At 50.3% G+C, this 131,331-nt stretch overlaps 3 protein-coding genes across 15 annotated transcripts; 1 reads left to right on the forward strand and 2 right to left on the reverse strand.

Annotated features, from left to right (window-relative positions):
• The first annotated feature begins 15,255 nt into the window (after window positions 1–15,255).
• On the forward strand, window positions 15,256–25,831 carry LOC113886838 (protein CXorf40A-like). 3 transcript variants are annotated; one of them, XM_027533374.1, is made up of 3 exons: window positions 15,281–15,936; window positions 19,416–19,696; window positions 20,396–25,831. In XM_027533374.1, the coding sequence occupies exons 2-3, from the start codon at window positions 19,444–19,446 to the stop codon at window positions 20,641–20,643; spliced, it is 501 nt and encodes a 166-aa protein (XP_027389175.1). In that variant the 5' UTR covers window positions 15,281–15,936; window positions 19,416–19,443; the 3' UTR covers window positions 20,644–25,831. The 3 variants fall into 3 exon arrangements, with proteins under 3 accessions (XP_027389177.1, XP_027389175.1, XP_027389176.1); XM_027533375.1 differs by lacking the exon at window positions 15,281–15,936 and adding an exon at window positions 15,946–16,254; XM_027533376.1 differs by lacking the exons at window positions 19,416–19,696; window positions 20,396–25,831 and adding an exon at window positions 16,828–18,301 and having other exon boundaries at window positions 15,256–15,936.
• A 6,255-nt stretch (window positions 25,832–32,086) lies between these two features.
• On the reverse strand, window positions 32,087–36,675 carry PNMA5 (PNMA family member 5; the record flags this gene model as incomplete). Its single annotated transcript, XM_027535452.1, is given in 2 exon segments — window positions 32,087–32,394; window positions 35,328–36,675. Coding segments are annotated over 2 exon segments (1,656 nt in total), but the record flags the coding sequence as incomplete, so codon positions are not given.
• Window positions 36,676–45,725: 9,050 nt separating this feature from the next.
• ZNF185 (zinc finger protein 185 with LIM domain) lies at window positions 45,726–104,665 on the reverse strand. Of its 11 annotated transcripts, none has more exons than XM_027534187.1 (25): window positions 104,449–104,663; window positions 98,684–98,841; window positions 92,468–92,546; window positions 92,203–92,326; window positions 91,923–91,988; window positions 90,143–90,181; window positions 89,963–90,040; window positions 89,364–89,453; window positions 88,444–88,530; window positions 87,665–87,748; window positions 87,384–87,422; window positions 86,060–86,134; window positions 80,816–80,902; window positions 77,566–77,670; window positions 75,771–75,869; window positions 73,310–73,405; window positions 72,432–72,521; window positions 66,059–66,253; window positions 60,783–60,977; window positions 58,279–58,389; window positions 57,186–57,266; window positions 55,109–55,180; window positions 53,987–54,089; window positions 49,196–49,294; window positions 45,726–48,268 (listed from the first exon to the last, which is right to left on the reverse strand). In XM_027534187.1, exons 3-24 carry the CDS (start codon window positions 92,508–92,510, stop codon window positions 49,196–49,198), a joined length of 2,058 nt encoding a protein of 685 aa, XP_027389988.1. In that variant the 5' UTR covers window positions 92,511–92,546; window positions 98,684–98,841; window positions 104,449–104,663; the 3' UTR covers window positions 45,726–48,268. The 11 variants fall into 11 exon arrangements, with proteins under 11 accessions (XP_027389988.1, XP_027389985.1, XP_027389984.1 ...); XM_027534184.1 differs by having other exon boundaries at window positions 87,384–87,425; XM_027534183.1 differs by having other exon boundaries at window positions 90,143–90,184.
• Window positions 104,666–131,331: the final 26,666 nt, after the last annotated feature.

The raw sequence follows: 131,331 nt of genomic DNA on the forward strand, positions 1-131,331 counted from the left end.
CGGCCCTGCCAGGTGTCTTCTCCACGCCGTTGGGAGCCCCCTTCCTCCCAGCCCTTCCCACACCATGGCCTCCACTGTCAGCAGATGCCCCGCCTCTGCCCAGAGCCTAGAGAAAGAACAAAGGAGAGCAGGAAACTCTAGGATGGGCATGCTCCTGTCTTCACCAGGGTCTGGGACAGCACCATGCCGGGATCCCAGAATTCAAACCTCAAATAACCCGCTAAGTTATTGTCACCTCGTTCAATTGCCAAGGAGGCGCCGAGGCATAGAGAGATAGCCCATGACTGCAGGGAACCTGACCACAACCACCCCATCCTCACTTCTTTCCTTGTACCTAGAGGGGGGTCCCTGTTCACTGGAGGGGGTTGGAGGTGGAGGAGCAGAACCACGGGCCTGAACCTCAGCAGGGTCTCAGCACCTCGCAGGGAGCCTCCGTTTCCACATGGCTGTGAGGACAGGGACACGGTCCCAGAGGTGCCCAGCACAGAGCTTCTCGGGCCTTCCCTTCCCCGAGCACAGTAAAGCCATGGTTCTCACAGGCGCACAAGGCTCCATGTTATCTCACTCCTACCCTGGAGGCCTGCTCTCCTTGCCCGTGGATTCACCTCCAGTAGCCATGACGGCCATCCTTCCATCCTTGGAACATTCCAGTCTGTTCCTACCTCAGAGCCTTTGTAGGGTGTGAGGAGGCACATCACATCCCCTCGGATTCAGGTGCTGGAGACTCAATCCTAAGTAACCTTACAGTCAATGGAAGGGTCTTCACAGAGCTGATGGAGGTCAAGTGAGCTCATTAGGATGGACCCTCCTCTAACAGGATGGCTGTCCCCATACAAAGGACACAGTTAGAGACAGACAGGGACATAGGAGAACTCAGGTGAAGAGGAAGACAGAGCTCTCTCCAAGCCCAGGCATGCCCACCATGGCCAGCAACACCCTGAAAGTGAGGGGGAAGAGATGGGACAGACTCTCCCCACAGCCCTCACGAGAGGCAACGTCAGCTGACACCTTGACCTCAGCTACCGGGCTCCTGAACCAACACGGTTCATAGGTTGAGTCACCCAGCCTGTGGGGCCCTGACATGACTGCTGGAAAATGAAGACAGAGGGTCAGCCCTGTCTGGACATCTCTCCGCAGGGGCAAGGGGGTGTGGGGGGATGACTTCTCCATTCCCAGCACCTGGGCACTCTCCTCCACGTCTTCACATCTTCATGCGTCTGTTTATACCCTTATATGGTGTCTGTTTACACCTCCCAGTGTCGGGGGTCCCACAAGTTACTGAGGCTTCACTCCTGATGGAAAGGAAAGGAAAGGAAAACTCATTCTGCCAATACAGCCACTCAACGTGACCAGAACTCACTGACTGAAGAACCATGCAGGAGGAGGCCTGGGGCACAGGGCACACACTCGAAGTGCTGACACACACCAGCAAACAGCATTCTGCAAAGGCTCCCCTGTGTCCACTCCCCCAACCACAGGCAAGGGCGCCATTTTCACACACACTGGCTGCCCCCAAACACCATCATCCGACTGAACTTCTGTTCACCTGCTGGGTGACAAAGGGTCACCCTCTTCACTGGGTGAACACAGCACTATGTTCACTTCAGCCTCTCACCTCTTGTCTTCATACCGCGCAGAGGCATGGTAAATTTGAGTATTCCTGGAAGCTATTACAATACAGGATGGCTAGGAATAACTTGAATGTATATAGAATTGGTTGGGAGCCCCTAAAATATGTTTCCCCAAATCCAAACTACCTTATCCTGATTTAATCTCCCCTTAGCCAGATTCCCAATATGCCCATGGTCACTGTATAGCCACCCAATACAAGAGCAAGAGGGATGGAGGCACCAGAATGGACACAGAGATGCCCTGAGCCAACTGTGGCTAAACCACCTTTCGATGATTTTACAAACCAGACGACTGGCATATACCATAATGCTAGGGCCGCTTCCAGACCTGGGAATGCCAATGACTCTGAAGCTTAAACTTAAACTTCATTAGCTTTGCTGTTCATCTCTGTCTTATCCAGAGACTTGCAGAAGGGAAACAAAACACTGAGAAAACCCTTGGGACTCAGATAACAAGGCAGAAGGCAGGAAGGTACCTAACCAGAAGAAAGGATAAGGCAATCAGGACAAATTCCAGATAACCAGAATGCAAAAGTAAGTGGGAGTGTGGGTCTTCTCTGGTGGTCTAGTGGTTAAGACTCCTCGCTTCCACTGCAGTGGACATGGGCTGAATTTCTGGCCAGGGAACTAAGTTTCCACATGTCTCACAGAAGGGCCAAAAGAAATAAGTAAAAATTGAAAAGACATCTACATTTACTGAGGGCTCAAAAAATAAAAAAATAAAAAGTACCTGGGAGTGAGTGACTAGCATGTGACCTAAGGAATGGAAAGACAGCCTGAGCTGGGACAACACACAAGGACCCAATGTATGGAGCTGTTTTTCTTCCATGGCTGAGGTGAGAAACCTGGCATGACGTTGGATCAACACTGAGTGGTAGGAAGAGGAAGCAGTTCAGGGGAGGCGGGTTTTTTGAACCAGCATCAGAGAAGAACCATGCCAGGCCAGCACAGCATCGAGTCAAGTAAGGCAGAAACCAAAGACAACCCTCTGAGTCTGTCAACACTGAATTCCTGGGTGGTACAGTCATAGAAACTAATGTGTGCTGAGCTTGAAAGGACCTCCTATGTCCCATGTTCCAGGCCCCACCATCTATGGGGACAGGGAGCAGGTCACAAGTGCTAGAGTCAGGACTGGTCCCTTGGGGGTGGACTCCTATCTCGCTACCATCCACACCCCACCCACTCTGCAGTGTGCCACTCAGAGCCCGCCTCCCTCTTCTCACAGGGAGAGGCATCCTAGAACTTCAGATGTTTCTACAGAGAGTGGTCCTGCATCCAATGAGATTACTGACATACTTGCCTTGCTTACCTGCCTCACACGCACTGATGCCTGGGCAGGGCCCATCTCATCACCTGCCGAATCCACAGTGGTACAGCAGAGTTGATGAGTGTTAAGTGACTCGAAGCCAACAGCCAGCACCTAGTAAGTGCCTGCTCTGCAGAGGCAGCTCTGGAGAAAGTACCAAGGTAAACTGAATGGGGTCTTTATCCTCAGAGGGTTTGTGGTGTAGCTGGGGTAAAAGTTCATGGACACACGTGCGTGCATGCACACACACACACACACACAGAAACCACCCAAGGTAAACTTTCACAAAAAGAATACTGTAGAGAGGGTTCTGGAAGGTTGTGGGGAGGAAGGAATGGTCCTGAAGTCAGCCTCGGAGGCTTCAGGAAGACACAGGAAGTGAGCAGGGAGGGATCTTCTGTGAGCAGCAGTGTGGAGTGCTGGGTACCTGGAGAGTCAGGCTGTGGGAGTGGAGGCACAGCCATGACCATTGAGGAGGCAGGGGGAAGTGCTGCTGCAAGAAAGGGAGGAAGGCCTGCAGTGGGGGTCAGAGCCCCAAGAAGCATGGAGGGCAAAGGCTGATCCTGGGCCCAGAACTGTTTTCATTGACCTCATTTGACAGACAGGCAAGATGATGCCAGAGAGTTACAGGCACTCAAACACGAAGTTGTGGGAGTCAGGGGTCGGTTCCGGGAAACCTGTGTTTTAGGATTTATGGTTATGCTACTAGGGTGGCCTGGGTGGCAGGGGCTTGAGAGGGATTAGAAATCTGCCTGTGTCATGCCACCAAGGGCTCTGGGTTTAAGAGAGCTCAAGAAGCACTGGGCAAGCAGGATATTCTTCCAGAAACTTCTTAAGGATTCTATCTGAGACTCCTCTACTCCTAACTGAAGATTTTAAGCCAGGGGGAACTAAGTGGGAGAGGGGTGGCTGGGAAAAGAGACTCTCATGCTTCATTGAAGGCGTACAAGGAAGGTTCAGGCACAGGCCCTCCACATGTACCTGAGGTGACCCAAACGCTCTGGGGATGTCATTGGAAGGCAAAGCACTCTAGATTGGTACCATAGACACACACTGAGCTCCATGGCCCCCACGCCACCATCCCTGGCATCCCTCCTCAGAGATTCCAGATTCTAGGAGTTGAGCCTTTCTTAAGGCCCCTTTTGTGGTCTGCCTGTCTGGGGCTTGTCAAAAAGTTCCCCATATTCTCCACCCTTGTAGACCCAATGCCAGGCACCAAGGAGGTGCTCACACACCAGACAATGAGGGGATTAATGAAGGAAAGAAGGTGACCGGTGGCCACTGACAGAGCTATTGATGGACCAGTCACCATACTGTCAGCGTCTGGAGGAGGGGGTGGTTGGGCACACTCCGTCTGGGCTTCCCAGGTGCCTGATGCTAAAGAAGCCCATTGACAAGTCCTGGGAACACACATCCCCTAGACTGTTCTCTTCACTGACTGACCACCAAAAGAACACCTCTGTGTTTAGATCCAGCCTCCCTGGTGTTCAGTCTCACCTTGCTTCCTCAGATGGTGCACATGCCACCTCCACCCTCATGGGAAAGTGGTCATCCTTCTTAATCAAGGGCTCAGGCAAAGCCACTGAGCACACACTGTTCTCCTGCCATATTCCACAAAGGATACCTGACATTTCAACACACTGGCTACTCTAGCAACTGGGCTTTTGTCTCCTTGCTAAAGTGAGTTCTCCACCTTAGCCATGAAGTTACTGAATTGAAACAAAGATTGACAAGCTAAGCGTGATGGTCTGTCAAAGCAGCCGGTCTTCTGGATACACACCAGAGGAGTCCCAACAGAGTGCAGAAGACAGAACACTCTACCAACTCTGAACCTGGAGCACTCAACTAAGCAATGGACAGAAAGAATGAAGGCCACTTACATGAAGGTATCTTTCTAGATGCCACATCATTAAGATTATCAAGAAAGCAGATGCCAGACACACCAACAGCTATCCACAATTCTGAACCTTCACTTAGACATACAGTGTGGAGACAGGCCTCAGCCAGAGTCTGAAAGCAAGTCACTTGTTTCTGTCAGAAATTCCCTTAGAAGTGTCCATTAGCTTACCTTGTGGCTCAGATGGTAAAGAATCTGCCTGCAATGCAGAAGACCCAGGTTCTGTCCCTGGGTCAGGAAGATCCCCTGGAGAAAGGAATGGCTACCCACTCCAGTATTCTTGCCTGGGAAATTCCATGGACAGAGAAGCCTGGCAGATTGCACTCCATGGGGTTGCAGAGAGTGGACACGACTCATCAACTAACACTTTTGCTATGATCCAGACTACAACCAAACCAAAGTGCAACTCTTCTTAACAAAGTGCAACAGCTTCTTAACCCAAACTGTGTTCTTCAGAAAATATTTTACAGATATTTCAGACACTCACAGATCAGATCAGATCAGATAAGTCACTCAGTCGTGTCCGACTCTTTGCGACCCCATGAATCGCAGCACGTCAGGCCTCCCTGTCCATCACCAACTCCCGGAGTTCACTCAGACTCATGTCCATCGAGTCAGAGATGCCATCCAGCCATCTCATCCTCTGTCGTCCCCTTCTCCTCCTGCCCTCAATCCCTCCCAGCATCAGAGTCTTTTCCAATGAGTCAACTCTTCGCATGAGCTGGCCAAAGTATTGGAGTTTCAGCTTTAGCATCATTCCTTCCAAAGAAATCCCAGGGCTGATCTCCTTTGGAATGGACTGGCTGGACCTCCTTGCAGTCCAAGGGGCTCTCAAGAGTCTTCTCCAACACCACAGTTCAAAAGCATCAATTCTTCAGCGCTCAGCCTTCTTCACAGTCCAACTCTCACATCCATACATGACCACTGGAAAAACCATAGCCTTGACTAGATGAACTTTTGTTGGCAAAGTAATGGCTCTGTTTTTGAATATGCTGTCTAGGTTGGTCATAACTTTCCTTCCAAGGAGTAAGCATCTTTTAATTTCATGACTGCAGTCACCATCTGCAGTGATTTTGGAGCCCAGAAAAATAAAGTCTGACACTGTTTCCACTGTTTCCCCATCTATTTCCCATGAAGTGGTGGGACCAGATGCCATGATCTTCGTTTTCTGAATGTTGAGCTTTAAGCCAACTTTTTCACTCTCCTCTTTCACTTTCATCAAGAGGCTTTTGAGTTCCTCTTCACTTTCTGCCATAAGGGTGGTGTCATCTGCATATCTGAGGTTATTGATATTTCTCCCAGCAATCTTGATTCCAGCTTGTGTTTCTTCCAGTCCAGCGTTTCTCATGATGTACTCTGCATATAAGTTAAATAAACAGGGTGACAATATACAGACACTCACAGTTGAGAAACAAATACTTTCTGTCTCTTTCCTATCCCAGGTCAATTTTCACATCTGTATAGTTGAGGATCTTGCCCTTAATAGAAACATTCCTGCAACAGATTTTTTTTTTTAAGACACAATCAGAATAACAGTAAGAACTCCAAATCAAAGGATGTGAAAGGTCAAAGGCAGTCTGTGATCAGACCCTTGCTTTTCAAAATGCTATCCCTGGACCAGACACTTAGGCATCAATTGGGATCTGATCAGAAGCACAGAATCTCAGGTCCACCTCAGAACATGTGAATCATAAGCCACATTTGACAAGATCACTGAGGGATCTGAATGCACACTGAAATCTGAGATCTAGGTCACTGGTTTTCAAACTGTGTTCTGTGGAACACTTTGGGGGGCCTCTATGAGGAGTGGGCCAGGAAGAGATTAGGAAGAAGGGGGACAGACCCTGAGCCCCAGTGGTAGACATCATGATGTCCAAGGTTGTGCCCTGGAAAAGCCCTGTGACATGAGTGGCATTTTGTGCTACCTGGTTTTCAACAGAGGAGAGACACACCCAGAGATAGCAAGTGCCAAGGCTATGCAATAAAAGAAGAACTGACATCCAAACCCAGGTCCCTGGATCCCAAAGCCCAGGCTCTGGATCATGTCATTCGCATCATGAGCACAAACAGGCAGCCCCTCTGTGTGCCCTATGCACTGGCCCAGCCTATGAGCTACATGGACACACATCCACTCACAAAAGGAGCAATCCACCCTCACAGACCTGTGAGATACAAATAATTGGCTTCTGTGCCAATGCCTGAGCTCGTCCTATAAGCTCAAGGCATGGAACTTGCAAATTCGGTTGCTATATCTTTATGGTAATGACACTTAAGAATTCATTTTAATATCCATTGTAATGTATCTGACATCTCCATGCCTTGGGAAAGTTAGAAAGATTAAGAAGGCAGAAATGGTCAGAGGAGGAACAGGAAAAGATACACTTTATAATATATTGACACATTAGGTTTGGCACCTCATATTTATATTCATACCCTCCAAGCACTGCCTGGAGCTTTCTGCCATGGAAACTCTTATTACTAACGACCTTTAATTAAAACTGGAGCTTAAAAAAAAAAAAAGAAAGAAAAGACAATCCAATCAAAAAATGGTCAGAACACCTGAATAGACATTTCTTCAAAGAAGACACAGATGGCCAAAAGGTACATGAAAGATGCTCAACATTCTTAATTATTAGACAAATACAAATCAAAACTCCAATGAAGTATCACCTTACACTGGAAAGAATGGCCACCATCACAAAATCTATGAAGAATAAATTCTGGAGATGATGCAGAGAAAAGGGAACCCTTGTACACTGTTGATGGAAAAGTAAATTGGTACACTCAATATGAAGAACAGTATGGAGGGTCCTAAAACAACTACAAACAACTACCATATCACCCAGCAATCCCACTCCTGAATATATACCTGGAAAAGACAAAAACTCTAGTTTGAAAAGATACATGCATCCCAGTGTTCATTGCAGCACTATTTACAATAGCCAATATATGGAAGCAATGTAAATGTCCCTCAACAGATAAATGGATAAAGAAGATGTGGTATACACACACACACAAGAATACTACTCAGCTACGAAATATAATGAAGTAATACCATTTGTGGAACATGGGTGGACCGAGAGATTATCATACTAAATGGAGTATGTCAGAAAGAGAAAGACAGATATTCTATGACATCACTTATCGATGGAATCTAAAAAGATGATACAAATGAAATTAGTTGCAAGGCAGTAACAGACTCTTTGGAGAAGGCAATGGCACCCCACTCTAGTACTCTCGCCTGGAAAATACCATGGGTGGAGGAGCCTGGTAGGCTGCAGTCCATGTGGTCGCTAAGAGTCGGACATGACTGAGCGACTTCACTTTCACTTTTCACTTTCATGCATTGGAGAAGGAAATGGCAACCCACTCCAGTGCTCTTGCTTGGAGAATCTCAGGGATGGGGGAGCCTTGTGGGCTGCCATCTATGGGGTTGCACAGAGTCGGACACGACTGAAGCGATTTAGCAGTAGCAGCAGCAGCAGCAACAGACTCATAAAATAAACTTTTGGTTACCAGAGGGAAAAAGAAGGGGAAGGGATAAATTAGGAGTTTGCAATTAATAGATACACACTACTGTGTATAAAATAGTACTACTGTCATGCTGGAGAAGACTCTTGAGAGTCCCGTGGACAGCAAGGAGACCAAGCCAGTCAATTCTACAGAAATCAAGCCTGAATATTCATTGGAAGGACTGATGCTAAAGCTGAAGCTCCAATATTTTGACCACCTGATGTGAAGAGGCAACTTACTGGAAAAGACCCTGATGCTGGGAAAGACTGAAGACAGAAGAGGGTGCTAGAGAATGAGAGGATTGGATGGCATCACCAACACAATGGACGTGAGTTTGAGCAAACTCTGGGGGAGAGTGAAAGACAGGGAAACCTGGTGTGCTGCAGTCCATGGGGTCACAAAGTTGGACACGACTGAGCAACTGAACAACAATGTATAAAATGCATAAATAAGGTCCTACTGTATAGAACAGGGAACTATACTCAATATCTGCAATAATCTATAATGGAAAAGAACCCAGAAGTGTTATGTATATCAGAAACAGACACTACATTGTTAATCAGAAACAGACACTACATTGTTAATCCACTATGTGAAAGTGAAGTCACTCAGTCGTGTCCAATTCTTTGTGACCCCATGAACTATGCAGTATACAGTTCATGGAATTCTCCAGGCCAGAATACTGGAGTGGGTAGCCCTTCCCTTCTCCAGGGGAAGATCTCCAGGGGATCTTCCCCACCAAGGAAGTGAACTTGGGTCTCCTGCATTGCAGGCAGATTCTTAACTGAGCTATGACGAAAGCCCTAACTATACATCAATTAAAAACAAAAAAAAAGTAAAGTTGGAAAGTGGGCCAGCAGATAGCACAACGAGCAAGCAGCACATTACTGTCAAGCCCTATTGTCATTTCAGACACAAAGCTGGCCCCTTTCCTAAAGCCTCCTCCAAGTGCCATTTGGGAACACTAGTTGGGTAATACAACAAACCAAGGTCAGCTTCCCATCTCATCTTGTCTTCACTGCCTGCACTACTTCTTCAAAGGCAGTAAGCGAGGGGCCCACATGGCTAAACTCCCCCCACCCCCGGTGGTTGAAGCTGCCACAGCTCAGGACATTAGGGAGTTGGTCTGGGCAAACCTGCACCACGTCTTCCTTCTCTGAACAATGCATCAGCAGCAGCCACTCTGCTCAGCCTGGGGGACACTAGGTGCCACAGGGGGTAAATCAACCTTCTGCTGGGGGCCAGGAATATCTGGGCCCAACACCTTCACCTCTGTGTGTGTTCATTTGCTAAGTCGTGTCCGACTCTGTGTCCCCATGGACCGCAGCATGCTAGGCTTCCCTGTCCTTCACCATCTCCCAGAGTTTGCTCAAATTCACATTCATTGAGTTGGTGATGATATCTAACCATCTCATCCTGTATTTGAGCAATAACTCTCAGAACATAAAGACCTAATGTCATCTCTCTCAATCTCTTTCTGGAGTCAAGAACAAGATTTGGAAACCTCCACACAAGCCAGGAGGTCAGCCTGCAGAAGACGGTGCCTGTGTCCAGTTCAGAGAGGACAGGTAGCAGCTGCCAGAGCCACTCATCCTGGAAAGAGCCATGCTGGTCATTGCCTGACTCACCTGTATGTCCCTCTTGTCTACCTGCTGCCTGACCCTGTCTGTGGGAGGCACACAAAGTTTTGTCCAATCACTGACTAACCAAATGACTGAATCAATGGATTCTTCTCAGGGAGAGAAGCGATGGCTTGCCTTTTAAACTACAAGTGAGAGCACTGATTAACTGTACGCAGGGTACAGGCCAGATGCCTTAGAGTTGCCTCTGAGTTGGACCCAGTCCAGCATCCCAGCCCCTTTCCCATGACCTTGATCCAGCTACAGACCTGAGCTCAGTTCCCTCCATGGGTCTGACCCTTCTGGGGGCCCTTCCACCATTTCCCAGCCAAGGAGACCCTCTTCATTACAAGACCCAGTCCAGATGGCCCTCCCAACTAAAAAGCCCTCCCTGGTCCCTTGCTGTGAGTCAGTGGTTGCTTGGGAACACTTCACGCTCCCCAATCTCTGCCTCATTGCAGGTTCTGTTCTTTACAGGTCTGTCTAGAAGATGCACTCTAGCCTCCCCACCCCCAGCCCTGAGTGATGCAGGGGTGAGTGGACACCTGATTTCCTGCACGGTGGAGGAGTTTCTTGAAGAATGGGTATCCTTGGATTTGAATGCACTTTGCCTTGTGAGGTCAGGCACCCAGACCTGCCCTCTCCCATCAGGCTGTGCTAGCAGATGTCCGGGTGGCCAGCGCACTGGAAGCAGTTCTCCTCTCCAACCCAGCAGCTGTCTGATGCAAAAGACACCAAGAGCCCCTCCCACCAAGCTGTGTGCAGGGCAGAGTATGCTGCCACCCAAGCAGAGTCACTTGGCGTCCTGTGTGTACACACAGCCACCACTCAGGCACCAATTCCTGGTGTCAATTCTCCCATTTTGTCAACAGCAATCATGAGGCCTCAGGCACTGTGAGGGCCTGACAACTGGGGCCCACTGTGGACACCTCCAATGCCTGTCTGTGCTCTGCACCTCCCAACGGGCTGGCAGGAACTGTCAGATCAGCATCACATGTGAAGGGATGCCCTGCCCGACCCTGCCTGCCCCGTCCCCCTGGTGGCCCTGGAGATGTCTGAGGAGAGGTGGCGACATGGGGCCTTGGTACAGGGTTCACATCCCCTGCCCCACTGGTTATGAGGACCCATCCTAGGGGTAGTCTGTGCGCACTCAGCCCTGAGCTCAAGGCCACAGCTCAGCTCCTAGAACTTTTGCTGGGCTGGCAGGGGGAGCGGAATTCCCTGGCAAGTGAGAAGATCCAGGCGTGTGGAACGTGGGAGGAATAGAGTGAAGTAACTTCTTTGCTTTGCTCTCTACAGGCAGATGACCAGCTCAGGGTGAAGAACAGTGAGAGCCAAGGGGGGTGGCAGGGTCTCCCCAGTAGCTGACAAAGCTTTAGGCAGTGGACAAACATCAGCCCAGGATTCGACAGGAGTGGCTGAACCTCAAAGAGACTGAATGTTCCGCCAAGGCAGGCCTGAACCGCTGGCATTGGAGGTCCTCTTGGGAAAACCTGCATCCCTGACACGAGGGCCAGGGAGACCAGGAGGCAGGGTGCAGAAGACTGGGACATCCCAGATTTCTGAACTTCTGAGGCTGCAGCAGCAGCCCACCTCCTACACTCCATTAAGAGCTGGTGGCCCCCCCGCCACCCCCAAGGGAACAAACAGGACCAGAGTCCTCCCCCACATGTGCCCTCCGTCCCAGGAAGCACAGGAGCTGGCCACTCCAATCTGCGGCAGGACCCAGAGCACTACCAGCATGAGAACCAAGGAACCATGGGAATAGCTAGTCACCTACTGCCTGGCCACCAAGCAGAGCGAAGTCACTGTGCAACACAGGCCAGGCTCAACGGGCCTCGTGGTGGAGGAGACGGACGACACCCTCCACCCCCCCGTCACCACTACCCAGGGGCTGCAGCAGAGGTCACGCAGTCACTCTGAGCAGCCAGGACCCAGGGACCATGACAAGGTCTGCCACCACCCAGGAGGCCGGACCCACAGAGCAGGGCAGGTGGTTAGTAAAATATGGCCTCCCGGAGGTTCAAGAGGTGGGCAACTGACCAAGGTACAGTCCAAAACTACACTGAGGCCAAGGGCAGCTGCCCCAGTAAACAGGTCAAGATCCCTCGTCCAGGTTCAGGCCCTGAGCCAGTTCTCAGGTCGCACTGAGGAACAGGGACAGGGTAGGCCCCTGGTGTATGGATGCTGCTGCACCACAGCAAACAGACACAGGGATGACCCCAGCCCCTTCCAAAGGGACGTCGGGCTCTGTGTCGGTGACCCCACGTGGGGTGGTGGAACCACCAGAGGGGTGGAGGTTGCTAGACAGGGTCAACTTGACACTGACGTGACAGACACGGTTAACTCTGACTCTGCGACCACTTTGGAAGGACCCATTGTGCTGGGGTTTCTGGGCACAGGGGCTCAAGCGGTAAGGGACACAGGGCCAGTCCCAAGGATTTGTCAGTCAGTCTTGAGCTGGGAGAGCCTGGAATGCAGTATCCCCAGAGCCAGGTGCAGGGCTTAGTGAGACGTCTGTCGAGCACTCCTTCAGAACCTGGGGGAACATGTGATGTGAGGAAAAGATGGTAAGGCTGAACAGAACTCCATTGACTGAACTCCATTAAGTAAAATAGAAACGCACAGAAAATGGGCAGGGGGGTGGGGTGGGTGGGATACATGCCCCACTCATGAACTGGAAAACCTTCTCACTTCTGGTGGCACCTCACGGGTGTTCTCTGCTCCTAACTCCTCACACCCTCTCTGTGCTTGGCCAAGTTGCCACGGTGGGCACATAAGTACTCAAAGGGTAGCTAGACGGGGCTCCCACCCAGAGCTCAAGAGTCCACTCATGGAAGTCCTCTCACCATGGGTATGGGATGGCAATGCACACTCCAGTCTTACCTTCCTACTCCTTGATCTCACAAACTAAACAGGTGGATCCATTCAGTGCGCTGCAGCCTGCTGTCTGGAAGCCTCTTCCAGTGCTGGGCAGTCCAGCATTTGGGTTGTGGCCAACCTGCCCAGACAGAGGACAGTGAAGAGCACATAGACCCCAGAACTCAGGAATGATGGACACGCATAAACCAGCATCTCCCACCCGTGTGTCAAACGTGATATAAAGGCCTGTGATGTGAATGTGAGTGGGGCAGTGCCAGAGGCTCACAGAAGGTCCCCCTGGGCAGTGCCCCAGCCCTTTGGCATACAGCACCCTGAGTACCGGCAGCAGAGTGGCCACCCGTGTCCACAGGTCCCATGTGTGCCGTGTCCTCTCAAAGAACTGCAGCAGAACTGAGATGAAATCAGAAACACATCCAGTTCTCAGGCTGGCCCCTCCATTTGGGTGGTATAGAGAGGGGTGCGGACAACAGGACCTGCCCTGGGAACAGAGAGGAAATAGGTCTGGCTGACCTCCCAGAGCTACATGGCTGCCCCTGGGCTTGTCCCACGTGCAGGAGTCCAAGGCCCAGGACTAAAGCCAGGCAGGGACCAAGGGACTGACACGAATGTGAAGGAGCCCTCTCTCACGGGCAGAGTGCTGATGCCAGGGCAGCATCACCTTGGGGACTGCTCGGCCCAGGTATGAGGGGGTGGATGGTGGCCCCCAGCAGGAGGGCCTGACAGACAAGCACTGACCTGTGGGGCACTTACGGCTCCAAGAGACCAGGTGAATACTGAGTTCATTGCTAGCCTGAAAACAGAAGCGAACGAATCTACAATACAAACACCAGGGCGGGATGAGTGCCCAGACCCCGAAAAAAGTGCCCACAACCTGGCACAGAAAGGACACATGGCTCAGCAGAGAGATGAGCAACATGCATTTCAGAGAAGAAAACACATCGGCCAAGGAGGACATGAGGAAAACCGAGAATCTAGGTCGAGCCTGTCCCAGGTCAGGGTCAGTGTTGCCTGTAAACGCACAGCAGGAGGAAAGTGGAACCCTCACCAAGCCTCAGAGACCCAGGTGGGGTGGGAGGCAGCACTCCCCGTGGCTCAGTCCTCACATGTGGGCATGTGAGGAGAGCTGGGGCCAGCAGCAGGGAAGGGACAGGTGTGGAGAAACGCCACGGAGCAGGGCCTCACAGCTGCCCCCATCAGCAGCCACACTTCATAGGTGTCCAGTTCACTGGGCAAGGTCTAGTTCAAAACCAGGATTCGGGAGGATCAGCAGGATCCCACCCACCATTCACAGGACCCTCCCTAACAATCTGAAACCACTACCAGGAGGTTCTGGGGTTTCTGGAGGCAGCTGGTAACCACTTTCAGGGCGAGGAGCAGGGCACCAGCATGAGGGAGGTGGATGTGGTGATCACTCAGGTACCTGCAGTGCTGAGGCCTCAAATCCAGGAGGCAGCCTCTGCCCCTCAACTCGTGGCTGGCAGGCTTCTGTGAGGAGAGAGCAGGCTGCACACTGGAAGAGAAAGCACTGCTCCAACTCAACATTCCCATGGCAGCAGTTGTGTGGGTGCCCGGCTAATGGGAACCAGGTAGACACCAACCATACCTTCCTGGGACTTGGCGACGCTCAGGGGTCCAGACTCGTGCCCAGCAGCCACAGCCTGGGAAGAAGAAGGGGGCAAAGGTGGGCAGCAGGAAGATGTAGGGCGCCCAAAAACTCCCAGATGAGAGCGGCTGACACTCGGGCAGACAGAGAAAGGAATGTTACAGTCATGCCTGGAAGGAGGACAATTGGTTGTCAGGACAAGAGGAGCCAGTAGTCAGTCAAGGGGCAGAACTGCATGAGAAAGTGTGGGGTCCCGGATGAGCTCTGCACAGAGTGTAGGACCAGCACAGCCACCCAGAGTGCTGGGTGAGGAGGAAGGAGACCTCAGATCACCGGAAGTCCCCCAGGGCACCATGGACGGGTTGAAGCTTAAACAGGAGAGGGCTCAGCTGCACTTTCAACCCGGGACTGACAAGGATAGATGTGTGTGCTCTGTGACACAGAACCGATAGTGTGTGCAACTCCAGCTGGAGGAGGAGAGACAGCAGGGGTCCAGGAGAGTGCGGGGGCGGGGGTGAGGGGTGGGGGTTAGGCTGACAGAACTGGCCCCAGGCCGTGAAGCCTGAACTCAGCTAGTAGCAGTGGGGACAGGAAGAGGATCCTTTACTCTGATCAGGCACCTGGGAGGCTGGGGCACAGCAGGGAGAGCGGCGGTCAGGAGCAGAGTCAGGGGGCTGCCCTGGGTGGGCTGAGCCCTCAGACAAGAGGAAGAGGACAGGAAACTGTTTTGAAAGCGAAGCTTCTTTTCTATGGGACATCTCAGGTCCCAGGGGCAGCAGGAAACTGAGGATTTTCCTTCGCATCTGCAAAAAGACAGACTGTTGCTCAGCACTGGGCCAGCAGCCCCAGGGTCACTTGGAGGGGAGCCAGCCTGGGCTTTCAACCCAGAGTTGGGGAATTCCGCCCATAGGCTGCGCCTCTTCCCGCTTCCCTGGCCCCTGGGGTCCACCCTGAAGCTCGGATGCAGTCGCTGAGGACACTGGGTCGCGGTCACTTTGACTCTCGCCGAATCTCGCGGACTGGACGCTTATGGTACGGACTCAAAAGGGCACAGTCTGGGCTCCGCCATGGAGCTGGACAAGCCCAACCTCCGTGGGCTCCCCAGGCCCACAGCTCCATTACTGTACGCCCTGCTCCGCTCTCCCGGTGGCTCCACCCCGCTCCGCTCCGCCTCGCCCCGCCCCGCCTTGTTCTCCAGAAGCGCCTCCTTCTCCAGAAGCGCCTCCTCACCCAGGTGAGGAGGAGCTTCAGCCCCAGACTCCTCTCCCTGCTCCTCCCATCTCCCCTCCTCTTTTCCGCCCGACCGCTCACTTCCTGGTCCTCCCTCGGGTCCCGCTCCAGGCCGCAAGTCTCGAGGCTCCTCTCGGCCTGACCTTCCAGGCACCTCAGAGCGTGGCGGCTCCTATTCCGTCTCCTAGCAGACAAGGCCAGCGAGGGAAAGCGCCTTTGTTCGTACGTGCGTGTCTACGTAACTGCGTGCTTACGTGAGTACGGAAGCCATACACACCGGAAATCAGGGGCTTCAGTGTTTGTTGGCGCGACGGGACTAAGGCCAACTGGCGCCGTCCCCTGACAGCGGTCCTGGTGGCGGACTACTGTCCTGCCTGGTGGCCGCTGCCCGGCCATCCCAAAAAAGCGCCCGCGACTCGCTCTACTTGCAGGAAGGTGGGACCTGCCTCGTGTGCAGACGGTACCTCCGGGCGGGGGTTTCCAGACTCTGGGACCAGGAGCCCCTGCCAGGGGGCCGAACCAGACCTTCCGGTCCCCTCCACGGCCACAGTCCCCGCCTGCTTTCCTTCCACGTACGTGTCCTGGCGATGCCCCGGGACTCATGCGAAGATGCCAGCAGACCTGCCCTCCAGCCTCCTGCTCCTCCCCCCGGACTGTGACCTCACACGAGCCCCCCCACCCCGCCCCCTGTGAGCTCCCCACACCGGGCCCTGACCTGAATAGCTCAGCTGCTTGTACGCGTTCCCCTCCTGGTGGGGCCCAACCAGGAGTCCATGTAGGGCGGCCGACTGACTGTGCCGGCCTCCGGATCCTTCCAGAGTGGCAGTGTTAGGGGAGGAATCATTTTCTCTTCGTAGTTGCCCCAGTCTCCTGAGCTGTAAATCACCGTCACTGCTGGGGGATGGATTTCTGTGCTGACCCTTGAGGCACTGTGGGGTCCCTGTCCCAGTCACATGACAGGCCAGCTGCTGTGATGAGCAGAACGTACCCTGAGGGAACCTGCATGTGTGTTTCTCATCAGTTGGGCCTTCCTGGATCCCTGTGGTCTGAGGCCCCTGCCAAGGAGAAGAACATAGTGGCTTGTTGTCCAACATTGCTGTCTTCTCACTGGTGATTTTTTCCCTGTTCCTCTGGTCCTTGCGCAGGTGAAGACACACAGACAAGCAGGCGGAAGAGTGTTTTCACCTCTGGCCACCAAGCGGGCACCCTTTGCGTCGAGTGGTGGGAAAGCTTGAGCCCCTTCTTGCTCAGGGATTCCACCCACACAGATGAGATTCAGAGGTGCCCAGGAGGAAGGGGGTGGGTTGGCTGAGACACTGAGTGGCGGAAACTGGGCAAGCCTGGGATCCAATCACATACCCCAGTACAAGACATAGCAATGGCCATGCCCCAGGGGCCAGCCAGGCTCCCTGGTAACCAAGCCAGACCCAGTGAAGAGGGTGACCCTCTGTCACCCAGCACGTCAACAGAAGTTCAGCGGGATGATGATGCTCAGCGCTAGCCAATGGGTGAGGACATGGCACCCTTGCCTGTGGTTGGTGAAGTGGACACAGGGGAGCCTTTGTGAAAGACCATTTGCTAGTGTGTGTCAGCACTTCAGGTGTGTGCCCTGTTCCCTGGGCCACCTCCTGCATGACTCTTCAGTCAGTGTGTGGTCATGTTGAGTGGCTGTATTGGCAGAATGAGTTTTCCCTACCCTTCCGTCAGGAGGGAAGCATCAGTAACTTGTGGGACCCCCAACACTGGGAGGTGTAAACAGACACCATATAAGGGTGAAAACAAACGCATGAAAATAGATGTGCAGACGTGGAGGAGTGTGCCCAAGGTGCTGGGAGTGGAGAAGCCATCCCCCTTGCCTCTGCGGAGAGATTCCAGACAACTGACCCTCTGGCTTAATTTGCTGGCAGTTATGTTAGGGTCACACAGGCCGGCTGGCTCAAATACGAACCGTGTTGGTTCAGGAGGCCAGCAGCCGAGGTCGAGGTGTCAGCGGAGGTTGGCTCTTGTGAGGGCTGTAGAGAGAGTCTGTCCCATCCACCCCCTCACTTCTGGGCATTGCTGGCCATGGTGGGTGTGTCTGGCCTTGAAGATCTCCGCCTTCCTCTTCACCCCAGTTCTCCTGTGTGCCTGTCTGCCTCTAAATGTGCCCTTTGTATGGGGACAGCCATCCTGTTAGAGGAGGGTCCATCCTAATGAGCTCACTTGACCTCCATCAGCTCTGTGAAGACCTTTCCTTTGTCTGTAAGGTCCTGCCAAGGTACTTGGGATTGGGACTCCAGCACCTGAATTTGAGGGGACACAATGTGACACCTCACACCCTACAAAGTCTCTGAGGTAGGAACTGACTGGAGTGTTCCAAGGATGGAAGGATGGCCTTCATGGCTACCGGGGGTGAATCCAGGGGCAAGGAGAGCAGGCCATCAGGCTACGAACCAGATCACATGGTTCCTCATGGGCCTGGGAGAACTGTGGCTCTCCTATGCTAGGGGAAGGAAAGGCCCAGAATGCCCTGGGCTGGGTGCCTCTAGGACCTTGTCCCCATCCTCATACTACTACTACTACCACTACTACTAAGTCGCTTCAGTCGTGTCCGACTCTGTGCGACCCCACAGATGGCAGCCCACCAGGCTCCACCGTCCCTGGAATTCTCCAGGCAAGAACACTGGAGTGGGTTGCCATTGCCTTCTCCAATGCATGAAAGTGAAAAGTGAAAGGGAAGTTGCTCATAGCCATGTGGAAACGGAAGCTCCCTCGGAGGTGCTGAGACTACTGAGGTTCAGGCCCATGGCTCTGATCCTCCACCTCCACTCCCCTACAGTGAACAGGGACCCCCCCGCCAGGTACAAGGAAAGAAGTGAGGTTGGAGGTACGTGTAGTCAGGTCCCCTGCAGTCATGGGCTGTGACTCTGTGCCTCGGCTCCTCCTCAGGTGTCGAACAAGGTGACAGTAACATAGCAGGTAATTTGGGGTTTGAATTCTGTGATCCCTGCATGATGCCATCCCAGGCCCTGGCAAGGACAGGAAGCATGCCATTCCCAGTAGTTTCTGCTCTCCGTTCTTTCTCTAGGCTCTGGGCAAGGGCTCGGGCATCTGATGACAGTGGAGGCAGTGATGTGGGAAGGACTGGGAGGAATGTGGCTGCCAAAGGTGTGGGGAAGATACCTGGCAGGGCTGTCTGAGCTCCAGGGCACCCTAGGGCCGAGGCCAGATTGGCTAGCATGGATCTGCCCTCAGCAGCCCTGGGCTAAGATGGAGATCTCCAGAGCATGGGCAGGGATGGGGCCGGGAGCTAAGGGGTGGGGTGGTGGCTGGGGGTAGGGGAAGCTAAGCCCAAGACAGTGCCTGTCTGTGCTTTGAGAAGATTAGAGCCCAGCCACTGGGCTGTGAAACCAGGGGGCTTGCCCTCCCTCCTCGGTGCTCCCAGGGTTTCCAGTCCCTCTGTCTTGGAACTTACCACGTGCCTTTCACCATGTACCTCTCTTCCACTGCCCTGCCCTCCTTCCTGACCGCCCCACAAACTCCATGTGATAGACGGGTCCTCTGGGTCACCACCCCCCTATCTGTGGACCATGTGGAGATGGATGGAAAGAGCCAGCCCTCTCTAACCCCCCAGATTCTGTGTCAGCAGGCTTGGAGGATGCTCGGACACATGGGGCTGAGGTCCAGCCCAGGGCTGTGAGATTGCAGGCCACTGTGTCAGGCTCCTGACCTTGGTGGTTCTGTGTTTCCACAGCCATATGAGGCCCTAGGAGCCCTGGGAGATGAAGTTCGGCTGTCTGTCCTTCAGACAGCCTTATGCAGGTTTCATCTTAAACGGTGTCAAGACCCTGGAGACGCGGTGGCGGCCCGTGCTACGCGGCCACCAGCACTGTACCCTGGCAGTCCACATCGCTCGCCGGGACTGGGAAGATGCAGCTTGGCGGGAGCTGCTGGAGCAGAGGCTGGGAATGAGCCCCGCCCAGATCCAGGCCTTGCTGCGGGATGGGGACAAGTTCGGCCGCGGAGTGATTGCGGGCAAGTGACACCCTGCCCCACGCTGTCTGCATGGCCCCAATGCTGCCCTACATTGTTTTCTGTTGAACCAGCTGGTAAGCGGGGAGGGGGGAGCTGAGGTTTCTTCAGAGGAGCAGCAAGGGTCCCTTGGCTGGGAGACGATGGCCCAAGGTCCCTGACCACCAGTCTGGGCCTCAATGCCCATTTGTGCTCTGAGGCAAAGGCGGGTCCAGGTCTGTGTGTGGCATTTGTCTGTGTGTGTGTGTCCCCACGTGTGTGTCCCCAGCAGAGACCATGAGAGGCAGGAAAGCACCCAGCCTGGGTTCCCCACTGCCACTGCCTGCAGCCAGGCCTGAGCAAGTCCCCTGACTCCCCAGGGGTGAGGCCCCACAGCAATAACTCTGGTGGTGAATCGCTTCGGGACCTGATATCCACAGGTTCCTTGTCAGGGTCCTCCTGCTCTGTCCCTGTGGCCTGCAGTGGGCAGACTGAGAGCTGCCTGTGGCCTGGTGGGTTTGTGGAGCACCAGACCTCTCCCTTTCATTTCGCTCCTTCCCTCGCTTGCCCTTGCCCCAAATTCCCTTTGCCAAGGTGAGCCCATCTGAAATGCTCAGCCAGAGGATTCAGTTCACTGGTTCCTTGCCGTGATACGTTTTAGTCTCTAGCAGGCGAGACTTTGAATGACCTTGTTCTCATTCTGTGTCCTGTCTTTGCACACAGGTCTCGTGGACATTGGGGACACTTTGCTGTGCCCAGAAAACCTAGATCCCGAAGAGGTGGAGGAGCTGGAGAATCAAGCCCTGTTGCCTGACCTGCGACAGAAGTACCTGACTGTGCTCACCAACCCCCGCTGGCTGCTGCAGCCCATCCCTGGAAGAGGTGGGAAGGACATCTTCCTGGTGGACATCCCCCAGCACCTGATCCCCTTTGGGCAGGAAGCCTGTCCAATCTGGGCTTTCAAAAGGTGACCAAGAGACCAGCACATGGTGACACTGTCCCGTCACCATTGCACCCTGGACATGCCTGTCTGGTTCAGTCTGAATTGGCCCCACCCTGGGGTGTTCTGCCAACTTGATGTGGGTCAGGGTGCCAGGACACCCCTCATGCGGTGTTGCTCTGGACTCAGCAAGAGTCTGCAGGAATTTGACCTTTACGATAAGATGGCATTGCCACTCGTTTTGGCCCTGCTGTGTCTGGGTGGTTGAGAGAAACGTGTTGTTGGGAAAATGCTTAGTGTTTTTCCTCTCTGTTCTGGTCCAAACTCCCCGATGTTGGAACAGTGACCAGGGGCTGATGGGGGAAGGCTGGGGACTGGGCTGTGCGTCGGCAGGTAGAGAGGTATCCAGCACGCGGAGAGGCCCACAGGCCCAGAAACAGGCCCCCAGATCGGGAGCTAGAGATGCTCAGCTGCTGATCAGAAACTTGTGGAATCGTTGGGGGACCCTTGAGGAGCCCCTTCTGCTTCAGGGTGCAAGAATCAGGGAAAGTGACACCCCCAAGGTCAGGAGCCCGGCTGGGCCATCTGCTGAGTGGCAGGCAAGGCCAAGGGACCAGCCTGTCCTGAGCTCGGCTTGGGGGTCAGACCCTTGGCCGAGCGTGTGAAATGATGCTGCTTCAGTTGAAAAGGAACCATGGGGACCGGACTGAAGCCTGCCTGGGGTGTGGGCTTCCAACCTCATCTGGCTCACCCTGTGCCATGTGTGAATAGCATGGACAGACAGAAAGAACACAGACTCGAAGTTGTCATTCAATTTTTATTTACTGCCATGGAGTTTTGCTCTACTTTATTACAGCCAGAAATCTATTTGATTACAAGAGAGTACTTTTGAGTGTCCCTAAGAAAGGCAGTGCCCAAGAATGCTCAAAAGTGAAAGTGGTCACTCAGCCGTGTCCGACTCTTTGCGACCCCATGGGCTGTAGCCTACCAGGCTTCTCTGTCCATGGGATTTTCCAGGCAATAGTCCTGGAGTGGATTGCCATTTCCTTCTCCAGGGGATCTTCCCAACCCAGGGATTGAACTCCGGTCTCCCTCGTTGTAGACAGACGCTTTACCATCTGAGCAAACTACTGCACAATTGCACTCATCTCACATGCTAGTAAAGTAATGCTCAAAATTCTCCAAGCCAGGCTTCAGCAATATGTGAACCATGAACTTCCAGATGTTCAAGCTGGTTTTAGAAAAGGCAGAGGAACCAGAGATCAAATTGCCAACATCTGCTGGATCATCGAAAAAGCAAGAGAGCTCCAGAAAAATATCTATTTCTGCTTTATTGACTATGCCAAAGCCTTTGACTGTGTGGATCACAATAAACTGTGGAAAATTCTTCAAGAGATGGGAATACCAGACCACCTGACTGCCTCTTGAGAAATCTATATGCAGGTCAGGAAGCAACAGTTAGAACTGGACATGGAACAACAGACTGGTCCCAAATAGGAAAAGGAGTACATCAAGGCTGTATATTGTCACCCTGCTTATTTAACTTATATGCAGAGCACATCATGAGAAATGCTTGGCTGGAAGAAGCACAAGCTGGAATCAAGATTGCTGGGAGAAATATCAATAACCTCAGATATGCAGATGACACCACCCTTATGGCAGAAAGTGAAGAGGAACTAAAAAGCCTCTTGATGAAAGTGAAAGAGGAGAGTGAAAAAGTTGGCTTAAAGCTCAACATTCAGAAAACTAAGATCATGGCATCTAGTCCCATCACTTCATGGGAAATAGATGGGGAAACAGTGTCAGACTTTATATTTTGGGGCTCCAAAATCACTGCAGATGGTGATTGCAGCCATGAAATTAAAAGACACTTACTGCTTAGAAGGAAAATTATGACCAACCTAGATAGCATATTAAAAAGCAGAGATACTACTTTGCCAACAAAGGTCCGTCTAGTCAAGGCTATGGTTTTTCCAGTGGTCATATATGGATGTGAGAGACTGTAAAGAAAGCTGAGCACCGAAGAATTGATGCTTTTGAACTGTGGTATTGGAGAAGACTCTTGAGAGTCCCTTGGACTGCAAGGAGATCCAACCAGTCCATCCTAAAGGAGACCAGTCCTGGGTGTTCATTGGAAGGACTGATGCTGAGGTTGAAACTCCAATACTTTGGCCACCTCATGTGAAGAGTTGACTCACTGGAAAAGACCCTGATGCTCGGAGGGATTGGGGGCAGGAGGAGAAGGGGATGACAGAAGATGAGATGGCTGGATGGCATCACCGACTCGATGCACATGAGTTTGGGTGAACTCCGGGAGTTGGTGATGGACAGGGAGGCATGACGTGCTGTGACTCATGGCATCACAAAGAGTCGGACACGACTGAGCAACTGAACTGAACTAAGGGACCTAGCAGTTCAGGGATTGGGCTTGTCCTTGAAGTGCACACAGAGGACACACTTGTAATCTGAGGACTCTCCCTGCTCCTCCTCCGCCTCAGGGGCTTCATTTGGGACCATGACTGAAAGGGCCACCATTGGGATGTAGTAGCAGATCTTGTGCAAAGCCATCACCAAATCATAATCTGGGTACTCTGGGGGGCTCTCGGGCAGTTCCCCTGTTCAATCACTTCCAGAAGTAGCTGGGGAAACAGACGTGGCATTGCTGGATGTGCCCTCTCCACTGGGACCACCCTGCTCGCTGTGGAGATGGTTTCTCCCAGCCCACCTGGCTACACTGCCCATAGACCAAAGGCCAGAGAACACAAATGAGCACCAGCTGGGCATTCTGCGAGCAGGTGGCATTCCCTTCTGGACTTTCTTGCCCGCCTCTTGGGTGCACTGGTTGTGGTGGAGTCGAGGAGACTGTCTGGTTGCCACCGCTAGCTTCTTTGTCTTTGTGGTCGCTGTTGCACTGGCAGTAGGCTGAGCAGTTGTTCTGGGGTCACCTTTCCTCCAGATGTTCTGCAGGAGGAGAGGCTTGTCTCTCTGAAAATTGCAGTTGGGATAGATCTGAAAGAAATGAATCACTTTAACCATCAGGTGGGAGAAGAGCCCTTCCTTGCTGCCCTCCTCCCCACCACTATCCCAGCCTTGCCTAACTGTGGAGACGTTTCTTCATTCCTGGCAGGTTGTGAGGCCCTAGCATGTCACTCCCTAGAGCTCCCCCCAGGCCATCTTCACTTGAGGTATTACTGGCCCTCCCTGACATCAAGTGGCCCCTCAAGGTTTGGGATCACCCCTGTCTAAGAGGGGTGGTGGAACACAACACATCCTGCTTTCTCCTCTTTCCTTAACCACCCTCTCACGAGAAAAATTTTTCCTGGAAAATGAAACCCATCCAGCACTCAGCTCGTCTAGCCTAGTCTTCTCGGAAGGGCTCTACGTTACCATCATCATCTTCTTCCCTGCAGAGCAGCCCAAAGGGTGGATTTTCCTGAACTCATACAGGTTCAGTTCACTGATGAAACTCTTGATGCTGTCTGTCTCGAAGATCTGGTCCATGCCTCTGCGCTGGAGGATCTCCATCCGGAAGAGATCTTCTTCGATGACCACCATGTTTTCCTCATCGTTCCAGCACGCAGAAGTGAAGGCCGCATCCTCCACGATCCTCCAGAGCTTCCTGGGAAAGGACAGCCCAAGGATGTCTTCCTCCTTGGCCATTTTTGGGTTCAGGCCCTGTGGGGGCAGATTGTCTTGGAGGCGTCGATCTTGGCTCTCAGGTTGCTCACCCTGCTTCTCCAAAACCTCCCCTCAATCTACGTTTCAATCTGGGGAGGAATCACGGGAGTCCCCTGCTGCAGGTTCCCCATCAGTTGATAGGGCCAGCTGGGCTGCCTGTGCCTCATGGGAACTCTGACTAGCCATGGAGCCAGTCTAGCTCAGGAGGATTCTGTACCCAAGCAGTGAATGCTCAGGGCAGAAGAGCCTCAGACCAGGGTCAGGGTGCCCAATAAATACTGTCTGGAGATTCTAGAATCTGGATTGTGGGACAGGCAGCCAATTAAGGGATCTGCTTCCTTAAACGATAACAGTATTTATTTTTGAGGATGAAAGTGAGGTTCAGGAAGGGGGTCAAATATGGACTTTTGCTTTTTACTCAATTGTATCATTTAATATTATAAATATTAGATAAATGTTTGTCCAAGTAAATAAAAGGATAAATATATGTGACTTACCATTCAAGAGGGCAAACAAGACACAATACCTGTAGAATGATCCTATTTAAATTAACCATATTGTATATGCATATATTTATATGTATGAGTGTTAAAGGAATAGGCAGAGTTCTGAAAGGATGTTCACTGAGAGGTTGAAGTGTTCTTCTTTGTGAAGGGAAGGGGACAGAGGTGAGAGTGTGACACTATTTCTTCTCTATTCTTTCCATTGTTTGAACTGTTGAAAATACAGTTAGGGAGCATGGTAGCTGTTTTTATGTGTCAACTTGGCTAGGCTATACTGCCCAGTTGCTTGGTTAAACATGTCTCTAGATGTTGCTGTGAAGTTATTTTTACATGTGATCAACATTTAAATCAGTGGACTATAAATAGATTATTCTCCATAATCTAAGTTGGCTGCATCCATACAGTTGAAGGCTTTAAGAGAAAAAGACAGGTCCCTCAAAGAGGAAGAAATTCTGTCTCCAAACTGCCTTTGGATTCAAGTTGTAAAACTAACTCTTCCCTGTATCTTCAGCCTACCTGCTTGCACTGAACAATTCAGAGATACAGATATAGATATAGATACAGATACGGATATAGATATGTGTGTCTGTGTGTTTCAAACACATTCATTGGAGCTGAAAAGGCCTGACTGGGAATTCCAGCTTCCTCACTTCTGTGTTCTCAACCAATTAAACTTTATAGATTTCTATTTACTTATTAGTATATACAAGGGAAATAATGGAAATAATTATTTGCATTACTCTGAAAAGTGACATAGTGTTTGCCTGGTTCATTGAGCATTATCACAACTCAGCAAATGCCATTTATTGTGATTAAAAATGTTTCTTCAGTTTTCAGGGTAGTTTTTGGCAGACAAATGCTCCTACAGAGAACAACAGGAAAACCCCATTAAAACATCGTGTATTCCCACCACAAAAAAAAAAAAAAAAAAAAAAAAGATAATTATGTGATGTGACAGATGTGTTAGCTAACCTTAAGGCAGTAACACATTGCAACATATAAATGTGTAAAGTCAATACATTGTATACCTCAAACTTACATGATGTTATATGTCAATTATATCTGAATTTAAAGGAATTTTTAAAAAAGAATAATATAGGATAATGGCATGAAGGGGGACTAGGACTAATTATAAATGAGGAGGGTACCTAAAGCTCATATGCATGGTGGACTTGTTACCAAGTCCAAGCTCATGGGGCTTCAGGTGGTGCTAGTGGAAAAGAACCTGCCTGCCCATGCAGGAGATGTAAGAGACGTGGGTTCAATCACTGCGTCGAGAAGATCCCCTGGAAAAGGGCATGGAAACCCACTCCAGTATTCTTGCCTGGAGAATCCCATGGACAGAGAAGTCTGGCGGGCTACAGGCCATAGCATTGTAAACAGTAGCACGTGACTGAAGCTACTTAGCATGCACACACGCACAACAAGGTCATACTGCTAAGTACATGACAGGCCAAATAAATAGACAAAGTGTTAGAGCAAGGAATAGTGACTTTATTCAGAAAGTCAGCAGATCAAGAAAATGGTTCATTCGTATCCAAAAGAACAATTTTACCCGAGTTAGAATTCAGGCTTCTTTTATAGTAAAAGGGGAGAGTGTGGCTGGTTGTTGCAGACTTCTTGCTGCCAGGAAGACCCTGGAGGAAATGTGATAATCCCTTGTTCTTGCAGGTGTCCAGGTAGGTCAGGTCATGAAATTCCTGTAAACCTTCAATAAGACAAATGCTATTTTCTGTTCTGCAACTTTTTATCTCTGTATGAATGAAAAGTGTTATGGCTTTAAAGGTTAAGCCTGGGAGTCAGAGACTTGAGAAAAAGTCTATTATGTATTTTAGGTGATAGGCAATGTTCTTTTACTGATTGAAGAGATGAAGGTGCAGAGCCAGCATGACTAAGCACAGGCGACAGAGCACAAAGATTAGAGCTAAAGGAACAGATCCAATACGGAATCAGGCTTGTTCTTCTCTGATACAGATTTATGGGATTTTCTACTGTTCCTTGGACTGTTAATGTACATGATACATTTTTTTCCTTTGTATATATGCAATATTTTACAACAATAACATTAATAAATAGCAAACAATTATTTAAAGTATGACAGAAAATAGTTTAAAGCCATTGGAGAACTAATGAAGTGATCAGGACTTAAGGAGCCAACATGCTGGAGAAAGGAGAACCATGGAAAGATAAACTGACATTTTGCAACTTCTTTTCCTCTGGAGACATTTCCCAATTCTAGGGCACAGTGAAGGAGGCTGAGAATCCAGGCTTCATCCAGGTAGATGGCTATATCTGAGGACCAAAAAAAAAAAAACCAGTGTAGCTTTCAGTGGTCTCACAGGCCCAGAGAGACAAAATTAGAGACTTAAGGAGCCAAGGTTGCAATGAGAAAGAAGAGATGGAGGACTGAGTCTGTCACATTGTAGTCAGAAGCTAATGAGCTAAGCAGAAAGCCTTTCTAAGACAGATAATAGTATTTGTTTCATGGTAAGAAAAAGAAATAAAAGGTATTCATTATTAGAAAAGAAGTCAAACTGCTATTACCTGAAGACAACAGTTTCTATATATAAAAATCTCATGAAGTGAAAGTCATACAGTCGTGTACAAATCCCCATGGACTGAGTCCATGGAATTCTCCAGGCCAGAATACTGGAGTGGGTAGCCTTTCCCTTTTCCAGGGGATCTTCCTGACCCAGGAATCAAACCTTGGTCTCCTGCATTGCATGTGGATTCTTTACCAACTGAGCTATCAGGGAAGCCCCCAAATCCCATAGAATCTACCAAGAAAAACCTAGAAGTAATAAATGACTTTAGCAAGGTTGCAGGGTACATGTGTTAGTCGCTTAGTCATGTCCGATGCTGTGACCCCATGGACTGTAGCCTCCCAGGCTCCTCTGTCCATGGGTTTTTCCAGGCAAGAATACTGGAGTGGATTTCCATTTCCTTCTCCAGGAGGTCTTCCTGACCCAGGGATTGAACCCGGGTCTCCTGCATTTCAGGTAGATTCTTTACCATCTGAGCTATAGAGAAGTCCGGGACTTCTAAGGGATATGAGAAAGCTTTGGGAGGATGGAGATATTTATTATATTGATTGTCATGATGGTTACATGGGTGTATACAGATATCAACATTTATCAAACTGTACACTTTAAGAATGTGCATTTCAATTATACCTGAGTAAGTTCTTTTAAATAAAAAGATTAAGTCAAGAAGGAGATGGCTGACAGAGACAGAAAAAATAAATGCCTGAAGGCTCTGAAGAGGTTGGAAAATGACCACAGTGAGGAGTCTGTAATCAGAGAGTGGGACACTTGAATCACTGATGATCGAGGTGGGAGAGGGCAGTTATAGGAGATGACAACGCCTGGGAAGTGACCAGGGGAAGTGGATGACTGAGGTAGAGGTCATTTTTCTGCCTATTGCATACTCTGTTCTTTTTGCCTGAGCACAGCCTCCCTCACTCTTTGCCTGGCCAAGTCCTACTCATCCTTCATGTCTCAGCATTCCTGTCCCTTCACCAACAGCACCTCAACTGGCATTCCTGTCCCCATCTAAGTTACGTTCTTCTCTAATGAAATCTTGTAGTACTTGCTTTTCTTAAGCACTTAGCACAATGGTTACATATGTATTTCTGCAATTCCTTCAGCAGTTCTAAGCTCCACAATGGCAGGCACAATGAGTAGTTTCAATGTCCCTTGTATCTCGAGCATCTGTGGTGATGCATTGCTGTTGTTGTTCAGTCGCTCAGTCGTGTTTGATTCTTTGCGACCCCATGGACTGCAGCATGCCAGGCTTCCCTGTCCTTCACTATCTCTTGGAGTTTGCTCTAACTCATGTCCATTGAGTCCATGATGCTATCCAACCATCTCATCCTCTCTCCCCCTTTTCCTCCTGCCCTCAGTCTCTCCCAGCATCAGGGTCTTTTCTAATGAGTTGGCTCTTCGCATCAGGTGACCAAAGGATTGGCACTTCAGCCTCAGCATCAGCCCTTCCAATGAATATTCAGAGTTGATTTCCTTTAGAATTTAATGGTTGGATCTCCTTGCTCTCCAGGGGACCCTCAAGAGTCTTCTCCAACACCACAGTTCAAAAGCATCAATTCTTTGGTGCTCAGCCTTCTTTATGGTCCAACTCTCACATCCATACATGACTACTGGAAAAACCATAGCTTTGCCTAGCTGACCTTTGTCAGCAAAGTAATGTCTCTGCTTTTTAATAAGCTGCATCTCTGACATTTGGGGCAATGCATGGTGAAACATACATCTTTCACATTTTCCAACTCCAGCTTGACTTCCTGAAGGACCTGAACTGACACATTTCATTTGAGGGTAGAGTGTACCTCTCCTTCTCCTCTTTCATGGCAAACGCAGGAGAAAAGCCAAAACACTTGGTGTCCCATAGTCAAGCATATGTCTCTACCAGGGCCCAGAAGCACACCAGAAGCTATTTCTAGAAAGACATATAATCTCTGATGCTGATGGCATGGCCTTCCTCCAGAACCCCAGGGACGTAGGTGGCAATTCTCTTACAGGGGCTGGCCTTGAACTTGACACTTCATCTCTGCCCATTACTGATACATCTGACACCATGAGGACTGTCATAAAAGATGGTCCACACAACTGCTTCCACTGCAGCCTGGACCTGCTGCAGGTTCCTCTCCTGCACCCCAGCTCTGAGCCTTCTGCATCATCATGTGGACTGTAGCAATAACCCTGCTGTCTTCTTTGTGGTGGAGGATTCAAGATGCAATTATTTGTCTTGCACTTTGGAGGGGACATCCTGGCATGCCTCTGATTCATTTCAGTCGTTCAGTCCTGTCCGACTCTTGGTGACCCATGAATCACAGCACGCCAGGCCTCCCTGTCCATCACCAACTCCCGGAGTTCACTCAGACTCACGTCCATTGAATCAGTGATGCCATCCAGCCATCTCATCCTCTGTCGTCCCCTTCTCCTCCTGCCCCCAATCCCTCCCAGCATCAGAGTCTTTTCCAATGAGTCAACTCTTCGCATGAGGTGGCCAAAGTACTGGAGTTTCAGCTTTAGCATCATTTCTTCCAAAGAAATCCCAGGGCTGATCTCCTTCAGAATGGACTGGTTGGACCTCCTTGCAGTCCAAGGGACTCTCAAGAGTCTTCTCCAACACCACAGTTCAAAAGCATCAATTCTTCGGCACTCAGCCTTCTTCACAGTCCGACTCTCACATCCATACATGACCACAGGAAAAACCATAGCCTTGACTAGACGAACCTTTGTTGGCAAAGTAATGTCTCTGCTTTTGAATATGCTATCTAGGTTGGTCATAACTTTCCTTGCAAGGCCTCTGATTACTGAACTCCTAAAAACTTCACTGAATTGTCAGCTCCCTGGATTTTCATAGGGTTTACTTCCCATGCTCTTGAGCACATGTCTTACAGACCCCTCTTACTCATCTTCTTCAATCGATATTATCATGTCAGTTTAACTGATCTGAGTGATGTTCTATGGGCTGTCTAGGTGATCCACATCTCTTTGTACTATGTTATGAGATTGCATATGATGTAGGGCAGAAGAGTTAACATAGCAGTGGAGTAAACTTTAAATAGAGATGTCTGTCCATATGATTGTGAACTACTTCTCATCCTCTTCCTCTGATTGGTTGGAATAGAAAGGAATGTACTCATCAAATCAATGGCCAAATAACATGGCCCTAAGGGCTTATTAATCTGCTTGAGCAGTTATACCACATCCAGCACACAGCATCCACAACTGGAATTACTACTTGGTGAAGCCTGGCTTATTAATCTGCTTGAGCAATTATACCACATCCAGCACACAGCATCCACAACTGGAATTACTACTTGGTGAAGTCATTTTACAGAATTCATCCAATTTCTGCAGTCAACAGACTAGCAATGCAAATGTAGATATGATGGGGACCACCACCCCTAAATCTTTAAAAGTGGTTCTAATCTCTGTCATGTCTTCAGTGATATTGTTTGTAATTGACTCTCTTGGTTGTGTGTATGTGCTGGGGCCGGGGGGGATGGGGTGTGAGTGGTGTGCAGTTCCATAGACTTGCACATAACTTCCACCAATGTAAAGACAATGAAAGACCACCTAAAATTTGGTTTGGATGTGGAGACCAATGAAACCCTCCCCCCACACACACCCCACCCACATCAAGAAGTGAAGAAATGGTTCATTACTTTCAGAATCAAGGGTTCTGAAGAGAGCAGGACAAGCCTCTCAACCAGTTGTGAACTGACTTTTGAGATCAAGGAACAGAGAGTGGCCTGGGATTTTACCATGGAGGACAGGTGGGGCCAAAGTGAGAGTTCTCACATGTGGTTACCAGCATACATGGTTCTGATCTCCCTGTGGTGCTAAAGGAAGGAGCACCCAGGCTTTCTTCCCAGTTTACCCAGATATCACACATAAGGGGGAGAGGAAGGGCTAGCTGAAAAAGGAAAGGCCAAATTCTACCAATGATAAGGGATGGGAGTGTTACTCTTCCCTGCACTGCTGGGGCTCTGGGAAATGGAGGCCCTTAGGGCTGGAAATATGGAAATATAAACCTCAAAATGGCCTGTGCTGTGCCTGGCCTTAATTCAGGGAGAGCTTTTGCTAGAAGAAATAAAAATCAATAAGGCAGAAAAGCAGAACCTGACTGTAGAAAGGAAGACAACAGGAGGCATAACCATGTTAGATGTCTAAATAGAAGAGGTGGTGCACTTGCATAAGCATCTGGGAGGCAGGAGGTTAGATAACAAATAGGACAGTTGAAAAGGCACCTCTCACTCATGGCTGAACCGACTGCCTGAGCACCATGTCCACCAGGCTCACCAAGGCCTTAGCAGTAGTAACTACCCACAAACTGGAAGCAGTATATATTTTGATGACAGTAACAGAGGTCGCAGACTTAAGCATAGTTCTACAACTCGGTAACCAGGGTAATCCTCTCAGTTCTCTTCTACTCACTTTCTACCACTGAAAAAGGAAAGGCGCCAGCCACTGCTCTGCAGATTGAACCACCCAAACGGTCCATCTCCCTCTTCCACCTCTTGATAACGACGTCCCCTCCCCACGGAGACCCAGCGCCATGAGTTGGCAGGTCCACTCAGGGTCCCTCAGGGTTGAAGGGTCGACTGCCCTCCCCGCGTGTCCATGGGTCCTGGCCGCGGCCAGCTCTGAAGACCAGCGTCTGGCGTCCAGAGACCACCAGGGCAACTCGCCAAACAGCCCCTTTGGATCTTTGCGGGCACCCTTCCTCTCTCCCGCCTCTGCCTGCACTGTGGTGATAGTGCACTCGGGTTCAGAGGGCCTCCGTCAGCTCTAGGCAGGTAGGACCACCCATAGCTTCCAGGCCATCGGGGGATGCGCAGCGAGAGCCCAGGGCGCCGGGATGGCCATCTCCAAGATGGGCGGCCAGGCAGAACTGTGATCCTCGCTCGCCATCTGGCGGCCGTCGTGGGAACCGCCGCCGAGGCTTCTCCGCCCAGGGCAGCCAGCCATTCGAAGCGTGGATGGTCGCATTTCCGGGTAAGCACCGCGACGCAAAGTCGCGGCTGCAGGAAATGGCGGCGCGCGCAGGCGCACAGGCGTCGGACGTAAACGCGCAACCTCACGGGGCACAAACACGCAGGCGCACGCAGGATGGCCTCACGCTCGAGAAAATGTCTCCCGAATCAGTAGTGCCTTCCACCCTGGCGACTGCACTGCTCACCGAGGGCTCTGGGGGAGCCACAGACCCCGAGTCAGCCTCTGGGCAGGAAGGGGCCATCGCTGGGCCCCTGTCTGCAGCCTCCTACTCACAGCCCTGCACCCTGCCTCCTGCCTGCTCCCAAAACACAGGACTAGTGTGGGGGAGTGGAACAGGGAGAGGGGTGCCCATGCCTCTCAGCATGCCACCCTGCCCTGGACTCAAGGTGGAGGACAGCGCTGCCAGCCTTTCCCCGCCTCTGAGGAAAGGGGGCTGTGGAACTCCTGCTGGCCCACCCTCCTTGCCTCGGGCATCACACCACCACTCCCCGACCCCCGTCCCTGGGTGCACAGAGCAGGGCTGGCCGCCATTGGCCAGCAGGAGTAGGCCTATCTCAGGAAGGTGGGCAAACACCCTTGCCCTGGAATCCTGCACCACACTCCTGACAGTGGCCTCTGATCTCACACCAGGACCTTTCTGTGGCTGGCTGGTCCTTGGGATGGCACATGTGACCTCTCTGAACCATCTGGGTGCCTGGAGCCCCCACAGAGCTGCCAGAGATCCTAGAGCCTGGCGTCCTACCTGCTGACCCTGCCCTCCCCCACATCTAACCCACTTATTCCTGGAGGCTCCCGGAGGTTCCTGAGGACTCAACCAGCCACAGTCCCTGCCCACAAATCCCTGTCGCCAAGCTCCGTCCAGCCCAGGGGGCCACACAGACCATCTCGGACCCTGCCGGGACCACACTGCAGTGCTGACTCGGGGTACCAGGCCACTGTACCCCCACCTCAGGCAGCGCCTCCCCTCCACTGTCCAGAGCAGCTGTCAGAGCAGCTGAAACTTTGAGGAAACTTTATTGAAGAGCAGCACTGACTGAAACCATTGAAGACAGGGGATGACAACACAGAGAACTACTAACGGCCACAGATCATGGTCCTGGCCCCTCTTATCCTCCCAGGGTCCCTAACAAGGTGCCTGTACTGCCCCACGCAGCCGTCCTCCCTCCCCCCACACTCTCCCTTCCTGAGGGCCTCACAGGTGGTGTCTTGCCAGGAAGGTGGGCGCTGGCAATGCCCAATCCCCTGAGGGCAGCTCCTCCCACTTGGGCCCACATGCTCTATGGTGGGCACAAGTCAGTCAAATAGCAGGGCATGCTGCACCAAGCCGAGGACACAGAATCCCGAGGAAGCACAGGGTGGCCCAACAGAGCACAGGTCCTGGGGGCCTCCTGAAGCCCCACTGCGGCACCAATGCAGATCTTCCTTCCAGAAGTCCTGGGGTGGACGCTGGCCAAGCCCTCGTCCATCCCCTACTACCCACCAGTTCCTGAGACTGGGCTAGGGTGTCTCTGCACCACAGTTGGGGGAACTGCTCAGAGAAGAACACACGCACATCTCCAGGAGAGCAAGCAAAACTGGGCCTGAATATGCACTGGGAAAGCACACGCTGAGCTGAGGACTCGGGACCACAGCGGGTAGGGCCTTGGCTGGTGCTGAAGCTCAGGGCACGTGGCAGGGCCCAGGGGTGGCTGACTGGGTAGGTGGGGACAACCAGCCCAGGTTCATGGGCACTGCAGGGCTCTGTGGGGGGTGGGAGGGGGAAATGGACGACGGCTTGCGGGTGTGTGTTGTTGGGGAGGGGAGAGGGGACTGGGGCAGGGAGGGGTTCCTTGAGACCTGGGTCACTAGGGGGCCTACAGGGACACATCTGGACTTCCCAGGACAGGGAGCAGCCTGCCCCAGGGGATGCTGAATAGGGGTCCCCTCTGGTGGGGTGGGAGGGAGGCCCAGGCACCATGACATGGCCCTTAACGTCTCTCAGGCCAGTATGGGCAGCAGCTATTTGCAGGCACCCCTCACCTAGGCAGGTACTGCCCACTCAGGGCTGTTCCCAGTTGCAGGCTTTGGGGCTGACCTTGGCATTGGCAGCTGGTGAGTGGTACTTCTCCAGGCCAGTCCCAGGTCTCCAGTGACCAAGCACAAACCTAAGCAGAACAAAAGAACTCTCCCTCCTGCTAATGAATTCTCCTCCTCCTCTTCCTCCATCCCCCTCCTCTTCCTGAACCCCCCTCCTCCTCTTCCTCCTCCTCCCCCTTTTCCTCCTCCTTCTCCTTTTCCTCCTCCTTCTCCTTTTCCTCCTTTAGAACAAAAGTTTACATGCACACTCACTCACACCAAAGCCAGCTGTGGGGTACTGGCCCACCAGGTACCCAGGGCCCTATCATCTCCTCACAGTCTTTACTGTCCTTGTCCCTACAGTCCTTCCAGGCTGCAGGGGCCAGGGTAGGGGAAGACTGCTTGTAGGCTGGTGCTGGGTGCCATGGGCCTCTGGGTCCTCTGCCCTCAATTGTGGAAAGGCTCCAGGGTTCTGCCTTCTGGGGGACACCCTAGGGCAGATGATCCTGAAGACAGGCTGGATCCTGTGATCTCCCCGCCAGAGCATCTCCCGTCTGCCCCACAGCTCTTCCTTGCCAGTGCTGGCACCTTGTGGCAGAGATGGCCTCCAGAGAGGCTCCTCTAGGTCCCACGTGGCCTGGGGGACCATCAGCATCATTAGCTCAGAGCCCACTGGGTGGGCATTTGCAGGTGGCCAAAAGCCAGGGCCAATGCCAGAGACCCTGACTACACCTTCAGCCTCTGCTATGTTGGGGTCTCTGTCTGAGGTGCGGGCACCCCTTTTGCTGCATGTTATGGCCCCATACTTGGACCTCCCACACCTCCCTGAATTGATTTTGGCTTGGTTGGTGGAGCACCTTCTAGCTGGTAGAGGCTGAGGGGGCTGGGCCTGGCTTCCCTGCCCCTCTGCCACATTCAAGGCTCCCACTGTTTGTGTGGACTGCCTCTTCCCCCGTTACACTTTTTCTGTTGCCTGCTAGCAGAGGGTGTGCCTGAATATGTTGAGCCTATGCTTCCTAAGCCTTGGGGTGGTTCAACGGCTCCAGCCCCTCTCTCGTTCCCCGACTCTTCTGCTGCCAGCTGAGGCCTGGGCTTTGCCGGAGGCTGGTTCTCAGCCCTAGGAAATAATGCCTGGCTGTGGCCTTCCTCCCCAGTGTCACAGCTGGAAGACAGCCACCTGCACTTCAGAAATGGGACGATCCTTTCCCGGATGGTCTGAGTGCTGCTCTCAGCAAATGACCCTGCCTGCACCATGACCTGAGGGATCAGGACATTGTCTTCTGATGCCTTTCAGACCCTTTCTGCTTGACTCTGGTTCTCCTCAGTCACTGCCATGGTGGCCTCATACTCCTCTTCATCTCGAATGAGCTTCATTAACTGCAGGAAAGTGGGCACACACTCTCACTGATCCAGTAGCTCTAGCTTGCCCCGGAGGGCAGTGGTCATGGAGGCTCGGGCTAGGATGTGTTTCAGGTGAATCGTGTCTGTGCTTCTCACTGACAGGGGGCTGTGCTGCCCGGCTTTCTGAATCAGGGTCTCTAACCATACCAAAAAAACAGAGATGTTCTCTCTAGACTTCTGGAAGGTCTCAGCTAACTGTGAGGTTCTATGGTCCTGTTTATCCCCAAAGATCTGCTTCAGGGCCTCCAGGCACTCCTCCACTGTCACAGAGTCACTGCTGGCCCTCAGCACCCACATGATGGACTGGGCAGGGCTACATAAGCTCTCCAGCAAACCCTGCCTCTTTATCTCAGACACCTGCCATAGCTGCATCATCTTAGTCACCTGCTCTAGCCAGGTTTCAAAGCTCTCTTCACCTGGGCCTGGGAGAGTGTTTCCTGAAAACATCTTGAGTTTTTGGTACCACAGGCTTTCTTTCAGAAGCTGCAAGACTGGTTGCCTGACTTGAGCGAAGCCCTCCAGCTCTGCACCCTCAGAATGAGTGCTGTACCCCAGGGTTTTGGCCACATCTACCATTCTTCAGCCCTCATCTTTTAGGAAGTACTTCAGTCTGTTGATAAATTCCTCATCTGGGCTATGGGGTTTCACCACTTCCCAGGTACCTCCCTTTCCTAGGATCCAGCTGGGCACTGTAGCATAGTTGATGGTGTCAGTCAATTCAAGGAAAACTGCCTTAGCGTGGTCTTCCCTTCTGAACATTGTGCCCAGCACCCTGTAGGTGCAGAGGGACTCTAAGCCCCTCCTCAGGGTCTCTTTAATTTCTGCCTCACTACACTCCATGGGGATCCCCATGATTAGCAAGTCCTTCCTAGGGTCCAGGTCCATTCCTCTGCACCAATCCTCCAACAGTCACAGCCATTGCTCCCAGTTTCTATGGACTGGTCTAATACTAAGGGCAGTAATCAGCTCACAAAGTGTGACAAGGAGTCAAGAAATTTTGGGTCAATGCCAACTATGAAGGCAGAATCATCTCTGTTTTCCACAGCCTATAAATGCAAATGGAATGAGAACATCATTAATGCCCACCCTCCCAACCCCCACCAAACCCCCTCCACTACCCCCCTCTCTTTTCTGGTCACAGGGATTCAGCCCCTGTTTCCCACGGCTTCCCCAATCATTTGATGGAGGGGTTTCTTTAGGCCCAGCTTCCCCCAGCTCATCCTGTCCCTGCTGACCTCCACTTGCTGTGGGCTCCTCCTCAAAGTCCTAGGACTCTGCTGTGTGTCCTGGAGGTGCCTGTGGTGAAAAGGCCAGAGATAGAGGTAGGAGGCGGGGCCTGACAAAGCCTGTGGGTGTCTGTGTGTGTGTGTGTGTGTGTGTGTGTGTGTGCCCACGCCCATGCCCTGGCTCAGGGCTGTGCAATCCCGGGGCACCTGGTACCCACTTCTCTGGGGCAAAGGTTAGAGGACGAAGAGGTACAGTTCCCTTCTTTCTCAGAAAATGCCTGACAGATGAGAAAGATGACTGGAGCTCTGCACAAGGCAATGAACTGATGGGTGAAGAGATTGTGTGACAAGCTGTCATATTGCCATGGATACTGAGGACAGCATGGGCTGTGGGTTTGCATCACTGAGGGGTGTCATGTGGTAGATAAGGTTAAGGAGCAACAGGTGATGTCATTGGCCTCTAACCAAAGAAGTATCCTTTGTTGTGGGGGAGGGAAGATGGGGGGTGGGCAGCAAGGATCAAGAGCTGAAAACAGGGACCTATGGTTTCTAGATGTTTGGAAGCTAGAATCAGAGGCAGAAAAGGGACCCAAAAAGGGTCTCCAGTGCCACACTGCAGGAACAGACGACTCTGACCCTAGGTGTGACCCTATCCTGCAGACCCTGTAAAACTTGGCAGGCAACCCCACCCCTCCTGCTTTTTGCCAGGGTTACAGAGGCCTCTTCCGCCTCACAGCTGTTCACCACGCTGGTTAGGGATCCAGTGGCAGTGCAGATGCTAGAATTCTACCCATGGGCAGCACCAGACCTGCCCTCCAGCACTGTGCACAGGCAGTTCCTGGTGCTGGGGCGGTGGACACTGCTTCACTGGATCTGTTCCAGGCAAGGCCGAGGTTCTGCCTCACAAGACCCTGCTCAGGCTGTGCCAATTCTGAGTCTACAGAAGTGCTCACAAGCACTCTGGTACAGGGGTACAAGAAACTGCTCAACTGGTATTCAGCACTAGTGCAGTTAAGATTATTACTGCAGTGTACGTGCTTAGTCGTGTCCGACTCTTGCGACCCCATGGACCATAGCCCATCAGGCTCCTCTGCCTATGGGAGTTTTCAAGCAAGGATACTGGAGTGGGTTGCCATTTCCTCCTCCAGGGAGTCTTCCCAACCAATGGATTGAACCCGCGTCTGCTTGCATCTCTGGCAGATTCTTTACCGGCTAAGCCATTGGGAAGCCCTCAATTATTATTACTCCGCCCTCAATTCCAGCCCTCTTTTAAACCTTAATCTGCCTGAAATGCAGGAGACCTGGGTTCGATCCCTGGGTTGGGAAGATCCTCTGGAGAAGAGAACGGCTACCCACTCCAGAATTCTGGCCTGGAGAATTCCATGGACTGTATAGTCCATGGGGTCGCAAAGAGTCAGACACAACTGAGCGACTTGCAGTCCCTCTGCTGCTGCTACTGATGCTAAATCACTTCAGTTGTGTTCGACTCTGTGCGACCCCATAGACGGCAGCCCACCAGGCTCCCCCATCCCTGGGATTTTCCAGGCGAACACTGGAGGGGGTTGCCATTTCCTTCTCAAATACACAAAGTGAAAAGTGAAAGTGAAGTCACTCAGTCGTGTCTGACTCTTAGCAACCCCATGGACTACAGCCTACCAGGTTCCTCCATCCATGGGACTCTCCAGGCCAGAGTACTACAGTCCCTCACTGGCTCCTAAACCTTGCCCCCGCTGTCAAGTCCCACCTCCACCAAAGCGCAACTGGCCTTAAGGCCCACCCCTGATGCCAAGCCTCCCTGCACGTTTGACCCAGGTAGCCACCAAGCCCCACCCTGTCCAAGTCCCACCTCCAATGAAGTCCTACCCCCAACTGAGCTCAGCCCCTGATGCCAATCCCCACCCCATGGAAGTTCAATCTTTGCCCCCACAAAGCCCCACCCCTTCTTGTGACCCAACCCCCATTCAAGTCCCATCCCTAAGGAAGCCTTGCCACTACGTAAGCCTGATCCCTGCCCCCACTCAAGCCATGTCCCCACCTCTTCCCAAGCACAATGCCTGTCCTAAGCTCCGACCTCACTCAAATCCAACTACTGTCCCAAAGCCTCTGCCTTCATTTCACTGTGGTCCCCACCCTCACCTAGGCCCACCTTCCTAAATCCCTCCACCCCTTTACACACTCTCTACCTGAAACACCCCTCATTCCAGAGCAGGAATACGTCTGATCAGTGGAAGTTGGTAGAGGCCAGGAGAGAAAGCGCTGAAGCCACTTCCCCTCCAGGGTAAGGCCCAGAGCTACCAGTCCTGACCACAATGGCTGTAAGCAGGGTTAGGCATGCAAGAGGTTTCCTTGCAATTCCGAAGCTGGTCACAATGTCTGGAAATGGCACGGTACTGGTGCATGCCAGGCCTGATAAACGGCATGGTCCTGGTGCATCAGGCCTGATATAGTGGGATCCCACTTCCAGGGGATCTTGATAAAAATGCAAGTTCTGATTCAGGAGGACTGGAGTGGGACTGAGATTCTGTGTTTCTCCTTTCTAGAAAGCTGGGTGGTTACTGAGCAAGATACTTGCAGAATCCCCTCTAAGTGTAGGTATTTCCTATGTCTGAGAAGGGGAACACAGACCTAAATATGCCTGACTTCACTAGGAAGTACTATTGAAAAGCCTGTTAAATCAATCTCCTTCCCATGCCAAGAAAAAGTGGTTACCTGCTGGTGTCAGAAAGTCACAGACCCCCAAGTGGAACATTTTACCTGAGGGATCTCATAACACAAGTCCACTGTGGCTCTGTGAAGCCCCCACTCAGCCACATGGCATTACAGGTATGATAGGTGTCACAAAAGGTGATACCATGGGAAGAGGTGTTCTGATTGCCATCCTAGAAAACAGTGGAGGTTAAGAAACATGTCTGAAAACATATTACATTATATTGGTTTCAAGTTTATAACATAAAGGTATTTGTATATGTTGCAAAATTATCACTATGATAAGTCTAGTTAACATTTATCAATGCACATAGTTTTTTTTTCTTTCAATGAGAATTTTTAAAAATCTACCCTCTCAGCAACTTTGAAAAATACACAGTACATTACAGTTTTATTGACTATAGTCTCCATGTTGTACATTACATCCCTAGGACTTATTTATCTTACATTTATGTTTATGTGTGTGTATGTGTATATAATATGTCCTACCCTGATGGTATTACCGAATTAGATTATGAAAGCCCTTCAAGAAGCTCCGTTATGATTGGTTTAGAGATAAAGTGCTTTTTATGAATTGAACACTCTTAAAGTTCTCAGAAATTAATGAAAGTGAATTTACTCTCACACAACTTTATTTTAGCAGTAATTATGTTTTATATATATTATGTCAGCCTTAAAGATAGTTTACAAGATCTTTTGCTAACTTAAAACTTGACACTTAAACTAAAATAACTATACAAGATGTGCTTCATTAAGTACACTAAAGCCTTTGACTGTATGCTGCTGCTGCTAAGTCGCTTCCATCGTGTCCGACTCTATATGACCCCCATAGACGGCTGCCCACCAGGCTCCTCCGTCCATGGGATTTTCCAGGCAAGAGTACTGGAGTGGGGTGTATGGATCACAACAAATTGTGGAAAATTCTTCAGGTGATGGGAATGGCAAACTACCTTACCTGCCTCCTGAGAAACCTGTATGCAGGTCAAGAAGCAATAGTTAGAACCGGACATGGAATAACGGACTGGTTCCAAATTAGAAAAGAAATATGTCATGGCTGTATACTGTCACCCTGATTATTTAACTTATATGCAGAATACATCATGCAAAATGCCAGGATGGATGAATCACAAGTTGGAATCAAGATTACCAGGAAAAATATCAATAACCTTAGGTATGCAGATGACACCACTCAAATAGCAGAAAGTGAATAGAGCTTAAAGGGCCTCTTGTTGAAGGTGAAAGAGGAGAGTGAAAAAGCTGGCTTAAAATTCAGCATTCAAAAAACTAAGATCATGGCATCCAGTACCATCACTTCATGGCAAATAGAAGGGGAAAAAATAGAAACCATGATTTTATTTTCTTGGGCTCCAAAATCATTGTGGATGGTGAGTGCAGCCATGAAATTAAAAGATGTTTGTTCTTTGGAAGGAAAGCTATGATAAACCTAGACAGCATATTAAAAAGCAGAGATATTGCTTTGCTGACAGAGGTCCATATAGTCAAATCTATGGTTTTTCTGATCTTCCCTGTAGCTCAAACCGTAAAGAATCTGCCTGCAACACAGGAAACCTGGGCTCGATTCCTGGATTGGAAAGATCCTCTGGAGAAGGGAATGACAATCCACGCCAGTATTCTTGCCTGGAGAATCCCATAGACAGAGGATCCTGGCAGGCTACAGCCTGTGGGATCACAAAGAGACAGACACAACTGAGTGACTAACACTATTACTACTATGGTTTTTCCTGTAGTCATGTACGGATGTGAGAGCTGGACCATAAAGAAGGCTGAGCACCAAATAATTGATTCTTTCAAACTGTGGTGTGGAGAAGCCTCTTGAGAGTCCTTTGCACTGCAAGATAAAACCAGTCAATCCTAAAGGAAATCAACCCTGAATATTCATTGGAAGGACTGATGCTGAAGCTTCAATACTTTGGCCACCTGATGCAAAGGGCCAACTGATTGGAAAGGACCGTTATGCTGGGAAAGATTGAGGGCAGTAGAAGAAGGGGGCAACAGAGGATAAGATGGTTGGATGGCATCACCAACTCAATAGACATGAGTTTGAGCAAACTCTGGGGGATAGTGAAGGACAGGGCAGTCTGGCATGCTGCAGTTCATGGGGTTACAAAGAGTCAGACACAACCTAGGACTGAACAACAACAAACAGTGTAGTGTTATCAATCATAATTCTAGTTATCTTTTTAAATGTTGCACGCCACAGAAACAACCAAATTTCCTTGTCAGTTGCATTATTTTTGTGTTGAACTCTCATCAGATCTTTAACTATGGCATTTTAAATCTTTTCTCTTGCACTTATGCTTCCCCAAAAGCGCTTGCAATCACCTACAGGCCACAATGCTTTATCTTCAATAAAAAGGGACTGTCTCAGACCCTCAGGTAAAGGACTTTGCCAAATGTTCTGAGGCACAAGTTTCTGATGTCATTACTTAAATAACTTTGAAATCCTATTACTGCAGTGAGCCAGAGTTTCCAGAACTCTAGGGTATAAGCTGATAGATTATGAGACTGCTAACCCGAGACTGAGCAGAATGAGAATTAATTACATAGGACTTAATGAACTGATTAAGGAAGATTATGGGTTTTGTTTGGAACATTGCTGTTGCTTTCATGCTCTATATTCTGGATACAAGAAATGCTTTCTCATTTATCTTAAGCTATCTGTAACTCTTAATAATATAGTAGGCACCCAGAGGAGCAGGTCAGCAGACAGGAGTTCCTGGGCAGTGGGGGATGGGATGAGGAGGGAACACAGGGAGCACTCATGAGTGAAGCTGTGTTCAGAGGATGTTCAGAGAAAAAAGAATCCTGCAGATGTCATTAGATAATAGGCCTGGCACACAAGGTGCTTCTTGGGCTACAGCACTGTGCAGAAGGTGTTCAGTGTGTACAGTGAGGAAGGCCTGGTGTGGGGATTTTTCATGGGACAGATGGCATGGTGCAGAAGCCACTCACAGGCAGGGTATACAGTGCAGAGGAAGGCTGGGTGGAGACAGCATTAACAGGGTAGCCCATCAGAAAAGCAGTGCCACTCTTTCCTAAGCAGGAAGGGTTGAGAACAGGAAATCAGTGGCTTTCACAACCAGTAGAAGGTTGGAGCAGTGAAGGGGAGGGAGACTGCTGCTGATACACTAGGAAAAAGCCCCCAGTGATTTCAGCTGCAGGCAGGACTGTCATGGATGATTCTCAGGAGGTTTCCCAGAAGTCACTGGGAAAGAAACCAGGTATAACCTCTTTCTGAGACTCCTTAGTGCCCAGTGCTGCTGCTGGAGAATAAGGGCTTCTTCTTCTCTCAAAGTACTCTAGTAGCTGGATAATCAAACCTGGAGGTGCTTTGATGAGGGATTATAGAACACGTAGTTCCAAGGACTATCCCATATATTGAGTAGAAAATGTACAAAGGGGCAGAGATGTGGCCTAGCTGCTAACAGCCAATCCAGCACAGTCCAACTCTTTGACCACTCATCATCCATAATACTCTTCTCTCCATGATTTTCTTCCAAATGATAACAGTAGCAATACCATGCTTCTGCTTAGCATGATGCAACCATTCCTCATACAGGTGAATGCACTTCTGTCTTCTCCAGGAAGGCGGGATGGCAAAAGTCCCATTAGATACACTCTCATTCTCTGGGGGATGTCTGTTCCTTCTCTAGTTCTGCCATAATTACACTTTGATATACTGTACTATATAGGTTAAATTATATTTAAGTATCACCCACACAATTCAAACACAGCATTTGGAAATGGGAGGAATAAAAAATAATGGGCATGAGATTCAACAATATAATAACAAAGCAAGACAAAGTATGTGTAGCTTCTATAGTTGTTATTTGGGCAACTGGCCATGAGGTCATACTCAGTATTTATAACTTCCTTTTTCCACTAGCACTTCAGTTCCCTATGACCTCATCTAGATGATTGTGGTTGTTTATGTGGTGGTAATATACAAATCTTTATTCCTAACCAATCTGATCCCTTACTGGTCCTGCCTGCATGAGTCATTATAGTCATCCATTACATTATATTATTGGATATGGGAACACTACGAGACACTTTCATATTTTTCTCCTAGGTTCCAAATATTGTCCTTCTTGCCTCCATGGTGTAGTAGTAACTCCATTCCCCCTCAATAATCAGGAGCAGTCAGCCAGCGGGTAAAATAACACCTGTCTTTTTGATTCATTGCCAAGAGGGGCCCCAAATGACCGGGTGGCAATCTCAATTTTGAATTCAATATAACCACTGTTGGGTCCCCGGTGGAAGATTTCCTCCACTGGGAAATTCATGGGGAAAAAATATTGTGCAGAAAAACAGGACAAGAGGAATGTGTTGTGTGGAAATTCACAGGTGGACTACCTTCATAAGTAGAGTCCCCCAGAGGACCCCATGTGGGATGTATCAGTTGGGGAAGGAAGAATAGCAAAGGCTGAGTATGGGGATAAAGTGGCTTGCTAGGAACCTGCTCTGCTGAGTCATTTTTCAAAATAACACTACCCTATTTGGGCGGAGTTGGGGGTGATTGTGTCACTTACTATCACCAATAGAGTCCTAGAAATATCTGGTTAGGAGCTATTGTTATAGTTCTTTTCCTTTGAATTGGTAAAGCATCTTCTTCATTTCCCAGTGGTACTCATGTAGCAAAGATGGTGGCTAGGGTTGCGGTGAGAATGTAGCTACAAGGATACTAGTTCAATATCTACTGAATACTGGATCCCAATGTCCCTACTCAGTAGTGGAGGGATTTCTCTGTCATGTCTTCTATCTTTGAGCTGATTTCCTAATCAACCCTTTTTGGCCCCAGGTGGGATCAAGACATAGATGGCATGTAAATTATATTTTCGGGTACAAAACTTGGAAGCATGGACCACCTGATATGCAGAATAGCTGTTCAACAGGATTCTGACAGCCTTGGCCACTGGCCCTAATGAACAAGACGAAAAGTCTTTCCTGTTGGTACACATCTGGAGGAATGGGTTGGGATGTGTGGTTGAGGGGGCACCTTTGAGGAGGGTGTTTGAGAGATGTCTATTCAGAATTACTGCCAGAGTTGATGGGAACAGAGGTGTTTAAATTGGAAGAGTTGACAGAGGAAGAATCCAATAAGCATATTTATGTATTTTAGGGGCTAGCATACAAGAGAGGGACTATAGATATCAGTGGATGATAGTTAAAGGAAACAGGTTATAACTCAACTGAGGAATGCATTTCCAGAGACAGAATGGGCTTGTAAGGGACTGTGCTCCTGGTGATTGCAAGTACTCAATAAGGATGAAGCAGCCACCTATCAGCAATGAAAGGATGGGCCCAAAAGAATAAAACATTACTCATTAAGATCTGACAGGTCTAAAAAAAAAAAAAAAATCTGACAGGTCTATTGAATAGGAAGGAACTCCAAAAGGGAGGGGGGATATATGTATATGTATAGCTGATTCACTTTGCTGTACAGCACAAACTAACACAACACTGTAAAGCAACTGCTGCTGCTGCTGCTGCTAAGTCGCTTCAGTCATGTCTGACTCTGTGTGACCCCATAGACGGCAGCCCACCAGGCTCCCCCATCCCTGGGATTCTCCAGGCAAGAACACTGGAGTGGGTTGCCATTTCCTTCTCCAATGCATGAAAGTGAAAAGTGAAAGTGAAGTCGCTCAGTCGTGTCCGACTCCTAGCGGCCCCATGGACTGCAGCCTACCAGGCTCCTCTGTCCATGGGATTTTCCAGGCAAGAGTACTGGAGTGGGGTGCCATCGCCTTCTCCTACATTCCAATAAAATTAAATTTTTTAAAAAGAGATCTGACAGGTCTAGAATTGCACACCTCCAGTGCATGTATAGTTTCTAGATAATGCTGGGTTTTTTTTTTTTTTTTTTGCTCTTTATATTTGATACTTCTTAAAAGTATTTATTTGATTTTGTAAAGAGAATGGCTTCAAGTAATAGGAGAAAATTAATCACACAGCCCAATGCACCAAGTTATTACACTTAAAAAAGGAAACCTTAACATTTACACATGAAGTATCTCACCATTTATTATGTTTGTGTACATTACCGTGAGTCAAGCAAGTATGATTAAAAATTCTAGGCAACTAAAAACAAGGCAAGTGTAATACAACCACTTTTTTCCATGTCTGAAGAATTTTGAGCCATTTTAACCATGAAAGAGATTTTTTCAGATTGAAATCAGTATCTTGCACATTGGTTCTAAAACTCCCTTAAAGGCATAGTGTATCTTGAAGGTGGGGAAGCCAGCCTATCTTGGACCTCTTTCCCTTTCACTAATTCATTCAGCACCTATGTGTCAATCCCCACCATGTGCCAAGTCCCTGGCTGAGAGCTAGTCTTGAGGAAAACCAGCTCATATTTTGTGTCAGTACATGGCATGCTGTGCCAATGTTCCCCTCCAGAGCAAATCTGATGCACATCAAGGCAAATAAATTGAATGCTCTTCTCTGATCATTTTGCAAGAACAAGTCCACCATCCAATGTGCACAGGGCTCATAAACTGGACAGAAATAGAGAGACATTTTCTAATTAAATCATGAGAAGGGGTGGTCCCAAAATGGTGGAAGAATAGGACAGGGAGACCACTTTCTCCCCCACAGGCTCATCAAAAAAAAAAAAAAAAAGATTATTTGAATGTGGAGAAACATCCACAAAACAACTTCTGAACACCAGCGGAGGACACCAGACAACCCAATCTCTTTGAAATAAAGAGAAAAGGCCATTAAAAAAAGGCCAATCATTAAAAATGATTTAATCAGAAAAACTGTCAGTTTGTCCTTTTCCGGAACTTACACAGTGAAAGTGAAAGTCGCTCAGTCTCATTCTACTCTTTGTGACCCCATGGACTACACAGTCCATGGAATTCTCTAGGCCAGAATACTGGAGTGGGTAGCCTTTCCCTTGTCCAGGGGATCTTCCTAACCCAGGGATCAAACTCAGGGCCTCCCGCATTGCAGGCAGATTCTTTACCAGCTGAGCCATAGGGGAAGCCCAAGAATATTGGTGTGTGACCTATCCCTTCTCCAGTGGATCTTCCTGACCCAGGAATCAAACGGTTCTCCTGCATTGCAGGCATATTTTTTACCAACTGAGCCACCAGGGAAGCCCAATTTACACAGTAATCCTGGTCCCAAAGGTGGAGGAGCCCAGTTGCATGGGCCTACATCTGTCCAGCAGGCCAACAGGAGTCCCTGTTCCAAGTTCCTGGGGTCTTGGTAGTTGCTGTTAGCTTGGGACAGAGTCTGGACTGGAAAATGGGATGTCACTGAGGGCCTTGTGCTCAGATCAGTGAGCCCACTGGAGCTTCCCCTGGGTCGACAAGCTCTTCTTTGGGAAGATCTGTGAGTCAAATCTCTTCCCAGCTAAGATTATTGCAGTTCAGAAGTGTTTTCATGGAAAAGGTGGGTGAGTGGGGCCAGCTTGGCTCTTCTTGTATTTTACCCAGGATGCCCAGAGGAGGAGTACAATTTCCCACCTGCCTCTCTTTGTAAAAGTGTGCCTCAGGGAAGGTCTGAGGGGGGCAGGTTCCCCAGGAGGACTAGGTAACCTCCACACAGGCTCAGGACTATGGCTACAGTTACTGGAGAGACACAGCAATGGTTCTGACCACTTATCTTAGCCTCAATATCCTCATTTGCAAACTGGGGAGAAGAATACCCTCTTCACAAGATTAGAACGGGGATTAATGCCATCGCTCTGTTATAATGCCTGCTATGTAGTAAGGCCTCAAGAACGCTAGCTGATTTCCCCCCTTCATAATCTTGCTGGAGTCTATACACTCTAAGACCTACTTTAGGGGATCTTTGTGTAAAGTTTAGGCGTTGGAAACTGAGATCAAAGGTATTAATCAGCTATCAAAATTCAGACACAGATGTCCATTTGGTCAGTAGGCTCTTCAGAATTACATCATAGAGAATTTAAACCTAATGTGTAAACTTTCTAATACATGCCCACATACTTACGGGGAAGAACTCAGCTATACTGAAAGGTAGGTAGGAGGAGGTAACTAAAATCTGCTATGTAACTCAATTCGAAGCAACGAACTAGTTGCAAAAGGATATGGAAAGTTCAAAAACTATATATGGCAAATAGACAAGCTAAACATTAGCCTATGTCGATCCCTAGCATTCAGTGTATGCAATTTACCCACCAGGGATCGTCGACATTCTTTAACCTGGCCTCTAAGAAGCTTCAGGGGGGTCTCCTTCTGCTTTAAAGTCCCAAAGGCACACTTAGGCCACCTAAACTCATCAGGAAGCTGACCGGTCTTAGGGAAGTCAAAACAGAATTATGGTTCAACACTCTTTGCTTGAACCTGAAGTAAGATCATGGATGGGAAGTACTTTTTCAGCTATAAAAAAGGTACACACAAAGGGATTATCATAAGATCATCAAGATACGCTACTGGATGTAAGAAAGTTCAACTTAAGAAGGGCAAAAACATGAACAAATCAAAAGCATGAGGAAGGAAGTGAGGGAAGAAGAGCCAGCAACTTGGGGCAACTGGGGATAGTCAAACTTGTCCAGGAGTCATCACTTTCTTCTCAGCCTGCAGGAAGTAAAAGAAAATAGAAGTATCCATGAGATTGGAAACACACACCCAATCCAATGAGCAGTCAGAGGATCTTGGGGAGGGTGACTGCTCCAGGCATGGGAAGTAATAGTCCAGATCAATGTGTCTTCTGGAGAAAAGGCAGAACAGGCTCATAGGTGGTGGAGGGCCTGGTTGCTACCCATTCCCATTGCCTTCAAGAGAGATACTCTGTCCTGTGCTTCTAGTTGAATAGGTGCTAAGGAGGAGGGGCTGCCAGGATCACCAGTCCCCATGAAGCTCAGACATTGGGGTCAATTCCACTGGTTTTTAGCAGGCAAACCTGTGTTCAAGCAGAGTTGACAATGTGGACCAGAAGATTCCCAAGCACCAGGACAGCACCATCACTTCCCACACATGCTCACTTATCCTGGCCTTTACCTGCTGCTGGTCCCCAGCTAAATATCCTGTTTTATTGAATATCTTGGCTGTTGAGTCCTGATCTGATGCTATCTGAGCAATGGTGGAGGCAGCCCAGGGGACTGTATCAGAGAAGCTGAATCTGAAGTCCTGGGTTGAGGTCCTGGTTGTACCATCTACAAGCTAAGTGCTTCTCCATGTCCTTTTCCTTTAGGTCTTTACTTCCTTGTCCCTAGATGGGCCAATAACCTAGCAGGGAAGCTAGGGGGCTTAGGTGAGGTGCTGCATGGAAGGTGCTCCTTGAGAGGAAGACAGTGGCTTCTGCAGCTTGGAAATGTCCATGGGAAAGGTCTTAATCTGTACCACCTAAGACTTCAAAGTGTCACAGGGCATAGGGACACAAGGACTCAGGCACCCTGAACATAAAGGCTAGGAGAAATAGCAGTACCTCAGGTCAAGACTCAGGGAGACACTAGGGCACATTTCTTCCCCCTAGTAAATTTCCTGCTGCTTGGCAACACCCACCTAGAACAGCTTCTCATAGCATTTCTCACAGTGGATGGTATCACGGTGAATGAAGATCTGATCCAGAAGCTCACCCATTGGTTTACTGCAAATCCCACACTGAAAGAGAAAACAAGCTAGAGGTCAACATACAAGTGCAACAATCTAAATGAGTGGAGTGGGAAGGCACCAAGCTGATGTCACATCCTGGACTTTGAAGCAGACAATTTAAAAATGGCATAAACAGAGACAAATCCCAAACAAAAACAAAAGCAACAGTAAAACAGTAAAACAAAAACAAAAACTAACAGGCAGAATGATCACACGGTCGTTAGGAACCCAGGTTTCAGAATTGGGCCTGAGTTTGAGCCCTAAATCGACTGCTCCTTAGCTGGCTGAGCTTGGGTGAGTTACTGAGGCTCTCTTTCCTCATCTATTGGACAGCTTCAATTGTGATGTTGAAAGTGAAAGGAAGGTGATATGAAGGCGCAGTGAGAGGGAAGGTGATTTCAGCAGTCCAGCCCCTCTGGCCTGCCTCTCCAGCCAACTTCTAAAGGATGAAATGGCTATCCATCTGCTGCAGCCCCTCCTGTTCTGAGAGGTTAGAGCAGAGGGGCCTGCAGACAGTCTCAAATAAGAGGAGACCAAAAATGACCCCATATATCTGGGGCTCCAGCTATCTCCAGGCACACCCTGGACAAGCCTTCTGCTTCCAGCTGAATGTAGTGGAGATCAGCTGCTAGGATCCCTAAGTCCCTCTGCTTATTCTCACCTAGCACCTCTCTGACATCTTTCTTCTTCTACTTTTCAGTTCCTGTCTCCTGGCCACTTTTTCACTGTAAATTAATGAGCCCTCTGTCATTTTAGTTACTGTAGGCCAGAGCTTGAACCTCAACTTAGCCAACTAGTGGTGGTGATGCATTTAGAGGATAACCTCTGCAAACAGAAAAAAAAAAAAAATCAACAACCCCAGCTTGCAACGTGCCTCACGCTGTGGAGAACAAGGAGTCTAAAAGGCTGTTATGATGCTGTGGACATTAAGTGTCCTCTCTTTATTCCTAAACGTAGCAATACAAACTAGTGTTTTAAAATGTTATGCCAATCTAACAGAGGTAAGATAAACCTCTGATAAAGGACAGTGACAGATGAATTTATACAGATGAACCTGAGCAGTGGAATGGCATTTCCTGGGAGGCCATAGAGTACAGCTCGGACAACATTCACTCTGATTTTGGAGCCAGGATTTTGACCCTCAGTTCTGAGCAGCTCTGTGATCTTGTGAAAGTGATATCCTTTCCACCTCTGTGCTCGTGGTCCCCAGGAGTGGGTCTCAGGCACCCTGCCCACATTCTAAGAATTTTCCAAGAATACCAGGTCTCACTGTTTTGCCACAATTCTAAGTTTCCCTGCCCTGTGTGCGACCCAGTCAGGCAAGTTTAAAATTCCTGCTACTGTGGGCCTCCTCCTCCCATGCCTTTCAGCCTCCTGCTGGCCTCTTCATTCGTATTCCCTCTGCACACATGATGGATACCTGTTCAGCCACCTGGAAAATACCCCTGGACACGTCTTCATCTCTGACTCCAGACCCACCTCCCTCACAAAGCCTTCCCTGGATGCCCACCCACTCCAACTGTACCTTTCCTCTAACACTGGGCTCTGTGGCACCAAATGTGCCAAGAGTTGCTTAAGTAATTCTGCTGTGTTTAACAGGGGTGCTCTGTGATTAAGGTATATAAATAAAAGTTGAAAAAATACTCTGGGATTTTTTATTTAACATTCTTTCCCTCTGTTAGTCAAGTTCTAATTATATAATATGGTATTATTAACTACAGACACTGTGCTGTGTAGATCTCTAGAACTAACCCATCTTGCGAACCTGACAGTCTATCCTTTGACCATCACCTCCCTGTTTCACCTCCTCCCCAAGCTCCTAGCAACCACTGTTCTACTCTCTTCTAAGGATTTTGCTATTTTAGATTCCTCGTATAAGTGGTACTAAGAAGTGTTTGCCCTTCTCTGTCTGGCTTACTTTGCTTAGCACAATGTCCTACAGTTTCATCCATGTTGCTGCAAATGACAGGACTTCCTTCTGTCTGTAAAGGCTGGATCATATCCCATCTTAATGTATATACCACATTTTCTTATCCATCAGTCACTGCATATTTAGATTGCTTCCATGTTTTGACTATTGTCGAAAATGCTGCAGTGAACAGACAGTTCAGAGACTGCTTTGAGATCCTGATTTCAATTCCTTTGTGTATATACATAGACGTGGGATTGCTGGATCATAGCATAGCCCTATTTCTAATATTATGCTTGACTTGGTGTTAGGATAATGCTGGATTCATAAAATGAGTTTGGAAGTGTTCTTTCTTCTATTTTTGGGAGAGTTTTAAAGAATTGGTATTATTTTTTTCTTTAAATATTTATTAGAATTGCCTGTGAAGACCTGGCCCTGAGTTTTTCTTTCTTGAGAGGTGCTTGGTTACTGATTTAATCAATTTATTATTGGTCTCTCCAAGCTTTCAATTTCTTCTTGGTTCCATCTTAGTATGTTTCTAGGAATGCATCCATTTCTTCCCAGTTATCCAATTTATTGGTATTTAATTGTTGATAACTGTTTCTAATAACCTTTCACTTAAGTCCAGGAATCATGAAAACAGACTGGTCTTTGCCAAACCACATGTCACAGTCTCTGTCTGCACCTCTACTCTTGAGTCAACTCTGCATCTGCGCAGACAGAAGAGCTTCCAACACCTAGCATTTTGTTCCTTTCCTCCAATGTTCTGGGCCCCTTTCTACCTCAGCCGCTGCTCTGGCCAGACTCTCTGTGGACCAGCAGCCTCAGTATTGTCTGGACTTCTTAGACAAACCAATTCTCAGGTCCCACCCAGATGTACTGAGTTAGAAACCTTGCTGGGGCCCAACACTCTGTCTTAAGAAGCCCTTCAGGGGATAGTGAAGTATGAGTCACATGCTCCAGTGTGAGAACTGCTGCTCTAGAACTCATCACAACCAATAAGTCATTCACCCATCTCCTTGACTTCCATGTCCTCCAACTCACTCAGATAGTCTCTGCCATTGGCTTACTGTTATTGTTCCCTTGAGCACAGACTAAACCATGCCAACTCACCTGGCATAGCCTCTGCCCCAGTAAATGCTAGTGTCCCTGTTTCACCTCTGTGACTGATTGTGGCTAGGGAACAACACACTACATGCTAACTGGTCTCCAAAGGATTGCACAAGTCCTCCCCTCAAGCAGGCTCTGCAGAGCCCATCCACCCTCCTTGTCTCTGAGACAATTTTCAAATCCTCCCCTTCTTCTCAAGTGTCCAGCACTCCTCCCCACCCCTCAAAGGTGATCCTTTCATCATTCACTGAGAAAAACAGAGGCAACTAGTGAAGAAGTTCCTCATTCTTCCACCCACCAACCTGGGAACCTCTCCATAATAATGACCCACAGATTCAGCCTTTTCTGTCCCTGCCATGTGTTAACTGGTGCCCATCTTTCTCTCCTCCAGATGTACATCAGGATCACCATCAGCATCCATGTCTCCTGCATCATCAGTGTCTGCTTGTGACTCTTACCACTCCCATCAGCATAAACCCGTGCCTGGCACCTCTGCCCCACTGTCCACTTGCACTGCTCTCTTATAAAGCCAACCCATCAGGAGAGTGTTTCAGAGTGACTCTGTCCATTCCCACATGAACCCACTCCAGTCAGGCTTCTATCCCCATCACTCCACCAAAACTGTTTCAACTGAGGTCATCAACGATCACCATGCTGCAAAATTCAAGGGCAGTCCTCAGGCTTCATCCCATTCAATCTTTCAGCGCCACTGACACTGTGACCACTGGACTTTCTGTAGAAACTGTGTCACTTGGGGCATTATATTCTGTGTGACTTCTCATCCTCCTCTGTAGACCCCCTCCTCTTCCCAACCTCTAAACGCTAGAAAGACACAAGGGCTCAGTGTCAGCCCCCATCCCCACCTACACACATCCTAGATGATTTCATCAGCCCTGGCCTTTCCCTGGAACACAAACACACATATCCATATGACCACAGGTGCTCCCTATATAGCTCTCCCTGAAATTTCACTCATCTACACCTCCCCTTTGCTCAAACCTGCTCCCCTCCAGTATTTCCCTTCTCAGTAAAAGCCAGCACTATCCTTTCAGGTAACAGCTGGGCCCCAAACTTTAGAGTATCCTTTGACTCCTCTCATTTTTTCACACCCCACAAACTGCCAGCTCTATTTTCAAACAGTATCCCCAATCCAGCCACCATCTTGACATCTGCCATGCCAACTCCCTAATCAAGTGACTGTTTTGTTTTCTCTAGCTTCAGTCAGACATTGTGTTTCTACCACCCAAACCCTCTAGTAGGTTCCAGCTTCATTTAGAATGAAATCTAAAGTCTCTCTGTGTCCTCCAACACCTACATGATCCAGTTCTTCGGCATCCTTGTGACTTTATCTCCTACCACTAATCTCTTACTCATGCTATTCAGGCCATGTGAGCTAAAATACTCCATGCTCCTGCCCCCAAGGCCTTTGCACTTGCTGGTCCTCTGTTGGGAATAGTCTTTCCCCATAAGACTGATTTTGTTTCCCTCACAGTATTCAGCACATAGAATTGCCAACATTCATTAAATCCTTTAGACTTGAGAGCTCACTCAGCTCCCACTTCTGCAAAGCCCCAGAGATGGAGCATGAGCATTCAGAATCAAGCCTTCTCCATACTCTCTGAACCCAAAAGGAATCCCCAGCTCTGGATGATGTTCTCGGCAACACCACCCCTCTTCCTTACCTTAAAGCAATAGTCATGGCAGCAGATGCCGAGGTGTTCTAAGGTGATCTTTGGACAGTCTCGGATCTCCCGGTTGCAGTAAGTACAGATCCCGCCACTTGTTCTGGAAAATGAAAAAGAAGAATCCACAGTCAGGCTGGTATGCAAACTACTGATGTGATGCAGCCAGACTCTGTGCTTTGATGCAGGCAGCCTGACATCTTTACCTGTGGTGTGCAGCTGGCCATGTCTAGCCTTGGGCCACGCTGGACCTCAGCCCATTGTAGACCCTCACACTGTTTCCAGAAACCAGTCACATATCTTCACCCTACTCTCTATCATACACGTGGACACTGCAATGTGATTCTTATTCCAGGCAGCTTGCTTCTCCCTGTCCCCCTACCAAACATATCTGCATGGTGGGCTGTTCCCCTCTAGAACGGGAAGACCCATGTCTTCTCCTACAGGAGACACGTCCTTGTATGCCCTACCCGGCTCCCTGTCTTGACGACCCTTCTGTTCATGCCTGGGACCACTGGGTCCTGCCTGGAATATCACAGGGACAGCAAGGACCCAAGGACTATCATGATGTCGGTGTGGCTGTGGAGCCTGCTGGGACCTAATACTGGAGTCCTAGATACCGACTTGTAGATTGAGTATCTCCCCAGTTCCAGGATTTCTGCCTTTGTTCCTGGAGTCACCCCTGCTTTTCCCCCTCAGACAGAACTTGCTGAACGTCCCTGCCTGTCCTGCTGCTGGCCCAGGGCTCAGTTTCTTGACACTGTTGCTAAAGACTCCTGCCCTCGTCACAGCTCTGTTCCTCGCTCGTATTTTACCACCACCAGTTCCAGCTCACAGTTAGAAGGCAGAGCAGTCAGGGCCCTGGGGTTCGTCCTAGCTCTGTCACTGATTCACTGTGTTTGCCTTCTGGTCTTAGCTGGATTCAAAGGCTTTGGTTGCCACAAGTGTGACACCTAGATGAGGGACGCATGCCCTGTGCTGTGTGGTGTGACACATCATATCTGGAAATGGATCAGAAGTAGCAAAGCAGTAGACAAAAGCAAATGGACTTAATGGCTACATCTCCCTCAGCTGCTTCTCATCTGTAGACCTGTGTGCTCCCTGGTAACACAGCAGACTTACCTCTCAAAGTATGGAGTACCATCATATGGGAGTTTCTCCTCCATGTTGCATGAGTCCTCATTGCTGCCAATGCTGCAGGGAGTGTTATGGGAGAGAGGAGGGCAAAAAATGGGAGGCAGATCACTACTGCAGTCATTAGTGGAGAATGCTTTTCTGATTAACCCTGTGGCCACAAGCTGAGACGTGACTGCCTGACTTGCCATCGTCTGCTATGCTAAATGGTAGGGGAAGCTTTAAACTTGGTGCCACCAAGGCATAATTCTTGCAGAGAAGATCCCTTGCCTTGGGGACAAAGAAGACCTGCCATGATGAGGAAGATGACAAGTGTGTGGCTAGGATTCTGGAGGCTGTGCATACCAGAACTGTCACTTTCACTGACCAGGCGGAAAGGACCATGGCTTTTCTCCTCACATATATACCTGGGTTATAATGTGACAGTCACCAGAAGCCCACTTACAGCAGAAATCAGATACTAAGAATAGGAACAAAAAAGGAAGGAAACATTCCAATATAATACCTGTGCTTGAGTTACAGAGTGTGATTCAGGGTGGCTTTTTTTTTTTTCTTTTTATGTCTTTATTTTTCAATAATATGACTTCTTACATAAAAACTAATGATTAAAAACTATTTCCAAGGAAGGAAAACTAGCTACAAGCTCTAGGACATGCTTTGGTGAAGCTTCCATTCTCATAGGAGCTGTGCGATGACCTCCTGAGGTAAGTGACCTGGCTAAGGTCAAGCTTGCAGTAAAAGGAGTGAACTAGAATTTCATCCCAGGTTTTGATTTCTTTTGAGCACTAAGCTTATTTCTAAACCTCCTGGAATGTAAAGCAAAAGGGGGAAATACATTGAACTACACAATTCTAAGTGTCCAATTAAACAAAGTACTGGTGAGACTGGAAGAAGAAATACCAGATGGACAGTGTTCACAGAGGCAAAGATAGCTCTCTTGAGGGTGCTGGAGGTTTATAACAGCAAACAGTATTTCTCATATTGAAACCTCCCTGAAAAGTCTATAGAGACAGAAAATAGTGGTGGCCAAGGGCTGTGGCTGGTGGTGTGTGTGTCAGGTGGGAGGAGGGGGAGAGTTGCTAATGGGTCTGCAGTTCCCTTTTTGGGTGATAAAAATTTCTGTAATTGGATAGCTTTGATGATCTCACAACATTGTGGATGTACCAAAAATGACTGGGCTGTACACTTTAAAGAGTGAATTTTATGATATATGAATTATATTTCAAAAAAGCTACTGGGGAAAAATCATTCTAAGGAGTTACAAATGAAGAAACTGTGACTCATAAAAGTTGACCATCTTGCCCAAAATGACCTAACAAATGAGGGTTGAGTGTGTACTTGAACTTGATCCCTATGCCCATGCTCATCATTCCATAGAAGCAGTGAAAGCTGGCCTGGAATCTCCAGAGGCCGAATCCTGAAATAAAGCCAGGATGTTCCTTTCTGTTACTAAAATCCTAACCCCAGAAGTGAGGGGATGTGTCATTTTCAAAAATTCCCAGGAGGACACTGTCTCAGTGTGGGTTAGTTTTTAGCTTAGGTGGCACAGAGGTAGACTTCAATACAACATCAGGAAGCAAGCAAAGAGAAGATGAGTGAAAAGTTATGCATGTATCTGTGTGAATACACACAGTCAAATGTGTGTTCAAATGAAGCAAACGGGCATGCTGGAAGGAGCATGGGATCTGAAGAGAGGAGCTCTGAGCTCTGGAAGGATAGAATTAACTAGACGGTTCTTAAGGGCCTCAACAGCTCTATCAAGAGTGATACTCTCAGGATTTCACAAAAAGAATGCTTGTAGTCTACTGAGAAAGATAGGTAGAAATGGATGAGGCTGCAAGTGGAGCATAGGATGAAGTAATGATAAAAGAGGAGCACAAGACATCAAGTTAGGTAGAACAGCTGGAAAGGTATATCATGTCCATGGGCAATTAAATCATCCACCTATATGATAAATGAAGGTACTCGGGCCATGTACTTAGTGAGGTACTGGGGATGCAGGAATGAGAACAACACAGGGCCTGGCAGGAGAAGGCCATGATATGAAAGATCTGGGACTTCTTACCTGCCATAGAATGAAGACAGTGGCTTCCTGGAAGATACCTCACCAGCATTCACATACTCCTTCACAAAGAGAATCCCTTTGCTGTAGAAAAAGCATAACAGAACAGAAATAGGTATACTGGAAGATTTCAGGGGACTGGGCCTGATCTAAAGTAGGGATCCAGGGCAGGGAGAACCCCCATTTAGTGGACTTGGGCTGAAATCAAAGCTCATGGGTATAGCCGGCTGTGTGCAGATTTGAGAATGCTAGAAAGAGGCTCCCTACAGCCAGTGGTGGTACACTACCCTCCTGAGACTTCAATCCAGTAGATTTTCTATCCTCCTCTCTCACCACATTTTGTTTCCCTTTTGTCTGGGACTGAGGTTGCCTATAAGCCTCAATCCTAGATTTTCAAATCTCTACCTGCAATCTAATCTCGCCCTTCTCTCCCTTCTCACCCATGGAGTTCCGGAGGTCAAGAAGTTGCCTCACCCTGGACAAGCCACTGGCATCATTGGAAACAAGGTCTATTTCATGATAGACTCATAATGACCCCAAATTTGGCCCCATTTCCATGCTCTGCACTCCAGCCTGCTGGCTTGATGGCAGTAGAGGCTCCTCTGATCTCTCCTACACACACACACACACACACACACACACACACACACCCCTACCTCACTCAGCCTCCTTGCTATGACTCCCTTCCTGAACTCTAACATGGCATGGGGGCCAGGAGCAGAGGTGAGGCAGTAGGTATGTGCCTCTTCTCACAACAGATATCACGAGAGAAAGAGATGACATAGGCCCTGGCCTCAGAGGTATTTCTTTGGCCTTTTCAAGCATGTTCCCCAAGAAACACTAGCAAGGTCAAAAGGATAGCAGAGCCCTAGAAAGTGACACATCAGCTTCTCACTGGGAGACTCCATGCAGGCCTCCACATAGGAGTTTATACTAGGGGAACCTGGGCTACACTCTGTGGCCCCTTGACCAGCAGGCTGCTGGGAATTGCAGTAGGCACTAGAACTAGTGTCAAGGAAGTAGCATGAGACAAAAGCTGAGTCCTTTAGCTCCAGGGAATAGCCCAGAGAACATCTCCCAGATGGTCTCTTCTTACCTGGTTGAGTTGGGCTCCAGTTCACTTGGGGAGGCTGGCATGTGAATAGGATGCTGCTCAGGAGGGGCAGGGCTGGGAACAGAGACCATACAGCTCGAGGGGTTTCTCATCCTGAAACAAGTGGAGGGAGGGGCAAGTACATCAACAATGAGAACTGATGTGTTGCAGAGTCACACAGGGTTATCAGGGGTTAATGCCAAAACTGCCATGTCAAGGAGTTTAAAAGAATGCCAAGGTTTTTTAAACAAACTTTGAAGATCACTGAGCTTCTGTTCTTTGAGGCTCCTGAAATCAATGGGTAGAAGCACTCATTTTGTAAGTCAGAGGCAAGACCCCAGCCTTCAAGCATGTGCCCATAACTACTCCTACAGCCAAGGGCCTTGGCCTGTGATTCACTTGGTTATAGCATAGCTATAGGGCTAGCACAGACTTGACAAACAGCCCCTTCCTGGAATGAGCTCCCTGCCCCCTTCCTCCAGTGAAGTCTCTGGAGAATACAAAGCTGAGGAAGAGAGGGACAAATTAATTTAGGCATCACCAAGGAAGAGATGTGGATGGACCTTATTCTGGAAGTCACCTGCCATAAGAAGAGGAAGAAAACTTATGGGTATAATGGTTTTACTGAATCTCAACCCCTTGGTATAACACACAACCCTTGGCCTGGAATTGGACCTCCTAGCCAGCTCACAAGGTGTTTTTCTGGCCAGGCCATTACTTGCTTTTATTCTGCCCGTTCCTGGATCAGCAGTCCCATACCAAAAGCTGCTGCAGCTGCCTGCCTATTACAGTTCAGGGAATTCTTTTAGGTTCCATCCCTGAGCCTTCCCCATTTGTGCCATCACCTCATGTCAACTCCCTGTCTTAACACTCTCAGCCCAGCTTTATGGGAACATACTACCCTGGGTTAATTCTGGCTTCTCTCCAACATGGTGCCACTCAGATCATGTCTGAGTTTGTGGCTTCATCCACCTGCCCTAGCCTCTGGGATACCACCCCTTTGCCAGAGAATCCAGTGCACAGGACTTCAACTAGTTTAAGAGTGGGGATTGTAGGGAACAATCATGATCTAGCACCTGCCCAGATCCCAAGCCCCATCTTTAGGGATTATGTCATGTGCACCTGACCTCTCTGGTACATTTGCACACAACACAACCTTCTCCTCTGGGAAGCCCTTCCAGGGTACCTGCCTTCTCACCCCAGGCTGGATGAGGTTCCCTGCCTCAATGTGCCCAGTCACCCTGTGCTGGTTCTATATCACTCTAGGACACAGGAATGCACCATGGAGACTGGAGGAGGTGGACTAGCTGGGAGGGGAAGCCCCATGGGAACCTGGAAAGACAGGTGGGGGGATAAAGTACAAAATCAGACAGTGGAAAGAAGACTGAGTACAAGAGGAAGTACAGCATCCATTTCTGACTGAGCAGCTAGCAAGTGTCTGGCATCCACTTATCCACACCCAACACAATAGTTCAGGTGACAAAAGAGCTGCAGCAGCAAGGAGACCTGAAGGATAAGACGAGCCAGTTTATCAAAAATGGAGAGGCTGCAGATATGACACAGTGATTAGCAACACAGACCCTGGGCTGACTGTGTTTTAATCCCTATTAGGCCACTGCCTGGTTGGACGACTACTGGCCAGCTATTCAACCTACTTCTGCCTCAGTTTCTTATCTGTAGAACAGATAATAATAGCACTTCTCCCATATGGTTGGTGTGAGAATTAAGTGAGTACACATAAAGCATCAGAAGGACGCCTGCACATTCTCAGCTCGAAGCAAATGCTAATGGCTATTACTGTGTTGTTACTGCTGTAGTAGTCGGTCATTGGTTCACTGTGTGTTTCATGAGGGTGGGGATAGAGGGCTGGCCATTTTGTTTGCTATCTACAGCTGGCTCACATGGAGTATATAGGCTCTTCTGTCCATGGAATACCCCAGGCAAGAGTACTGGAGTGGGTTGCCATTCCCTTCTCCAGGGGATCTTCCCGACCCAGGGATTGCACCTAAGTTGCCTACACTGCAAGCAGACTTTTTACCGTCTGAGCTACCAGGGAAGTTCATTTGTATATCATTTCCCAAACTTGTGGCCACTCTGGGGAAAGATCTCTGGGGAGCTAAGGAACATGGATATGTTGCCATGCAAGGCCATCCTGGTGGCTATGGCAGTGGAAGAATTTATTCACATTATAACACACTTTCCTCAGAAATCTTCCACCCCCATGAGTGGCAAAGGCACTCTGTACCCCTCTGTCAACTCAGGTCTTCATGCTCCAAACGGCTGTCAGGCTTGGGGTAACAGATTTGATGCTGTGGCTTCAAACTCAAGCCCACAGAGACCTACCCCTGGTATGCTCATTGCTGGTCAGCTTCACAAGGACTCCTAGCCAATCACACCTGCAGAAGGTAACGGGCATGACTAGTGTTAGGATTTGCTTTGGGGTGTGTCCTCTGACAAAACTCCAGTTCAGGCAGGCTAGCAGGAGCCCGGCACAGAGTAGCCCTTACCTGTTGGCTGGGCTGTCCACTTCCAGGCGCTGCTCAGGATTTCTGGGGCTGCTCTGCTCTGAGGTGCTGGGGTCTGTGCACTGCTGGGCGGGTACAGCTGGGTCTCCTTGATCATCTTGCAGGACTCCAGGCCTCCCCTGCCATGCCTCTCCCACCTTGGTAACCACATTCTTCTCCTCAAAAACAACCAAGGTGCTGAGGAAGAATGAGTCCTTGGTCATCCACTGCACACCCATATCCCCTCCTGTGACCATAGCAGGCTCCTCTCCTGGGGGTGGGGGGTTGGGGGGCACATAAGAGCCTGGCATGGCCCCCACCTCAGGGAGCATTCATGTTCTCCTCAGGAGGATCCCAGCACCACTGCTCCCCTCCCATCGCAAACACAGTCCCCAAGAACACCTGATGACTTCAGGTCAGTTCAGTCGCTCATTTGTGTCCGACTCTTTGTGACCCCATAGACTGCAGCACACCAAGCTTCCCTGTCCATCACCTGGAGCTTACTCAAACTCATGTCCATGAAGTCAGTGATGCCATTCAACCATCTCATCCTCTGTCATCCCCTTCTCCTCCTGCCTTCAATCTTTCCAAGCATCAGGGTCTTTTCCAATGAGTCAGTTTATCTCATCAGGTGGCCAAAGTACTGGAGTTTCAGTTTCAGCATCAGTCCTTCCAATGAACATTCAGGGCTGATTTCCTTTAGGATGAACTGGTTTGATCTCCTTGCAATCCAAGGGACTCTCAAGAGTCTTCTCCAGCACCACAGTTCAAAGCATCAACTCTTCAGCGCTCAACTTTCTGTATAGTCCAACTCTCATATCCATACATGACTACTGGAAATGACTACTGATGACCTCAATGATGTTTTAAAAGACAAAGACCTCTCTTGGCTGGAAACAGTGGCATTTCTGTCCCCTTCGTCCTGTTACCATCGCTCCTTTCTCCAAATTTCCCGTCCCAGTTCACCTGTCCTGCTTAAATAGTCTCAAGCCATCCTGTCTTCTCCCCAGGCTGAGGTGCTCAGAATGCCTGTACACAAAAATCCAGCAGGGCACCAGCTCTCTGGCAAGAGGCTTCTGCCCTCAGCTGCTTTGGCTGGCTGTGTGTGTTAGTAGCTCAGTCATATCTGACTCTTTGCGACACCATGAACTGTAGCCCACCAGGCTTCTCTGTCTATGGAATTCTCCAGGCAAGAATACTGGAGTGGATTGCCATTCCTTTCTCCAGAGGATCTTCCTGACCCATGGATGGAACTGTGGTCTCCTGCATCACAGGCAGATTCTTTACTGTTTGAGCTACAGGGACGTCCTGTTTTGGCTGGCTGGGGGGCGGGGGGCGGGGGTAGGAGGGCAAAGGAGTGGGAAGAGAATCATTGGGGCTCGCTACATTCTCAAACAGACTGATGACCCTGCAATGCGGGGGGAAGGGCCATGAAAACCAAAAGGCTTCTGAGCATGCCCAACAGGTGAGGCTCAACCCATTGGTGATCCTTGCTTGCCATCTGCTGGCTAACATGGGAAAAGCCCAGAATAAGCCCTGCCAAAGCTGAGCACGCCTAGGACAGCCATTTTATTTATTTATAGTCGTATTTCACGACGGACATCGCGGTCAGAGCTCTCAGCTGCAGAAAATGGCGGCTGTTGCAGGCGCACACCTGCCAAACTCCACTGAGCATGAGCCCGAGGCACATGCACAGGCTCAGGCACAGACGTACCATTGTTGCCCGTTTGTTGATCGCAGTTAGGATCTCCTTGTCTTTTTTATTGCCAAGCCGTCACAGTTATTTCTAACGAAGTAATAGCATTTTTATTTTCCCCCCACACATGAAAATTATGGGGTGAGGGTCTGCTTGCAGGTCACAAATTGCTCTCAGGATGTAACTCCGACTGCCCTTCTCATCCCTAGTCTGACCAAGTAGCTGCCACTACACTTCCCATCACTAAGTCTGCGGATGGAAGTGGGATAAAAGCAGAAGCATGGGCTAATAACTTAGACGGCCCGTTTAAGGCAAACAAAAAGGTCTTTCTTAACTTCAAATACCCGACCCCACTCCAACTCCACGGCTTCTCTCCCCCCTGCAACAGCCAAGCTTCTTGAAAGAGCTGGGTGCACTAGCTCTTCTCACTTCTTCATTCCCATCTCCCTGTCAACTCTCCACAGAACCTACTATTGCTTCCCAATATCCCAAACTATCTATGATTAAGGACTTCTCTTCCCCTAAGTGTCTAGGACAAATATATTGCCTTCTAGGTCCTGCCTTCACTGGCAGTGAGCTCTCCATGGTCACAAAGCATAAAAACAACATGCTGAAAAACCTAATTGGAAATGTTCTAGATATTTTGTCCAGGTAGATAACTTTTAAGGTACCCCAACTGACTAGTTTCTCCTTGGTTCCTCACCCAAAATTTAGTCTACAGTCTCCATAAGATTATATATTAGGGCAAAAAAATTTAAAGCCTCCTGTACAAATATTAGCAGGAAGCTTTAGCCTTCGTGTTGAGCAGGTGACCTCAACTTGTCCCATCTGCCAGAAACAGAATTCTGATAAAAATATAAAGTGTGGCAAAAAGGAGAACCAGCTCTTATACAAACCAATGAGTCTTTACTTTGTGTTTATACCTGACACATGGTTGAAATTTTAGAATTAAAGCCATAAGATCTCCATTTATGTCTATCTGAACATTTATGTACACGTGTATGTTATATATGTGTAATATCTTTTTACTTTTGAATAGAATTACCAAGTAAACTTACAAGATCACTTATCCTTTATTCCAGTTCACTTAGGGATAAATACTTATATAAATTAAATATTTCTAAAACTCAATAAAATTTTTCTAGTACTTGGAATGTACAGAAGAAGAAGTATTCTTTTATAAGAATTTTTTATAAACATGAATTTTTAAAAAATTCAAATTCAAAGAATTTAGGTAAATCCTTGGCAAACAAAGCTAATCTAATATTGTTAATTTAATAAAAACAGCTGTCTTGTGAGTTGTATATTTGTATTTTATACTGTACAATATACAATATATTTTATATTATATAAATTACATGAGAAGCATCAATCCAATAATAATAATGCAGAGCATTTCCTAAATTTAATGGGTAAAATGTTAATTACATAAATATTTCAGAAATCATATAAAATTCTTAGAGATTTATCAGTGCCCTCACTGTCCATGATATGTTTTTATTTTTCAGAGTCCCAGTGCTGCCCTGAATTGCCTGATGTTAGAAAACAACAGCACAATGTTATCAGTCATAATTTCAATTATTTTTAAAATGTTAATTTGGTTGCAATTTTACTTTTTAAAATTTAAATTCAGGTATTCTAAGCCAGTGGGTTTCTACTGGAAATTTTTATCACTTACGTATAGAATTTTTTTAATATACACATGTTCAAGACCTTTTCCTTCAATGGCAATTTGATTTCACTCATCTCCCAAATATCATGATTTTAAATATGTTCTTACTACCATGTCTGTTCCTTCACTGGCTTGAAGCTTTCGCTTTTAAAAGGGCCATTGCAACTACTGCTGCTAAACTTTTGTTGGAACAAGTACTCCCTCATGAGGAATTCTGATTCTTTCAAGTAACTGAGGAATAAATTTCACCAGTTAAGTCATCCAAGAAATCCAAGGTCTTCCTTTATACCTCAAGTTACACTGTCTTTGTTATACTCAGGCATCAGGAATGACAGAGCTATAAAATTATTCAGTTCAGTTCAGTTGCTCAGTACTGTCCGACTCTGTGACCCCATGGATTGCAGCACACCAGGCTTCCCTGTCTATCACCAACTCCCAGAGCTTGCTCAAACTCATGTTCATCGAGTCAGTGATGCCATCCAACCATCTCATCCTCTCCCATCCCCTTCTCCTCCTGCCTTCAATCCTTCCCAGCATCGGGGTCTTTTCCAATGAGTCAGTTCGTCTCATCATGTGGCCCAAGTATTGGAGCCTCAATTCAGCATCAGTCCTTCCAATGAATATTCAGGACTGATTTCCTTTAGGATGGACTGGTTTGATCTCCTTGCTATCCAAAGGACTCTCAAGAGGCTTCTTCAGCACTCAGCCTTCTTTATGGTCCAGCTCTTACATCCATATATGACTATTGGAAAAATCATAACCATGACTAGATGGGCCTTTATCAGCAAAGCAATGTCTCTGCTTTTTAAGACACTGTCTATGTTTATCATAGCTTTTCTTCCAAGGAGCAAGTGTCTTTTAATTTCATGGCTGCAGTCACTATCCACAGTGATTTCGGAGCTCAAGAAAATAAAGTCTGCCACTATTTTCATTTTTTACTGATCTATTTGCCATGAAGTCATGGGATTGGATGCCGTGATCTTAGTATTTTCAATGTTGAGCTTTAATTTTTTATTTTATCTGTCTCTGCAATAGGAGCCACAGCTACTGTTCCCTGTTTCCTGGGTTGGTGAAACACTCCTGTGTTCCCTTCTAGCATTTCGCTCTTGCTTGGATCTGCAGAAGTGATAAGTGCTTTCATTTGCTCTCCATGAAGTTTCCAAGCAATACAAACCTGTAGTGTTTCAACCATCTGTCAGCACATCCATAAGCTTTATAGGGCATGAATGTAATGTTCAGCCAGGCAGATGCCATCAGGAAAGCCTTGACTTGAACACCTCACACCCACACCACAAGGTCATCTCTAGTGACAATTACACTTGCCCTGTCACTCATGCATACCACATACCAACACATCACCAATCATAATCCCGCCCCACCTTTACTGCTAGTATCAGGGCACCTCTCTAAATATGCTTGCACTCTCCTGTTTTCTCCCTGTCACTGTGACCTTCTCTCTCTGCTCCACCTTGATGTACTCTTTCACAGTCACCCCTTACCCTCATCCTTTCTAATTCTCTGACAGAGCCTTTTTACACGCATATATCATCCTCATCTTACCTGGGACCACCCTCACCCTGACCTGTGGTGCTCCTATACTCTGGGAGACCTCCTTCCTCCTCCACACATAAGAAATTAGCCAGAGTTTCTTACCTCTGGGAACAGATGACTGCTCCCATCACAGGCTCCATCTCAGTTCCTTCTGCCAAAGGAAGCCACTTGACACTGCTCCATGCCTGGGACTCACCATTCTAACTGCATTCACCAGGCAGGAGCCTGAGTATCTAGGTGTGCAATGTGCCAGGCACTGGCATGGATGTGGGGCAAAAGTGGGTCCTACCTTGGTCATGGCCCATGACAAAACTCCAGTTCAGGCAGGCTAGCAGGAGCCTGGCACAGAGTAGCTCTTACCTGTTGGCTGGGCTATCCACTTCCAGGCGCTGCTCAGGATTTCTGGGGCTGCTCTGCTCTGAGGTGCTGGGGTCTGTGCACTTCTGGGTGGGTACAGCTGGGTCTCCTTGATCATCTTGCAGGACTCGGGGCCTCCCCTGCCATGCCTCTCCCACCTTGGTAACCACATTCTTCTCCTCAAAAACAACCAAGGTGCTGAGGAAGAATGAGTCCTTGATCATCCACTGCACATCCATATCCCCTCCTATGACCACAGCAGGCTCCTCTCCCAGAGAGGGTGGGGAAGGAGCCTGGCATGGCCCCCACGTCAGGGAGTGCTCATGTCCTCTTCAGGAGGACCCCAGCACCGCTGCTCCCCTCCAACTGACAAAGGCTGTCCCTGTATAAGATGAAGCCTGAGCCCAGATGCTTTTGCCACCCTCTGAATCCAGCAAGGAGGTAGTGGCCTCCCAGCTGTCCTCAGTATCAAGTTCTTTGGGAGATCTTCCATCCTTCCTGGCCTGACATCACCGTATACTTGCACTTCCCTCCCATCACCATCATCCTGGCATGCTTCCAAGGGCCTTGTACTCATCATTGGTGCCTCCTCCACATCCTGTGTGATGGTGCTGGTGCCTGATGGCCTCAGGCACCAAAGATGTCATACGCCCACTAGGCCAGTGGCCAAGACTGAGTCAGGTTATTGAGAACATGAGCCTAGCCTTCCAGAAAATTACTATCTAGTTCACCATCACCTTGATCCTGGTCCATCCTGAACTCAACCCTGCCAGTCAGCAGCCTCCCTCCAATTGCTGATGACTATATTGGGAGGCTATATTAGGGCAAGAAGATCATACCACCAGCTACCTCCAGCCTTGGGGCTCTTTATTCATGGAAGTTAACTGCATAGTAGACAGACTCACTGCCTTCAAGCTGGAATAACAAGAGGAACGGAACTCATAACTTTTGGAAAGTATGCTCTTCTCCAATAGTGCCACTCCCTTAGCCAGCAGAATACCCTGACACACTCATCCCATTATGACTTATAGGCTTGAGTCAATGACAAACCAAAAAGGCCTAAAGAGCATGTTTCCTGACTCTGGAAGCCCTGAGCTAGCTTTCAGTTGAGTTTAGTTCAGTCTCTCAGTTGTGTCTGACTCTTTGTGACCCATGGACTGCAGCACACCAGGCTTCCCTGTCTATCACCAACTCCCAGAGCTTGCTCAAACTCATGTCCATCAAGTTGATGATGCCATCCAACCGTTTCATCTTCTGCCATCCCCTTCTCTTCCTGCCTTCAATCTTTCCCAGCATCAGGGTCTTTTCAAATGAGTCAGTTCTTCACATCAGGTGGCCAAAGTATTGGAGCCTCAGCTTCAGCATCAGTCCTTCCAGTGAATATTCAGGACTGATTTCCTTCAGGATTGACTGGTTTGATCTCCTTGCAGTGCAAGGGACTCTCAAGAGTCTTCTCCAACACCACAGTTCAAAAGCATGAATTCTTCAGCACTCAGCTTTCTTTATAGTCCAACTCACATCCATACATGACTACTGGAAAAACCATAGCTTTGACTATAAGGACCTTTGTCAGCAAAGTAATGTCTCTGCTTTTTAATATGCTGTCTAGGTTGGTCTTAGCTTTTCTTCCAAGGAGCAAGCATATTTTCATTTCATGGCTGCAGTCACCATCTGCAGTGATTTTGGAGACCAAAAAACAGTGTCTCGCTGTTTCCATTGTTTCCCCATCTATTTGCCATGAAGTGATGGAACCAGATACCATGATCTTAGTTTTTTGAATGTTGAGTTTTAAGCCAGCTTTTTCACTCTCCTCTTTCATTTTCATCAAGAGGCTCTTTAGTTCTCAGTATTCTTGCCTTGAGAACCCCATGAGCTAACTTTACTTAATCAGAGTCCTGTACCAACCCATAGCTCCAGTAGAATTATGATGATAGAAGTTATCCTCACCAAGTTTGTGAATAAAGCCAAGATTCTCAGCAAAGAGCAATTTGAATGTCCACTGTGGCACAGGGACAAGTAGATGAAGGGACAAGTAGATGAATAAAGCTGCTTTGCCCTAGGCCTCAGAGCAGAGTCACTACAATTATAGAAGGTATAACCCACCTGACCCATGAAAAATAAATTTTAGTAAAACAGTCACAAGAAGTCTTGCTGAGCAATATAACAACCCAGAAGTCCTCCTGGCCCCTAATAAATTGCCTAGAAGTCAAGTGTTTAGAGATAGTAAAGGTATTATAATACTTCTGGCTGTAATTAGATCAAAAATCTGGAAGCCTAGTCCAGCTACTGCCAACCGTGGACACAGTCATATTCTTTACATAGAAAACAACAGCTCCTTCCACTCTTGGTACCTCCATTAGACTCTTCCAATGATTGACAGCAGTTGTCCACAGTGAATACACGTGCTTAAAGTTCACATGTTCCTAATGCAGAGAGAACATAAATCTGAAAAGCCCAGACTTGCAACACAGAGGAAAACAGCATATGCTTTAGATGTAAAGTCTAATGACAAAAATTTACTGGGGAACGGGTGAGCGACTCTGTGTCTTATTAAATGAAATCAGGCCAATAAACCTGGAAAAGAGGAGCAGAGGCCAGCATTCCCCATGTCCTTAAATAGTTCTGGTGGAAAGAGGTATTCCTCTGGGGCTGGTTATTTAGCTTTAACTTTTAATAAAACGAGACTCCAACATGTATGTAGTACTTTGTGCCAGGAAATGACCTGCACACAAAACCATTTAACCCTCACAACAGCCCTGCCTGGTATGATGTATTTTTGCCACTATTCTACAGGTAAGGCAACTGAAGCACAGAGATGAGTAAGATACCCAAAGCCACACAGCAAGTAAGGGACAGAGCTTACATTAGAGCCCAGGCACAGGAGTACATGCTCACTACACTATACCACCTCTTCCTGTACCTGTCATATACTGTGATGAACAAAAACCAAAGTCAGATTAGCGCAGTTCTTCAACTTTAGGACAAAGGCACTGCTGTGCAGATTGGACCACCCAACCTGTTCACCTCTCTCCTTGACTTCTTGATAATGACGTCCTCTCCCCACGGAGCCCCAGCACCCTGAGCTGGCAGGTCGACCCAGGGTCCCTCGGGGTTGAAGGGTCGAGCCGCCCTCCCCTCGTGTCCATGGGTCCTGGCCGCGGCCAGCTCTGAAGACCAGCGTCTGGCGTCCAGAGACCTCCAGGGCAGCTCGCCAAACAGCCCCTTTGGATCTTTGCGGCCACCCAGCTCCCTTCCTCTCTCCTGCCTCCGCCTGCACTGTGGTGATGGTGCAATCGGGTTCAGGGGGCCTGGGTCAACTCCATGCGGGCGGGACCGCCCAGATCCTCCAGGCCATAGGGGGATGGGCAGTGAGCCCAAAGCGCCAAGACGGGCGGCCAGGCAGAATTGTGATCCTCGAGCGCCATCTGGCGGCGTTTGCGAGAACCGCCGCCAAGGTTTCTCTCGCCCAGGGTAGCCATTTCGAAGCGTGGACTGTCGCATTTCCCGATATGCACCGCGACGCGAGCATACGGCCGCAGGACATGGCGGCGCGCGCAGGCGCACAGGAGCTGGACGTATACGCTCACCTCCCCCCTACCCCCCGCGGGGCACGCACGCACAGGCGCACACAGGAAGGCCTCGCGCTGGCCTAGAGCCAAAGGTGTGCAGGTGTGCGCATGTGCAGGCGTATACGTTCTGCGCCCACTGCTCAGATACCTGCAGCGAAGGTGGGGAGTGTGTGCGCCGTTTTTTTTTTTCCAGACCGTATCTTCTGACTTTCCGTAGAGTTCAGCTTTAGGACAGCGTTTGTCAACCTCACCATTATTGAAATTTTGGACTGGATAACTGTGATGGGAGCTGTCCTGTGCACTGTCGGCCATTGGGCAGCAACCCTGGTCTCCACCTACTACTTGCCAGTAACACCCTTTCCCATTTGTGGCAATCAACAGTGTCTCCAAACATCGCTAAGTGACGGGGGTTGGAGGTGGGGGAGATGCCCCATGTTCAGAACCACTATCCTAGAACAATAGAGTCTAAATCTCTGCATGGTTTCTGGATACTTAAAAAAACAAAAACTTCCCAGGTGGTTATCAAGTGCACCTAGATTTGTGAAACACTGATCAATTTTGATTTTGCAAACTTTTAAGCAGAGTAAAGTAGTTGCAAACCTGGGCTCTAGAGTTAGTCACTCAGTCATGTCTGACTCTTTGCGACCCCATGGACTATAGCCGGCCAGGCTCTTCTGTCCACGAATTTCTCCAGGCAAGAATACTGGAATGGGTTGCCATTCCCTCCTCCAGGGTATCTTCCAGACCCAAGAATTGAACCTGGGTCTCCTGCATTGCAGGCAGATTCTTTACACTGAGCCACAAGGGAAGCCCAGAGTTAGCCCTATCTGAGCTCTATTGTTAGCTCTGCTCTTCACAGGAGTCATCTGTTTCCTCCACTGTCAAATTGCATAGCAAGAAGCAAGATCCTTCCCTAGGTTTGAGGAATATTACATAAGATAATGGATAATTCAAGCTGATGTCTAAACCCCACCCCAGACATGTGCCACTATGGCCCAGGAGAGCTCACCAATATGCTACAAAATAACCACACTTTACCAGCTCTAGCACATGTGCCTTAGGCAGACAGTCCATACAAAGCCCACAGGGGCTTTTTCAATTCCCGCACATGTGCCCTTGATGTGCAGGTGTGTCCTCAAGTAACATTAGGCATCCAGGAGTCCATTGAGAGTTCATAAATATTCTATACATACATACATACATCTATACATACATACATATATCTATCTATGCATACATACATGATTATAACAGACTGAATTATGGGAAAGAATGTGTGATAGAGCCTGTTGTTATGCAACTTCCAACTGTCAATCAAAACTGTCAGTCCATGCTGGCCTAGGTGAATATGTAAAAGCCCTCTGTCTTGAAAAAGCCCTGTACTTCATCATTCTGTTGCCAGTGCCTCTCTTGGGTTGGCCTATGTCTCAGTTGAGGTGTACTTTCTGTTTTTTCCTTAATAAACTTTCTTTTGCCATGGGTAAGACCTCAGATTCTTCTTTGGTTCCTTACCAAGAACCGAGGCCCACAGGAGGGTCCTCTTTAACCCTCCTCAAATCTGGTAACAGGTGTCAGTTTTTGTTTTCACTCTGTTAACTTTCAGTGCAATTCAAAACATAAAAAAGTCACATAATAGGGCCTCATACCTTAGAGATCTGTTGCCAACCCAACCCCCAGCATTGTGGTTTATATAGGGGTGACAAATGTAAAAAAAAAAAAAAAAAAAAAAAGGTAGCTGTAATGAGGTGTGACATTGCAGGAATTCACTCACTTTTTAAACACCTAAATCAGACAACGTCCCTCTCTGGCTTAAAAATTGAAATAAGATTCAGTCTCCCTCTCATGGCTTATCAGGGCCCAGTTCCATCTGTGATCCCCCTCACCAGGTTGGCTCCAGCTACTTGATGCTTTGGAACCTGCTAAGTGTGTTCCCACAGCAGAGTTTTTTAGTTTATGTTTCCCCATCTCCAGTTCTTTTCTCCTTGCTCTTCCTAGAGTTGTTGGTTCCTTCTCCTCCTTAGAGGAGCTCTCCTGAGTCATTGCCCCACTCCACTCATCTAAGTAGTACCCTCCTCGCCACCATTACTCTCTTATCTTAGCAAACTGGTTATTTCTTTCAGAGCACTGTTCTTCCCAGGAGTCACAGAGATGTGACTTCTAGTCCTTTGTTCTTCATTATAATTAGGTGCAAAGTTCACGATTGTGGGGAGGACTGTATGAGAAACTAAGTACAGGTCTGTGCACACAGGAGTTTCCCCAAAGTGAAGTGGCTGTTGTGATTATTAATGATATCTGGTACTAAAGGCCAGTCATCCCATGCCTACTGTAGTGACAAGCCTGTTCCACACTCAGCTACATGCAGTGACAAGTAAATACCAGGTTGTTTGGAGTCTTATGTATATACTGTTCCCTTTGCTTGGAGGATTCCTATTCACCTTTCAAAATTCAGCTCAAAATCACCTGTTGCACAAGGCTGTGTTTGGCCCCACTTACCCTATTCCAGTATGGGCTGGGTTTTGTCTGTATGTCCCAACCTCCAGGACAGGGCAGGTGCCATCCAAGTGAGTGCTGACCAAAAGAGTGGGTGACTTCCTGATAATGGAGGACTTCCTGGCTAGATGCAACAAGGTGTACTGGGAGGCTCTGTGGCCTCGGAGGCACAGGCCAGAGGTTTGTAGCTGGAGCTTCAGCCCTCGCCACATCCCTTTGGCTAGTAGGCATCACTGATCTCACCTTCCCAGCCAAGGGCTAATGCACACCTGAGCTGTGTCTCTCCACCACAGAAGCACTGTTGGCTGATGCCTTACCCCTTTGGATTTGTCTCCATATCCTCCAGGTCTGCCAGGCTGTTGCTCTTCCTGTTGGCCAGGACAGCAGAGGCCGAAATAGCATCAGAGCTGAGGGAGGAAGCACACAGGCCTGCTGAAGCCTCAGACCAAAGAAGACTGGGGGCCCGGGTCTTCCCTATCCTGGCTGCATTCTCCTGGGAAAGGGGGACCTACATGTGCCAATAAAGGCTGCTGTGAGTTAGAGCATCCTGTGAGCCTTGGCTGTGGCCTTAACACTCCAGTTCAAGACTAAGCACTGGTCATGACCAGCTTGGAATCCCTAGGGAAGTGTCCTGCTAGTTTTGGGTTCCAGCATCTTTGCATGACTTACATTTCCTGGGGCTCTGTGGAAATCCAGAAAGACCTTTACTTACTAAATGTTCCACAAATCCATAGCAAAATGGCTTCTCTCCACTGGTGGACTGGTAGATCAAATAGGGCAGAGAAGAGTGCAGCCTGGGAATGTACAACCTCTTCCCATTGCACCTTTGCACCTCCCCAGCCACCTCCAAAAGCTCCTTGGGACTGAGCCCTCTACTGGTTGTCCCTGGGATTCTTCCCCTTGAGTACTCCAGAGCAGGGTCTCTTTCTAAGCTCCACCTTCCAATGTGTTCTTCTCTGCCACCTCAGCTTGAGTCCCTGTGGCTATGTGCTAAGTTGTCTGGGTCACCTGACTTATCACCTGTACCTCCTCTCCCACTGCCCCCAGTGGGTGGGCTATGTCAGGGCCCCTTCTAGGCTTCCTGTCCTGTGGTGATTGCCTGATGTGAAGATGTCATAGAGCTGAGAAGTGCGAGGGGGAACCTAAGGTGCCAACGGCAAAGAGGTTGATCATTGGGCAGTTGGCCCACCCTTACCTGGTGGTTGCTGGTGCAGGCTTGAGAGGTTGTGAGTTGGCACTGGGCACCTCCTGATCATCCAGGAGAGGGGTGAAGCCAGCAGGTGAGCACGGCCTGTGGAAGGAGGCCAAGCCTGGTCTTGGTTCAGGACTTTGTGTCTTTATGTCTACTTCCCCCAAGAGAGTGGCTTCTGAAATTGGGTGATAACTGTGTCTGCCTCATATGTTTTCTGAGAACAGCGTGTGCACAAGTATGCTAAGTCGCCCAGTCATGTTTGACTCTTTGTGACCCCATGAGCTGCAGCACACGAAGCCTCCCTCAGTTCAGTTCAGGTCACTCACTCAGTCGTGTCTGACCCTCTGTGACCCCATGGACTGCAGCACACCAGGCTTCCCTGTCCATCACCAACTCCCGGAGCTTGCTCAAACTCATGTCCATCAAGTAGGTGATGCCATCCAACCATCTCATCCTCTGTCATCCCCTTCTCCTGCCTTCACTCTTTTCCAGCATCACCCTGTCCCTCACCATCTACTGAAGTTTGCCCAATTTCATGCCCATTGCATTGGTGATGCCATCCAGCCATCTCATCTTCTGATGCCCTCTTCTCCTTCTGCACTCAATGTTTCTCCTTCTGCCCTCAATCTTTCCCAGCATCAGGCTCTTTTTTAATGAGTTGGCTGTTCACATCAGGTGACCAAAATACTGGAGCTTCAGCTTCAGCATCAGTCTGGGCCCTAAAATGTGCTAAAATGCTCCCGTGATTATTACTGGGCCCTGTGGCTATCTGCAGAAGCTGCAACCGTTTGCAGTATGTCTGTGCCCGTCAATTTGATAACAGATTCAGTGGGTGCTGTCTTATGCAGCCTTCCCAGGTGTAGGCTGAGTTCTCTGTCTCTGCATGAATCACAGCACTCCACAAAGTTAGGGCTCATGGAGCACCTGGTCACCTGTACTAGCCTGCACACTCCACCCAATCACCCACCATAATCACTGAATTAATTTATTAAGTAAACTCAGGAAAATGAACTGAAAGGGAGAGTGCTTTTTTGTTCATGACAAACAACTTTTTCTCTGGAAAGATCATAGAAGCAAGTCTCTTAACAGTCATTGTCAAAATAACTATAAAAGAGACAGTGTAAAACACTGCATTAAAAGTCATAAAAATCTATAAGATTCTTCAAATAATTCTGCAAGTTAATATGAGCTTCAGCTTCATTTTAAGGAAACTGAAAACAGAAATCAAAGACTTCAATTTGTCACGGGGCATGCACAAGAAGGATGATCTGGATAAATATCCAAAGATGAAGTAATCAAGAACCAAGTCCAGTAATGTTAGACCAGAGAATGGAGTCAACCTGCAGGACCGTGCTGGCCAGCACTGTGACACTGGCTGCAGGTGTGGGGCTCTTGCACAGCCCTCCCCACTAGGGGAAGCTCAGAGAACCAAGGCCCTGGCCCCATGGGCTTTCCTGGCACCAGAGGCACCAGCCTGCCATCCTCTTCCCAGGTGGGCTTGAGCTCCTGATTTGGAAGTGGGGGTCAGGGTTCAGGCATCAGTTGCAAACTAGTAACCATAGGGAGGGCAGCAGCTCCTGGTGGGCTCGGACAAGTAGGGGCAACTGAGGGGACCAGTTGGGAAAGCAGAGGAGTCCCTCCTTTGACAGACTGCTGTGGGGCAGGGATGCTGGCTGGCAAATGCTTTAGAGGCTCTCTGCAGGCATCACTTTCGCCATTCCTCTCTGGCCATCTTCTCTGAACCATGAGGGCTGTAGTACAGCTTGGAGCTGAACTATCTCTGCCAACATCTTCACACCTGGACCTTTCCCCCCAGGAAGAGTTATGCTTGGTTTGAAACCACTTGGGGACAGGTGCGACCTTGCCACTCCACAAATCACCTGAGAAAATGGGCCCTGACTCCATCCAAGTCCAAGAAGTCAGAGCCCAGGTGGATACACTCATCTCCCACTTTTTCTCTCTGGGCCACTGCTCTTCCATTCACTGAACCTGAGAGTAGAGCTGGCCAGAGAAGAAAGGTGGGGGTAGGGAGGAGGCTTTGGGGCTTCTGGAAGGGAAGGGAAAAAGCAGAGATGAAGGACTTCCTTCTAGCTTGCCCTTAGAGCTCAGCCAAGAAGCAAGAAGGCAGTGATTCACCCATCATTCTCTCCTTGCCACAGATCAACCTAGCTCCCCATGTCTACCTTGTGCCTCCTTGGGAGGAACTTGAGAGCCAGTGGAAGAGAGTAGGAGAAGAAGCAAGATTCAAGGAGAGGTAAATCTCGAGAGTGGAAAGTCCAGGGACAAAGGATGTGGTGGCGGTGGGAATGCTGGAGATGGGAGAAGCAGTGGGCAGGACTATGGAAAATGAGCAGTGCCCTGCCCCCAGCAACCCAAGCAGCTGTGGACACTTGACCCTGGACTGTCACCAGGAACATGAAAGAATCAGCAACTTGGGGCCACTGGCTTCCCCAGGGTAGCTCACCCTCCTCTCCCAGAGCTGACGTCTGCTCCAACCAAGTCTTCATCTGGGGAGCCCATGGCTTCCGATCCCATGTTGCCATCACTTGACTGTGCAATTGATCTGGATGGGAAAATAAACATTTGCTGATTTAATGGGTTTTGATTTCATGTAAATTTGATTTAATGTAATTTAATGATTTAATGTAAATTTGATTTGATGTAATTTAATTCAGTTCAGTTCAGTTCAGTCGCTCAGTCATGTCCGACTCATTGTGACCCCATGAACCACAGCACGCCAGGCCTCCCTGTCCATCACCAACTCCCGGAGTCCACCCAAACCCATGTCCATTGAATCGGTGATGCCATGCAACCATCTCATCCTCTGTCATCCCCTTCTCCTCCTGCCCTCAATCTTGCCTAGCATCAGGGTGTTTTCCAATGAGTCAGCTCTTCGCATCAGGTGGACAAAGTATTGGACTTTCAGTTTCAACATCAGTACTTCCCATGAACACCCAGGACTGATCTCCTTTAGGATGGACTGGTTGGATCTCCTTACAGTTCAAGAGACTCTAAAGTGTCTGCTCCAACACCACAGTTCAAAAGCATCAATTCTTTGGTGGTCAGCTTTCTTTATAGTCCAACTCTCACATCCATGCATGACCACTGGAAAAATGGGCTTTAATTTTACTTAAATTAACATAAAGTAATTTAATTTAATGTGCTTGCCTTGTGGCTCAGCTGGTCAAGAATCTACCTGCAATGCAGTAGACCTGGGTTCAATCCCTGGGTTGGGAAGATTCCCTGGAGAAGGGAAAGGATACCCACTCCAGTATTCTGGCCTGCAGAATTCCATGGACTACATAGTCCATGGGGTTGCAAAGAGTCAGACACGACTGAGCGACCTTCACTTTCAGGCATCCTGAGAGCAGTCCTCAAGGACCAGAAGCCCAGGCCTTCAGTTGCCATGCTGTACTGTTTCAACGGAAGCCAGGATGATACCAGCACTATTTTAGCTTTCATCCCAAACCTGATGGGCTGGGAACAAGAGTGGAGCCAAGAAACAGAGCAAGGGGGCACAATGGGAGGTGGGCAGGGGGATGACCACCAGAACAAAGGGCAAAACGGTTGGGGCCACTAATAAACCACAGAGCCCAGGGCTGAGGTTCCACAATAAGAAGACAATGGCAGGTGGACAAGCCTGTAGGCTCTTCTCCATTACTAGCTACAAGCTTCTCACTGAGGACATGCCCAACTCTCAGTCCCTGCCCACTACACCCAGGCTTCCCTGGTCGGGCTTCAGGGAGAGGTGAGTTGGATGGTTACATGATGCTGGGCAAAACCAGCCCCTCTGGACTCATCATTCCATGATATCATTCTGCCTCCCATCCCTGCACCCCGTCCACATCTCCCTTTGTCCACAGGCCATCCTGGAAGTCCCTGTGGGATGCTCTGCAAGGGCCCACGCATCCTTTGATCACTGACTTCCCTAAACCTCCAGCTCAGTGGCCTTGCTTGCCATGGCTGTCCACAGGGTTGCTTTCCATAGAGTAAAGGTACAATGAGGTTGGACTGAGGGCTGGGATTGTGGTGGCCTGGCCTACAGTTTTGTCCAAGTGGCTCCCTGAGGGATCTTGGTGGAGGCCTACCCTTCTCCAGGCCTTATGCATTTCTTCATTCATTCTTTCACCAGATATTCATTGTGGACCTGCACCCCAGACACTGGGGACACAGTGAGAAATGGAACAGCCCTGGTCCCAACTCCATCCACTGACCTTGGAGGGGGGGCCACATGGCCTCTGGTCCCTGCACTGAATTACCTTTCAGAGTCTGCATCAGGGCTCCTGAAGGCTCCTTCATTAGTCAAGTTTCTTTTGGGCTCTCTGGGGTGAGGGACCTCTTTGTCTTTGGAACCTGAGGAAGACCTATAGTGGAAAGAAACAGAAGTTAAGCACCCACACTTAAGTGGGGGCAGGTACCTCATCCCCAAATTCTAACTTTCTCCAAAGAGCTTAAATCCTGATGTTGCAGGATTGGATAATTATAAAAATCTACTAACAACTAATATTGATTGACAGTCAGACCCCATTCTCATGACTCTGCGTGCATTACTCACATCAACCCCACAACATGGTCACTGTTCTTATCCATGCCCACTTTCCAGATGAGCAAACTGAGGCACAGAGGACTTGGAGTGACTTGCCCCAAGTTCCACAAGTAACAAGAAGAAGAGCTGAGATTTGAACCCAAGCAGTCTGGCTTCTTCAGAGTTTTGGGCTATAATCTTCTATGGGGTAAAATTGATCCTACCCTCTTGATTCAAACTTCCTGTATTCTCTCTGAGGTCATCAGGGAGTCTTATGGTGCCAACCCCAACAGAAACACTCCCGTCATTGTGACCATTCAGGACCACTGACCCAGTGGGTAACTTCCACCTTTTCTCCCCCATCCATCCATCATGACTCTGTGTCACTGCTGCCTACTTGCCTTGCCACACCTTCCTTATCTCTTCCACCTATTTCTCCTCTTCTGCCCATTAAATGTTGGTGTTTCTGGCATTCCTCACCATCTGCATGCTTTGCCACTGACCTTGGTCACCTCCTCTGCTCCCATGGTGTCAACTGTCATTCTGAAGCCAATGACATCTGCCTTTTCCCACTTCTCCATATACCCACTACTTCCTGGACTGGCCCTCAGGAAGCTCACCCTCAACATAGCCAAAACTGACCACCCTCCCCGGCTGCCTCCAGAGGAATGATCAGGCAGCCACCACCTCCACAATATGGTCTGTGCTCAGTTTGCTGGCTCCTCTCTCCTCGAGCCCCTTGACATTGTACCCCATGTAAACATCAAACTTAAACCCCATTATTTCCACTCTCATCCCTCTGCATAGAACATGGAAATCTCTTGGACCCTGACCTCTCTCCCAGCGCTCAACCACAAACTCTGAAAGGCCTCCTGGTAAGGTCATCATAAATAGTAATTTGTAAAGTACTAAGTATAGCATCCCACACTGCCCTCTACCCCTAGCCCCACTACTGTAGTGAGTTATGGAGCAATAAGTGTGGGGTGGGAGTCAGGCAGGTTAGGTGGGAATTGTGGATCTGCCTGCTCTCGACCATGGGACTTGGCAGTTACTGAACTATTCAGGGTCTCAGTTTTCTCATCTGTAAAATGGACACAGTGATTGCATCTACATCCTACATGGGGACATGGGCTTGGCTGTTTAGGGCAGGGCAGGGCTTAGTGAATTCGAGTAAGAGTTTTCCCTCTTTCTTCCTTTTCTCCAACTTGATTTTCTGTTGGAAAGTGGGAGGGGGCACTCCAGGGGATCTCAATGGGCTGTTATAGCTTTGTCACTTTCAGACAAAATGCCAGAGGCCTTATGGGGCACACAGTGCAGACCTTCCTCAGAGACAGCCTGGCTTCCTTCTGTGTCTCTCAGGGTCACTTTGCCCTTGTTTCCCAGGTACTGGTCACCTTAAGGAAACCAGTGAAGCAGCTTCCAGTGTTGCCATATTAAAGACATTGTCACACTGGGTAATTCTCAATTATTCCAGCAATAAATGCTACTGCGGTCCTGTTCTGGGACAGGCTCTGGGCTCTCCAGGAACTTGGGGTTCTTGGGGCAGAGCCATCTGTGTGTGGACAATCGTGACTCTGTGTAGAAGACTCTCTGTGTGAGCTCAGCATGGAAAGCCCTTCACAGAAAGACACACAGGTGAAGGAGGTGCAGCAGATGGGAGACATCCTGGCTGAGACTGAACAGTGCAAATGGGAAGGGCATCCCCGGCAGAGCCTACAACCTGCACAGCCAGGTGGGGCTGGGGAAGGCTGGAAGGCAAGGTCCAGGGAGGAGGGTATATAAGGGGAGCCACGAGGGGGTGGATGGGCCCCATCAGGCAAGGTAGAGTTCAGGCTGCAGAGCCTAAAAGGAAGGGGGTGTTGCAGGGGTTTTCCCCAGGCCTGGTAGAGGACTACTGCTGCCCTTTAGAAATGGCACCCAGGTAGAAATATGAAGATTCTGGGATGGGATGAGTGATAGAGGAGGCCTGGCCCCAGGGAAGGGAGTAGGGACAGAAATATCTCTAAAACAGAATGGACAGGACTCAGTGCCTGACTGGGCCTGGGGTGTAGAGAGGGGGGACCAAAGAAGAGAGTCAAGGGACCCACAGATCCATCAGGAGTCATTTTGGATGTCAGTTCCTCCAGGAAGCCTTCCTTAAGCACCCCCACCACCATGCGGGTGAGAGGCCCTTGCTTGGAGCTCCCACTGCCCCAGGGACTAGCCTGGGTGTCCAGTCTGGCCTCCCTCCCCAGACCTTGGCCTCATGAGATGGGGTCCCAATCTGTCTGCTTCATTGCAGCCTCCCAGGTGCTGGCATGGAGGCAGGTGAGTAGCTAAATAAGCAGGAGTCAAAGTGCCGCAGAGAAGCGCAGAAGTCTCCCTCCCTTCACGGGTCTCCCCTCCCTGCTCAGATTTCCAATTGCTCCCACCTCAGCTTTGCTGGACACATCCCCCCACCCCCCAGCCCTGCCTGCATGTTACCTGACTGTCTGCCCCCTATCTCCAAGTAAGCCTGAGTCCACTGTGCTCCCTGCTGGTTGTGCACCTCCCTGACCTGCCCCCACTCCTGAACTGTTGAGGCTGATCCAGTGACCTCAGCCCGTCACACACAACTGCCTTAGTGGCCTGGTGGGGGGAGCGGGGCTCCACAAAGCCCAGATGCCTACCCAGTACAGCTGGCTGCTCCCATCCTCAGGGCCCAGCAGGGTGAGCCATCACTTCCAGGGGCTCCTGGCACATGGCTAGGTCGGCATCTCTGGCCTGACCTCACATATGTCTGTGTCTGCCTCCCCCCAACCAGGCAGACAGTCAGTGACTCTAGACAGGGCGTCCCCAGGGCTGCGTCTGTTCTCCCATGGAACCAAGTGCTTGCTCCCAGGAGTTCTGGAGGGAAATGGGATGGGGCAAAGAATCCAGGTTGCTTATTTCTCCCACCAACCAGCCCGCAGACCTCATCACTTGCAGCCTGGCCCTGCTGCTCCCATCTCTAGAATCATGTGTACCTTATTCCTTCCAGGTGTGGGGCCACCAGGTGGAGTCCTGCCCCGGGTGTTGTGATCTGCAGGCGGACAGTCTCCTCACCTCTTGCACTGCAGCCAAAAGAGAGAGGTAGAGAGTTGCTGGTAAGAAAGGCCTCCCCTTCTCCATCTGTGCTGGGGGTCCCAGGGTGTCCTCTCTCAGGAGCGTCCTGGCTAGTGCAGTGGGACACCCAGACCTTGGCCCTCCCTTTGTTTCTCTTGTCTCCTCTTTGGACTTGAGTCTTCTTGGTGCCGCAGCTGAGCTTGGGCCACTGACCTCCACGTCCCAGAGGAAGGGGACCAAAGGACCTCTTAGCAGTCTCGTATTCTTGATCCCAGCCTCCTTCAGACACAGTGAGGGGCCTTCTGGGTACAGAGGTGAGCCCTGTCAGTGGATGCACTGCAGCATCCAAAGTGGCAGTTTGTGAGTTCATGGGCTGATGGGAACACATGGTGAGCAAGATGCTCAGGAAACCTACACACCAAATCTGGAGTGACAGCCAGTGAAAGGGGAGACTCAGGGCTTGAAGGTCAGAGAGCAGGTGCACATGAGCTAGAGCCCAGGCAGGATCAGACATTCTCAGCCCTCAGAAGGTCCCTTTTAGTGCTCCCTTGCTCAGAGCCTGGTTGAGAGTGACTGCACACAGCCTTCCAATTCCACTGGATTTTGTGTCCCCACTGCAGGGCCTGACACCCAAGAGGATCTGGCTGTGCTGATGGTTAGGGCTGGAGAGAATCTAGAACGTTCTGGCTTTGTGGGGTTCCTCTTCACTCCAATCAGGACACCTATCAGGTCCACATTACAGCCACTCACTCCTTCCTTTGGTTGTTCCTGGCCACTGGAGTACAGGTAGGAGTGAGTCCCAGGCCTGCCCTAGTGAAGCCCCTGGCCCAGCAGGACACAGGATGAGGGCCAAGTGGCATGGGCACTGACACAAGTCACCTGTAAGGCCATGCCCAAATCAAGCCCCAAAGGCACCTGGAAAGTTCCATGGAGGAGTAGCTCAGCCCAAACTCACTGGAGGGAGACAGAGGAAGGAGTGAGGAGGTAGAGGCCGGCAGGGCTCTTAAAGACAGAGACCAGATCGACTGTGGCAAAGAAAGTCCACAAGATGTGCTTGAGGCAGAGGTGGGGCCTTGACATGATCAGGCACGTCAGAAAGGACACTCGGGGGTCCCAGGAGGAGGAGGGGTGCGTGCGGGGCAGGATGGAGACAGGGAGCCCCTGGAGGGAAGGTCAGTGAGCTGCTAATCTCTGTACCTTCTGGACACTGAGATGACGAGAGGAAATGGAAGGGCTGTGGTGGACAGGGCTTCTCTACACACGAAAGCCCAGAGGGGGCCTGGTGCACATGGGTAGCTCTGATCTCAGTCCATCTCCATTCGTGATGACCATGAAGACAGCCTGTTGCTCCTTTGTACCACGGAGCAGGGACATGTTCCACTGTCCCTGGGGATGTCACAGGCAAGTAAAGCATACCTTCTCCCTGGCATTTCTAGTTCTGTCAGACAGGAAACAGGAACCAAGCGCTGTCCCAGCTGGCACCTTTTCCTCAACGCTTGCCTCATGAGCGATTTTGACTTAAAGGCTCAGCCCCCATGGGTCCTGCATTGTGTCCATCCTAAAAGATGTGCTAAAGCCCCTGGTATCTGTGAATGTGACCTTATTTGGAAATAGTGTCTTTGCAGAGGTAAATACTTATGATGAGATTGTATTGGAGTAGAGCGGGTGCCTTATAGAAAGGGGACAAATACACAGAGGGAAGACAGCCATGTGATGGCAGAAGCAAATGTCGGACTGATGCATCTACACGCTAAGAGGTGCCAAGGACTGAAGCTGAGAGAAAGGCCTGGAACAGACTCTACTCCAGAGCCTTCAGAGGAGCAACTTGCCCTGCTGACACCTTCCTTGATTTAGGACTTCTGGCCTCTAGAACTCTGAAAGCACGCATTTCTGTTGTTTAATCCACCCAGTTTCTGGAACCCTTTCAAGGAAGCCCCAGCAAATTCACACGGGGGCCTTCCAGCCTCTCCTCCTCTGCAGCCAGCAGCCTCGCCCCTCTCCAGACCCTCAACCACCCACACCTTTAGTTCAATCTGAAGGGGTCGGCCAGGTTGAGAGCTGCTGGAGGCCAGAAGCTCTTATCCAGTGAGGCTGAAGCTGCAGGTGGGAATGCAAGTGGCCTGTGCCAAAGGACTCATCCAGCTAAAAGAGGGGGAGAAGTCAGGGAGGAAGGACAGAGGAACTCCTCCTCTGCCTCCCATGGTGGCATTTCCCTCTGACACCAGTAGAGGGCAATATTGGCCTTTTCATTTGATGATGGACTTCCTGGTGGCTCAGACAGTAAAGCGTCTGCCTGCAATGCAGGAGAGCCCGTTCGATCCCTGGGTTAGGAAGATCCCCTGGAGACAGAAATGGCAACCCACTCCCGTACTCTTGCCTGGAGAATTCCATGGAAAGAGGAGTCTGGCGGGCTACAGTCCATGGGGTTGCAAACAGTCGGACATGACTGAGCGACTTCACTTTCTTTCACTTTCTTTCTGCAGCTCAAGAAGCACCCAACCGTACCAGCACCAAGGCACTGCACAAAGGACTTCACATGCATTATCCCATTTAGTCTTTTGGACAGCCTCTGGAGGTAGGTATCACTGCTCCCTATTGCTCCCTATTTTACATATGAGGACCCTGAAGCACAGAGAGACTTAATCAAGGCTACACAGCCCATAGAGGGCAATGCAAGGGTTTTGCCTTGTACCAGAAGCTGTGCTCTTACTGACGGCTCCTTAGTTCCTCTGCCAGGCAGCATGCTGGGGCCCAGCCTCATCTGATCAGGTGAAGCAGAGAGGCAAGAAAGCTTGAGCAGTGCTGTGATGGGGGCAGCAGCCAGGCCTGGGGCTCTCACACAGGCTAGTGTCTCTGAGAGGGGTTATCCGAGAAAGTGCACTTTGGAAGGTGAGCAGGAGTTATCTTTCACATCAAGAATGGGGAAATGAGATGAACCCAAGAAACTAGGCCACATGGTGCATGGAGGCAGGGCCACTGCCACAGGTGGGCTGTTGAGGTGGAGAGGGAAAAGGATGGAGGAGATAATGGAGATGGGAGCTCAGATTTGGACACTTGGTACTGAGGGGCCTTTGGGGCACCCAGGCAGGTCAGGGGTCCAGAGCGGGATGGTGCATCCTGCTGTGGCACTCTTTCTGTTCCCCTGTAGGGTTTGGCGCCTAAGACGGGGGTTCCCCTCCTAGTTGGCCACAAACCAGCTATTTTGGTTCAATCCCTGTTCCCCAGTGGTCTGGGCTCCTTCAGGGATACAACCAGGCCTGGAATTCTAGATAACTAGCAGGCAGGAGCCAGGCATGGGGGGCTGATGGTGACCCCCTGAGTCACTGCAGGGCCTCATGGGGGTAGCATCAGACAGGAAGGCTGCCTGGGACCAGCCAGCAGTTCATGGGGAAGCTACCTTGTGGTTTGCAAACACTAATGGAAGAGCCTTCCTGACCAACCACTATCGCATACTTATGGTGGGGGACTTGGTTATGGCGGCCCGACCAAGACAGACAGCCACTTTGCTGTGACAGCCAGGTGATGGGTAGTAAACATCCAAAGGAGTTCTCTGGAATAAATGTTAAAATGCCTGTCAACTGATAGCACAACCTAGTTCTCCTTCTCTGTGCTTTAAGAAAGCATGTGAAACCAATGTTAATTGCTTTTTTTTTTTTTTTTTTTCAAAACAGAAATTAAGGAGATCCCTGGGTTGGGGATCCTGGAGAAGAGAATGGTTATCCACTCCAGTATTCTGGCCTGGAGAATTCCATGGACTGTATAGTCCATGGGGTCACAAGAGTCAGACACGACTGAGAGATTGTCTCTTTCACTTTTCAGAAATGTGCTTTGTTTTTGGTAAATTGTGTCCCCTCCAAAATTTATATATTTACATCCTAATCCCCAGTACCTCAGAATGTGAGCTTATTTGGAATAAGGATGTTTCAGATATAATTAAGATGAAGTCACACTGGAGTAGGGTGGCTCCTAGTCTAATATGACTAATGTCCTTATAAAAAGAGGCGGTCAGGACACAGACACACTGAGGAAGACCTTGTGAAGAAATTCAGGGAGAAGACAGCCATTTATACACCAAATAGAGAGGTCTTAGTAGAAATCAACCCTACTGACATCTTGATTACAAACTTCCAGCCTCCAGAACTGGGAGACAATACATTTGGCTATTTGTGTCAACCAGTTTGTGACCCTTTGTTCCAGCAATGCTCGCATACTAAGCCCCTGTATTCCATTAGTCACCGTGTCCCATCAATGCTACCTCGTGAAGAGCTCTTAAATTTTCCTGTTGCTCTGGCTGTGACCTGCGGCTGGCCTTGAACTCCTGCAGTTTTCTCTCTCCTCCACCAGTCTGGGCTGTAGCAGGTTATCATATCTCTCTCCTGGCACAGAAGAGGTGGCCCCAAGGACCAAGGTCACATACAAATGGTTGAGGGGCTTGAGTCAAGGAGGGGCGTGTGGACATGCAGGGGCATTACAAGACCCATAACAGCCCCAGGGGCAGTGGCGTTCTCACAGGACTTAGCATGATTCAGCTCAGAGTACAAAGAGGTATTGATTGCCTTTTGCCTGCAGACAAAAGAGAGCACCATTATCTGCCCAACACTCTAGGGCTCAGAAATCAGGGCAAATCAGAGCCCTGCCTGGAGTGAGATCACCCGCACTCAGACTGTCCCTGCCCTGTCACCTCAATGCCAGAGCTTCCCATCTCATGGGCTCATGGGCCAGACCCAATTCCTGGCACCCACCTGGGCTCAGCATGAGCTCCACCCAAATGGCCTGTGACACCTTGGTTCTGCCCCTGTCTGCACTGGCAAAGAAGGAGGGGGAGGACAGCGTTGGCAGGGTGAACTTGACCAACTTACAGGAAAGCCTTAGACGAGTACCCTGGCTGCAGACCACCTCACATCCCACAGTTGGCCACTACAGTGCTCAGTGGTGCAAGGGTTAAGTTGACACAGATAAGCACCAGACAGACAAGACTGAAGCACTCTCTCCCAGAAGACCAGGCTGTTTTGCTCCTTTAAACCTCAGGACATCTAGCCAGACAGGCCCTTACTGATTTCAGTGTCCCATCCTGTCACTGGGCACATGGGGACACTGACCCTGAGGCCCTGTAGGGAGGTGACCTGGCAGTCACCAGCCATGGGCAGAGGTGAGCAATTGATTACCTGCTTGAGCCAGCAAGGAATCTCGACAGAGCAGGGGGGTCCTGGCTTTTCTCAGAAGACCCATCCTCAACCACCCTTTGGGAAAGAGAGAAACAGATGCACTTGGGGCCTGAATGACATGCTTTCTTTCAGTCATGTTGGTGGCTGAGTGACTGCAGTTTGGGATAAGGACAGGACACGGGGTTGAGTAGTGTCCTGCCAAAATTCATGTCTGCCTGGAGCCTGGCAACGTGATCTTATTTGGAAATAGTCTTTGCAATCAATTTGTCATCAAGTTACAGTGAGGTCATACTGGGATAGAGTGAGCCCTAAATGCAACAACTGGTGTCCTTGTAAAAGGGAAACTTGGACACAGACACACAGAGAAAAGAAGGTGTTGTGAGAGTGGAGGCAGAGGTAGGAGTGATGTGTCTACAAGGCAAGGACTGCCAGTGACACCAGAAGCTGGAAGAAAGGCCTGGGACAGCTCTATGAGGTTCCTGAGGCTGCCATGACAAAGTACTCGCTAATCTTGGTGGGAACTTGTCTCTAAGATCATGCTGGCTGTATTCTGGTCAGCATTTTTGGTCTTCCCACCTCTGAGTCTCTGCACAGCTGGGCCCTCTGCCTGGAACACTTGGCATGCCAAGTTTCCCTTGTTTTTCAGTCCTCAGCTTGTCATATATGTCTTCCCTCTCTATCCAACAGACTAGCCCTAAATTCAGCTTTCCAGAAGTTTTTTTTCCCTGTCCTCCCCAAGTACTCTCCTCTCCCAGAAGATATCCTGTCCCCTCACTCAGCGGCAGGACTGATGTCCTGATCGTGGCCCACTGGCTCTTGTACAGCCTTTAGGACCCATCTCCAATGTCATGGTCACTCCCAAGGGCCTGGTCTGGCAGGGGTTCTCAATTACCCCTCCTGCCAAGGCATTGTCCAGCCAACCCATGGTAGGATGGGAAGGAGTGCAAAGGAACAACTGCTTTCTTCCCTGGTACCTACTCTTGCTGCAAAACCCCAGAGGCCAGTGTGCAAAACCCCAGTGTTTCCAAGAAACACTACAGCTCCATCTTGGGTCAGGGACCTGGTCCTATTGGCCACTGGCAAATGGAAGTTTCTTGTCACCAGCCGTGTTCTCTGAACCAGGCTCCTGCTTACGCAGCGTTGCTTGCCAGGGTCTTCTGTGACACCATGGCCAACCATGGGCTTCCTTGGCTTCAAAACAGAAGCCACCAACTCTGCACAACTCCCTCTGCACAGGGACAGCAACTGCATCCCCCCGGCACCCACTCTCTGCACACTCCACCCCTATGAGTGCAGGAGATTCCCTCCCTTTGCCCACACTTACCTCTTGGCAATGAACGGGGCTAGTGTCTCCTGGGCAGGGCTGCTGAAGGAGACAGAAAGGTGACATGTTCACAGAAGCCACAGACACATGACATCATCCCCAGCACCCTACCTGCCCTGATGGCAGCAGCCAGACCTCTCAGGTTTCCAGAAAGTACACATGGGGTCCCTGTAAACCCACTGTCACAGGCAGAGGAAGAGCAGAACCCTGAGGGGAAAGGACCTGGCCCAGAGTATGGAGCAGGTGGGTAGCCCTGCTGGGTCCCCTGCTGAGCTGCTCACCCAGGGTTCTTCTTGGCCGCTGACAGGACATAGGAGTGCTCCCGGGGAGCTGTCTTCCTCACCACACTGCTGGCAGCCTCGGACCTGGGGTGGCACAGAGAGGGGGCAGCTAATGGATGAGGCAGGGCAGCTACTCAGGAAGCAAAAGAAAGCTTTAGTGACCTGCCTGAGAGCCCACACTTAGCTGGCTGCACAGTGGGAAATCAATGCCCGGCACCCTGGCCCTGGAGCTCTTAGCTCTTCCCTCTGCTACTGTTGACTCTGCCCTTAGCACTGCCCGTCTGTTGGGCCTCCAGCATGGGGGCCTTCGGTGCATTTCCAATGTCAAGGACAGGCCAGCAGATGTTGGCACTGGGGGGCAACAGGCTGAGGTTGAGGCCTAGCTGTGCCCAAGCACCCAGGCCTCACTTTGGGACAAAGGGCATGGGCCCCTCTAGAGCCTGGCCCTGTCCCCAGCCATATGCAGGTGGCTTGTCCCTGGGCACCAGGCACTGCCTACTTTGGTCCAATTTGCTCAGGACCCTTTTGAACAAACTGATAGAGAAATTGCTCGTTACCTCGGTTCTGCCCTCATAGAAAGTTCCTTAGAGGGGGCCCCCGGGCAGGCCCAGCACTGAGTGGGTGGTTCAGGGACTCCAGGAATGCTCCCTGTTGCTGGCGGCCACCCTCCGCCAACAGACAAGACAGATGCTCCATATGTCATGCACGACCCCTGTCTCCCCAGGCGGTGGAGACTTGGGCCCTGCCCTGTCCGTGGGACACCCATCAGGCACCATTACCTCCGTTTCTGCTCATCAGAAGAGAAGCGCACCTCCTCCTCTTCAGCAGCTCTTGATGCTGAGCTGCGCCTGATGTTGTAGGGGGCCCTGGTGTGGGGGATTGAAGATGCTGCCAGTCATGGCCCCTCCTCCCTCGACCACCCTCACACCATTCTCTGTCATGCCCTCTGCAGCTTGGCCTCCTAACTTATAAAAACAACAACATGTGTTAGCCTGGCTGCCCCTGGACTCTGTTCAAGCCACTCCTTCCTCTTGGAAAGCTAGGCTTGCTATCCCTCCCTGTTCCCACCCTTACTGTCCCCCAAGACCCAGTTCAAGCCTCATTCCCTTCTGCAGAGAGATTCCCTAGTTGCTCCATGTCAATGGGTGATGACAGGGGACAAGCAAGATGTTGGGCCCCTGGGAATGCAGGCACAATCCACATCTGTCCAGACCCCGCCCTGCTGGGTCCACAGGAGGGGGTCTTGTGTGGGGCCACATTGGGAGCTCCAAGGGGGACCCCAAAGATTGACATACAAGAAGCAACCCACATTTAGTTACAAAGTGCCCATAGCTGACAGGCTGCCAGGGCCAGCAGCATGCTTGGACTCATCAGGTGCTAGGCCAGCCCGGCCCAGTCCAGGAAATAGTCAGGGCCATGACCCAAGACACTTTCTCTAGACCCACCAGCTCCTTCCGCAAGCTTCCTACAGCCCCTGCTTTGCCTGAGATCAGAAGTATAAGGTGTACAATGTCCAACTTTCTGGGGCTCGCCACCCTCTGGTGGGGTCCAGGCCCCAGTGGCAACTGGCAAGGAGGTCAGAGTGGCAGGACAGCAGTCTGCATTGTGCTCAGAGGCAAGCAGGCAGCTGCCCTCAGCGGGCCCCATGTTTGTGCCCTGGGAAAAGGGAACCAAGTTGGGTCTGCGATTGCCTACTCACAGCTTCTTGTAATCCTCCGTGGTCATCTTGTAGCCAGAGGAGAAGGGGCGGGGAGGGCCAGTGGGAGCTGCTTTCCCCAGACTGGCCATGCTAGAGAGACAAGGAGTTTTCAGGTGTGTGCCTGCAGGCCCCCTCTTGCTTCCACATTTGCCTACATGGCCCAGCAGGCACATGGCAGGTGGACAAGTAAGTGCTGGTGCCCTTTCTTCTTTGCTCTAAGCCCTGCCAGATACCCAGGACATGTGCACCACCCTGAGCAGGGCCACCCTCTTGCCATAGACAGGCCCAGCCCCCTTGGTCCTGCTTTTCTGACACCAGGTTCAGCCTGTTGTCAGCCTGTTGAGAAGACGGCGGCCCAAAGCACACAACTCAGCATAGCTGATCAGCAAGTCTGGGCTCTGCACAGCCTCTTCCCTGTGACTCTGTCCTGGTGACCCTGTACCACGACTGGCACAAGGACAAGGGCACTGGTTGTGTGGTCCAGGGCCATTCCTTACACAGGAAGAGACCTGACACCTGACACCTACCACCCACTCAGTGACAGGCAGTGGACTCCCATACCTCCCACTGGACAACTGGCCAGCACTCTGTGGACACACCTTTTTGGAGCTCCATTGGCCTTGGGGAAGTGCTGGTGAGGCTGGGACGAGCTGTCCACAGGCTTGGTGAACACTCCGCTGAAAGAGAGTCCGGGAGAAGCAGCCTGGTGAGCCCCCTGGGAGAAGCCAGGGCCATGTGGGTAGGCATGGGGAGGCGGGCGGGCTCCTGCAGTCACCTACCGGATGATATAGCCTGTGGGAGCCCTCGTGCTCAGGGGCCTGCTGAGGGAAAAGAAGGTAGGATGTGAACTGAAGTCTCATAGGTGGGCCCAGGCTGCCTGATGACAGTAAAGGGGGTGGGCTGGTGGGTATCCCAGTGTGGTCAGAACAAGGGCAGCAAGAGGCCCTGGTTGCTTCTCAAGGCAGCCAGCCATATCTGCATCCCTAGCCAGGGTGCCTGTCCTGGTCTGCCTGTCTCCCTCATGCTTCCCAGGAAAGGCTAATTCTTCTGGGCCCTGGCTCACAGCGGTGCCCAGGAAGGTATGTTCCATGGCTGGGCATGAACACAGAGGTATTCCATCCAAAGTCAGGTTTCTCCCTGTTCTGCCGGGCCCCAGTGCTCCCCTGAGCAGGTGTTCTTCTGAGATGGATGACAACACTCCCTACCTCTACCCTCAGAGCTGACCCAGCTCAGGCTGGAGGCTCTATGGTCAGAGCCTGGGGGCTGAAGCCATGTCAGGTAGAAACCCTAACCTGATCTGATGCCCCACTCTGCCCAGTACTCTCCAGGAAGACTCATGAGGGCCCAAGGGGTGGAGCCCAGGCAGGAGCCAGAGAAGGCCTGCTATCCTTTACCTCCCATTCTGCTCCAGCCTCCCTCCTCCAGCTGGTGGGATGCCTTCACTCCCTGCCTGGGGAGCAGGGAGTACTCAGAGGAGTCCGGTGAGGGATGTGGGCAGGGAAGATTAGGCTGGAGTAGCATGGGATGGTCTTAAGACCACCCCTTTAAAGGGACCCACATGGGCAGGTGGCAGGGGCACTGCCCTCCATCCCCACAACTCACTTGGGCTGGGAGCAGAGCAAAAAATGTCCCTTATCCCATGTGTTTTCCAAACATACTTCCAAACCAAAGCCCAAGCTGAGAACTGCACCCCCAAAGTAAACATACCCCACAATGAGTAGATTATCTTTGAACTATGCTCAGGCCCTTGCCAACTGCCAACTGCTATCACAATCGGCAAGTCTATCTTTTAAGCTCATCTCTCTACTTGGGTCAGGCCCCTTTACCCTGCTAGGATGTCAGTTCCCTGAGGAAAGGGTTGTGTCCTCTGTGCCCAGTACAGGACCTGGTAGGTGACAGGTGCTGAGTCATTGAGAGATTCTGGGCAAGGCCACCGTGACCAGAGGCAGCCCGTTGGGCTAGCACTGAACTTGGACCCCACCCTTCCAGCTGTGGCCACTGTCCTCAACTGCCAACTGCTGTCTCTTTGGAACAAGGATCAAGACTGAATTTAGTGCCCCCACCCCCCCGCCAACCTCAACCTAATTCCCTATCCCCTAATGCTAAACCCCTACTTCTTAGGAGTAGTTCCCCCTGATCTGGGCAGGATGTGCTGACACTTCAGAACCACCCTGGACACCTCTATGCAAAAGTCCTTGAAATAGAGAGGAGAGCCAGCTGTCAAAACATGTCATCTTGAACTTGGAGTCTGCCCTGGCACTCTGATTACCTATGCAACAGAGTCATGTGTGACTCTTAAAGGCCCCAGAGTATCTCAGAGACATTGTCTGCACCCCTTTGGGGGTGTTCAGTGACAATTTTGGTCTCAGTTCATAGCTGAAGTCACGGAGGTGTAGCTGGAGAGGCAGCTGGCCCCAGGGGACCTGCATCCAGTCATCTCTGTGCTCCTTTTCCCAGGAAGTGGAAAATCCGTCCCTCCAGTGGAGTTCAAAGGCCTCCCTGCCCCCCGAAGACTGCAGTGCAGGCCCACCCACCTGCCATCTGGGCAGCACCTCTCACCTGGCCTTCGGGACCTCCCCAGCTGATGAAAGCGAGGTGGCATGAGTCCAGCCGGAGGGCAGCTCACTGAGCAAAGAGGGAACACAAAAGGGGACTGCCACATGTACCTCAGGAACTTGGCCCACCATTCCCATTGCACCTTCTCCTTCCCCGGCCCGCGTCCACATTGCACACTCTGGCACAGGGCCTTTCCCACCCTGGGACTGGTTTAATGTAACCCATGGAGTGCCATCCAAGACCCAGCCTGTTGCTGCTGGCCCTCCCAGCCTCCCAGACTTACAGGGTGCGGCCCTCCGATTCATCCTGTTTGGTGATCCAGCTCTTGTCCCCCTTAAGCGTGGTGCGAACCTTCATCTGCTTGAGGACAGTATTGCGCTCCTCCTCGCCTGCTGGGAGAGGCTTCCCTGGCGGTGGCAAGGCCAGGCAGCCTCAGCAGGGGCGCTCCACCTCAGGGCCCCAAGGCCTGCTTGCAGCCCTCCCCATACACTGCTCTCACTCTGCTACTTTGTGTCCAAGTCCAGGCCCAGGGGGCACCCAGACCTCACCTTTGCTGCTTCCTCCAAGAGCTGAGATGCTCATGGTGTTCATTGTGAACGTCTCTTCTCAGTAGATTCAACAGGGCTCCTGGGGGCAAAGGCAAGCACACGGTTTGTTACTTCTCGTATTTATAATGGCTCATCACCATAAGGTCCTTGGCACACTGAGACCTTCCAGACTGTCCTCTGGGCATGGGGAAGCCAGAGCTGGTGAAGTCTGGCCAAAAGGCCCCTCTGGGCAGCACATCCTACATCTGCCCAGGGCCACTCACCTTGGGGAACGCATGGCCTGTCTGTTGGGGAGATGGCTGAGACAGGCAGGCCACCAACTCTCTTAGAGAACTCTGATGGCCAGACTTCTGCCTGGTGAGTGTTGGCAGCAGTGGTCAACACTAGTGGATCCAGAAGGAGGAATGGGGAAGGATAGAGGCTGGGGGACAGTCTCTTTGGGGTTGGGCTGTCTCTCTCACTCCTTAGTGGCCATCTGACAGACCTTGAATGGGTCATCTAACCTCTCCCTCTGACTTGCCTCATTGTCCTCATTTATAAAATGGGAATTAAAAAAAAAAAAAAAGTCCACCTTTCAGGACTGCTGTGAGAACAGAAGACACCAATATTCTTGCAACTGCCCAGCACAACCTAGCACAGTGATCATAGTGACTCTCAGCCTGTCCTTAGTCAGCATGGCCTGGAGGTGTCAGCCCTGTGTAGCTCAAGGGTAGGCTCTGTGTCCAATGGGCAAGCCCTTGGGCACCAGGTGAGGTGTCCTGTGCTCTGATTTCTCTTCCTAACTTTGTCTTCTAGCCTCATTTTTGCCTCTCTGCCCCTGAGGCAAGTGCTGCCCTTCCGTGGCCTGTGAGGGCCTCCCAGGTCCAGGAGGGGCTGGAGAAGGGAAGCCAGCTCTCCAGGATGGAACTGACAGAAGATGGCTTGAGTCAAAGCACTGACCCACCACAGCCTGTCCCTTGGGCCTCAGGAGAGGGGCAGGAGGCTTCGGTGAGTGGTCATGACAGTAAGCAGGGCTCCTGGCTCTGCCCACACAGTCCTAGGCACAAGGGTCTCCCTATTAGAGGCCCGCCATCTTCTGGGCCCCTGTAGGGCCAGGGCCTGAGCAGTTGGGCCATGCTGCTAGCTGGCAAGTCCAGGACATGTTTTCACGGAGGTCAGGGGCACATTAAAATGGGCAGGGCAGGGCAGGGCGCCAAGAGCAAACCAAATTTGCCATGTCAGCAAGGGCTGGATTTCCCATAAACTGTACTGACGGAGCAGCCAAGGAGGCCTGAGCCTGCCGCATGCCAGGAACGGCACCTCATCACTGCGAGTGGGAGCCCTGCATGCCTAGCCCTGCACTAAGGTTGCCACGTCACAGCTCACTCCAGAGGAGATCCTAGGACCACAATGCCCACTGGCCCATCCCAGCAGCCCCTGGAGCAGCCCATTGAGCCGCCTGAGATCTTGGTCTCAGGTTGGTGACTGACTGACAGGCCTTGCGGGGGGTGGGCCCTTACCTCTTCTGGGCCTCAGCTCAGGACCTCCCACTACTTGGTTGGAAACTCACCAGTTTCCCCTTGACAAGCCTCTTGGTCACGCTGCCTAGAAGTTTTCTGTCAAATCAGAACCAAACAAGCCACTTACTTCCCAAATCAGGGCAGGTGCAGGCACATGCCCAATGATACAGGCAGAGGGGCCACCAGGGACTCCCAGGCCAAAGTGGCAGGGGCACTTACAAGAGCCCACGACAAGGGAGTGGAGTTTGGTAGGTCCTGCTCCAGACTCCATCTTCACAGTTTCTTGTCTTACCTCATCAGGCAAAGACCAGGATGGATGTTTCGTCTCAGAAGTCAAAAGTCTTTTTTGATGGGACTATAAATTTGAGTCAGGAAGAAAAATCTTCTCATGGGACTGAAGATGGCAGCTCTTTATGACACGGAGACTTTTAGGTGATGAGTCCCAGCCAGATGGACACACACCTGAGGTCTGAATCCGTGTCCCAGTTAGTTAGCTTCTCCCTCCACTTTACCACTCCCCTCACACCTACAGTTCACAGGCCACAGTCACTACCAGCTGCCATCTGTGCTTTCTTCTGGCAGCACTCACTGCCCCCTGATTCTTCTTGGTCCACATCAGCCCTCGCTTCTCACTCAGCTTCTGCTGGCTCCCTACCATCTCTAAGACTGGGGGAAAACTCCCCTGACCCAGTCACTCTTCTCACTTCAATGTCAACACTGTGCTCCAAGTGGACCATACGCCTCAGCATCCCTGGGAGCTGACCTTGCCAGGTCAGTCCCCTCCTGCCACCCCCTGCCCCCTGCCCCCATTTATGCCACTGGACTAGAGGTTGGCGGGGATCATGCTCCTGACTTACACAATATCACCACCAGTCTTCTGACCCAGTTCTCCTCTCAGACCTACCATCCCTTCCCTTAGTCTGACCCATCTCAGAACTCAACCCATACTGCAGACAGGGGCAGCTTTGCAGGATTGGGTGTGGACCACTCAAGAGGGCTCTTTCCTGGAAGGCTCTCAAACAGGGTTGGCCGGCGGATCAGTCAGGGCATCATTTTGGAGGACAAGTCTCACTGTGTACTGAAAGCCTCAGAGAGGGCAAGGCCATTGATCCAGCCATTCCCTTCATAGCAACCTCTCTTAAGGAGACAAGCACATAAGTAGAACTCAGTATACAAGAGGGTGTCATCTCAGTGTTGAACATGATGGCGAAAATTTGGTGATAATACAAATTCCCAATAGTTGTCTTTAAACATATGATCTACCGTTCAAGCAAATAGTAGGCAGCCATTACAAATGATATTGATATATGCTATATTTAACAAACTTTCATGTATATTGGTTTCTATATATTATTAGGTGAAAGGCAGCTTTTAAAACAATATCTGTAGGATGTGTTCATTTCCTTAAACTGTATTTATATAAAAATGCACAGGAAAAGAGACATCTAAATAATGTATACAAAACCATTTTACTCCTCTGTATATGATCATCTTCCACACCCCATCCTGCAAAGCTGTCCCTGTCTGCATTATGGGTTGAGTTCTCAGATAGGTCAGACATGCACATGGCAGGAGACACACTCCTAGAAGCTCAAAACCACAAGGACACAGTAGGACAGAAGGAGCACACTTTGCAGACACAGGCTCTGACACTGGGGCAACCCGCCTGCAGTAAGTATGCCATCCTCCTGCTTCACTATGAGCAAACTCAGCTGGGGGAGGTTGGGCAAGTGGCTCCAGGCCACACTTCCAACACTTTCAGAGGGTGGTGGACCCAGCTAGAACCTAAGCACCCAGCTGTGGCTGCACAGTAGCCCTGCTGACCCCAGGTACGACATCACAGAGCCTGGGGTCCAGGTGGCCAGGCACCAGTATGGTTCTGGCTACACAGAGGAGACCTAGAACTTGGATCAGCCATGCACATGGTGTCTGCCTGGCCTCTCAGCCTCATGACTGACTCCAAGCCCCAGACCCCAGCATCCTCTCCAAAGTGGGCAGCCAACGCCCTGCAGCCCCAGCCTCTACCCTTTCCATGTCCAACACACCAAGGTCTCTCATGGCCAGGGCTTGCACTTGAATTCAAGAAGACATGGGAAGAAACTGTTCTAACTGCAGACCCATGCACCTCCCGACTTACCCCATGCAGAAGGTAGAGAACAAGACAAGATGGATGCCACATCACCCAAAGCCTCTACCTCCAGCCACCTTCAAAAGGCAGAATTCCCGCCTGATCAGGCCTTCAAGTCTTCTTCCTTTTCTGGGCACATGGGCTTCTTCCAAACTCTTCTAGGCTCTCCTGGCCCATGAGTCCCACTCTCTGAGCCTCATCTGTGAAGTGGTGCTGAGCCACCAAACCTGTGGCAGGACACCCCCAAGCCAGACGATGTGCCCATCCCTGTAATTTGGTGCCAGCTCTATCCCATGCCATGGCTTGGTATCTGGATGCTAATGGGTGTCCTCACTGTGCACCTTTTCAGGACGACAGCCTGAATCTACCTTGATAGGGAGATGGCTTCTCATTTCTTAGGAAGTGTCACATCACCCTGCCCAAGTGCCTATCTTGGGCCACCAAAGGAATGGGTGGCTTCCCTACCACCTTTCATCCTCTCTCTCAGTTCCACTAGGCAGGACCCTTTCCCTTGCTAAATCCAACCAAGGCCCTACATCCGGACTTGTCCCAGGGCAGCTCTGGACTAAGTGCAAGTCCTCCTGAGCAAGTCAGGCCACCCTCCATGCCCTTTACTCCCTTCTTCCTCCCTCTTCCATTCGCCTGCACTTATCTCTTGGGGCAGGCTGGGGCAGTGTCCCTGGCAGGGACAGGCTCTCTCTGACACGGGTAGCTGCCCCACACCTTCCTCCCAGCTGCTGCAGCCTCGCAAGGCCGCCTGGCAACCTCCCAGGAAAAGAGCTTCTGGCCTTGACTGGATAGAGAAAAGTGAAGAGCCAATGAGGGGGGTATGCGGAGCCTGTGGTCCCAGGCACAGTGAGCCCGGAGGCATCTGAGGCCATCAGCGAGTGCAGTCAGAGCTGAGGCAGAGGAGCTGGTGAAGGCAGACTAGTGGCAGGGAGGGACCTTGGAGAGCTGGCAGACAAGGACACCAGTGCTTGGCTGATGTATGAGGAGACAGAGATGGAGAGAGAAACAGCAGGAGGAAGGGTCACCCCGTCACCCCACAGGCACACGCTCTGCCTCCAAGATGAGAAAACTAACTGGGGGAAAGTTTTCTGGAATTACCAACCTGCCTGACTCCCCATGTCATGTCTACCCACTCTCCCAAGCAGGCGTCTGTGTCTCCACCCTTGACAAAAGGCCTTGAGCTTCAGCCCAGGCAGCGCCTCTCACAGGAGTCCTCATGTCCCCCTGGGGTCCCTCTGTGCTGTTGCTGCCCCCACACTCTTCCTTGGTGCTCCCTGGCCCATCTAGGATGGGCTGCCTTCTTCCAGACAATGGGAAGAACACCATGGTGGGGGCAAGGCGGTGGGGCTCACATGAAGTTCGACAGCAGGCTGAGTGACTGTCCTTCTCCCACCCTGGGCGGCAGGTGCTGGGTACCAGGCAGGGACCTCCCAGGTGAACTGGGAGGGAAGAGGAACAAAACACCTTCAGCCTTGCCTTCCAGGAGCTGCAGCCAGAGGGCACAGGAGTTGGGGCTTCTCTGCATGTGTATGTGCTGGACTCTGGCCACCATGAGCAAGCATGAGTGGGTGCACGACTGGCAGGGGAGCGAGGGGCAGGCCTTCCTCCCAGAGAGGAGTTGGGACACTCTGCAGCCAGGGAGCTGACAGGAGGTCCAGCTGTGTTTCCGCATGTGTATGGACCTTTTGCAGGGCCCCATCTCTGGCTGGCAAGGATCAGACACAATGCAGTCTCTTGGCACCAGAGTCCTTGGCTCAGCTCCGGGCAGACACGTTAGGCATGGCTCAGAATTCAAGAGTGAGGAAGCGGTGGGACAGGGCAATAGGGCATAGCTGACCGTGACCCATGCAGCCAAGCCCAGTGACTGAAAACAGATGTGACAGGGACATCTGGAAGAAGTCACTGAGGCCTTGGGCCACCCAGTGCAGGGGATGGTTGCTGGGCCAACTTGAGGCAGTGTTTTAGTAAAGCTCTGTCTGTGAGCATTTTTATGGGGCTCTGGCTCCCCCACCATTGGATAAAGGTGTCGTGACTAAACCATGGAGAAACAAAACCTGCAAGGAGGACCCCGGCTGTCACACCTGTTTCCTCTGGCCCTCTTATGACAAACTGCTTGAGGATCCAGTCAGCTCCCCTGGCCAGAGTCCTTCCATGCCTACCTCCTGGCTGAATTCAACCTGGGGGCCGCCACCCTCAGTGAGAAGGGGAGATAGGGAGGTGGGGAGGACACCTGTGCATGATCCTTGAGGCTGTGCAACAGCTCAACACACCAGAAGACTGGCCCTGCCGATGGGGGATATGGGCCCAGGGGTGGGGCTGGTACTCATGTACTCCATGAATAAGAGCCTCCAGGGGTCCCAGCATTGGGGAACAGGCTCAAAGAAAAGTCCCTGTGCCTTATAGCCACCTCCCATAAGAGACAGCTGGGTCCTCTTTGGCTGTGTTTAAAGCAAATGCCTCCGAGCTTTAAGATGAGGATTCACCTTTGTGTATGAATGCCTGTGAGAGACCCCTCTCAAGGTCCTTCAGGGTAATGATGTGTCCCAGGGGACAGGTGACAACAAGGTAGTCAAAGCCCACCTGCTGGAGAGCCCTGCCTCTAGCCAAGGGGCTTCCTTAGCGAGCTTCCCTCTGCAGGCGGCCCAGCAGCCCTGAGCCTGAAGGGAGGAGCAGCAGAAACAGAAGCTGACAGGACACTGACTTCACAGCAGAGGCACACCTGCTCTCTTCCAACTCACCTGCAAAGGAAGGAGCAAGAGACACAGAGTCCAAGTCCCACGGTGTCAGAAAAAATCACTAGACCCATCTCTTACCCTGTCTGGCTGAGGATGAAGCCCGGGTCTCAAAGCACTCCCAGACCCCTGCGCCTGTCCATGAGGGGGCGGCACCGGTTTCAGTGAAGCTCATAACCAGGGCCATAGCCTCCCATTCTTCCTTGGCAGCATCCCTAGAGGTCAAAGGCCCAGCACCCTAGCGAGGACCTGCACCCAGACAAACAATGCTGAGGCCCCAGGCAGGATGTGGAAGGGAGCAGGAAGGGGGCTGGGGATCCCTGTTTGGTTATCCTCATCCGGTCCTTTTCTCAATGCACAAGCTTGGCCGAGTATCGAAGTTTGGACCCCGGTCAACTTAAGCCACCACTGGGTCAGCTGACCTGATTCTCCAAGCCAAAAGGGGTGGAATTATCAAACATCCCATTTGTGAGACAGTCTCTCGAGACCAGCTCTCAGGAACGAGGACATCCTGATTCCCGGTCCCGGGAGCTGGCAAGAGGACAGTCAGCAGAGAGGTTGTTTTCCTCCAAGGGTTCCTGGGATCCAGAGATTCTCAGCAGCAGTTCAGGGGGAAGGGGCCCCTCAGAGGCCTTCCAGATTGATGGCTGAGCAGCTGGGTCATGTCCAAGCCCCTCAGTCGGCTAAGCAGCACACAGCTCCCAGGAGCCCTGGCCAGCCTCTTTGCCCTGTGCGAGCAGCAGAGCAGAGTGCCTTGCCGGCCCATGATGCTCCCATCCTAGGCCTCATGCCTGGAAGCCAAGGAGTGGCAGGAAGGAAGCACATCACGTGGAAAAGAGCTGGAGAAGACTTGGGTTGCAGAGGGGGAAAATGTAATATGGAAAAAAAATGCATGGACTGGGGGGAATATTTGTAAATGTGCTTTACAGGTAAATGACTTCTGCATGAAAGTCTGGAATTTTACCTCCCCTCATTCCACCCCTCAACACACCAGAATATAGACTTCTTGGCGTCAGCACCAGAAGGGCCCGGGGAGGCAGATGTCTGAGGCTGGCCAGCTCCCTCCAGGAGGTGGGGAGTTCAAGCCCCAGTAGGACACAACCACCTGGCCACCCATCACTTTTGTGCCCCTTTTCTAGCTCTCAGGGACTTCCCTGGTGGCTCAGATGGTAAAACGTCTGCCTGCAATGTGGGAGACCTGGGTTCGATTCCTGGGTCAGGAAGATCCCCTGGAGAAGGAAATGGCAATCCACTCCAGCACTCTTACCTGGAAAATCCCATGGACGGAGGAGCCTGATAGGCTATGGTCCATGGGGTGGCAAAGAGTCGGACATGACTGAGCGACTTCACTTTCACTTTCACTTTCTAGCTCTCAGCAGGCTGGATATAAGCAACTGCTCTGGGCAACTGGGCTATTGAAGAGGTGGCTTGGCATCAAGGACCAGCAAGGGCTTCTGGGCAGGACCCTCTGAGATGTCTCTGTGGAGGCCAGGGGGCTGGGCAGAACCAACATGCCGGGGACCCTTTGCCAGAGCCACTGACAAGAGCTACCCCAGTGTGGCCACCTCCCCTGCTGAGCCTCCCAGCACACACTCCAGGTGTCTCTGCAGCCTGGAACCAAGGTGGTCTTCAGTTCATTCCAGTGGGGCCCAAGGACAGTCAAGGGAGTTGAAAGGGACCCAGGGGTCATCAGAGCCCACTTCCACCCCAACAAACTCTTTCCACCCCAGGAACACCCCTGCACCCTTACTCCTGCCACCCATTCAGCCTCTGCTAGAGCAGGTACAGTGACAGGGAAGTCCTCTCCAGTTGCCCCTGGTCATGGAGATCACGAGTGAGGCTGTCATCTGCCTTCCCAGCCCCCTCCTTCCTCACTCTTGTCCACTGCAGATCCCAACTTCCCAAATTTTCATTTACGGCCACATTTTCATTTATCCCATAAGGCTTATTCAGAAAGTTGAAGCCTGACCCAGTGCCGGGCAGACAGACAGGGGCCTAGAACAGCACTGCGTTTCCCTAGAAGGTGCCTTTGGCTCGGGTCTTTCTGAAAAAAATGAAAGAATGAGTAGGAGCTCGCTGGGCAGAAGTAATGAGGCAAGTCCTGGTTTTGCATTTTGTTTTAGTTCAATCTTAAACCAGGCCCTGCCTGATATGAGCATTTGTACCCGGGATACCTGTTCTGGTGGTAGGAATCCTCAGGCCTGCTCAGTGGGAAACTGACCGAGTCATCAGAAAGTCGTGTGCTGAGCCAACAATCCCAGGGACCAGATCAAGGGGCCACACAGAGCACCCGCGGTGCACCCACGATGCAGCCAGGGACTGCCAGGGACAACAAGCAGCAGTGGTGGGGGGCCTACACACCACTGCTCCCAGAGGCCAGGCCTCCTCTCAGACCCAGGCTGTGGCCACAGAGCCACCTTGGCTGCCACCACCTCTTGCAGTGGGTTGTGAGCACCCTCCCCACAGGAAAAGTGGCCTCTAGGTCCCTCTGGCATCTAGGTCTCCCAGGACGTGTGCTTAAGTTGTAGGTTCCGGCTCCCCTAATTCCTTATAGAGTTTGAGAATGACACCCGCTGGGCCACTGGTCCTTTCATTGTCCAGCCGGTCCCACCTCCTGGCCCTGCTGTGGCCCCTGGAAGGTGACAGTCACACAACTGCTCCCACATCAGCGTCCCCCTTCCTGAAGAAAATGACCAGAAATGTTCACAGTGGGGGATCCAGATAGGGGGTGGTCTTGGTACCATTCTTACCACTTTTCTGTGAGCTTTTGATTACTCCAAGATAAAAGTTAAAAACTCGAGTGAAAATCGTCAAAGAAAGCAAATCAGATGCTAGTTAGTAGGCATCCAGAAATGACCAAGAATGAAGTGTACTGTGGCAAATCACTTAACTGTGGGTGCACACAATATGTGCATCGTTGGCACAGACTAGCAGGGATTTTAAAATGGTTTCTCCTCGGGTGGAGAAGCCATATCCCTTCCAACCTGGCCTCAACCTCACTCCTGGTGACCATGGCTCCTGGAGGAGGATATGGTGACCCTGGCTCCACTGACAGCTCTGAAAGCACAGTGCTCCTGGCTTCAGCCTCCCTTCTGGACAGGTGACACGGGGCCTCCAGAGCTTTCATGATGTGCTCAGGTTTGCACAACTATACTGTGTCCAAGCTGGGGTCTTAACCCTGTCTGGTCTCCCAGCCGCTTTCCTACCACTCGACTGTAAAGGTGCCTGCGTGTCCCATCACACACCCTATGACCACCAGTCAACCTCTTTTGAGGGTCACTTTCAGGCACGCAGGTCTCTGGGTGGCTGCCCTTGTCCTGGCATAGGTCAGCTCTCTGCAAGTGCAGCAGGAAGGAATGAAGAATCCCTGATGGATCCCAAACTTCAGGACCCAAAGACCTGGGGCACCATATGGGTTGCTGCTCAGGACTCTGGAACCATGGAAAGCAGCTCTCCTCTCCCTCAACCACACTCCTGTCTGATGCCAGGGGCAGGGGCTGGCAGTTGGGGCAGCCTCATTCAGCAAGCAGAAAGCAAGCGGGTATTACGCATGAGCTGGCACCTTATGGGCTGTGGCCTGAAGCAAGATCCAGTCCAAAGGGATCAGTCAGCCATGGAGGCTGAGTGGAGAAGGGAGACAGCAGGCTTCCAGCTTCCAGAGTGCATTGGGCCAGATTTGAAATTTTTCTTGGCATCAACTGAGGGCAGTTCGGGGACCAGGTGCCGATGCCTACCATGGGCAGGTCCCAGGCCCACTGCTGGGGGCCTAGACTCTCTGTCCCACTGAATCCTAGGCCACAGGGGTGCTAAGCAGAAGCACAAAGCAGGCTGGAGGCCGAGGTGAAGCACTGGCTGCTCCTGGGATCAGTGCCCTCAGGTTGGGGCACTCAGTCTGGAATTTGGCTCAAGTTGAGAAGGAAGGGAGGTGGACAATTTCAAAGAATGCGCAGGCCTTGACTGGGCAGTTCCTGAGCTCCTTCTGCTGCTTCCAAGTCCTCCTCCTCCAGGAAGTATTTTCTGATCCTCCCAGCCAGGCCTGCTCCCCTATCCCAGGCTCCCACAGCCCCTGGTGGTAATGCTACTCAGGGCGGCAGCCCTCAGTGTGGTCGTGGTCCACCTCTGTCACTGAGTTGTATGTGTCCAGAGGGTACAAACGAACAGATCTGAGCACTTGCTATGTGCCTGGCCCTGTGCTTGGCGCCTCACATCAGCTCCCCCGGTTGAATACAGAGGCCCCAGCAAGGTCCTGGCTTCTGAAGGCACAAGGGCTAGGTCTGGGAACTGATGGACAGTGAGGGTAGGGTAGGTGAGATGGTTCTGCTCCTTCCTATCCTGGGGTGGTCCGGGGTGATGAGGTGAACAGCACAAGTGCCAGGGCCAACCTGCAGGCTGGCTCCTGGTCTATGCATCTATGTCCTGGCCCCTTCCTTTGAAGTAGTAAGCAGGGCCTCTGAACTAGTCTCTGAGCTGCCCCTGATTTTTCAGATGCGGCAGTGGAGACCCTGGGAAGGTAGGGCACTATTCCACCCCCACTTTCCACCACAGCTCTAAGTGAGCTGGTAATGACGAGTGGGAATGCAGAGCTCCTCCCAACTGTCCAGGCCTGTTGGCCCATGGGGCCCTGTTTTCTGTTCCCAGCCAGGTACCACGATCAGAAGTCCACAAGGCCATGAGGCCCAGGTGGGACTGGGTCCAGGTGCCAGGGGTCTGGACCACCTCTGGGTGGGTTGTGAGGGGCTCTCTCTCAGGGTTTGCTGAGTGGTCCTGAGATGTGGCTATGTGGCCTTCCACAGTGTGAAGACCAAGTGCAAATGGCTCAGCGTGAGCACAATTCCTATTGCAAAGCCCTGGCACACTTACCACTGACCTCATGTGAGCCCCCAGCAGCCCTGGGTGGGAGGCAACCAGGCATCTTACCCTCTTGGACACCCCCTGCTCAGAAGTAGCAGAGTAGGCAGAGGAGTTGAGTTTTTAGTCTCTTTCCAAGGCAGAGGTATCACTGTGCCTTTCCAAAGAGGACAAGGCTTTTGGCTCCCTTGCCCCCGAAACAATCCAGCCACAGAGCCTGCTCATGGCAGATCCTGTTGATAACACCCAGCGGCGCTTGATTCGGTGCCTTAGGTCTGAGCAGCTACCTTCCCAGTGGCCCTTCAGGAGACTGCCTGGTGCCCAGCACACACTCATCACAAGTAACCGGTGAGCCTCCTGGTCTGGGCATCAGGGTGAGCCAGACTCTGGGTCTTGGTTTTCTCATCTACAAAATGGACACAGGGAGAACTAGCTGATCTCAGATTCCCTTATTCCCCCGGCCTGCAATCAACTCGCAGAGCACCCTGGCCCCAGGCCATTTACTAACAATCACACCCTCTCTAGCAGAAAGAGGGTGGGCCAGGCCAGCCTTAGGTGCCTGTCTTCTTAGTCTCTTCACTCACAGCGAAATCAGAAAAGTATCGTCCCTCAGCCGGCAGAATCCCTTAGAGAGAGTGAAGATTATGGATGGGGAAACTGAGGCCCCAAGTCGTCGCTGTCACCCGGCTGGGCTCTGCCCGAGTTTCCCTCCACCACGGACTCTGCCGGCCGCGTCGACGGCGGACGGCGACTCGACAGCCCTACCTGGCACAGGTGCCTGGCTCGCGGGACGGGCGTAGGGTCCGGCGGGCTCTGGGCGCGGGCTCCCTCCGGTGGGCAGCGCCGGCCTGGCCGGGCTGGGGAGAGGACGCGGGGCGCGGGACGCGGTGGGGAGCAAGCGGGCCGGCGAGGAGGCGCGGACTGGGCTCCGCCCTCAGGAGAACAAACAGGTTTTCTCCTGCGCCCAGAGCCTCGCCCCTCGCCCCTCCTCTCGGCCGGCCCCCTTCCTCTGCCCTCTCCTGGGGTAGGTAGATGCGCCTGGCACATTCCGGACATTCCCCCGCCAGGGTCCTCGGCCCACAGGCAACTTCTCGCCCCCCCCACCCCCCCCCCCAACCCGGGGCCGCTGGAGAAATCAAGGCCGGGGCTCCCCGCACCGAGCCCAGAGCTAGCTCCCGAAGGCTCGGCCGCGGTGGAAAACTTCCAGGCAAATTCCTCCGCACTCGCGGCCCCCGAGTTGGGAGGCCGCCGCCACGTGATGGGGCCGGGCTGCCCAGTTGCGCCCCAGCCCGCTCCCGGCCCGATCTGGCCCCGGATCGGGGCGATGACTTGCGCAGATGCTGCGGGTTCATTCTGTGGAGAGCTACTGTTCCTAGATCCATTTTACAGATGGAGATACCAGACAGGGGTGGGGAGGGGGACTGGGGGCTGTCGGCTCAGATCATGCAGGAAGTCCCGGAGGCTGGAAAGGAGAGGAAAGGCAGAGAGCCTACTACCCGGCGGCGCCTGAGTTCTCACGCTGGGAAACCCTCCTGGGAAACTTGGGGTTCCAAAGGCACTGCAGCGAACACCCTGTCCGCCTAGCCAGGGCATCCCCGCAGACTCCGTGGGGGGACACAGCCAGATCCAGAGGTCCAGTGCGGTTTCATGAGTGTCATTCATTCATTCCTGCTTTTTGTGTACTTGTGTCATTGTTATGCTTGCTGAGTACTGGTGACAGTGAAGGCACTGGGCTAGGGGCTAGGATGGACTGAGTGTCAGAAGAAGCCCCTACCCTTACCTGTGGGGCTTCTCTCTCCAAGAGACCACACAGAATTGGCAAGGAGATGGTCTATGAGGATGAGAGCATCCAAACCATGGAGCAACGGGTTCTCCTTCAACAAACAGTGCTGAATCTAGGTCCCAAGGGTCCTCCAATCCATCTGCTTCTCTCCACGCCCACTGCCGCCACCCTAGTCCAAGCCTCTTCATTGTTTTCCCTGCCTCTGGTCTTGCCTTCCTCCCCATCCAGTCTCCACACAGAAGTCAGTCGAGGACTTTGCACATGGCTCCAAAGCTGCCTGTAGCTCTTTGATGGCTTCCCATTGCTCTCAAGATAAAAGGCAACCTCTTTAAGGGGCTCAATGATTTGGCTGCAGACCCAGCCACTCTCTTCCCTTGGTTCAATGTGTTCCAGCCACACTCACCTCCTTCCGATTTTTGAATACATCCTGTCTCCTTGACACTTTTACTCCTGGTGCTCAGACTCCCTAGAATGTCTTTTGTCCCCTTGTCTGCTTAGTGAGCTCTTAGTCATTGTTCAAAACTTTCCTCAAGTGTTTGTAAATTCTCTCCTGACTGCACGGGTCACCCAGGCAAGTAGATCACTTCCTTGTCCATGCTTCCCCAGTTCCCTCTGACTGCATCAATCAAGCATAATGGCTGTCACCTTTTATTGTTCTAGATGGTGAGCTTGGGGAGGGCAGGGCCCTGTCTGAGTCATCACTGGGACATGGAAACCAACATGGGGGGTTGGGGAGGATTGGGAGGTGATCAACACTCAGGAAGCTGTCCTTGCTCTTCTCGGGCTTTATCAGGCAGAGAGGAAGTGGCCCTATATCTGAGTGAATATATGTGTGGGGTGTGGGAGTAGGGATTATATCTAAAGTATAAAGTCACTTCAGCTCATCTGCATCTCTTGCCAACAAATGTTTCTCTGCTTCCAGTCTGGGGACCAGCATCTAATACCTCCCTGCCCCTGATCTCAGGTTGCTGGTCACCATGGATTTGACTTGGCATCCTAGCTCCTAAAGATGATACTCACTATATGTCCTTGGATATGTCTCACCCCCTCTCTGGGTCCCCTTACCCTTCCAGAGCCCCTTACTTAAAGAGGCAGAAGGTAGAGGTCAGAGGGATGCAGTAGATATAAGGATGAGAAAGAGGGTGGCCCCCCCCCCTCGAAGGTCACCAGCAGGAAATGGAAAGCTCACTCCAGAGAGCACAAGCGAGAGTGGTGTCCAAAGCCAACAATGGCCAGTGAGCAAGGGCTGCCTGGGGCTGGGTTGCCCCAGGGCCTCACAGCTCTTCCTACATACCAGGTGATTCAGCCCCCACTGGGTCAGTCCCACCATGACAGCACCAGCCAGAGGGATTGGCCTTTCCTTAACTCCTCCCTCCTTGCCAGGCTGCCAGGCCCTGCAGCTGATCTTGCCTGCAAACGAGTTTGACTCGAAAGGTGACTGCCTTGCCCTACCTTGCCCTGCCCTGCCCACCTGCTCACTGTGCCAATGGAGCCCCCCCTACCCCCACCAGGGCCACCCCCAGCCATCTCAGCCAGGCTTCGAGGCCCTTGCCAACTTCATCAGCCTCCTCTTTGACTCCTTGCTCTCGGTCATGTGGACCCAGACACACTGAGTGCTCTTGTCCCACCAGGGCCCTGCACAAGATGTCTCCTTGCTGGTAAACTGCCATCCATTCTTAGCCAGAACACTGGGTCCTTCGTGAACTTCCCCTTGGATTAGAGCTGGAGGGCCAAGACTCTGGTGGCTCCTGGTTGCCCCCAGACTGGGCTCTACCCCTGCCTGGCTTGAGCTTGGCCCTGTCCCTTTCTACTCTCAGCTCCTCTTGTGCCTTGACCACCATCTCTAGCTCCAAGGCTGACCAGCCCTCCAGGCTCTGGCAGAGTCCTCCTGGAGTCCCCCAGCTCAAGTAGTCTCCCCACAGCAAGACCTTGCTCTGAGGATAAAAGTGCTGCCTCTAACACTGATGGGCTGGAGGGTGCAGCCAGTCTGGGCTGCCTGGAAGAGGCAGCAGTGGGCAAGTGGTGACCCCCTATGCTGAGGGGAGCCAGGAACCAGGAGCAGGCAATGGAGGCGAGTTCTTTGGGAAGCAAGCAGATGACAGGGGGACAGGCGGCAGTCTGGAAGGAAGTGGCCAGCAGGGCTCATCGGCTCCAGGAGCCCAGTCAGGTCTCCAGGGCTGGGAACAGAACCCAGGCAAGCCAGTCTAGCCCAAGATTTCCCAGGTAAGGGAGGGGGACGACGGGTAGGGCCTGACAGTTTTCAGGCTGAAGTTGAACCTGAAAACAACCAAAACCAGCCCAGGCAGAGTGTCCTCACACCAGAAGGTACTGGAGACCCATGCCAGATCCAAACCCTGCCATGGTGCAGATGGGGAAACAGGTCCAGAGAGGGATGGACCATAGCCCACAGGGGCCACACAGCCATTCTGAGACAGAAATAGGACTAAAACTTGGGCTCTGGTTGCTGTGGATGGAACCCCCATCCAGTTGGGGTTCTCAGGTTCACATGTGAGTAGGGCTGGGCTCCTGTTTGCACCCTAATCCCCCCCTGCCCTCCCTCTTTCTAGGGCCTGCCTTGACACCTCATCCTCCTAAGCTCTTCAACCAGTTTCCACTTGTTGGGTGACTCCACTGGTTCCAAGCAGGGTGGGTCCCCTCATGACAGGGGTCCCCAGGCGTGGTTGTAGCCACAGTGGCCCCTATGGAGCCCCAAACCTTCAGGCCCGGCCTCTGAGTCTATAACCAGCTCTCCATGTGGCTGGGAGCAAGACCCTGCCTTCTGGGTATTGCCTGTGAGGCCCCTGCACTGCCCTTGACCTGCACTGCAGGCTTAGGGGCTGGGCCCCTCCAGTGTGTGACATACACACTTATTCTTAATCATCAAATGCCCCATTTAGGACCTCCTTTCCCCACCACACTGCCACCTGCACCCAGATCTGGTGGGGAAGGCAGACCAGTTCAGGTTCATGGTGCAGAATCCACGCCCAAGCAGTTCCTGCCCTGTAGACAGTGCCTCACCTCTGGGAGCAGAGAGGTTGTACAGGCAGGCCTCCTCGGCCGCGTGCACATCTCCCACCCCTGCAGGCTGAACTCCCCCGCTACCTTTTGAAACTAGTACTTCGAAGAAGCCCAGGAAACACTCCGCAATCCGTCTTGGCCTCTGTGACCTGATGCCCGGAACACAGACTGCCTTTTGTCTCTGGCTGTGAAGCAGCCCCAGGCCAGGCCTCCAGAGCACGAGTGCACAAGCTGAGCCAAGGCCTCACTGGCAGATAATCCCCACATGCCCTGAAGAATGGCTTTTTGCTGCTTTAAAAATCATCCACAGATCGGAAAAATAATGTTCTAATTGGAAAACCTTCCCGCCATGGTTTTCCGGAGTTTTAGTACAGTTGGCCGGCAAGGAGGCTCCTGGGAGGAGGAGGAAGGGAAGTCATGAGGAGGAGACAGTGGGCAGGCTGCCCAGTGCCCCCTCGTCCCCAGAGCTCAGCTGCTCTCAGCAAGGGGCCATGCCTGGGAGATCTGGGGGCTGTCTGGTCCTCCTGGGCTGGGGCCCAAGCCCTGCTTCCCCCCAGAGACCCCACTGCTGCCCCAGAAGCAGCCCAGGTCCCTGGACTATCTGGCAGGCCTGGTGCCCACTGAGCGTGGTGATCACAGGCCAAGAAGAGGAAAGGTGTGAAAGCTACCACCTGATCAAGAAACAGGAAGGTTCCCTCCACCTGGGTGGGGCCCTGGGCTGGGAGACCTAGCGGGGCATGCAGGATGCACAGGAAAAGTGACTCCTGAACAGCTGGATCCATCCAGCAAGGGAGGATGCTCTCGCTCAGGGGCCCTGCTAAGCCTGGCTTGGCTAAACCACTAGTGGGAGGAGCTGAGGCCACAGCAACCTGAAGGTTTGTCAAGCTCCAAGAATTGCTGATTTGTTCCTTCACTAGGGGCCGTGCCCACCTGGGAAGGGGAAATGCAGGAGAGCCAAGTTACTATGACTCACCTTAGTTTTTCCAGAAACCTCCCTGGGTGCCTAGCTGCCTTGATTTCCTCAAGGGGAGCAGCCTTCGAGAGATTGGGGGTGGAGAGGGATAGTTCAGCGGCCTCCTCGTCCATCTGGGCAGACCACCCTCTCCTTGTGGAGGAAAGGGAATCACAGCAGCCTGAACTTGGAGACTATGAACTTGCCACATTGCTTTAGGCTCCCTGGCATTGTACCCTCCTTCATGCCCCTTTCTTCCCCCCTTGTGACCTTTAGGACTGCTGCTCCCACACCAGCATACCTCTAGAGCTCCACTGGCTACTTATTCGACCCCATGGACTGCAGCCTACCAGGCTCCTCCATCCATGGGGTTTTCCAGGCAAGAGTACTGGAATGAGGTGCCATTGCCTTCTCCATACTTATGATTATTTCAATTTAAATGTATTGCAGTGAGATAAAATTGAAGCTTTAGTTCCTCAGTCACAAGAATCATATTTAGCCCCATGTGGCCATGGGCTCCTGTAACAGACAGCAGAGATAGACAAGAATTCATCCCTGCAGCAAGTTCTGTCGTATATCAGCAGTCTAGCTGCATCACTTCTCCTTAAAAGGAAGCTCTCAACTTCCCTCTTAACTCAGCCTGAGGTCCCTCCACTAAGTGAGGTCCCCCCACAACCTCAGCCAAGGGAGGCATTCCCTTCTCCCACACGCCACTTACTTGGAGAAGACTAGTCTGTCTTTGGATGAACACCTCTCCTCCTTTGAGGCTCAAGCGAATATTCAGGCAAGTGTTTGCACAGGACACATTGTTCTTTTCCACCCAGATCTCACTGCATGTGAGAAGGTGACTGGGAGAATTGGAAGGGTGTGCAATGGTATGGAGCAGTGAGTGTGGGACTTCAGCATCCCTGCCAGTGGACCATCCATCCTCCTCAGGCCTCACAGTTCTTCAACCCCAACATCACTGAAGAATCTGTCAGTGATGCCCTACAGGGGCAACCTACATCTTGTTATCACCTCTGAAGCCTGTATTGCAAGGCTTCCACTTTCTGACCCCTGTCTCCTCTCTTTCCAGTGGGCTTGTTCACATTAGTTCTACTTCCTGATGAGACGTATAGTCAGTTCTCTTTCCAGCTCATGGGGATCTCCTGTCTGTTGGTCTGCGTTCTTCCCATCTGTTAGCTCTTTCCTCCCTTCCTGGCCCTCTCTGTCCAGCATAGAATCAATGGCCCATCAGTTTAACACCTCTTTTGTTAACATCTGAATTTCCCTTGTTCCACAGACCCTCTGTCACCTTCACTTGACACTCAGATCTGGACAAGTTTAAACATCTGCTTTCTTCCTGTCCACCCCAAGGTGATGACGGTGCTGGCAAAGGTCATATAACTGCAGAATGGTGCCAATATCCATTTCTGGATCGTAATCCTTCTCACCTCTGTGAGGACTTCCATCTTTGTAATTGTCCCTTTCTTTTCTGCATCATAAGAAGGTCCAGTTTATTTGGAGCATATCCATCAATGTTAAAAAAAAAAAAAAAGGAAAGTCGTCTCACTTGACCCTGTTCTCAGCTCCACTTAGTCTCTTTTCTCTGCTCCTCTACTGAGCAAAACTCCACGAAAGAGTCGTCTACACGGGCTGTCTCTGCTTCTCATTCCCTCATAAACCCAATCCCGTCAGGATTTCAACCCTACTGCTTCCTTAAAATTGTTCTTCTCAAGGTTACCAGTGATTCTCCATGTTGCCAAACCCAGTGCTCACATCTCTGCCTTCACTTAACCTCTTAACCACAGTTGATCATTCCTTCATGCCAGAACAACATTCATCCTTTGGTTTCCCTGACTCTCCACTTCCCCAAGTGTATTGAAGGTTAGGAGCACAAACTCTGGAACTGGACTGTGTGGGTACAAATCCTGGCTGTGCCAATTAATAGCTGTGTGACCTTGGGCAAGTCACTTGCCACCTCTAGGTTTTCACCTGTATGAAGGAGGTGAGAATACCAGCATCTACCTCTTGGGGTCATTGTGAAGGTTACATTGGTAACAGAGAGTGCTGAGAATAGAGCTTGTTACATTGAGAGACACTCAATGAAACCACCACATGGGTGCTGATGGGGTTTGAGACACGCTACCAGCAAACATGACATGTTGAATATTTTAAGATGAGGGAGTTTGAGAAAATGGCAGAAACAAGAAGGTCTCTCTGACCTTCCCTACACTCCCACCTTTCTCCTGGAAGCAGTTCATAAGACTCTCAGGTGAGAGGTGCCCTCCTGATACCTGGACAAAAGGAGCATCCTTATCTCTAAGACAGGGATAAGGCCAAGAAGAATCCAAACAAAGAGGCTTTGCTAAGTTCCCCTGAACTTACTGCACTTTGCTCAAAACTCTTCACCCTATCTTGGCTTTGCATGACTTTCTGTTCTCCATCAAACCTAGAAAAAAAACACCCAGAATTAACCACTTCTTCAGGTCTTCATTTTTTTATGAAGGCTCTCAACCTTATATTAAATAAATGGGTACTCTTTCTCTTGTCAGTCTAATTTTCAGATCTAGCCAGGGATTCCTACAGTGTCCAAGGGTTGACTGAAACTAAACACATCAAAAAAAAAAAAAAAACTCCACACCCCTCAAACTTCTCTTCTCTTAGGTCTTCCCCATCAGTGGCACCTCCCAGCTGTGCATGCCCAAAGGCCCAGGCACCTGGCCCTCATCTCCTATATCCAATCAATCAGCAAGTCCTGATTATGGCTCTACTTCCAAAATATACCCAGAGCCTGATCACTTCTTCCTGCTTCCATTGCCACCAGCCTCCTAGTCCAAGCCATCACCCTTGATCCCCCCGCCCCCATCACAGTCTTCTGGCTTCCACTCTTGCCCCATTACATCTATTGTCCCCCTGTATTGTCAGTCTGGTGACTTCACTCACCCAGCTGTCCAAGCTGGAAATCGGGGTACCCTCTGAGACTTCTCTTTCCCTGTCACCCTCCAGGTCTGATGCCTGTTGTGGTTCCAACCTCTTCTCCCAACTTCCAAGCTCCAGGTTCCCATCACACTGGACTTCTTACTGATCTTCACAGAAACCTTGTTCTCTGTCTCCAAGCCTTGGTGTTGACTGAGGTCCCCCTGCCCTGGTTAACTCCTACTCTGCACACACCTCTAGCAGGAAGTTGTCCCTAACCATGTCTCTTCCTGGGCTGCCCTTCAGTCCCAGCACTCATTACCCTACAGAATCACTGTCTTCTGTCTCCTCCTTTCCTCTTGGATGTAGGAAACATGTCTTATGCTTGCCTGCTCACTCAAGCACTGGTAGGGTTCCTGAGTGGTCACAAACGAAATATTTGCCAAACGAATGAAAGAAGGAATAAAAGTTCATGTCAAATGTGATATATTATCAAGCAATACACTGACTTTTCAAATCAGGGATTAAAACTGTATCACTCAGTAGATGACATTGGAACTACTAGTCCTGTGGAAAAACAAGCTGGATTTCCTACCTCAAAATCCGCACTGAAGTAAACTCCAGATGGCTCAGAAATGTCATGTAAAAAAAAAAAAAAAAGTGAAACCATAAAAGTACTAGAAGGAATCCTGGGATGGGGACAGCCTTTCTAAGTATGTCATGAAAACCAGGAACCATAAAAGAAAAGAGAGAAATTAAAAACTTCTGTATGCCAAAACCCATCATAACTGTCATTAGACAAATGACAAACAAGGAAGACTTATTTGAACTGCATGTGACAGCAAAAGACTTAGTCTTCAAAAAATAAAAACGGGCTCCTTTCAAAGCCAGCAATAGGAAACATAGGCCAGCAAAGAAGGGAACAGACAATTCACAAAACAAGGTTTGCGGGAGCCCCATTAACATGCGAAGGAAATGCAAATACAGTCTCAGAGAAGTTAAAGTTACATTGGATCTGCAAAACCCAGGGTTATCCGAGGTGTGGTAAAATGGTCATCCTTAGCCTCAAGGGTCCTAGAGGTGGGAGGATGAATTGTAACTTTTGTAGAAATATGTAACAAGAACTATGAGGACTCCCTTTGACCTAGCAATACCAACATTTAAAATTCTTTTTGGGAATTCCCTGGCAGTCCAGTGGTTAGGACTCTGTGCTTCCACTGCAGGGGACATGGGTTCGATCCCTGGTCAGGGAACCAAGACCCTGAAAACCACGTGGTGTGGCCAAAACAAACCAAAAATTGAATCACCATGCTGTATGCCTCAAACTAACATGACATTGTAAATCAACTCTGCTTCAATAAGCTTACTTTTCAAAAATTAAAAACATCTTTTTATCATCTGATATCAATAAAGTGGTATATATGTATATCATATAAAATGTGATGGATATAAACATCTGCCAACCAGCCAGCACCATTATCTATGACTTTTGTCCTGATACTCAGGATGACCTGTCCTGGCTTGGGCTCTTGACCCCATATCCTATCACCTACTCTGGCCTGCTAATGTTTTTTCTACCTTTTACTTGGGTCATCAATTATTTCCACTTGGTTGGATCATTTTGATCAAAATGCAAGCTACTCTTCATTTATTTCCCTCCTCCATTTCTCAGTAGCAACCATGAAGAGAAGAACCTACACTTTCTCTTACTCCTCTTCTTCCCTTCTATCTCATGGACAGCACTTAACAGAAATGGCTCTTTTTAAAACCAGTGCTCTCCATCTTGCTATGTCCAGTGGTCAGCTTTCATTCTACTTTTACTGGATATGTTAGCATCATTGGATACAGGAGTCACTCCTTCTGGAAACGCTTTACTCTTGATTGACCCTTTCTCATTGTCTCCACTCTTTCCAACCTCCTCACTTTGGAAGTTACCAGGACTCAGTCCTTGAAACTCTTCTCAATGATATTCTTTATTATGGTGATTTCTATTCATCTTGCCATCTTGTGTCTTTAAACACCATCAGAAGGCTGATAACTCCCAAACTTACATCTCCAACTCGACTTTCCCCTTAATTTCAGATTCCTATATCCCAAGGCCTATTCAATGCACATTGATTAGGCATTGTATTTGGTGACCCAAATCAAACTCCTTATCAGCCCTTCCAAACCTGTTCCTCCCACAGCTGTCCCCACCAAAGCTGGGGCTACCGAGATCTGGCCACTTCTCCTCATCTCTACTATTTGGTGAGCTTCTGATTGTTGTGCCATTAAGAACAAGGCTGCTCTGGAATTCTTGTACACATCTCCTGATCACATGGACAAGAGATTCTTGAGGTGAGTGGTTCTCAAACTTCCGTGGGCTTCAGAATCCCCTGGAGGGCTTGTTAAAATGAAGAGAGCTGGACCTCACCCCCAGAGATCCCAGTTTGATTAGGAATGTATTGGCATTTCTAACAAGATCCCAGGTGACACTCATTATATAAGTTATATAAGTGAAAGTGTTAGTCGCTCAGTCATGTCTGACTCTTTGCAACCCCATGGACTGTAGCCTGCCAGGTTCCTCTGTCCATGGAATTCTCCAGGCAAGAATACTGGAGTGGGTTGCCATTCCCTTCTCCAGGGGATCTTTCCGACCCAGGGGTTGAACTAGGGTCTCCCATATTGCAGGTGGACTCTTTATCATCTGAGCCACCAGAGAAGCCCAATGCTCATGCTATGCTATGCTAAGTGCTAAGTCACTTCAGTCGTTTCCGACTCTGTGCAATCCCATAGATGGCAGCCCACCAGGCTCTCCCGTCCCTGGGATTCTCTAGGCAAGAACACTGGAGTGGGTTGCATTTCCTTCTCCAATGCATGAAAGTTAAAAGTGAAAGTGAAGTCGCTCAGTCGTGTCTGACCCTCAGCGACCCCATGGACTGCAGCCTTCCAGGCTCCTCCATCCATGGGATTTTCCAGGCAAGAGTACTGGAGTGGGGTGCCATTGCCTTCTCCAAATGCTCATGCTACTGGTGGGGAAATCACACTTGGATATTCATAGCTCTAGGGTGTATTATACCCAAGAGTAGAAATGCTGGGTCCTAGGATATGGGCATGTTTGACCTCACAATAGAACAGCGTTTTTCCTTTGGGTCAGCAGTGGGCAAGAGCACCCAGTACTCCACATTCTGGCCAAGACTTGACGTGGTCAGAGGCCTTACAGTTGTCAATGCAATGGACACAGAGGTGTTACCATTGCCAATACAATGGTTTTGAGTTACTGGCATTTATCTTCAGGTGGCAATTACGTGCAGTTGGGAGAGAGAACATGAGTACAAGCACACTCATTGCAATGTTATTTTTGATATTAAAAAGCTGGTAACAATGTAGGTTTCCATCATATGTACATTCAAAGTTTATAACAGGATAATATGAAGCTGATTGAGATGATGATTATAGGTCTGTAGATATGAACATGGAAGATGTCTATATTGTTGAACAAGAGGGAGAAAGCAGTTTCCATGAGATACATGAGAGCATGTATAGTGTGAGTTCATTTCTATAAAAGTGTCTGAATGCATTGAGAAACACTTTGGAAACACTTGGTATGTCTAGGAGATGGATTTTGAGTTACCTTGACTTTCTTTTTTTCTGTGTGTATTTTCTGCAATGCTTGATTTATTTTAAAATGTGCATCTGCTTTTTGTTTAAAAAAGTGATTTTCAACAACTACATAATTATATTTCTGTTTGTATATGCTATAAAGTATCTAGAAGGTTTCACATGAAAGATCAGAATGGCTGCCTCTAGGCAGTGGGTTTGTGTGGGCTGAGTGGGAACGTACTTTAAGTTTTCTTTTTATTCCATTCTGTACTCTTTGAATTTTTATGGCAGTGCATTACTTTCATAATTTAAAAAAAAACACTAATAAAAACAAAAAAGAAAAGAGATCTATTCTTACCACACAAGCAAACCCTGCCAGCCCCTGCCTCTACCAGCCCAGCCCAGCCCACCTAGCCATGCTGAGGTCCCAGTGACTTCACAAAGAGCCCACTCAAGTTGTGCCAGGCTGCCTCTGGCCTGAGAGCTTTCAAGCTGTGGGGCCAGGGCCAGTTGGTGGGCTGCCCAGGAGAGAGTTCCTCCTTCTGGGTGCTGCCTTAAGGCCAGCCATGTATCACTTCCAGAAAGTGGGGACTGGAAGTCCCCAGAAAGTGGGGACTCCCCCACTGTCTGTGTTGGAAGGACAGGACAGCCCCTCAGAGGGCCCACAGAGAAACCATTAACACAGCCAAGGAAGTGAGTGACTGTAGAGGCATGGGGACAAGCTCCAATAGTGAACAGCCTGTGTCTCTAATGAAGTGCTTGTCAGTCTCTAAAGGTCAGACCGAGGAAGAAATAAAGTCTACAAGATGAGAATGGCGTAGAAACATTGAACATGGGAGCATCTACAACACATGTGGATGGCAGAATCAGGGGTCACCTGGAATGAAGAATGAATTAATTTGATCTAAAACAAAAAAGATCCTCTGGAGAAAGGAATGGCTACCCACTCCAGTATTCTTGCCTGGGAAATCCCATGGACAGAGGAGCCTGGCGGGCTACAGTTCATGGTGTTGCAAAGAGTTGGACACGACTGAGCGATTAACACTTTCAAAACAAAAAAAGACTTCACACAGCAGGGACTGGATGAACAATGGATGCTTTTTCCTCACGGTAGCTCCTCTGAGCTGTTGGCCACTGCCTTGGCAACACACGTGGCTCAGGTTCTTCCTGGGCCACATCACATGGCAGTCACATGGTTTCCCTCTGCCTCCCCCATGGCCCATGAGCTCTAGAAAGGAGAAACTGGCTCCCATTCATAACCCTCCTCTTCACAACAGGCATGGGCCATTATTAAGTGCTCAGTAAGTGTTGGGTCAACAGAATGGGATCACCTCCAGTATAGCAACAAAATGCAGATGCCACTTTGCAAACGCTCATTTTCAAAATTCAAAGCAGAGTCACAGCTGAATGTGTCCCGGTATCACGTTCCCACCATCAGGGAGTGGATTGGCAGAGGTAGCACTTTCTTGAACATATACTATCTCTGTCATAGAACAGCCATACAGCACACAAACCATGTGGGAGTTCACCGTTCCCCTCCCCTCCCGTCCCCCACCTGGAACGGCCTTAGCAGTCCTTGCATGATGACTGCTTTTGGACACTCTTAACACTTGTGTGAAAGAAAGAAAGTGAAGTCGCTCAGTCGCGTCCAACTCTTTGCGACCCTATGGACTGTAGCCCACCAGGCTCCTATGTCCATGGGGATTCCCCAGGCAAGAATATTGGAGTGGGTTGCCATTTCCTTCTCCAGGGGATCTTCCCGACTCAGGGATCGAACCCAACGGGTGTGTGAGAATAGTACTTGTTCACAAGTAGAAGCCCAGTAAATACTTAGTGTGTTTAGAAAACAGGTTAGATTGTGCTTTTAAAGGATGGGAGAGGGCAGGGAGGCTCAAGAGGGAGGGGATATATATATATATATATATATATATATATATATATAATTATGACTGATTTGTGTTGTTGTGTAGCAGAAACCAACACAACATTGTAAAACAATTTTTCTCCAATTAAAAGTAAATTAAAAAAATAAAAAGTTACCTCTTAAAAGTCTCTGTATGAGTTCATCCCAGAAGGTGCTCCCTGAGCCTCTTCCCCCGCCCTCTCCCTGTGATACAGGACAGGCTTCAGGGGAGGACAAAGCTGCCTAAGAGGCTTAACAAGTCACTGGGTCCTGAGGCGAGAACTAGAGCTGGAGGGAGGAAGATCCACTGGGATGGTGTGGGAGCCAGTGGGGAGGGGGCAGAGCGTTGCCGGGGCGGGGGGCAGGAGGGGGGAAGTGAAAGAGATGGTCCTGGGAAGATGACTGGAGGGAAGCCTGACCTCAAGTAAGGAGGAGGCAGAGGCAGCAGGTGATATCACGTCTCCCTGGGGTGGTAGAGAGCTCCTTTGGGTCACAGGTCTGGGCCCCTGGAGGCACCCACAAGGGACATGGGCTGCTCTGTGGGTATTTGGAAAAAAAGCGACAGAGGGAGAAAGGGAAGGAAGTAGGAAATCTCCTGTCAATAAAATGGCACCATCATCAAGGTTCTTTGAAGTTTGTTCCCTAGAGGTAAAAGTTGGACTCACAGTTTTTCCAAGATGAATATCTTTATTCTTCTATGATATTCCCCTAGGGGAATAGGTGGGGGAGGAAGACGGGGGAGCCTGTGTTCCAGAATAATAGAAGGAACAGATAAGAATCTCAAATGCCAGGAATCAACCATAATGTGGGGATGCAGTGGAGAGGGGGCTGGGAGGGGGGCTCCTGGTCCAGGAACTGGGGGAGGAGAGGCAGAGATCAGGGAAATGGCATGGGCAGGCTGCCCTCCCTATGAAATCAAGACTCCACATAAAGCTAAGTAAACGTGGAGTCACGTTTGTCCATCTTCTATTAGCTCATCTTGTGGCCACTTTGATGCAGGTTTGTTGCAGCAGCCAAAACATTCCTATGTGGCTGGGATAGACTTCATCTGATCTTCCCCTGGCCTCACTCCCAGCTTCATCAAGGGAGGCCCCTAACCAGCCCTGTCCTCCCAGTGTTCAGAGGAGTTGAACTGTTGGGTTCATCCACAAAGAGAGGGGCAGGTGTTTACTGACATTAGAAGAAGAAATGGGCTGAGCCCAGAGGGAGCTTGGGTTGGGAATGAGAGAGACACAGAGAGGCTGCCCACTTGCTTCAGTTACTTGCACACATCGTTTATTCAAGAATTAGAGAAGCCTCATGAAACAACTGAGGAAGGAAGTTGGGATAGGAATCACTCTTCAGGAGTGCCCTTCTGAGGGTCAGGGAATGAAACTTGTTTGGGAGGTAGTGAGACTGAGGGCCTGTGTGGCAGCCAAGTGGAGGAAACAAACTGACATGGGATAGTACGGGGCTGGGGCTCAGAGGGACTGTGCAGGGTGGAGTCCAAGCATGTGGGGGCAGAGGTAGCTCACAATGGCCACTGGAGGCCACAGAGAACATTGCATCCTCTGGCAGCATAGGAAGGGTTGGGTGTAGACTAACGGAGGCCAGTGAGGAGCCCTGCTCAGCTTAACCAAAAGGGAGGTCCCATGAGTAAAGAGCCTGTGAAGAAAGGGTCAGAGATCAGGCATCAGCAGTCACATTTGTCAAGGCTCATCTAGTGGCCAGGAGCAGAATAAGCAAGATAGCCAGAGCAGAGGGGAACAGGATGCCTGCGGCTCTCTCCTGCTTGCTTCCAGGGCTGTCTGCACACGACTGATTTGTTCCCACTAAGAGCTTGAGCTCTTCTACCCCCGGCAGACAATGAAATGTGAGGCATTAAGGGCCCTCACAGTCTAGGGGCATCCGCCAGCTGTGGGAGCCAGGTACCCTCCACTGTCATGTACAAAAGGTACATACAGGCCTTGTCATTATCACCAGCCACTGCCACAGCCCCTCCCCACCCCTACTCCTCTCCCCTCTTGGGGAAAGAAATAGCAGGGGCTTGCCTGCCCATCCATGACAGGGGACTGGCAGTGGACATGCTCCCAAAGAACCCTTAAAAGAGCTCACAACACCTCCCCCCTCCATGAAAGAGCCAGTGTCCCTTAATTTTCCTGAAGACAATACAGTGGCAGGAGGGTCTAAGAGCAGCCATAGTCTCAGGGAGGCTGCACTGGGTGGGAGGCAGGGAGGGGAGAGTCAAATCCAGTTTGAGATTGACATTTCAATAACCAGAAAGGAGACACTTTTGAAACCTGCCCTCTGAGGACAATACTATGATTATCCCCATTTTACAGATGAGGAGACTGAGGTCCAAGTTTGCACAGCTAGTGAGTGTGGGAGCTGGGATTTGAGCCTGGGTTGTCTCCAGGGCCTGAACTCCTAACTTGCACATCTACCACCTCACTGGGTTCAGACTGGGGAAAAGAAATTCCCTTGGGGGTCTTACCTCCCTTCTTTCTGTCAGTTTCTAAGGGGGCTTTCTTCCTTTGGCCAAAATTAAATTATCTGAATCATGAAGCTTGTAAATATATGAAGCTAATGCAACCTGCTACTTATGCCAGAGTTTAAACATCAGTGCAAAATGCCACATTTGAAAGAAAGCATGTGTTTGACTCTTAGCAGGATATTTCTAGAAAGATCAGGGAGTGACTTGAATTTGGGCACCAGCCTCCAGCCAAGTTCTCCATGGGTGTCTGTGTTTGGTGAGGGGGCAGCTCCTTGTGGGTCTGAGCAGGGCAGAGCTTCTGCCCTGGCCCCTAGGTTGCCTGAAAAATGCCCACCCTCATTCCCCACTGACTGCTGCCAGCACACATTAGGTGTCTCGCCTGAAGGTCAGAGGAGCTGTGACCCTTTCCGCCCCCTTTAGGCTATGGCCCAGGACACTTAGGTCATTTGGCCAAGGCCACACAGGTGACGAGTGGCTGACTCTGGACAGCAATCTGAGGCAGCTAGAACCCTTCAGGAAAGTGTCTGCTGGATCCAAAGACGTTACCCCAGGAGATACAGCTGCCTGGCTCTGGAAGCAATCAAAGGCACAGTACACACGTGTGGACGCAACTTGATATTTGACAGATTCTACTTCTCCTCTCAGTGAAAGTGAAAGTCGCTCAGTCGTGTCTGACTCTTTGCGACCACAAGGACTACAGAGTCCATGGGATTCTCCAGGTCAAAACACTGGAGTGGATAGCCTTTCACTTCTCCAGGGGATCTTCCCAATCCAGGGATTGAACCCAGGTCTCCTGCATTGCAAGTGGATTCTTTACCAGCTGAGCCACAAGGGAAGCCCAAGGGCACTGGAGTGGGTAGCCTATCCCTTCTCCAGCGGATCTTCCCCACCCAGGAATGGAACCAGGGTCTCCTGCATTGCAGGCGGATTTTTTACTAACTGAGCTATGAGGGCTCAAAGTTTGTCTTGAGAGGAGCCTATCTAGAGCTGCAGGGAACCATATGCAGAGCTCCTAATTTTTAGCTTAGAGATGAGATCTGACAATTCACATTTTTAACAAATAACTCCAGAGACTCGGGTGTGCTCCAAAGACTGAGAACAGCTGCTCCCAAGGCAGGTGTGCAGGTGGCCTGGGGAAATCTCAGGAAGTGATCCAGGCCAGCTCGTCAGGCTTAGGTCCTGGGGCATGAAGGTCACTGAAGGATGTGCATTGATTTCGAATTCATTTCATTAGAAAGTTTGACTGTTGGTGTGCTGTTTACTCCTCAAATTGAATTTCATCATTTACAGACATATGAGTTGTCCCTGTAAGATGCCAGCATGCTTGGTCAGGATATAGGATTCTTTGACTATGGTCACTTGGCTAATATTTTGCTGACTGTGTATGGGTGTGTCTGTGTGTTTATTGTAAGCAGAATTAGTTTATTTTCCTTTTCCATTCTATTATTAGGGAGTCGTCCTTCTTTTCCTAGTGTCTGGAAAGTATTGTTTTTGTCAGACTGGAATCATTTCTTTGGATGGTTGATAGAGTTCACTACTGAAATCATCTTTGCCTGCAAGTTTTGTGTTGGGGAGGGGCTAGTGTATCAGTCAGGGTTCAACCAGAATCAGTAGGAGATGTATAAAGAGATGTAGTGTCAGGAATTGAGGGCTGGCTAGGAAGCCTAGAATCTGTAGCACAGGCTGTGAGGAAGGACAGGCTAGAACTTTCTGGCAGGAGCTGAAGCTCTGCTCTTAGGGGTTTTCAATGGATTGAATCAGGCCCACCCAGATTATCCAGGATAATCTCCTTTAAAGTCTATTGATTATGGGCTTTAATCACATTTATAAAATACATTCACAGCAACAACTAAAAGGGTGACTGAGTAACAGGGTACTATAGCCTAGTCAAGTTGGCACATAAAATCAGCCATCATGGGGTGGGGGAACTTTTAAATGCTCATCCCATTGTTAAACAGTTATAAGACTATTTGGACTTTTCTAAGTTGCATTATTTCTATGAATTGTATTTTATTTCAAAGTTTCTGTTTTTGCTCATAACTTCTTATTATCATTTAAAGTTCATAGCATTTATAATTAGTCTCTATTCCATTCCTGTACCTTTCTTCTTTCTTGATTAATCTCACCGAAGTTTTGCTACTTTTCAAACAATAAAATATTGGTTTTGTTCACCCTCTGTATTGATTTTCTTTTTCATTAATTTCTGTATCTTCATTCATTCATTTTTTGGCGGGGGCAGTTATTTTCCTCTTCTTTTTCTAATTTCTTGAGAGGGATACTTAGCTCATTAATGTTAGCCTTTTCTTTTATAACCACACACATTTGTGGCTAATATTTTCCCCTAAGCACAACCTTGACTGTATCCCACAAATTTTGATATATAGTATTTTCTCTATCAAAACATTCAATATATTTTGAACTTTCTATTATGATATTTTGACCTATAGTTATATAGAAGCATGTTGCTTCATTTCCAAACAGGATGTGGGTGAAAATGTCAAGATAGGAATTTGGGAGTAACATTATTCAACTCATAGCCCTTGATAGTGGTTGGGATATACTTTTATATCCTCTTTCCCTGGCCCCTACTCCCAGCTTCGATAAGGGTCAGAGAAATATACATATTCAACTTTAGTAGACAAGGTCAAATAGTCTTCTAAAGTTCTTGTACCCATCAAGCCTCCCTCCAGCCATGCATGAGAGTTCTAGTTGCCGTCACATCCTTGACAACATTTGGCATTCTGTTTTATAAAAATTCTAGATCAGTTCAGTTCAGTCACTCAGTTATGTCCAACTCTTTGCGACCCCATGGACTGCAGCACACCAGATTGGATCTTCAGCTTCAGCATCAGTCCTTCCTATGAATATTCAGGACTGATTTCCTTTAGGATTGATTGGTTGGATCTCCTAGATCTCATAGTTTTAATTTGTGTTTCCTGAGAACTAATGAGACTGACCACCACACGAAACAACGGTGTGTCCTGATGAACAGAAGTTCTTCATTTGCATGTAGTTTTATCTTTAAAATTTTACAGAGTGTGAATGCAGTATTTGGTGAGAGGATCTTTACAGAAATAATTAAGGAAAAATGAGGTAGTTACAGAGGGTCCTAGTCCAATATGTCTTCTTAAAAGAAGAGGAGATGAGGACCAGACACACACAGAAGGAAGATCATGTGAGGACACAAGGAGAAGAGTGAGAGAAGCCAGACATGTAAGAGCACATACTGTGTGGTTTCATTTATGTCAAACATAAAAATGGGAAAACCTAATGTCTGCTACTAGATAGCAAGAGAGGGGTTCCCCTCAGGGAGGTAGTGACTAGGAGGCTGGCAGACAGGCTTCTGGGGTGCTGGCCAGATTCTGTTTCTTGACCTGGGTGCTTTTGCGCAGATAATGTTCTCTATGTGAGCTGACATCAAGCTGCATATTTACGTATGATCTACACATTCATTTTAGGGTCTATTTCACTTCTATACAAAGTAAGAAAAACACAAGGGCACCAAACTTGGAGTTTTGGGTTTTCTTATTTTTTTTTTAAATAATCTGAAGGATTGGAAGATAATTAAGCAGGAATGGCCTTCCTTTCTTTGTTATTGGACAGCATCAGCTTTTTATTTTTTTTACACTGATGGTGTCACAGGGCACCCATTGGGATACACACGTGAGGGACTGGCAAGAGCAGACCCACCTGGTGCACAGAGCCCCTGGTTGTTGGGTGGGGAATGAAAGGGAGTCTGCATAGAGTCAAGGAGACCTGGTTAATCCATGGTAGAGTCTAAATTAGGACTCCAATCCTATCCTGGACTCCATGTATCATAGTATGCCCACCGTCTAGTCCTCGGGGCCCCCAGTGCAGTGGGGACAGTGCCAGCCCTACCACTCCTTGTGTCCAGTGGGCCTTGGTCTGAGTTTCTCCCCACTGTGACTTGGGATAGGCTCCTGACTCGCAGCCTCACAAGCAGCTACTTGCCCAGCTCAAGTACTGCTTGCTGCTGAGGTTGTGAATATAAAGGTCAGGGGAATTCTCTTTGGGCTCTAGAAGTCAGGAGGTGCATAGGCCCTGAGGGTCACAGAGGCCCACAGGGCCATCCTGTGGGATACTTGAAGGTACATGTGAGTGTCTGCAGAATGTAAGACAATTTCAGGGCTGTGTGGTTCTCTCTCCCTCTCCCTCACAGACACAGACACAGACACAGACACACACAGACACACACAGACACACACACACACACACACACATGCACACACACATGCTTAATCACAGAAACCATTAAGGTCATCTGTGCTTGATTGGCTAAGCGTGCTCACGGCTGGCCATTTTCTGAAGCCCGTGGAGCTGAGTGGGGAATGGGGCCTCCCAGACTGCTGCTCTGGGGATGGTTGTGAAAGGCACAACATGTTACCACAAGATGAAGCTCATAGCTCAGCAGTCACCAGACTTCGCTTGTGGCTAGATCTGGGCACACAATGGAGATGATGTCACTAGAGCTTCACGTTATTTCATCCAATTATCCGAGAGTTAATTAGTATGTCCGGAGTGCTTTGAAGCTGAAGAGCACTGTTTATTCACGACTGGGGTGGAAGCAGTGAGCTGAGAGGCAGCACCAGGGGCATGGACACTGGAATGGGAAGATGGGCCAGGTTTCTGCCCCTGACTGGCTGTGAGGCTACTAGGATACAGGTGTCAAAGTGTTTGTATGAGTGTTCTGAAGCTGCCACAATAAAGTGCCACCATGGTGGGAGTAAGAGGGGAGCTTAAAACAACAGACATTTATCTTCTCAAAGTTCTGGAGGCTAGAAATCTGACATTAAGGTATGTGCTGGGCCATGCTCCTTCAGAAACCTCTTGGAGAGAATCCTTCCCACGTCTTCCAGCTTCTGGTGGCCCCAGGCTTTCCTTGACTTGTGGCTGCATCCCTCCCACCCTCTGCCTCCATATCCACATGGCAGTCTGTGTCTCTCCTCTCCTCATTAGGGCCTCATCTTATTGCATTAGGGTCCCCCTGAATGCCCTCATCTCAACCTGCTCTACCGAGACCCTATTGCCATGTCAGGTCATGTTCAGAGGTACTGGAGGTTAGGGAGGAACACAGTGGCCCTTGAGTGCTCCATTCTTGTGACTTTCCCTCCCTTGCTACTTCCCTCAGCACAAGCTTCTACAAGGAGCTGGACAGAAGACTCTACGAGGGGATTATCATTGTAATAGGTATTCTTTCATGAATAGGCTTTTCTTCTTAGACCAATCTCAGCCATCCCTGAGTGTTGGCCCCTTATCTGAGCAATGAAGGGGCTGACCTAGGTGCCCTCACTCAGTTACAGACCCTGGAGGAGAAAGCTTGGCCAACTGGATGCTGGAGTTTGGCTCTGGCCCCAGAAGACTGCTACACAGAGCCTGGCTCTTCCCAGGCAGTCCTAGGCCAACTAGGATTCATGGAACATGGTCCTGGAGAATTCCCTCAGCCCTGGATCATGCCTGTTTTCTCATTACTGTGTTGCTCAGTTTTCATGCCAGTGGCCTCCTACAGCAGAGGCCTCCTCTGCCTGATACCCCAGGAAGTTTCTGCCTCCCCTTCAGTTCCATTTAGCTCAGCTCTATGGAGCACTCATGCTGAGGTGGGGAGAGGTAGGCTCCATGGGGCTGGCACGGCAGGGGTCACAGGGAGCTTCTGAGCAGGCCCTGACTTGGAGGACTCTTTAGTCTAGGGGGACACAGAGAGAAGAGCCAGGAATCTTGGGCTAGAGCCATTGGTGGAGGAAGCAGGCACAGGGCGAGCTTCAATTGGCCAGGCTGCTGGCCCAAAGAGACGTGTAGGAGTTTGCCAGCAAAGGGGACAGGAGGCATTCCAGGGAGAGTCCCTCTAATGATACCTGGCTGTAGATGTCAGAAGTTCTCTTGGGACCCCCACACTGAAAACAACCACTCAACATCCAGCGGTCTGAGCCAGAACTGGATTTGGAAAAGGGAGTAATCTGACAGTTGTGTTAACAGGACAGGGACCTCTGGAGCCCTTGAGCTGCAGTGGCACAGTGTGCCATCTCCCATCTCAGAGCCATAGGACCTTGGGGCTCGTCCCTGCCTCTCTTGCAGGGCCAAGTCTCTACAGGCTTGGTCTCGGTACCACCGGGGCTCATATTGGGAGCCCCTTCAGTTCACTGTGGCTAGATGGCCTTTGGCTGCATGGCCTTAGCTCAGCCTCTGAGCTTCTCTCTCCTGAATACTAATCCCAGCCCCCAAAAGGGCACAGAGAACATGTCCAAATCCCAGCCCCTCCCCTACTGGGACATGAGGCACAGCCCCAGGATCAGAGGCCTAGTCCTGGGCCTGGAGGCAGTGCTGAACAAAGACTTGTTCACCTGGGACATTGGATTCTCAGGCCTTTCTGAACCCACCCTACAGATCCACCCACATTTCCCAGCACCTTCTAAGCCCGTGCCATCATACTAGTGACCTCTGTACAGGTTTGACAACCATCACTTGGTGCAAAACCAGCCCAGTGAATGATCTGAATAGTATTTGGCATACAGGGCTCCAGGGATCTAGCAGTCTACTCAAAGCCCTTGGCCCATCAGAGGCAGGTTAGAGCATTAGGTAGGCAGCCCTTTGGCACTTTACCCAGGGCCTCGCCTCTCCAAGCTCTGTGGGAGCTGCCCCACCCTGGATTCATGGCTGCTGAGCCTGCCAGGACTTGTCTGCCCTTTGGCCCCCTCTTCCAGATGGAGGCCTGCCACATACCAGGGCCTGCCTCAGTGGCCTGCTCAGCACCCTCTGCGTGCATCTACCCACAGGGCTTCAACTCCCCCTGGCCACTGCTTAAGTGAGTTGTCTCACTGTCTTGTCCTTGCATTCAGATAGAACTTCACGCTTGACTGGTTTTGGCAAACCTTAGAGGACCAGGACACTCCTGCCCCAGTGACCATCAGGCCACAGTAATCCTTTTCAGAATCCCATGTACCTCATTAGCTACTGTGATAGGTTGATTGATGGCTCCCAAAGATGTCTACATGTTGGGGAGAAAGAGATCGGCAATGGAAGCAGAGACCTCCACTTTGAAGATGGAGGAACCAGCTACAAGTCAAGGCTTACAGGCAGCCACTGGAAGCTGAAACAGGCAAGAGAATAGATTTTCCCCCTAGAGCCTCCAAAAGCAACCATCCTGTTGGCACTTCGACTTTGCTTCAGTGTAACTGATGTGGAACTTCTGACTTCTAGTCCCTAAGAGAATAAGTTTGCATTGTTTCAAGCCACAATATGTAAATGAATGAACGTAGCTGTGTACCAAGAAAACTGTATTGACCAAAGCAGACAACAAGCAAGACTTGACCCTGACTTCACAGTTTGCAGACCTCTGCTCTTGAGGAAAGGAGCATTTGAGTTGTTACTTTGTCTGTGGGACTCTGAGTAAGGGCTGTCTTGGTCAATTGTGTATCCCTTTGGACTTAGCAGGGAGTCTGTTAATAGTTTCTGAATTGATGGTCCCCAACCCCTGCCACCCCACCCCCACCCCATGGAGAAGAAAGCCAATGGCTTTTGCATCTCCTAGTACCTGCTAGACAAGGTATCTTGCAAGAGTTGGGAGATATGCTGCAGTATAAGACAAAAGGAGGGACACTCTTCTCTCCTTTTCTCCCCTACTTAGGTCCCGCTAGAAAGTTCTCTGGGCTGAAGGAGCTAATGTGAAAACAACTGGGGCTGAGTGAGAGTCAGGCCCAACAAAGGGAAGTCTAATTTGGAGTCTTCTGAGACCATCAACTAGGCAATGCTTGTGAAAAGAGGTGGATGCTGGTGATGGAAGGTTGTAGTGTCTCCATTCCTAAACATTTATTTGTGTTCATTGGGCCCTTCACTTTGGAAAGCCTGAGATGAGAACCTCTGTCCCTTGATCTACGGTGTAACGTTGGGTGCGCTGGCCTGGGGAACTAGGAGCAATGCTCAGTGCACTTGCCTGAGGCTCCCCCAGGTGGTCAATGTGGCTATTACCTAGCCTTTCTCCTCTCAATGCCCATGGGTCTAGTGACAATTACTGATCACATTCTCAGCTATGCTTCCCTCATAGCTCAGTTGGTAAAGAATCTGCCTGCAGTCAGGAGACCCCGGTTTGATTCCTGGGTCGGGAAGATTCCCTGGAGAAGGGACAGGCTACCCACTCCAGTATTCTGGCCTGGAATATTCCATGGACTATACAAACAGTCGGACTCGACTGAGTGACTTTCACTTTTCTCAGGAGTAAGCACCACCCAGGACTTCAGGGACAGAGAAATGCATCAAAAGCCCCTGGCCCCTGGCTCAGAAGAGAATGGGCAGCTAAGCCCATGAGTGCTGTATGATTGAGGAAGGGCTTAGATGGCATGTAGGGCAGGCTCTGTGGGAAGCCAGAAGAGAGACATCTTCATGGGGGAGAAAACGATGTTGGAGGTGAGGGTTGAAAGCAGAGGCTGCAGGCCCAGTTCTGCAGGGGAGAATGGTGCTCGGGAGCACAAGGAGCTGCAAGCCTAACTTGCTGGAGTTGGTGGAGGGATGGAAGGTGAGGGAGGTCACAGAGAGAGGCATTTCGGTTCAGTAGAAGGGAGAGCTTCTAACACCAGGCTGTCTCACCCAGCAAGCAGAGAGGAGGCCGAGAGCTCCTGTCAGTGGGTAGAAATGCACACCATAGTTTGGAGGGTTGTGGTCAAAGGCCTGAACCATTGCTGCACTGTCTGCTGAGCCAGCCTCTGCCTTGGTTCCAGTCCTTCCCTGGTTTGGAGTCAGGGACCCCACAGACGGAGGAGCTGGCCATAGGCAGCCCCCATCCCAGGCACACACTCTGGCCTCTGCCCCCTTGGCTTGTCCCCTTTGGACCCTCCGTCCAAATCAGGCTTCTCTGCAGCTGCTGGCCCCCATCCCCACTGGCTTGAATTCTGTGTTGGGCCACAGTCATGCTTGAAAAGCTGATGATGGCTATGTGCCTCACCTGCCAAAAGACACACACTCACAGATGCCCCAAAGCCTGCTTCCAATTTATGGGGTTCACAAGACATCCCGAATCCACACAAGAATGCCAGGCCTGGAACCTCTGCTCCAACTAGGCCCACTGGCTGCCCTGCTCTCCATTCCTTGGGCTGCTTCCTTTGCTTGCAGCTGTTATTCTAGGATGCCAGGCCAGGCAGGTGGTGACCTGTCTCCTGAGCTCCGCTCTCCACTGTGGGGACAACTGGTTGGCTCTGCCTGCAAGGAGCTCCTGGCCTGGGTGGGGAGACCAGAGGAAAGACAATTTCCAGTCAGGAGAATCAGGGTAGCATGCATGACAGGGGCAGAGAAGGTTGGCTGGAGCATGGCAGGTGTCAACCAGGGGGAAAAGCTGGCAAGATGGGCTGGGCACAGGCTGTTATGGATAGGCCGCAGAATGGATTCAGGAGAAAACTGCTGCTGCTGCTAAGTCGCTTCAGTCGTGTCCGACTCTGTGCAACCCCGTAGACAGCAGCCCACCAGGCTCTCCCGTCCCTGGGATTCTCCAGGCAAGAATACTGGAGTGGGTTGCCATTTCCTCTTCCAATGCATGAAAGTGGAAAGTGAAAGTGAAATCGCTCAGTCGTGCCCGACTCTTAGCGACGCCATGGACTGCAGCCCACCAGGCTCCTCCATCCGTGGAATTTTCCAGGCAAGAGTACTGGAGTGGGGTGCCATTGCCTTCTCTGAAGGAGAAAACTGGGCCCCACTAAAGTGTTTTTGGCAGAAGAGAGGCAGAGTGTAGATCTGTTTTAGGGGAGGACACCTGGATGGGTGTAGAGTCTGGACCAAAGCAGGCAGACAGATCAGCTCAGCCGTCCCAGTATCTGACCCAGGTGTGGATGGGCCAGGGGCAGAACTAGGTCAGCCCAGCTGGGGAGGAGAGAAGGCCTGAAATGAGAGAGCTCCCCAATGGACATGCAGCACTGTGTCTGTAGCTGTTCCCAAGGTTGGAAACAAGGGCCTTCCCTCAGGCCTGATTCTGCAGACAGAGGTGCCAAGGGGGAGAGGCACAGACTGGGTCAGTTACCCAGGGGTCATTTTAGGGATGTGTGCTCCAAGGCTATGATGGCAGGAAAGAAAACAGGATGGTGAGGTGGGCATGTTCAGCCTTACAGGGGCTGAGGTGAGGTTCTAGCTGGACTCACTGACCTGCTGGGAGACCACTTCAGTGGTTCAGAACCAAAGGCAGGGCTTGTGAAACAGAATCAGTTTTTTGGTGGACCCCCACTTTCTGACAAGTCCCCAGGGGTGTGCAGAGCCCATGGTTCCCTGGTGGTCACACTTTCCCCAAACAGGTGGGGGCCCAGAGCATTTTGGTCCTCGGTGCTCCTCAATGAGGTCCACCACCTTCAGTCTTCCCGGCCTGAGACCTTCCTTCCAGTGGCTCCAAAAGTGGAGTCTTCCATTCTGTGCGCTGGCCTTCTCCTCCCTCTCACCCAGCAGAGGAATCCTACAGCAAGCTGACTCCTTTTCAGGGCCTTCCACCAAGACTCCATTTCTAGTTCCATGGATGGCTGCATCACTGCTTGAAGTGTTACTTCCTATCTGGGCTCCCAGGCTCTTTTTAGGGTGGTTAGAATGTTGGTGGCTTTTTGCCCCATTGCTTGAACTGTCAATGATTTCCCAGGCTGATAAGATAAAGTTCACCCAACCTCTTTAGCTTGACCAAACTTCTACTAGGGCTTCCCTGATGGCTCAGTTGGTAAAGATCTGCCTACAATGCAGGGGACCCCATTTTCATTCCTGAGTCAGGAAGATCCGCTGGAGAAAGGATAGTCTACCCATTCCAGTATTCTTGGGCTTCCCTGGTGGCTCAGCTGGTAAAGAATCTTTCTGCAATGCAGGAGACCTGGGTTCAATCCCTGGGTTGGGAAGATCCCCTGGAGAATACTACCCATTTCAGTATTCTGGTCTGGAGAATTCCATGGACTGTATAGTCCATGGAGTTGCAAAGAGTCAGACACGACTGAGCAACTTTCACTTTCAAACTCCTACTGCTCCATGTTCCTCCAAGTCACAGGACGCTTCCATACTTCAGAGACACAACACAC

Source organism: Bos indicus x Bos taurus, chromosome X (assembly GCF_003369695.1).
Source record: "Bos indicus x Bos taurus breed Angus x Brahman F1 hybrid chromosome X, Bos_hybrid_MaternalHap_v2.0, whole genome shotgun sequence".
NCBI lineage: Eukaryota > Metazoa > Chordata > Mammalia > Artiodactyla > Bovidae > Bos > Bos indicus x Bos taurus.

Coding starts and splice junctions, on each gene's coding strand:
- LOC113886838 (XM_027533374.1), top strand. CDS start 19,444: ATGAAGTTCGGCTGTCTGTCCTTCAGACAGCCTTATGCAGGTTTCATC. Junction 19,697..20,395: donor CGGCCGCGGAGTGATTGCGG/GCAAGTGACACC, acceptor CTTTGCACACAG/GTCTCGTGGACATTGGGGAC.
- ZNF185 (XM_027534181.1), bottom strand. CDS start 92,510: ATGAACACCATGAGCATCTCAGCTCTTGGAGGAAGCAGCAAAG. Junction 92,327..92,467: donor TCTTGGAGGAAGCAGCAAAG/GTGAGGTCTGGG, acceptor TGCCACCGCCAG/GGAAGCCTCTCCCAGCAGGC. Junction 88,531..89,363: donor ACGGAGGATTACAAGAAGCT/GTGAGTAGGCAA, acceptor CCCCCACACCAG/GGCCCCCTACAACATCAGGC.